Below are 144,179 nucleotides of genomic sequence, written 5' to 3'. Positions count from 1 at the left end.
GCCCCACCCTCACTAAACCAGTCTATTTTGGGGGAATTTTTAGAACTGTTAATATCATTGCATTTTCCTAAATTTCAAGGCCCACACTGTCACAGTTCCAGAAGCAATACTGGAATCCTGGGTGGACACATACAATTAACTTATATTAATGCTATTAGTGTGCATAATTATGTTTTATGAAGGCATGCTCTGTCTATTAGGATGTATGGCAATAAGTTCAGAAAAACTAAGATATCTCCACTGCTTTCCGCAGTGTCTCTCTGTGTTTTCCCAGTCCCCGGGCGGCTCCAGCACCTAGAGCAGTACCGCCTCTCGCCGGGACCCAGGATCGCTGCATGCTTTCGGACTCGGCTCCGTGCCGCAGTCCAGGCGGGAGTGCCAGCGGATTCTTGCCACTGCGAGCAAGAGACACCAGTAGAGTGAAGGAACGTCCGGATTCCCCAAGCATGGAAGGCTGAAAGTCCTTTCTTGCCGCGGGGAGCTGTGCAGAGGCACCGCAACCCGCTCCCAGCTCGCGCATGAGGAAACACGGCCTCGGGCACTCCAAGGCGTGGGATTATATTGGGGAGAGAGCGAGGAGAACAGGGGCCCTGCCCAATGGGGGCAGGCGCCATGGCGATGACGTGGACCACAGCACCCAACAGGGACAAGACCAGAGCGGACCCTGGGTTCTGGGGCGGACGGGGGATGGGAATTCGGAGTGACTTTAATAGCCAAGGACCCAGAGTGAACAGCCGTGGGGGGGAACAGACACAGGGGGTGCGCGGGGGAACACAGAATACAGCTAGCTAACAGATCAGAACCCCTAACCTAAACCCCAAACCGCGATGCAGCAGCTTTCTCTACCAGCTGACTTACGGTTTGCTACAAAGTGCTTCTTGGGGCTTATACTATGAGAGTGTAATATGTTCTCATCACCTTCAGTTGACACTTCTGTTAGAGTCCAGAATTATAAAGGAAGCAGTTTACTGTCTGCTCTTTTCAAACTGCTCCTTTGGGGCCAAAACACAAGAAAGCAATTTGGTTAGAAAGTTGAGAATGTATACAGTGCAAATCTTGGACTCAAGGCATTCTTACTGAAGTTGTGTGTGTATGAATTTACGTGACAAACATATCTTGACACTATTTGTCTTGCTTTTTCTCCAGGCGTATTGGGTTTGTGTGGCAAACTTTCAATAGCAGCAGGGTGAAGGATGAAGGGAGCATTTCAGCAGCAGTTTCTGTGATAAACTGCCAGAAGCTCCCCCTATATCCAGTAGAGCCAATGCCAGATGGCTCCAAGACAGACATGTCACTGGCCAAAGGTGAGCCCATCAATGGCAGTGGTAGTGCCTCTGGGATAACATATTTGAGAAGAGGAAAAAGTTACTGAGCAGAAGGAAAACGCAACCACATTATCTATCTGTTACGTATACTCCCTATGCTCTATTACAATAGGCCCTTGAACTTTGCATCACATTCCAAGACAATATTTGAAAACAGAATACTCTTAATAAATCTCTAAACTCCATTAAAAATGAAATTATGAATGATGGCAAACCAGTTAGCTATTTCTCTACAGATGAATTAAACAGAGTTAATGTACTTCTCAAAATATGCTAACAAATAATAAAACATGCTACAAACTTGGGAAGTTATTAAAGAGGTACGCATGTCAAAATGATACGCTCTTTACTCATCAGCAGAAGAAATTTTAGAAGATGTGTTTCTTCTGGGCTGACTGCTCTATGATTACCTACTCCAGCTCCAAGCCCTGCAATGCAATTACCCCAGAAGCACTGCAGGACACCATCAAGAAGGTGGGAAGGATATGGGAAATGTCTTCACAGTGAAAAAATAATAGACGAAAAGGCAGGTTACTGTAATTAAAATGCAGCTAAGAGCTACAAACCGACATTTAAACTCTTGAAATTCTTAGATTTCAGAAAAATGAAACAATGACCCAAAGTAGTCATGAATTGCTGAGAACAAAGACGCTGTTATAAAATTGTTTGTTTCCTCTTTGAGGAAGTAAATATATAAGTGGGCTTTTGCTAAGAAATATTTTTGCTGTATAACTTTTTAATTATGCACTGAAAATATTAAATAGGAGTGCAAGACACAATGCAGTAGCACAATAGAGATAATTGAAGTGCAAAGGAAAAGCTAAGAGTTTCATTTTACCACACACAAGCAGGACACTGGAGGTCTGTAAAACCTGATTATCTGTGTTAGAAAAATTTTGAGATGAATGATGTGTCATTTTAATAGAAACTAAATTCTAGCCATCCACTGAAATGCTAAGCAGCATATGCAGGAGACACTTTTGTTACTACTGCAAGAAAAAATATGTATTTATTGGCTCTTATATTTTGATGGAAACAGCTATGCTAAACTGAACAAAAATTATTTCAGAATCACCTGCTTAAAGCAAGTCACAAATATGTAACCATATCAATTCTGCATCATTTTCTGCTTCAACTGATGAGAGATTCAAGAACAATTTTTACTGAAAAAAAATAGCCTGATATGTCAATGTACAGTGAAAGTCAGTACATAGTTAAGCAGATTCTTTACATACTTTATTCGAGGGCATGCCTAATTTTCACTTAGTTACTACAGTTTACTGCAGAGTTGGGTATTGTAAACAAGTGATTATTGCATCACATATTCACTATATCATAAATTCCTAAAAGCAATATTGTCTTTGATTATTTGACTTGAGAGCGTAAAGACAAATTTTTGGTGTAGCTGCTCAGTAAATACTTCAAAGATTTTCTGTACTAATTGTATGGCTGTTCAAGGATAATGTCCAGTGTATACTCATCTCTAACAATTTGATTGTTAATCATCCTAGCAATCCTCTGCATGATATTTATTTATATTGTACATAAAATGTTTCTTGTGTTTACTAAAATAGAAATTACTCCTCCATATATCACAGATGCACGCGTTTAAATTTGAACAGACTGTTTCTCCATAGGATAATTGTAACAATGGAATTGCCTTTTATTACATTTTCATGCACTCACTGTCCTTAATTCCTCATTTACACAATTTAATTTTTTGTTTCAGAAAAAAAGATATTAAGAAGTACATTTCTGGGAATAGAGAGAAATGCTCATTCTGCCACTGAAGATCAGGAATTCTGGAGGTTAGATGTATTCCAGTTTTGAAGACAAGGCATGAGACCAAAAATTGTCCTCCTCCTGTCCTCATTTCCATCTTTTGCTTTTGCTCTCCTTCTCTAAACATCTTAATTCTTCTGCTTCACAGCATTTATGTTCTTCCTTTGATTGTCCATTCCACAGCTGCTGCCACAAAGGGATGAGGAGGAATATTATATTCTGCTAGCGGGGAAGCATGTGAGAATATCCCTCCTTGGAGAACTGGCCTCCTCTTTCCACATCACTATTTCTACCTTTTCGTTTTAAGAAGGTTCTCTAGAGTTGCTGAAATGAACCCAGCTGATTGCTAGTTGGAAGGTCTTTAGGAAATTTCTCAGTTTTCAAATTGTGTAATAACTTCTCTTGTGGTTCCCCATACAGATCCAGAGGTGAAGTGGTTGTTTCAGTGTCTTACAGAGCTGGAAACATTTTTTCTTCTGTTGTAGGAGAATGTTGTACATTCTCCTAGTATGGAGACAGACTAGGGTGACAGATTCCAGACAGGATTTTATCAGTTCCTGACTGTCAACAAAATCTGACCTTCTCATACAGCTTGAGTTTAAGGGTCCATGGGTCTCTCTTACTGCAGGCAGTATCTATAATGCAACAATCTGAAAAGAAATTTTTGCTTATATTAATGAGATTTATTGACAATGTGACCTTTCTCTGTTGCTTACTGAAACAGTTTTTGATTCTTAACTTCTCAATTTGAAAGAACAAAAGTCTAGATTTTACTTAAATGATAACGATGCTTTGAGGTAGAGCCTTCATCTCCCAAAAATGTATGAACATATGAGAGTGTCTAACAGGGAGAATATTAGGTGAAAGTCTAAATAAAACACAGGGCTTAAAAAAAAAAAAAAAAGCCCTTAACAAGGGCTCGAACAAGGGCCTGAAAAGAGTGGCTTCTCTTCTCTATGAAAGAAGTCCTGGATCAAATAGAGGCCAAGAAACAGGACCGGAGGCATGGTGCCAAGCAACAGGACAACAGAACAAGAGGCAATGGGCAGAAACTGATGCACAGGAAGTTCCACCTGGACATGAGGACACATCTCCTGTGTGATCTACTAAGCACTTGAACAGACTGCACAGAGAGGCTGTGGAGTCTCCCTCACTGGAGATATTCAAAAACTGTCTGGATGCAATCCTGTGCAATGTGCTCTAGGACAGTCCTGCTTGAGCAGGAGGTTGGATTAGATGACCCACTGTCATCTAATCATTTTTTCCAATCTTACACATTCTGTGATTCTATGATTCTAAGGTAAATGCTTCCCAAAATGGTGTGCAGCACTTACACACTCTCCCTGTCTCCCGCCAAAGGCTAACAGCCTCAAAGCAGAAATGAAATGGAGCTTTTATTCAGACAGCCACCCGCACGAATCAGCTTCCCAGTCTTCAGTAACCTAGGAAAACAGTCTGCCTGGTCTAGATACAAGCATAGTTGTATTTCCTATACAGTCACCTGCTGCACACTTGCCAAGGGGTTTTACAAAGGTCAGTTCAGCTCAAAATGAATATTGATAAATGACTGCAGGAAATGATGGGCTGCCAAAATCAAAAATCTTCATATATCTTTTCCAGAGGGTTGTCATATGTTTTATTTAAATATTATGCCACTGATTAGGTGTGAATAACTTATTTTCTATTGAAGTGATCTTTTAAAAGACTTCCCATGTAAGCAGTTTTTCTACTAACAGTGTTGCTCAGTGCAGTGGAATGAAAATGGTAGTGAAAGGGAATATTTTTCTCAGCATACTCCAAGTCAGCCTATTCTGACAGGCAGCAAGAGCAGGTAGTGATTTGAGACTGAAGTCATATCAGACTTCAGGCTTTGGAGTGTATGAGAAAATGCCTTCTTTGAGTCTTATCACTATCTATTCATCTCTCTGAGCTATTTTTTGAGATACTGTGAAAGCAGTTTGTTCTCCTTCTGTGAACTGTATTAAATGCACTCTATGGGTTTACTGTGATAGTATATTTATAGAGATGTCCACTGTTTCATTTTAACACTAATCTACTAAGATATTTATTGGTTTTATGTGGTTCCTTGAAAAACACTATGGAGTCATGGTCATGATGGAAAAATGCACTGGCAAAACTTATCGTCTAACTAGCTCTTCTTTCTCCTAAAAGAAAGTACTGAACAGAGTGCTTCTTCTCTTTGACTATACAGACTTCATATCCATAATTCACTGAGTTCAAATTTCAGCCACTATTGTTCAAATGTGAAAAAAGAAACAACAAACTCCTCCCAAATTAATTTTGTAGTCACATTTAGGGCCCAGTAATTGTTTCATAAGATTGATTTGTGTAATTTAACACTACTAATAAAATTTTATTTTAACTGTGATTTTTAAGTTTTGATCAATATGTGTAGCAAAGTTTCTGTGTTACGCATAAAATATGACCAATGAAAATGATAAATTTTTTTCATCGTAAGAATAAAAGCATTTTCAGGTTATTCAAAGTCTCTGTGATTAGTAAGTAATCTAACCAATTTAAAAGATCCAAAGTTTTCAATCAGATAAGTATGAACCACCAAACTGTCAATACAAATAAGTTCTTCTTTAAAAGAATATTCCGTTATAGCTATGTACCTGTCATGGCAGCCGAGGTTAAAAATCCACAGAATTTCGCTGCAACTATGGGTTGGTCTTAAAACCGTGACAACAGTGTGCCAGGGGAAGTGAAGAGTCCCCACAAATAGAACACTATAAATCCTTATCTTGTTGACAAATAATTGTTCTACGTAGATTGAAGCAGAAATTGTAATAGGGAATAAGGTTAAGAAATAACTTGGTGGTACCTGATAGGGTGGAAATATAACCTCAAGTTATCTTAGGTTATTATATTGCTAAAAAACACACCCCCGCAGAAATTTGTGTATGTAGATCATAATGAACTGAGTCAAGACTGCCACATGCGTATTAGGAATTTTATTGTATGCATGACTATTCACCTGTTTCTGCATCATTCTTTCTTTGTTATCTCTTTGTATTAAAAACTGTGCTTGTTTCCTAAAGGATATCAGCTGTGTTAGGTGCTTGGTGCCCTGTTCTGCAGAACTATAATTAAATCAAGTAATTCAGTATGTTGACTGGGTCTTGCACACAGGGTAAAAGAAGTGATATTTGGGACAACATGTGTAATATTTGAAATTACTCTGCTGATCTGCAAAGTGTGTGACAATGATTCATATTCACCCACACACTAAAAGGTAAATTCATCATCCTTCCCACCAAACTCCCCCATTTCCTACCATTCCTGTGTACCCTGCTCAGTGACAAAAGCACTCTTCTCCCATTTCCAAAACATGTTCCTTTCCATCCTTCTTTCATTAGTCTGATTACAAATTCTGAGTGGTCATCAGCGTTTATCCTTTCAGAAGTTTAAGTTCCTCTCCTAGCTTTCCCACCTTTCCTGACTCTGTATTATTTTGCTCCTATTCTCCCAAGGACAGGGAGATCCACATGGTACAACGGCAGCAACAACATGTTCGCTCCATACCTGGTCTGCCAGAGACACAAACAGGACAAAGAAAGACTGGACAGCAGTCTTTGCTTCTCCCAATACAAAACCAACATGTAAAGCTACCTTGTACTTGGAAACAACTTGTTGTCTCCTCCCAAGTACACTAAAAGTATAAATAGGTATATCTGCTTTCATCCCCATTCTTTTTGGCAGCTTTTATCCACAAAGTTTGGCAGATAGGGAAGGAAGCCAGATTGATGGGATAAGATCTCTTGAGCTGGAAGGGACCTGTGCCTGTGGCGCCAGCCAGGACATCTGCTTAGGCAGGAGTGAATATGTCCATTGATTCTGAGTGAGTTCTGACTTTTTTAACTGCTCAGGTCTTTCTAGAAAGCCAGATCATTTCATGTGGTGAAAAGTTAGTCAGCTAGGTAGCATAAGCATTAAATCAGAGATCAAATTTGTCACATTCAGTTCCATTTAGATGAGTAAGTAAGCATCAAATGTGGATCACAATATATTATAAATGATAAAAGCAAAGTAAACACTTTAAATCTCAATTCATTTGGCTGATGAATAAAGGACTCATTAATGGTAATGAGTCACTTTTTAATAAAATCTATCAACAGAACATGAAAAAGCCCCCGTGGTTGTCATGGCATTTAATATAAAATGTATGGTAAGATAAATGGTTGATTTTTAATTAATAGCTCCCACTCTATAAAGGCAGATATTTAGGCTCTAAAGCCATGTAGCACACACAGTAAATTGCAGGGATCGAGGGCTTTGCTACTGGAATTATAATTAGTCTGTCTGCAACACCATCTGTAAAACAATTCCTTCTCAGACCATGCAGAGATTCTGTTGTGGCAGCAAAGAAATTTCATAAATAACAGCAAGAATGACAGCCACAATATGGAAATCTCTTTTTAACAAAAAAAAAAAAAAAAAAAAAAATCCCCCAAAAAAACAAAAAACCACAAAAACCAAGAAACCAGCAGCAACAGATGCTAATCCTTAAGAAAAATCTTAAAATATAAACATCTCAAAAGTGAAAAAAAAAAAAAAACCACCAAAAAAAACCAATGAGATAGATATTTTCTTAGGCAGGAAAAGGTATCAGGCTCTTCCTAGAAATGTGGTGGAAATTTGTTCCTGACTCACAGGGAATATATGAGTTTTGTGAGTTGTCTCTATGACAAGCCGCAAAGAACACAGTGACTGGCAAGTTAGCTTATATAATAGTTTTCCATTCTTTCGGTTGGTACTACTAAGAATCTTGCTTAAAATGCTTGAGTTAAGGGATGGGTAATGTTATCTGTTCACTAAATTATGCCTAAATTATGTATTTTATTTGCCTCTTCTTTGCAATTATAAATACTCCTTTCTACTACCTGAATTGCATATCACTCATAAAAGAAACTATGATAGCTACACAATACTTTGCAGGACGAATGATTCCATCCTGGCACGAAGTAGATATTCCCGAGTCTTGTTAAATGTGAGCAGACACGAGGATCTCATGAGAATGGAGAGGATCTCACATTGCTAGTGCAATGGGGCACACAGACTTCAGTCATGCTTAAGAATAAATGTGTATCTGAACAGGTTTCATTAGAAGTGATGTAACAGGACTTAAACGGGGCCAAAGCCAACTTCCTCATTTAATTCTTGGGTGATAAAAATGAAAATGTGAATATTTTTGCCTATAGGAGCAGTGATTCATTAGAATTATAAACAAATACAAAACCAACAGCTTTTAAGCCAAAAAATATAAGAATCTGTAGGACATTTAGGCAAAAATAGAGAACTTGGAAGAGGATCTACTCACTGAGGTGTGCATTTTTTTCTGTGCTAGAAATTTATTTTAAACTCAACCTGTGTACCAAGTTTAGAAATATTTCAGGGGATTCCTGCTGTGTCTCCAAAGAGCAGCCGCGGTCTCCAGAAAGTTTGCCCAGGCCTCAAGCTTCGACCCTAGGACTAGGATTGTTCTCAGTTCTGTTTGCCTGACCAATGATTTATTCTCTCTGTGCACTGGGATGGGACACCGAGATGATAGACTACAAGTAATAGGAATAAAACCAGAAACTGCAACACTGACTTGTTTGGGGATCATTACTTGTAAAATGCCTTAATATAAGTACTAGAATACAAAAGAGGCAGGAAGAAGAAAATTCCACTATCTCTTTATCATATTTAAATACAAGTAAAATAATGCGACAGTTAATGTGAAGATTATTTTGAGAATTTGTAAATGTAGAAATTACATAATTTGATTAATTATATTGATTTAAAATTAGACTTTAAAAAGATAGTACAGATATTGATTTTCAAGTTCTGGGATGCATAAAGAAAGCTGAAACAGCTCCCCTCCCACTCCCCAGAAATCTGATTTTTCATTTGGATTTCTTTTTCAACTAGGTTCCCCAGGGAGCTCTCAGACATCAGGGAAAAATAAGTTATATGGGAAGAAATGATACACCCTCTGGCATCTGATTTCACTGTTTGAAACATTAATCTAAGTTCAGAAATACCTTCATATGCAAATATTGTATTCAATCATATGGTAAAAGAGTCAGGCAAGCAGAAAGTGTCACTCCATTACATGTTTGTCAAGAGTTCTAATATTGCTAAAAAGGGTCAATTTGCAAAAGCAGAGATTCAATAAAAATATAACTTAGGTTACATTAAGACATGTCTAGATTTTATGATTTCCCCTAAAGTCAATCATAAATACTCTAGTGCTGCATATAGGCAGAAGTTAACAGTACTATTTTGTGACCATCCTAACTTATAGTTCATTCTTTCAGAAGGCAGACTAAAACCTGTGGTATAATAAAATCTTGGGCCCAAAACATAAATATCTGATGCCAGAAATAAATTTTGACTTAATAATACTGCAAGATAGTTTAAATACATAAGCAAACACACACTTGTAGTTAAAAGCTTATATCAATACTATTTCTTTCCTCTGTTGCTTGACAAAAAAATTATTAAACTTAAATATCTCTGTATTTTACCCTGTTCTGGACAGTCTTGTATTTACTGTGATTGGAATACAAACTGAGGACATCAATAGTGAGGGCCTGTTGTTACATTAGGTAAATTAATATTAGCGTTAGACTTTGTCTGACCAAAAGAATTGCTAATGACTTGTGATTAAGGGCGAAAGAGACTGGACAATAAAAGATTTATTTAGTCTGTCTTTCTCTAAAAAAAATGTTGTTTCAAAGTAGTCAAATAAAATTTAATGCATCTTTAAAGTGTATGAGATAAGGACTCCCTGTGCAAACAATTTTAATTTTCCATTACTTTATTACACTTTCTTTTTTTTATCAGCAGCAAAAAAAGAGAAAAAAAATAAATTAGCAAATATATTTACATGTCTAAGCTAAGTTGCTATGCCACTCTGTTGCATTATACAGTAGCCTCACATCTGCTTTCTGCACTTTCAATTCTTTGTAAAGAAGACATATGTTTCAGAGCCTTCTTTGAGGCATCCAGCTTATTTTTGAGTGATGAGATATCAGTTATCACACTTAACACAAACAAAAGAGGCCTGATCTCTGATAGTTAAAGTAGTTGTGAATACTAAGAAATTAATAGTTTATGACATATGAAGACAATAATCACGACGTGTAACCTAAAAATTAAGTAATAATCTCCTTTCATCACAATGTAAAATTTATGACCAAAACTGCGATTTTTGCCTGCCCCGGCGTGTGAGCTTCCCCTTTTAATTCCACGGCTTATTGTTTGCAACTCAATAAACCAGGGGGACATGCATTAGTACTCTGATTTCAGAGGAAGCTTTGGGATAGAGGGGTGGGTCCAGGCTTAGTCTTCCCATTTTCGAGAAAAATTTTACTCCATCCATGTGCCAAAACAGTTTTCTCTTCTAGACTTTTTATTTTTCAGTTTCTTTTTATTACAGAATCACAGAATAAGCTCAGTTGGAAGGGACCCACAACGATCATTGGGTCCAACTTCTGACCCTGCACAGGACCGTTCCCAAGAATCACACCATGTTCCTGAGAGTACCCATTTTTCAGCATATTCCTCTCTGAGGAATTCTGTTCCTTTGCTCTATTAGGGAATTTATTTGATGGTTTTTATTTTCCTGCTTTTATTTTTCTTCTTGTTCCTCTTTCCTTACAAGCTTTCTCAAGAGCTCTTGATATTGACCACTATACATTGTTCTATGTGAAACCAGAAAGTTATGCTCAGACAATAAAACTGGCTATCAGTCAAGTCCTCTGTTTATTTTTATATAATTACACTCTTGAAGAAGCTTCCAGAATATCGATGAGCTCTGAACAGCCCTCTGACTGCAGTAGCACAAGTGTGGCACAAAACTGACTCTAGTCCTACTCACTTAAAGCTCTGTATACCTCTGAATAAGAGTCCAGAAGAGCTCACCTTCCCACATTTTTATGTTAGGATATGAATGGGGTATACTCATTCATCAAGAGCATCAAGTCAACTGGCAGCTATGGTAAGCTTTCTCCTTCTTCCTTCTGACAATTTACAATGTGGTATTATGGGTAAATTAGGCTTTTTAATGGAGTATCATTCTTTGAAACCTAAGCAAAACAAGACAATCTAGCATGATAAAATCTCATTTGCTGCTAGGTTTAATCAAGCGATGATGTGTTTCGCTCAGTCTCTAGAAACTTCTTTGTGTGTTGCTGGAGTTTTTTCCCCCAGAATAAATGCATCTAAACACAAGAAACTCCTAGCCTTTTGGCTGAGGCTGTAGTTTTATTTAGCTTTAGTTTGCACAGAAAGAAAGATTTACTAGTGTAGAAACATAAATCTAAAGAATGGAGGACATGACCTATGGGAAACCTACAGGAAGCTGAGATATGGAAGGGTTTCTAAATTATCTATCAACAGAATGATTAGACAGGTAAAAAAGAGAGACACAGAGAGCAGTTGCAGAAGCAAAGACAGAAAACTATTTCAAGTGAAATAAAAGGCAGTTTAGAGGTCAAAGATGATAAAGAAATATTGTGAAAGTCTGAAGTTTTGCTAAAATGTCACTAAAGATATTAACAAAAATAGTACCCTTCAATGTAAGGGATTAATTGAGCATAAATAAATGGGGAAAACCAGTCTGCATTTAATGAGCTTGAAGTAAAAGGGATGAACAAGATAGGACAACAAATGAGAATAAATTTAAGATAAAGGTGGGATATCTTTCAAAGAGCAAAGGCTGCCCTTTTTACATTGTTAAATAAAAGATACAGAAAGTAGTGAGAAATTATGTGGAAGGAAACTGCAAAGGTAAGAGTTGTGGAAGAGTTTCAGCGTTAAAGAGAGGTCACAATAACAAGAGCAAAGTTGAGGGCAGAACTGCTAGAAAATATGCAGATTAGCAGGGAGAAAAGAAAACTGGATGTCAGGAAGAAAACAAGGAGGCAAATAAAGATGAGAAGAAAGTTGTGCTGCATTTCAATATCATCTTGTAAGAAACCAGAGGGTCCTACATAGGGAAGAGGAAAAGAGAGAGGGGTGGAGGGAGAGACAGAGAGAGAGAGAGAGGCAGGGAGGGAAGGAGAAGACAGAGGAAGGTTTGAAGTCTGAGTCAGTGGTGGGGAAAAACAGATGGGACTAAGGAGCTTTAAAGTAGCCGGAAAATAGTTATTTAGGTAAACAGATGGTAGAACTGAACAGAAAAAGCAGATTTGAAGTGAAAAGAGACAGCCTTCACAAGTACTTAAAATATTCCACTGTGTTGAGAAAAGTGTGAAATATGCAAATTCAATGACATGAGAAAATAGTAGCTAGATGAAGCAGTGGAACACCAAGGACACACTGATCAGGAACCAGTGTGAGGACAAAAGAGAAAATAAGAAAGATGCTAAACTCAAATGTAATCTCAAAGCTCAACAGAGACTGAAGACAGAGAGAGAAGGGTATTCCATGAGAGTAAAAAAGCATTTTTTAAAAAAAGAAAAACATTTTTTAGCTACAGCTATAAGCCAGTGGTATGGTAATGAGACTGGGCATTTTTTTGAATTTTAGAACAGGTATTTTTATTCACAACTGAATTTTTTTTCCTTTTTAATAAATTAACCTTCTACAGAAATCTATTCAACTTCTATGTGAAATACATGTGGATCAGGGGGTTTTATGTGCTTTATTTTTCAAAATTTCCAGGCAAATTATATAGAACCCTAAAAAAAGTATGAAAATCTTTATGACATTATTCAAAAGGTGAATTTTTTTCCAGTTAACTCATCAAGCTCACAAAAAACTCAATATATGACAAAGATGACTGTCTAGATGCTTTCTCTCAGCTCCTCACTGCTGTAAACTTTTGTGTCATCATTCTTTGTATGCAGATATGTGTAGCTGAATCCCCCAAGTTGTTTTTGCCATGTTTATCTTTCATCTGTTTAAACTTCCTGATCAATTTATTAGCTATTGCCAAAAAGAGTCCTGCCATAGCTCTCTAGTTTTCTTTATTCAAACCAGCTCTGTAAATCACTTAGAATATTCTCTTACTCTCTTTTTAAAATAGGAAGTTAAATGTCTCACATTATTTTTTGGATCCAAGAGATATTTTGAATATCCACAGGCAAAACTTACCACCAGCTCTGCTGCCATTTTTCCCCTGAGGAAGCACAAAACTGTAACATCAGTAAATATTGCCTTTTTGCCTAACCTTTCTCCCTGACCTCATATTGACTTAACAGAATCTTTACCTTTGTGAGGGTCTGAGAGTTGGTCAAGTCCACAAGAGCAGCATATGTTTTCACAAAGGTAAAGAATAGAAAAATTCCCCATTATAGTTCATTTTCAAAAAACTTTGTGGTTTCTAATGACAGATTCCCTATGCTGTAAAACTGAGCACTGAAAAAGCTACAATACATATAAAATTTAAATGTTTGAAATGGCACAAAAGTAGAGGAAATCTGAATATTCAAACCAAAATAACTATGCTATAAATTACTCACAAAAAGCCTTTCATTTCCACAGTGACCTTGGTCCCAATCAAGAATTTAAGGAAAAAAAAAAAAAGAACACTGGAGAGTTTTTTAAAATGCAGGCCTCATCAAGTTATCATAATTAAATCATCATTTTCATCAAGCAGTAAAATGTGACCAAAGTACCATGAAAAATTATTAATCACAGCACATATAGAATTTCAATTGCAAACAGTTTAAGATGCATCTATTAAAGTCTTTCTAAGATAACAATGAAATAAAATCATGTTAATGTTTTGTTATTGGAGGAGAAGGTAGAGGTATTTTAGAAATTTTATTATTAAAAATATTAAATCCTCAATCCTTAAAATTACAGATATGGATAAGGGATTCATTTTGATATATGTTTCTAGGATTCTTACATCACCACTTAATAAACTGAAAAGGTTAAGCATGTTATTTATATGCCTATATACACTATTGCTAAAGTTAACAGCAAAGACAGTCAGAAATCCTTACCCACAGATTTAAACCCTCTCTACTTTAAATTTCCACATTCTTAAAAAGATTTAGCTACTTTTTTATAGAAATCAGAGACATATTAATACACATAATCTATATGTGAATGCATAGAATACCCCATGGGAAATAATTTTATTCAATTATATGAATATTTAACCTGTTATAGAAAATGAAACTATATAACTGAGATGACTTTAAGACGCATATTCTGCAACAAGGGTGTAGTATGCTAAGCAAAACTTAATCCCTGGTCAATGATGCTTTGACAAGAAAATAAATAGAAATTATAAAATTTTAAATTCATTACTCCAATCTTTGTAATTTTTTGAAACAAACATCCGATATGATTTTCCAGAACACTTTTCTGTGTTGATATTCTTCACTTTCCTTCACATCAGGTTGCATGGTTTTTATACTGATGTCATAAGTAGTGAGCAACCTTCTTATTTAGAAATTATGCTCTGTTGACTCAGCAATCAAGACCTGACAATTAGATCTACTTTCTAATGAAAATCAGCACTGTTACAAGTTCACATATCCATATTAATTTCTTGTTTCAAGGTATACAAATATTTTTATCTTAACTCCACATGATCCCCTTTGTTGGCATCCTTGGTTGTCCTTTCTTCCTACTGATCTCTGTTTGATTTAGTTACAATCACTCTGGCAAACACAGGAGAGACACTGTCTCCTCCATTCTCTCTTCTGCTGTTCTGTCCATTTCTTTTGCTGTTCTTCAGAGACCTCAAGCTGCAGTAACACCAATTGGGCCAGTCAGAGAGAGCTCCACACCTTGATATATCTGCTTATTTGGCCGTCTGTCTTTCTTTGCCTTCATTACAGAGGAAAGGCTTTCCTTCATATGAAGTGTCCTGAACCACTTCTATATTTTCTGAATGTTTTTTTATTTGATGAGCCAAATAATTGAGGAGTCTCCTTGCTGTCTACCTATCCATTAAGTAGATTTGTTTCTTATAAAAATAGGGGGTATAAATGTTTCTGATTTCTGAGAGAGTGTTCCTTATGGCTTGGTCACATCTGGTGTTTTGCTGTTCTGATTTATGATTAGATCTCTGAACTAAGTTTTCAGTGGTGCATTTATCATATTCATCTGAAAAAAATAGGTGTGACAAACACCCCGCTCCCAGGTGCTATGGCTACATCTACACTGTAATTTTGCTGGGAGGCCACAGATGTTTCCTGAAGGTTAGGAGAGCCCAATTCCATCTACCTTCACTGCATTTGTGAACAGCCAAGGCTCCAGCTGTAGTAAACAGTGCCAAGGCTATCCTTTCTATTCAAAACCAGCCAAACCTCAGGGAGTTAGGTTGCAAAAGAAGACAGCAATCCCAAAGTACTTTTCTCCTCCAACACTGTAAAACATTGAGTAATTCAATAATAAAGTATAAAACTAGGTGTGCTTTACAGCTATAAGTCTACTTGGAGATATCTTCCCTAAGAAAGGGTACAAGCTGGCTTACCTCAAACTCAGACATAATTGGGCCTCTGAAAAAAAACAGAGCTGTTATGGAAATTGTTTACTTGAAGAGGACTAGTTTTATTTTGATTGCTTTTTTCTCTTTACATTAAATAATGCTGTCAACAAAGATAATACAAGGACCTTAATAAACAAAAAGACTGTTATTGGACTTGGCAGAAAGATCATCTTTAAGATTTTAAGTTCTGATTAAAAAATATCACTTTTTCTTCAATTTACTGGGCAGGTAAAATACAGTTTGGAGAGCTTTTCTTCCAAGGCCCTTGTTCAGAAACAGGGTCAGCCAAAGCAGTTTTCTTGGGTCTGTGTGCCATCAAGTCATAATATTTCTAAGGACAAAGAATCCACAATATTTTTCTGGGAAACTTGTGCCAGAGTTCAGTTACTTTCAGAGTAAAAATATTTTGCCATGTGTTCAGATGGAACTTCCTAAATTTCAGTTTGTGCTCATTGTTTCTCATCTTGTACTTGGATGTCCTTGAAAAGAGTCTGTCTCTGTCCTCTTTGCATCGTCCCTTCAGGCATTTACAGACATTGCTAAGTTATTCCTCCTCAGATGAAAGAATTGGTATTTCCTTTTGTCTAGTTTCATGAGGTTCCTATCTGCCCAGTTCTTCAGCCTATCCAGGTGAAAGGCAGCACAGCCACCTAATTTATCAGCTGGTCCTCTCAATTTTGTACCATCTGCAAACTTGATCAGTATGCACTCAGTTATCTTTCCCATGTCATTAATAAAGGTATTAAAGAGAATTTCACCCAGTATTGACCACTGGGGTACCCTATTGGTTATGGCCTCCAACTAGAGTCTAGTCTTTCAACCAGCTCTAATTCTACCACATTGTCCACTCAGCCAGCTCATATTTCATCAGTTTCTCTATGAGAATCTATCTCACAGGAGACAAGGTTGAAAAAGTTACTGAAATCAAAGTAGACAATATTCACTGCTCACCCCTCAAATACCAAGACACTCATTCATCATGCAAGGGCATCAGCTTGGTCAAGCATTACTTCTCCTCCTTGAACTCATGCTGATGTCTTGTACCTTGAAGTCACCACCTGGCTTACATGCAGATTCTTGAGGAAACCCTGCTTCAGCTGTGCTTCTTTGTTTTCACTTTCCCTTTTTTCACCTTGCTCCAGGCTCTTCGGGCATCAAAAGTGTCCTTCACTACCCCTACCAGAGCTTCTGGTAACTTAATTTCCTCTGAAATTCCAACTTAAACCCCTCTTTACCAGGTCAGCTATCCTGCTGGCAAATATACTTTTGCCATGGTTAGTCAGGTGGATCCCATCTCTCCTAAGCAGATTTTGATCTTCAAATAGATCATGGTGATAGAAAACAAAATCCTGCTCCCAGTACTAGCTCTGCAATCAATTGTTAACACACTGAATCACTGCCCTCCCCCTTATACCCTTTGCCCTCTCCAGCAGAATTCTGGAGAACACTATCAGTCTTGTACAGCCCCAACCATCACCCTCCCCCAACCATCACACTCAGACCTCTGTAGTCACTTTCCATACCCATCAGGGTGCCACTAGCATTCCCACTGGTGCACACACAGAAAAACAGGGTATTTTTGGTTGGGGGTTTGGACAGGGCTTAGCAGTCTCTCCACAACATCCCATAACACAGCCAGTGGCAAGCAGCAAACTTGTCGAGACAACAGGCCAGGCTAGCATATCTATATTATTTATCAGTGCATTACTTGAAAGAATTTCCACTCAGGCCAAGATTTCCCCCTTTAAAATGACCAAGAGTAGTTCAGGCAGAGTAGGAACTTCCCAGCAAGCAGTAAAGACTAGCCTTTGATGCTTTTTGCCATCTGTGGGGCCAGGGAAGTTTAGCCATATCAATCCATGCTATGTCATGCTGTTCTTCCCGAGGTCAGCCTAGGGAGCCTTAGTCCATTCTCTCTTCTAGAATAAAAGAGAGACTGAAGACCTGGAATGATGGATCCCTCAGAGGAAAAGGTGTTTTTAGTTTAATGAAAGTAGAGAAGGAGAAAATGTTAGTGTCAAAAAAGAGAACATGAGATGGAAAGAGAAATCATCCAGTATGCATTTGATTTATGAATCTTAATACAACAATAGAAAGAGAAAAATTTTATATAATCCACAAGGGGTTACTTGGAATTGAATGGGTCATATACTGAAAGAATTTGAACAGAGGATGAGTCTTTGTTAGTGGACTGGTTTTTAAAAAATTAAAAACCTTTTCCATGACGGACACAGCACAAAAAGGCAAACACAGCAGGTAAAGGGGTTGATAGAAATGAAGATAAAATTCAAGTGTGCACTCAACATAGAACTGAGCTAAATAAGAGATTAAATTTGAATTTATGGAGACTAATAAAAATGGATGTAAACTCATAACAGAAGATTATTAAAGTCCATCCAGTTATCTGCAGACAAATAAATATGTGATACAATGAACTTAAGTAGAATTTTTTTAGAAGATAACAATAGAAGGATATAAATTGTCTTTAGCACAGACCAAAAGTGTAATGATGCTTAAGGAATTAAGACAGAAAAGGAGAATGAGAACTGTGATATATACCGGTAGGAGGATGATTTTGCTAATATATCTCTTGTGCACTTTTAGAAGCGATGCCGTTGAACAAGCGCCATGTGGGCTGTATTCAGAGAGGAAAAACATGGACTCCTTAGGTAATCACAGGCTCACAGGCCAGATTGTGAACATTTTAAGATGTAGTGGAAGTAATTGAAGTGCTTATCTCAGCTAGGACACAACTTGTGCTATCTTATTTTACATATACTAGTGCTTGTATGGGTAGTGGAGGGAATGTTATTCCAACCAAATATTTAGCTGCAACTGGACATTTCTCCATAAAACTTTATCTCCTGTGTCCAAAATCCCAGAGGCTGTACTTTAATCCTGCGGGGTTTTTTTCTTTTCCTTTTTTTAATTTCTGTTCAGACCCATGCACTTGTAGTCCTACTAGTATTACTTTTTTTAACTTGTCATTTCCAATTGAAGTTATCTCTTCTGATTTTTAAGGATAAGAAATCTTAGATATTGGTCAGGACTATCAGTACAGTCGGTTTTTTTTTCTCCAAGTGCCCAGAGATTGGCAAGATTCACAAAAATTTCAAAAGAAGGCTGGGACATACAGCTAATTCACTAGAATATCCCAGCCCTTGGAATGGGCGAATGAAGAATTTAAGAAAGAATTTTACATCAGCCCGTTAGCAACAATTCAGCATCACATATTTAAGCCACTTTCTTTCCAAGGGGAAAAGAACAATTCATGGTGAAATCTTTTCACATGTGACCTGAGCACATGTACCTTATTCCTTTTTTCAATCTATTTTAACTACATTTATATGCTCTTTTTCCATCTCTCTTAATTTGATGTATTTATTTCAAAACTGATGCATATCTTTGCCAATAGTAAAAAGTAGTTAGGTGCCTTTATTTGTCTGTGATTCAAGACCTTAGGTCTTTGAACATACCTGTGGCTTTTCATATCTTTCCAGAGGAATTTTCAACATCCCTCACACAATAAAATGCATTTGGTTCATAGTTTGCATAACACTGCTCAAAATCAAAAAGATGAAAATTTAAAACATGTAGTGAACACAAAAAATAACCTTGCTGCTACTATTACTTATTTGTATTCAATATGGCAAGAGATTGCAGACCTGCAGCAGGATTTCACTGAAGTTTTATATTGCTTAAATACTAAAAGAAAGAGGGTTCTTTCAGGTTTTTTTAAGAAAACACACACACAATTTTTTTTCTAAGAAAATAGAATGGTTTATTTCAGCAAGTGAATATGGCTACTGTGTTGGAATATGATGGGGGAGCAACGAACAAAGGAAGCAAATAAATTCTAACTTTGAAGATAAAAGGAAATTAGTCTGATATAACCATGAATGAATGCTGAAACTTGACGGATTTTTTTTCCAAACTATAAGATTAAATTGAAAGATTCTGGAACAACTTTGCTTTAGATACAGTAATGTAAATAGCAGTTTTATGGTGGAGTTTAGTAAGTTTGTAAAGTGTTTGGGCTAATAAATTTCCTAGATACTGTTCCTGGAAGACATTAATTAATGAAATTAATTCATCTGGAGGAAAAGATTTGAGGCACATGAATTGAAGCCAGGTCATATCATTTGGTCTCAGAAGCAAAGGATGGTCTCTGGCCTGTTACATTAGTAATCTAGTTTGCACCACCCATGCTTTTTTTTTTTTTTTTTTTTTTTCCTCTCTAGTTCCCCACTCCCACCATTTCATTTTCCTGGTCTGGGGGCTCTGTGTAACCTGACATGGCCATGATATAAGGTCTGTGTATGCCCATTCTTCTCTCTTCCTTTGACTTTTGTTTACATATGACCAGAGAAATGCTTTAAATCAAAAATATTTTTAATTGACACCTCTACAGAATAAGTAGGAACAAACCTGCATATCTCCTCCCCTCTAGGGTCAGGCCAAACATCCTTGGTTCTGAATTAGACATTTGTTTTGAGAGCTATATCGTGCAAACTTTAGTTCCTAGACTTTATGCATTATTTTCAATTAAGGAAAGAGGATTAAGCAGATGTCAATGCCTTTGTGCATGAGTTACAAGAAAGCACAAAATGTAGCATTCCAAAATCGTGATCACTTGTTCATCAATATTTAAGGTGCTATTTCTGTCTTATTTCAGGATTGACAGGGGAAAAGATATTATCTTGTGGAATGATTTTAAGGAAAAAAATAAAGAGAACACTTAACCAAATGTGAAGTAGGGACAAATAAGAAACAAAATTTGGCTGCACTTCCACTTTTATGATGGGAAGATAGCTTCACTGACTCAACTTTTTGCCAAGAAAAAGTACTTCCACAGTATTCTTCTAGTGGAAGACAGAATTTTGACATAAAGGTACAAAATGGTTGACATCAACTTATAAAACACTTTCAGCATATTATCTGATACTGGAGATTTATATCCTTCAGTAAAAGTATGATGTCAGTCTGTGCATTCCAGTGGGAACTTGGCTAACTCATAGATTACTTTTATTATATATATCTCATAAATCAAAGATTCAGGTTGAATAAAAAAGAGTGAAAATCTCAAAGAATAGAATAGAGGGGATATTTAAAAATCACAGATACTCCCTTTTTGAAATATGGCCGTTATTTATGGGCAGACTTAAAATGAAATTTTAAACAGGCTATCAAATGCATAATTTAATTTTGACCCAGTAAATTTACTCATATGATAAACTGGTATTTAGAAGAGAAGCGATTTTGCCAAGATCTATTCAGACATTCAAAAAATGGTGAAGAAAAATTTAGGCATTGGAGGGAAACCCAAATAAATTAGAAAACAAATTAAACACAAATATGAATAGCAATCACAGAAACAGATACAAAAATATTTGAAAAAAAACCAGAAATATTGAAAAAAAATTTGAGTAAATCCAAAATATGCCCCATTTCCCAAGTGAATAATGTATTCTTTAAGGAAAATCAAAATGTTGTTCACAGTAAAACAAATAAACACACAAACAAACAAACACCAGAAACACTGTCTAAAATAGTTGGTAAACAAGCCCATCTATGTGGCTGAAATTCTCCTTATGCTTTCAAAAAATTTGATGCAGAAAGAAAATATTAAATCTACTTGTTTGTCCCAGACCTTTAATTTTCATCATGAATAAACTAAATTTAGTTTATTAAAGGAAAATTTTTCCTATCACTGGGAACTCATATGCAGCACAGTGAGATCAAGCTAGTATTTATAGTAAGAACACTTTTGTGAGAAACAAACAAAAAAAATCAAAAGTCCTCTGCAAACATGCATGTAGTTAACTCCTATCCAGCCTCCCTTAACTTCCTTCTTAGCCCCAGGTCCATTGACTGCTCAGGTTAGAACCAAGGAAGACCCATCATCTCCATGGTGTCAGAGACTGAAATAGTTAATTCCTCAAAAATTGATATAAAAGAGTTTTGCCCATTGTAACAAAAACTGTATAAAGAAGCTGCAACCAAAGAAGCCTTCCTGCAAATACCTGACTGGAACTTTGGACTGTAAATTAAACCACCTAGATAAGATGCTACTGTCCAATCATTCCAGACTAGGGAAAAACAAAGAAGGCTGAAGCAGAGGAATGCATTCACAAGTGGTTTGTTGTGAAAGACAAATGCAGCAGAGATTCTTCCCTGGCTGAGTTTGGGCTGGGGGAGACGGCAGCCCACAGAGACCACATTTACTTCCCCCAAAACGAGGAAGGGGAGGAGCCTTCATGTGTAACCTCTGGTCAGAGGCAGTGAACACCTAATCTCCTTTACACAAACTGGCCAAGCTGTGGAACCCCCAACCCCACAGGTCACATCTATGGGACATTCACATGAGAGGCAGCTGAGAGAGTGTCATAATCCAGAAAAGACCCTCCGAAGTGCCTCCCCAGAGCCATTCCTGAAGCCTTGCAATATAGGACTGCACACGATGCAACAAACCCAGAGTCTGTTGTATGAGACAACGGCAAACTCCCCTCGCCAGGGAGGTGCCTGGGTTTTCCTACCTAGCCTGAGCATATATTAACCCATTGAATTCTGTGCTTTTTGGGGGTGGGCAAAGAAGACAAGCTGGAGAGAATCAACAAAGCATTGTTGGGATCCACAGAGTGGTGATATTTTCCTTATTCTGTCACTTTCTGTCTCCTCCACCTATTTTCTATTTCTTTCTTTCTCTCTCTCTCTCTCATATTTACTATCAAATAAAACCCATAATATTGTCACTGGCATATGGTCTAGTTTGCACCTTAATTCAGGCAGAGGCATTTCTAAGAACTTTAGTAACTGGATATTGACACATGGTTTGGGGAAGGTCTGTTTCCCCAGGGCCTTTGACAACACTTGGGCACAGTGCAGAAGGCAGATGGCCCCATCTCTGGCATTTTATTCAACACCAATAGCCTGAAAGTCTGCAAAACATTCAGACCTGAAATTAAGAGTATATATGATTCATAAGGCATATATAACGTATATTAAGGCAGAGCTAGAGGTGTCTGTTGATGTTAGTGTAGTGGCTCATATTCTTCCAATTAAGGAAGGAAAAACTAGAATGATTTGCTGGTGAATAAATGCTGAAGACAAAAACAATCACCAGAGCTATGCAGACTATCCTGCTGTACATGCACTGACCACTGCAAGAGGCTGAATGGTAATTAGGTTTGAGCCCACAGGATGCAGAAGATGAAAATCAAACCTTTTAGAAGTTAAAATTTTGATTTTCATAATTCCCAATTATTTTGTAAGGAGACCTCACAGCAGTAAGAATCCAGAACCAAGTAAGGAAAACAGCAGCTACATAATGGAGGTTTTTTTCAGTTGTGACACTTTGTTTCATATTTTCAGTAAAAGTGTGGTTAACAGGAAGACATTTCATAAGTACTTTTTCTGAATAATGATTTTTCACTTTCCATTCAGATACATGTAAAATAAAGACTAAAGAAAATTAAAGCTGATTGAGAGAGAACAAGCCCTTTGATCCCTGAAAAGCTCACCTCATTATATCTCTAAGAGACCATCACCATGATATTAATAATCATAATCTCTAGGATGGAATAGGTTTTTTATCTAAGAGACTTAGCAAGCTTTCAAACCCAACTTCTCAGTTTCTTCCACTTGCTATACTTTTTTCATTCTCTGAGAAGTCCTGGAGCATATAAACTCAATTACTTTTGGATGGAACTAAATTTCCTGAGCACACATAACATTTTCCAGTTGCTAATGTGCTTGCAGTCCACAGGAGCACTCTTGAGCTCCAGAAGAAAACTCTCAAAAGAGAAGTGTGGAAGTCAAGTTCTCAGCACCAGTCATTTGATTGTATCTGTCCTCTGATCACACAACATGCTTACATACAACATTCCTCAAATCAATGCTAGGATCAAAGATATTTAAATACTTATCTTCTCAGTCAATAGCTGTTAGTTGCCTCAGAACCTCTGAGTGTGCAGGAATATTCTGATGTAAAAGATTAAGGAACATCAATATCTAGTGTCAATGCAAAACTTTAAACACCACCCAGCTGCATTCCTTGCAAACAGTACACTGCTCCATGTTATGTTTTTAACTTTGCTTTCATTCAGTTTTAATACTTTGACTTAAAGAATTATGGGGGAAATGAGATTTAATTTTTGTAAATAACAGATTGGATTGTTAATTTCAGTTTAATGAGACTATACTCTTGCTCAAAACTTGGGTATGCTATTTGATTTGGATCCATTTTTCATTTTAGTCCAATGGCTTTTAAATCAGGTCACTGACCAGTACATTTGCACATCCTCAATGAAAGCAAATTTACCCACATTATGCTTTGTGGAGCATTTCAATGTAGCAGCAAGCTCTAAGATTGTATTATAAAATCTTGCAGATAAGGGCATATAATTTCATCTGAATAGCAAAACTAGTTAAACATGCCATGTTGGTACAGCTCTTCTCAGTCCTGTTCTTTACCATTTAGCAGCAAAAATTCCTGACTGTCAGTTAAAATAGTTGTCTACTGAGATCCCAAGAGTTAAGCAGGTAAAGAAGTGGGACCAACTTAAAAAAAAAAATCTTGAAAAAGATGCAACAATGTCTGACTTCAGGATTTTTGCAGCATATGCTACATCTGATTATTTTTCAGTTGCTAGCATTAGTACTGACGCGAGTTACATTGAACCTAAAATAAATTTCTTATTTATTTTTAATATTTTTTTGCTATGACATATGGCATTAGATTTAATTCTGCACTGTCAGATTTTTCAGGATAGAGATTTTTTTATTTGTGAAGTAGTTATTATTTTTATTATTATTATTATTATTATTATTATTATTAGTTTATTCTACCTGGTATAAGGCCAGCAAGAAACTCTTATATTGTTTTATAACCTATGTAATATCCCAAAGGAAAAAAAACTTTGAAAGGCACATTTAAATAACCTTTAAAATTAATTCATATAAACATAAACATCCTAAAATGCTTGTCAAAAAATCTAGAGCTTTTATGTTAATACGAAAGAAATCTTTGATACTATATTAGGAAAGACATAAAAGTCATGCAATGAGATGTGATTCTCTGCTACAATGACCAAAGTGGAATTGAACTTAAGGAAATCTAACCTTTATAAAAAAAATATTCCGATGAAGATATATCTGATCTAGAAAGAAAGCTCCCAACAACTATAAATTGATACTATAATTCAATAGTAACTATAAACATGTTATTTCGGTTGAATAGCAGGAGCTAAAAAAAAATAAATCCAAGTGCTTGAATTTAAATAATGAACAAGAATATAATTTCCAGTATCTTAAGTATCAGACTTTGAATAACAGCATGCCAGTTATCTGCTACAGAAGAATTTTTTTTATAAATATGAATTATAAGATATAAAGTATTTTGCATCTCTTTTATTTTATTTCAAATAAAATAAATATTGCTGACACTGAGGGGATTTTTTTTGCTCTAACATAATTAGATGTCATTTTACTACTATATGTTTTAGCATTAATCTAAGACATGTAAGTTGTGTCCAATATTTTGGATTTCAAACCCAAATAGTTCTCTGATTCAATGATCCGCAGATCCCTACTTCTCAGTAGTGGGCAGGATGTGTGCTGTGTCATATCTGTTGCATTGTTAGACAGCCTCCCAGTGGGTGGAGGTGGTCTACTGCTGTAAACCTTCATCCTCACATGTGTAGGGATGCTGGTTTTGATGGTGTGGCTCAATATGGGCAATTAATAAACCCAAATAAAAGAACATACAAAAAATTTTGCTTTTCTTTTGAAAGAAGCAAGCTGTTATATACTTTTCTAAGTTTCCAGGCTATAGGCAAGAGAAGGCAATCTATAAGGGACCACAAGGACTGCATGATGAAGAAATTATTTGAAAACCATCTTTTTGTTACCTAATAGCCCACATATTAAATGACCTTCTTTTTAAGGGAAAAAAAAAACATTCTCTGGTCATAGATATAGGTGATATAAGTAAATTCAGAGCAATAATATAGTCAGCACCTACTGTTGCTCCAATGTGTTCAAGCTCTTCTCTTCAAGACCAGGCTGGATGGGGCTTTTGAGTAATCTGGTCTAGTGGAAGTTATCCCTGCCCATTGCAGGGGGCTTGGAACTGGATGGTCTTAAGGTCCTTTCTGACCTGACCCATTCCATTATTCTGTTATCCAGAAACACCTTGACTGATGCCTGAGTAAAAACACAGGAGAAATAATATTTATCAATAAAATATTAGACCAATAGCCACAATATAAAAAAAAACATTATTTTTCCTTCTAAGCTTCCTCAAATTCTGGAAAAAGGACATAATGCACACATATTATACACAATAATCTCACAGTTAAAATATCTAATGGATTTTTTAATATGCAAAGTAATTTTTACTTAAAAATGGTCTTTATCTTTTCCTAATAGGAACCTTTTGAGGGAAAATGGATGCAATTATGAAAAATAATATTATATTTTCTCACATATATTAATCTATTTTCTATCACATTAATAGAGATTGTCAGGGCATAATGGAATGATCTGGTTACAAAAGAATATTAAAATTTGAAAATAGCTTCATTAAGGATTTTAAAAGAAGGGAAACCTAATCGACATTCAGCTTTTGTGTTCTAATTGCATGATGATTGATCAGTAGTCACCATTATCTCCTGTCACATGCACTAATAAAAATCTCTCCCAAGTGCACAGTAAAGTGCTACAACATTAACTGAATTACACAGCAAGCAATTTTTGGTTTAAACATTTTTAGTAGTCTTGGTTTTATTGTTCAGAGTTTGGTTTTGATTATTCTTTCGTTATAGTGATGGGGGGACATTAATGATTCTTTCCAAAATATTTAAAAAAAAAGGAAAAAAATTATATCTAGCTGATTCACAAATCTAATTTAATGAGCTTTAGTTAGTTACTAGACTACTGCAGTAGCTTCAGAATAATCTCCAGCAGAGTCCTGCCAATGGGGCCATGGACTGCAATCTATACACTGGCTTGGAGGAAATTTCCACTTCTCTCAGACGGCTCTGACAGGGAGTTTAGAACTGAAATGCCATTGAATTAGTAACGCTCCAATTTATCAAACCTGCAGATGATTCGTTTTTTTCTCTTCTCTGCTTATTGAAAAAGTGATTCAGACATTATTGATGAAATGGTCATATGCTAGTTCATCATAAGGAGCATTCCAGGTCAGTCTGTAATTTATGCTTTTTGCGCAAAGAAGAAAAAAAAACAAAAACTCCAAACTATTTTCAGAGACTGACAAATGTCAACATTCAGCATCTTGTGATCAATTTTAATTCCTGTATTATGTAAACACACATGTTAATTTCCTGTCATTACAGTAATTTCAGTAAACATAATTAAAATAAATATGGATCTGCAGTTAATTTACAGTTGTACCTTGAGCTATTACTGCTATTTCTGATTCTAAATGTGTGTACCTAGATGTAAACAGAATATAGAAATTGCACAGCTAGTTTTTACTGCACTGAAATGCAAAACAGTTCTTACAGTTTGGGGCTGGAACTGACTACTCTCCTGTATTTAATAAAAAGATGAAGTGAGGAGAAGGATTTCAGAAGCAAGACATTCTCACACAAAAGCAAATGGTTTATGTTCTTGGTGTCTGCAGAGATTATCTTTACAAAAGATATTATCCTTAGTAAAGGTTAAAATAAGGTTCAGAAATTGGTTGCCAACAGCTATAACTGTATAGCAAAATTAGGAAGCCGAACTTTTAACAAGTATATGTAATTTTGAGAAAAGCTGCAAATTAAACATTTATTTTGGAAAAAAAAAAAATTATAGGCCTCCATTTTTTTTTGTTTGAAACACAAATGTGAGGACGAAATTCCCATACAGTTAATAAAATTTTACAAGACCCTGAAAACAACATCAAATAGTTTTTCTTGCAGATCAGATTAAATTATTTATTTTTCTTATAATCAATTTTAGATGTATTTTTAAAATTTATTTTGTTGGAGGAATGAAAACAGTAGGTTTAAAAGAAAAAAAACTTGGTGCTTTAGATTCTGGGATTTGACCTGAGCTGAGAAAAGGCTGTGACACAGTGAGAAGATGTAGACTCTTGCTGGCAAACTCTGCACCTTTGCATAAGTGTTTATCAGCCTTGAAGGGTGCACTTGGACTCATAAGAACAGTTTTGGCTGTGCTTCAGAACTTTAATTCCTGACTGCCATGGCTCTTGCCTGTTCTCAAGATCAGCACAATAGTGTTTATGTTGCAGAAGAGTCAAACTCATCAATGCCCAGATTTAAGCTGGCGTCCCAGCACATTCTCAAGCAGGAAAAGGACCATAGTCATTAAAACCCAAACATATTCTGTGTCTGTTTGCTTGCCAGCGTTTGCTTTTCTCCACATAATAAGATGACTAGCCCTCTCATTTACCTGGAACATCAAGTTACAACCAAAAGCACCTGAGGTTATGTCAAAAAGAAAGGCACACAGCTGATAAAAAAAATGTTAAAAGCTCCTTAAACTTCAGAGGATTCCCAATAATATCACCGAAGGAAGTTTCAATTTCATTGTCAGGAGTGGAAAGGGCTCCAGGCAGATTGACATCCCACCCAAGCATCCAGAAAGCCTGCTTGATGCTGCAGATTAAATGCCTGCTTTTAGTTTTCTGAACAAAAGAAATTTTCTAGCATTGCAACTCTTTGGTACCACAGATAGAAAAAAAAAGTGTGCAGCTAGACAGTACCATATAGATCCTAGAGTCCAATCTGACTCACAGCACACATGCTATCTGATACCTCCTATGCACATTCCTTATCCCTCCACACTACAGAGGAGTTGCCATGTGCTCTGCCTTTTGGTTATCCACACTGTACATTCAGAGTCCACAAATCCAAATCAGACTCTCTTTTTTCAGACCTTCATAAGTAATGCTGGTTGTATGGAGAAAGGAGGGACTGTAAGTTCTAAGGGAAGTGGGTTTGGCTTAACAGCATTTAGAGTTACACAGGGCAGGATCATCTCTTACTTGGAGGAGAAAACATTACCAAGGGCATGCCTCAGTTCTGCATATTTGTCATTTTCCACTTTCCTGTAGTTTACAGAATCAGAATGGTTTGGGTTGGAAGGTACCTTAAAGATCATCTGGTTCTAATTACCTCACCATAGATGGGAACATTCCATGAGATCAGGCTACTCAGAGCTAGCCTTATCCAGCCTAGTCTTAACATGTCCAGGGATGGGAGCTCCCCACCTGTGTGGGACACCTTTTCCAGTTCTTCACAACCTCCATAGTAAAGAGTTTCTTATTAGTTCTAAACCTACCTTCTAAACCTTCCTAATCTAAACCTACTATCCTTCAGTTTAAGGCTATTCCCCATTGTCCTGTCACTACACACCCTTGTGAAAAAATTCCTCTCCAGCTCTCTTGCAGGCCTCCTTTAGGTACTGGCAGGTGCTCTAAGGTCTGCACAGAGCCTCTCCTCCAGGCTGAACAGCCCTCTCTCCTCAGCCTGTCTTCGTAGGAGAAGTGTTCCAGCCCTCTGATCAATTTAGTGGCTCTCCTCTGGATTTGTTCCTTCAAATTATTGTCTTTGTTGTGTAGTTATGAGTTTCTTTTTTGTATGTTGGTATACATTTTTTGTAAATTGTGAATTCTATTTTGGCATTCACTGCAACACCAATATTCTTCCTCATGTTAGAAAGCCTGCACTTTGTAAGCAACTTGTGTAAGAAGAGTTGTTTGGGAAGATTCTACTCATGAGTCCTTTAATCCTTCTTCACAGATGATGAACCCAGAGGATACTGACTGAGCTAAATCACTGCCTTCTCTCTGGGGGCTGGAGGGAAAAATAAGCAGTGTTAAACAACACTTTCAAGTTTCAATATTGTTGAAACATAAGTAAGTTTTCTTTATTACCTTCCTTTCATAAAATATATTTTTCATTTTTTTAACCATCTCAGAATTCTAGAATAATCTTTACTGAATTCATTTTAAGAGTGTCTTTGACATTATTAATACTTCTTTACCTTTCCTGGAAAAAAACATCACAATGACAATGTCCATGCTAACATCTATTTTTTCATAATTAGACCCTGCTGATGGCTTCTAGTCATTCTACTAGCAATGAAAACACCTTCTTCTGTTTGCAGTGTCTTAAAACAGATATAAGCCTCTATTGCTTAGGATCCATCGGGGCTAAGATTAGCTTAAAATTTAGCAAAATATAATCTCTTTGATAATTTCACCTCTTAGAGAAACTGCATTATGTAGCAGCCTCATTACCTAAGGCTACATGGGCTTATATTAGAAAGTTATTTATTTATACTTACACTCAAATTTACCAAATTTCAAACTTTCATAAAGTCATTTTTCTGACTCTGCTTTCTGCCCAAGGCATTTTTGTATGCCACAGGTGAAAGCACTTCAACAACTTTTAAGTACAGTGAGCAAAACAAATACTTTGTCACCATTATTTAAACATTTTAGAATAAATTTAATACCTCTGGTTTGCAATAAACCCTTGATATTTGACAAGAAAAGTCTTGGAACAATAAAGGAAAGCCCACATCTATGTGTAAACTAAGCAAAATTATTTTTAAATCCAGATATTCCCAAGTTTTCTTGGTACCAGATGTGCACAAAGGAACTGAAATAAGAAGGAAGCTGTCAAAAAGTTCTCAGTGATTATGTTTATAGGATAAAACAGGAATTTATTACAGTCATCTGATTTGAACAACCAAAAGACCAACAGAGAGGTAATGAAGGGCTTTGCTTCACTTCTAGAGGAAGGCAGCAGTCAGATTTACCCTGCTTAGGGGAGTCTGGTTTTGTGTTTGGAGCTTCCAAATTTCTAGCATTGTCTCTTTGGCTTCTTTACCACTGAGTAAGAATTTATCTCGGAAGAAGAATATTAAATCCCCTGGCTGTGAGTAGTCTTTGCAGACAGCAGGGAGAGACCCAGACAATATTTAAGACCACAGCTTTACTAGTACACAAGATGTGCCAAGCAAGACTCTTCAGAATGACCTGTCTAGGCAAAACACTTTTATAATTTCTATTAAAATATCCTCCAATATATAAGATATCTGAGTGCAAGTTGTCTAGTGAGAGGGGTCCATGGCCCATGCTAATTCTGAACCATGCCAAAAAATCTTTTGAGAAAGTGTGAGATCAAAAAGCATGCCATGAGCTGCTCTGGCAATGCACAAGATGAAGTTCCAGCATGCAGAAATATTCCTTGACATTATCATGTTTACTAGCGTAAAGTAGCAAAAAGGTGTAGTTAAACTGTACAACTTTTATGCCTTTCAGCAGGATTCATGTTTGTTTAGTTAGCTGTTATTTTCTAATGGTCTCAGAGAAGGATTAAGCATCTCAGGATGTATCTGACTGTAATGACACACTGTCAGTATCCAGTGAGATATATGGCAGAGACAAGTTTGCTTAAGTGTCACCAAAAAGAGCTAGGTTTGACAAAAATGTTAATAATGTTGGCCTAAACCTCAGAAAGGTCCAAGTTTCTTTCTGTGTATCTCATTTCTGAATCTGTATTTGATGCTACAGAGGGTTAGTGTACAATCCAGGAATAATGCTGTAAGCATGGAAAAGGAGACACATGATCCATCAAACAGGAATTTTCTTCCTTACAAAGTCATGCTTATTCTTGTATGGCCTTATTATCTTGCAAATGTTGTTACCACATTTGCACAGCATTGCAGAAATTGCAATTCAGTGAAAAGACAGCAATGTTGTTCTACCTAGAAAAGGCCATTTTCTCATAGTCCAAATACTGTCACGTAGAGCATGGGCAGGAACACAGAAGCTGAATAGGGAATTATATTGATTTGGAAGAACTTCAAAAGAAACTGGTAACCGCAGATGTATTGTGTGAGATACAAGATACTATTGGTGTGAGTTGAAATACGCTCTGAAAATTCAGCCTGAACCATGTTTGTGTTGGAAAGGACTTTAAAAAAATCATCTAGGTCCAGCCATCCTACCATAGGCAGGGTCACTTTCCACTAGAACAGGTTGCTCATAACCCCTCCAAGGTGACTGTGAACACTTCCAGGGATTAGGCATGCACAGCTTCTCTGTGCAACCTGTGCAAGTGCCTCATCTCTTCCACAGTAAAGAATTTCTTCCAAACACCTAATCTAAACCTACCTTCTTTCAGTTTTGAGCCATTCCCCCTTGTCCTGTCACTACATGTGTTTGTAAAAAGTCCCTCTCCAGCTCTCTTGTAAGTCCCTTTAGGTACTGACTAAGCACTAAAGGCTTCTCTAAAGTCCCCTTGGAACCTTCTCTTCCCCAGGTTAAGCAGCCCCAGCTCTCACAGCCTGTCCTCATAGGAGAGATGTTCCAGCCCTCTGATCATATTTGTGGCCTCCTCTGGACCTGCTTTAACAGGTCCATTCTGTTCTTGTGTTGAGGGCCCCAGAGCTGGAAACACCACTTCAGGTTGGGTATCATGAGAGCAGAGTAGAAGGGTATTCCACAACAAATTCCACTTGTTTTATCTTTTTCGTGATATATTCTGTCATCACACTTTGATACCATAACCTTTCAGTAAAGAAGGAAAGGAAACAAATGAAAATAATGGATTCGTTTTTCTGATGTTCAATTACCAGCCTTATAGATAAATTCACATGCTTTAAAACTTCCCTCTCCAGACAGGTCATCTGTAGGCATGGGGAAAGATAGGAAACAAAATAATACGCTCCACTTACATATTCTATTTTCCTTGTAGCTTTATAATGCACAAATTTTTCAAGAGAAATAGTTTCTTGGATCAAACTGAGCTGAAAAAAACATTAGTGATTGCCTAAAGCAACATAAATAAAAGAACAAAGTTACAGTTTTTATTCAGTGCTTGACTTTTGTTCTTGTTTTCTTTTCCATTGCTGAACTACACTTCTCAACAAAAAAAAAACCCTGGGTGTTTGCAAGTCTTACATAATTTCACTTGGGGACTGTAAGCTTTAGCTCTCCAAAATCAATGCCAAATACAGTAAAAAAAAAAAACTAAGTGAAAGATCCAGCAGCAAGTAGCACTGGAATGTTTCCTATTTTTAATTTTGCTGTAAAGGAAATACAAACTTCAGCATATAGACATGAAGTCTACACCCTTGTAAATAAGTCCTCAAGACAGCCCACACAAGACTGCAGTAAGGAAGAAGAAAAATGAGGAAATTCAGATGAAAAGGTAGTACTAATGAGAAGAGAGCAAGCTTTTAAGACATGGGACTTCTCAGCTGAGGTCTTTACAAAACCTGTACACATACATCACCTGTAGCACTCATGAAACTGAGGGATTTACAAATAATTTACAGGTAACATATCTGAAAATATGGTAATGATTATCTGTCACGACTTGCCAAGCAACAAACAAATCTTATGAACTTTGATTTCCATTTTCATCAGTGTAACCTTGAGCATGCCCTACACCTGTATAAACAGACATTGTGTTAAGTATTATAATTCGTATTTAAATGAAGTGAAAAAGTAATAATTCCACATATTGCAAAGCAGTTAGTGATCTCATTGTCCCCTTGTGTTGTATGCATATTTGTTTATCAGCACGAAGCAGCTTTTTATCTCTTTTCAAAGCCCAAGGCAAACAAAGTAAACATTTAATTAGAAACATCAGTTCTAGAAATATCAGTTCCTAAACTTATTGGCATTTTTGACTTACAGTGAACTCCCAGCTCATTGACAAACAACCAAAAAACACAACTTTCTCTACAATTGTATCTACTGGTGTGGGAGAAGTCATTATTAATATCACTGATGCCTGTTCTGATACAAGCTCCTTTATTCCAATATCATAACATTAAGCAGGCGTAGATTGATGTCTTAAACAGATAAACTTGACTCTAGTTTTTAATCCCCTGAATATACATGCAAATGGATGATGATGATTATAATGGAAATTTTGCCAATATAAATATTGCCTTCTAATGGGAGAGGAGGAACAAGAGCTACTCAGAATTTATATTTGGATCCCATGAGTCATAACCATTTTAAAGGAATGGGTCTTATTGTGCTTTTATGTAGTGCTTTGATTAACCTTCCTTTGCTTCATGGAGTTTGAGGCTTTGGGGATCTTCATCCAGACTGATTTCCTGGATAACACAGACCATTTATTTTCACCCAGCAACCCTTTTATTAGTACCAAAAAAAAAATAAAACCCAAACCAAACAAACAAACAAAAAAAACCCTAAATGTTTTATGTTAAAGCATTTCACTTCATAGAGGCTGAGACTGTTGCATAGCACTGCAATGAAGCAGGGAAGCTCAGTATCACTTCAGGGCCCCAGAGCAGCAGAGACCAAAATAGAGGATATACACTTCAATAATCCTGCAGGATACTCTCGGGGTGCCAAGGAGGAAAAAAAGAAGGAACTCTGCAGCCCTGTGAATATGTATGGCAAAAATACTTCTTTCCACTTCTAGTCCTGACAGTTGCTCAGCCTGTATTTTTCTTAACACAAATGATTGTTTTATTCCCCAGCCAAGTTACATGGTTGGCCTCAGTAAGACACTGACTTACACTGTCTTGGTCACCTCTGAGGTAAGAGTGAGCAAAAGAAAATAAAAATAAAGTTAAAAGAGACACAAACAGCAAAAAAAACTCCCACCTAAACAACAAAAATACCACACAAAAGCAAACACAAAAATCCACCAATCTCAACATAACAAAAAAATTCACAAAAAAAAGGAAAACTAAAACAGACAAAACACAAACAAACAAGCAAAAAACTTCCTTGATTGTGCCTAGAGGAAAACTTTCCTGCAAATCCTGGAGAAAATATTAGAAGTGGTGTTTTCTAATGACATGTGTCCGAATGCTGAGTTACCCCTCTTTGGGCAATATGAATGCTCTCAAAAGGTGAATTAAAGCTTTTTTCTTTTTTTTTCCTGTTTTTATTCTCCAAACTAATTTATATTTCTCTGAACTATGGCGAATCCAGCACTTCCAAAATGTTTAATTATCTGCACAGCAAGTAAAATTCATCTTTTCTTAAGGCTAATTTTTTCTAACATTAACCACCAGTCACTGAATCCTGTTCTGACTATTTCTAGGAATGTTATAAAGTTTCCACCCATCAGATTCACTTATGTGTGAAATGATCTTTCAGGCTGCTTTTCAACAAGCTCAAAGGGTTGAGCGCTATAAGTCTCACATTGTTTTGCAATTCATAGATCACTTTGAATGCCTTCCTTCAAGCTGTCTCAATACACCCTCCTTGAATTACAGAGGCAGATGCAATGGATTATCATTTCAGCCTGTACAGCAGTGCAGCTAGAGGCAAGCTTATGACCCTATATCTACTCTTTACCTGTACAAGGATCCCATTACTTCTTCTTGCCCCCAGCATTACTCTGTGGAAGACATGAGGAGCTGGATATTCTGGGTATCTTAAAGCCTTATTTTCCAAGATTTACATTCTTCCTCTGCAGACTGTCTTCATTTCTTACCTAGACTAAGTTATTTTTCAGCATTTAAGTGCCTTTTTTGGGGCATCTGAACACTTACCATGGTATTTCTATTTCTGCATGAGAATATGCAGTCTTCATTGCTTATTTTTCCATCAAAAGTCATGTCACCGCTGGACTTGCCTGGTAAATTGCTTCATGATCATAAAGAAAATGTTACATAAATAAATACTAAAATGATAGACCAAGGGTAGACTTCTGTTATTTGCAAAAAATAAAAAGTAAATTAGAGATTTGCAGTAGACAAGCATTTAATTTGTCTGATAGAACTCCTGTTATTTCTAAGGTCAAAATTTGTAATTATTTTGGCATTGGTTATCACATTATACCACACAATATAAATAATCATTATAAATAAGTGTAAGGCATCCAAAAGCAGTTCTTACTATAGGGTTATAATATTTTTAAGCACTAAATTTCTTTACTAACTTCTAAGTCTCAATGAAACAGGAAATCAAGAAAAGGCAGCAGGTCTGCATGAAATATTGAGATGTTTGATTGAGCAGGGGTGGGAAACAAATAAGAAAGGTATGGATATGATAGGCTAAGTATACCACAGGGTCATGAAGGTGATTAAATGATTAAAGCATCTGACATACAAGGAGCATCTGACATATAGGGAGAGCCTTAGAAGTCTGGGAATGTCAAGAGAAGACTCAGGAGGGATCTTATCATTGTGCATAAATACCTGATGAGAAGGAGCAAAAACTCTTCTCAGTAATTTCCACTGGCAGAAAGGGCAATGGGCACAAACTGCAACACCTGAGATTACACCTGGGCACAGCAAAACTCCTTTTCACTGCAAGGATGGTCAAACAGCAGAACAGATTGGCCAAGGAAGTTGCAGAGTCTCGATTCTTAAATCCAACTGGACATGGTCCTGGATAGCCTGCTTTGGCCCTGCTTGAGCTTGGAGTGGATTATCTCCAGCAGACCTTTCCAACCTCAACTGTTTTGTGCTTCCATAAATATGTCGTACCATTTTAGTAGTCTTTAGTCTATCAGTCTCTATATTTCTTTGAATCTTTCTCTTTTTAGCCAGTAAGAACAATTACATATAGCTTATCTACTCTATTTTCAGAGAAGATGACAGATTGACTGACTGAATGCTGCCAGCAGCAGGGGTTAACATCCAAGGCTCTAAGGTGATGGAAAGAATATTTTCTTAAAAATCCACATGCTTCTTGATATTTTTTTAAAGCCACTGATAAAAGCTAGGTTGGAAAGACTAGAAGAAGGACTCTGTCAAGAAACAACACATAAGTAGAAGACAAATTGCTCAGCATAGCTGAATTTCCCCATGTTTAAAACTTACTTTGTACCAGAGTTAATACACTTTTAAACCACTGGCTTCAAGCTTACAATTTTGCAATGCCATTTGATAACATTCACTCTGAAGTTCAGCTCTGATCTCAGTGCATTGAGACACACCTTCACCTGCAGCTGTAGTATAGCAATTTCATGACTGGTAAACACCAAAGCATTCAACTTCTATGCATTTCTATTTTTAAAACTGGACTAGAAGTTGATTCATATGGTATTCAGCATCTCAGTGTCCTCAACTGAAATGCAAACAGGAGACTCTCCTGCATCGGCTACCTGCCACGACCTCAAGCAGTCGAAATGTACAGGCTAGCACTGCCCGTATGAGGCTGGGTGGCTGCCACACGAGTGCGAGCACTCCAGGGGTTGGCGACTGTCTCCATGGTAATGCTGATCTCTGCGGTGTGGGTAATGCAGCTTTGGTAGCTTCACATGCTGAGAGGGAGGTGAAGGGATGAGAGAAGGACACTTTGTTTGCCAGCCTGAAGAGTTTTTTATTCCCCCATGCGTGGTCGGAACAAAACCTCTCAGAGCGAGATGCAATGCAAAATGCCCGAGAACAGAGGGTTGCAGCAGATTAAGTAGGGCGTGGGCGGACAGGGATGGAAACCTGCCTCGCCCAATGGGGACAAACAAGATAGTGTTTCACAACCAATGGTGACATAACAGAGGTGGGTACAGAGTCCTGGGGCGAATAGAAAGGCTGAGGTGGGGTGATTGATACATGACTTTCATAAAGAAGCTGGGAGTGGTTACATGATTGACACCTGGCAGGGAGTGAACAAACCTTGACTGATGGACCCAAATAAGGAGAAACCCTGGAGAAGCGAGAAGATTGACAGTTAACTGTGGATCTGAGTGGCGGGAAGTCTCGGGGTAAACAACTTGGAGCAAGCCACTGTGAGGGAAAAATAGGGGTGTACAAGGAACATACCTAACTAACATTATTTAAACTCCTGACTAAACCAACCCAAACCACAACACTCTCCCACTAACTTTTGAGATAACTTTGGGTGTATGTATATGTGTATGTATATTGCATGCCCAGGCTGCAGCAGCAGCAGAGGGTGCAGGGGAGCTCTGTGAGGGGAGGCCAGGACTGCCTTGTGCCAGAGAGAGCCCATTCCAGCCAGCTCCAACCAACCCACTGTGGGACACAGCTAAGCCCCACAGATGGGGTGGGAGTGCTTCTGGCAAAGTGTATGCAAGAAAGGGCAAAAATGATACAGAGGTAGTGAGGACTGAGGGGGGAAAGTCAGAGAAACAGCCCTGTGGGATGGGGACAGGAGGAAAAAGAGAGAAGGAGCAGCTATTCCCAAAGGCACTGCAGCCATGGAAGACCTCCAGGGCAGCACAGGTTTATCATAAACACCCAAACTTCTTCAGGTCTTTCTGTAATTAATGACAGCAAAAGTACTTCAAAGGGCTTTGTCACAAGAAAAAAAACACACAAAAAAGGTTGAGAAGTATGAAGTGACAAAAAAGCCCCAAAATATCTGGACTATAGACCATCCTGCAACCTCTATTCTGTCATGGGAGGAACAGAGGGTGCCTACTGCAATAACAAGGGGGAGAAGAGGAGGTGTCTTCTGACCCTGGGGAAGGAGGAGTTGTGTGGTTTCCCTCACTGCATTAATGTTTGTTTCTTGGTCTTGTTGCTAATTTCCAATATCCAAATTAAAAATTAGGTATTCATATCAATTGTCAACAAATGAAATTAATTTTCCCAAGTCGAGGGTTTTTTTTTTCCCCACAGGGTTTGCCAATGTAAATTATGTCCCTGTTATTATCGCAACCCATGGATTTTCTCACTCTTCTTTTACTCATTCGCTCCTCTGTCCCATTGAGGGGAGGGAGAAAAGGAGGGGGGGAGGGAAGGAGGGAGGGAAAGAAGGAAGAAGGGAGGAAGGGTAGTGGCCTCACAGGGCCTTGGCTGTCAGTGGAGGCCAGTCTGCTGCAGACCAGAGGCTTCTGATATGAATCTAGATCCTTGAAACCTCAGCTCTCCCAGGTGTGCTACAAAGGCACTTGGTCAGTGATTTGACTGTGTGTTCACCACAGTTTGTTGGGAAAAGTATCAGTAACACTGATAGCAGATGCTCCTATTTCATGCAGAGCTATTTTTAGTTTCTGTCTCAGTATAGGAAATTTGTTCTAAAGAGTGTATAAAAACTCCAGCTGGCATTCCATTTTGACAGTGTAGTGTGTGTTAGCACACACAACCAACTGGAAAGATCTGGCATGGTAGATATCTAGCTAATCCTGATGAACAGAAGCAGTAGAGAGAAGTTCAGTGAAGCTTCTCTAATGTCGCCTTAGTTTATGTATATATCTTTCCTATAAACATTGGCTCCTTTTCTTCCCACAATACCATTCTAAGGATCAGCATTCTACTTCTAACCAATCAAATAATAATGGTCCATAAAGGGCAGGGAACCAGGAATAAGAGATCTGCTGTTTGCCACTTAGTATTGTAGTGCTTAGAATTTAAGGAGTGGGGCTGGATGGCTTGGAGGCAAAGCCTTGCTCTCAGCCATGGTCTTTGCATCATCTCCCTGAACTGCACGCATGGGTTAAGCTCAGAAGCTCTTGGAGATTGCCTGTGGGTCTGGGCTTAAATCTGACTTTTTGTTTGAGTGCAAAAATTAGTGTGCATTGCAGCCTTAGTAATGCTCAAGAACTTTTTTTATGGAAGTACTGTGAATGAAAAACTTAGCCTTCTTTGTTTTGCAGTTGATTTTCAGGGAAGTCGCTGTTATTATTATTTGTCACTTGTATTTCATTGGCTTTCAGGAGAAGCACAATACTCTAGTCATCAAGTTTACACAGTATTCCTAAGAGACAGAAATATTGCAGAAAAACAGTGAGGTCTCAAAGGTCTCAAGACTTACTGTCTTCAAAAATGTTAAGATTCCTTCCACACAAATAACTCTTTTAAAGCTTATTGACATCTGCTGATTCGGGAATACATTAATAAAACAGCTAGTCAACTCAAAAAAGTGGCAGTAAGAAAGAATGAACACTCCATTAGGAATGAGAATGTCTGGTCATCCTAAGATGTGGATGTTTAAAAACTACAGCACTTAAGGCCAAGTTCCCATTGTCTTCTGAATATTTTATCATAAACATCCAAACTTTCTCAGCTCTTTCTCTAATTAATGTCAACAAAAGTATTTCACAGGGCTTTGTCACAAGGCAAAAACACAGAAGCAGTTAAGTGCATGAAGAGGGTAATATATAAATGAAATAATGATTATAAATAAAAAGTGCTAGAGAAGAAATAATTTATAACCAGACCTGTCCAACTGTCTTAGTAAAGCTAAAAAGACAGGCATATGTTTATTCAAAAGACTCCTATAAAAAATACATTCTACCACAAAAATAACACTAAATCTTAGTTGTTGCTTAGAGCAGACAAAAAAAAACATGGAAGGTCATCATATATTTAAAAACATTGTGGAAATACTATGTATTTCTGTATTGTAACTATGAGAGATAGTGGCTTGGTTTGCCTGTTTAATTTGATGTTGTGCAATAAGTGAATCTAAATAAATAATTTGTTTCAACAGTCTTTGCCTGCAAGTGCCAAACAGCATGCACATGTTTGTTCATCCTGTCATCAGTTCTGTTTAGGCTGAGAAGATTGTGAGGACTTGCACATTTTTTGACATGCCTATCTGTCTAAAACTAGTATATACAAAATAAGTAAAGCCAATACTACTGTTCCTGTCTAAATTTGATTAAAAGATTAAAAAGCAGATGAGCTGTGGTAAAATTAAGCTCACAGATAATCCACAACACATATTGCATCTGTGTACTAACATACTCTCCTTCTCATTAGGGTAAATTAGCCCTCATTTAGTGATGTGTTGTGCTGCCAAACCACTTCCAAGCAGTTTGTTTTATCTCTACTTAATCTCACAATTTAGACATCCCATAAAAATTACACGAGTGCAGACTTTGAAACCACAGAACTAGGAAAGGAACTTTAAGAGCCTGCTCTTGTGGCAGAGAGAATTTGTTTCTATTATTCATTTAGCTGGGAATGAACAAACACAAGGGAACAAATAGGAAAAAAAAAGGGGGGAGAGGAGGAACTCTGTGTGTTTAGAATAAAAAAAGAGGGCACATTTAGGAAAAGACACTCCAGAAATATGGAATCCATATGCCAGAGATTATTTCTAAGAGTTGAGTATAACTAGCAAAATATATATGTGGTTTACTTATTTTGTACAGTCCTACACACCTACACACATTTATGCCATCAAAATTAATGAGCAGTTGTCCTGTAAATCTTTTGACAGTCCTTCTCTTTTTTTGCTGTACTACAAATTGACCATGAAAAGGTTTGTTTGATGACAGATACCCACAGAGCAGCCAAGGTGGGCACTGGCATCAGGCAAGAGGGCTAGCTGGATCACAAACTAGAGTGCTGAGAAGACCAGAGCATAACAGTGAGACCAAAGAAAGGTAACCACTGGTACCACAGGAACCATAACAGTCCCCCACAGAATCACAGCAGATTTGTACATGCTGGAAATGTGTAGCTTGCAACTTTTAAAAAATCTGCCTGGTTGTGTAAAGGATAAGCTGCAGGGACAAGAATATGCAGTATACATTTGTGTATACATATACCCAAATACACAGTAACTAATATATTTCTGAAATTAAACCCTCAGGAAAATCAGTGATCTGTGAGAATACCTGGCAATTACATGGCTTTGGTAGAACAGCATGAAATACTGAGGAGCGTGAACAGCATTTACCTGTGATATTGGTTTGCAGTCCTGGAAGAGAGGAAGACACTGGGCTGAGAGTTGAGCTTGCCATGTCTCATTGAAATCAGAATAGAAAATGGCTCAAAAGTCATCCTCATACCTGTATTTTCTTCCTTCAAATATTCTTTAAAGGTTTTCTTTGCCACAATGGCTACAAGAACCTAGAGCACATGACAACTATTGATGTTCTCACAAACGTTTACACTTTCAGCTTTTCCTGTCTCTCTGCTGACTCCAAATTTTCAATTCTGCAGTTTAAGGTCTTCTGTTCTGTGCCATATTTGCACATAGTGTCCATTTCATGCATTTGATTCCTCTATATTACAATATGAATGTATTACAGCAGAAAACCAGTTTTTCTTTATAACATGGCCTATTGCAAAGATTTTCTTCTTTTGAGAGATTCACAGAAGGTAGACATTGTTATGGGTGTTTTGTTAAAATAGGACTGTATTTTCCATACCTCTACAAAACTCCAAATTTACATTTGGCACTGTTATAAGTTCTGGTTTACAAATGCCTGCTTTTTCTGTGGTCAATTTATGTAGTAGGTTTATGTGGTAAATTGTACTGTGTTTTTTTACCAGAGTCCAAATCCTTTTATAACAATTGAGATGAAACTAGTCTTCTTGTTGGTTTGTCTCTTTTAGTTAGCTCCAGGGGGTATTCTCCATCAAGCAATTGACATAGATGTAGAGTATCTACCAATCAGTTTAAAAATTAAAACCATTATTACCCTAATTATACCAATAGAAATCTTGCATAATCCAAAAAATGCATAATCCAATAAAGTACAGAGGAAATAGTTGTTTTTTTTTTTTTTTAAGCAAGTGTTCTGTTTCATTGAACAAATATTACATCTGAATGGAGCCTTGAAAGAATGTTCATATGCTTTATTTAATTTCATTTTAGACATGTTTAGTGAAGAGAAGAATTTGAATAATTTTAACTATCCTTTAGGAATAAAAAGTCTGAATCTAACTGATAGTAATCTCCATTAAACTTCTAATACCTTTTCAATGTGTTATTAGCTACATAAACAAAAGGCTCAAAAGAAAAAACAAGATGTAAAAAAGCTGGTTTTATTTTTACCACATTTATGTCCAATCACTACTTGTAACCCAAGGCTTTTGTATACTGTTGGATATTCTTTTAATTTGTCCTTCAGACAGGAAAATATAATTGTAGACATTTGGTTTTACACCTGTGATATAAATACATGTCGTGATTACTGTCACTTTAGTCTTTGGAACATTTCTATATGCCTAGCAACAAGAAGACACAAAGGTGGTGGTGTTTTGTTCTGTAAAATAGTGTCACGCATTTGTCCCTGTCATTGAATGTGTTATTTACAAACGCAGAATATTTGAGGTTGGAAGAGGCTTTAGAAGGTCCCTTAGTGTGCAAGCAGGGTCACCTAGACCTTGTCACCCAGGACCTCTCCATCCTTAAGGGAGTCAACAGCTCCTCCCAATTTAGTATGAAGAGCAAAGCTACTGCATATACCTTGGAGTTCTGTGTCCAAGGGCCAGTAGAGTGCTATGTCTGGTACATAATGAAGCCTGAACTTAAGTGGTGGGCACCAGGAACACAAGCTATTATCAATAGAAACCAGTGTAAGGAAAATCAAATCTTGGTCAAGTGTTAAAAATATACCCTTAAAAACAGAGTAAACTAACATAATTCAATTTTTTACAATTTTCTTATGTGTCCTTGAGTAGCAGCTTATTGCTTTCTGCTTTAAAAGTAAATACTGTGGTGTTTCTCTTGAGCCAATAGCCTGTGAACAGCTTTTTAGTGGAGGAGAGAATGAAGTGGATGGAGGACCACTGCTCCTTTTCCCTTACAGAGAGCAAAGCCCTTCTGCTTTGCAAATAACATCTTGAATAACATCAGCCATGGTTAGGTTTATGTGAGTGGGATGACACACATCACTCTAAGGAAATGAAAGGGAACATCAGCAGGCAGCCTAAATGGCAGTGTATTCACTTTTACACTATTCATATATTCATAAATTCACACCAGCTGAGGATCTGGCTCCTGAGCTCCCTTTCAGTCCAAGAAAGCAAAGTGCCTCATCACAGAGCAGCAAACTGCTCACAGTTGGTGCCATTCAAGGTGCAGTTTGCAAAAGCAGAAGTACTTTGGAAATGGTGGAAAAATAGGAAGGACAGTGGTTTCATATCCAGTTCACTGAAATACTCTGTTCCCAGATTCAGGGGAATGACCAGAACAATATAGTATTTACTGCTGGTTTATAAGCCTCTGATAAAGCAAAAACCTGAATAATTATGTTTGAAGTTTAATAATTCTTCTGTTAACATGTATATCATATCATGAATATCATAGAGAGCAGTTTGTGGAGATTTTCTCATTTTCATAATTAAAAAAATCCCTTTCTTAAGCAGGCAAACCACCCAGTCAAGAAAACATACAAACCTGAAAGAGGCAGATCCCATTAAGAAGGATGTTGTTTAACAGTGAAGAAAATATGCTTTGTTACAGAAAAAAAAATCTCTAGTAAAGTATTTGAAAAGTGAAGTAATGATACTGGATTCCTACTTCTTTATCAAGAATTAATTTAATTTAAAAGGTAGGGCCACAAAATGCTTACAAAAGTAACACTGATAAATTATATACTGCTCAAATTGTGCAGTGTATTATTTTTTCAGGATGAGTTAATTACTTTTGCCTCATTTTCTGTGCATTCTTATCATCATCATGCTAGAAAGGATATTTTGAGATTGATTAGCTTTTGGAGTGATGGCATGGAGCAGGAGGTCACTAATTAGTAATAGTGTCTAACGGCAGTATTGCTGGCTCAAGGAGCAGCTGTATTTAAGTAACAGCCTACCTTTATACTACCTCTGCATGGCACATACATGTGGAAGAGAAAAATATGCAGAAGAGAGAAGTCTAGCTGAGGTAAGTCCACATCTCAGCAATACTTTCCCTTTGCAGCAGGCCAGTACAGAGGCAGTTAGCGAAGAGCTGCAGTACGTGCTGCTGTGACCTGTGCCAGCAAATATTTCTGAACAACAGAAATGCAGAGAGCCACTGAGGTGGTTGACACGGTGCTTGTAGCAGTCTGCAGCGGACCAGTGTTCCATGATACTGAGAAACTTGCACTTGTCTGCATCTCCTCACCTTGTAGCCCTTTGATATATAAGAATTTGCACTAGATCTACTCAGTTTCTTGGCAAATACTCTCATCATTTATGTGTTTTTTTTTTTTTTTTTTTTTTTTTGTTAGGGAAAACAAAGAAAAAAAAAACAACAAAAAAAAGGAAAGAAGGAAAGGAAAAGGAAAAGGAAAAGGAAAAGGAAAAAAGGTAAATGTATAAAGGATGCAGAGAGAGACCAAGGCAGAGAGCTCATACAAAGCAACTGAAAGCGATAGAGGACAGTATGCTAAGATCAGCATTCATTTAATTAGAAAACTTAGTTGTGCATCAGTTGTGCATCCTTTTTACCAGAGATCATCCCTCTATTCCTGCAAAAGCTCTGCAAGCAGGAGAAATTTTCACCGATAGTGAACATGACAGAGCTTAAAATATCCATCTGTTCAAGCTACCATATTTAATTTTTTTGTTTAACTTTTTTAGGGTAAATTTACACTCAGGTTAGCAAACTCCTTTTCTAAATCACCATCTCTGAAATGAGGGGCTGAGAGGATGACAAGAGGAGTAAAATTTTCCCCAGAATGGAGAGACTCATAACTAGTCTGTTAGAAACAGGACAAGTAACAACTTTACTGCATAACTTTCTCTGGCACTGCTCCTACCAATGGCAGGCTGAGCTTTAGGAATGAGCAGTCCAAGACATTGTGAAAAAGTCCATGTTCCTGGGCTGCTGAGCTTGACCATTACCCTTCTCCTGCATCATCCTCTATGTCATCTTCAGCAAGGGCTTTTGTTCCACCCATTTCCCTCGGGTCTGCTTTCATACAACTCCAGACAAGCTTGTATTGGGCAAGCAATTTCTTGGGCAGAGCACATGGAACCTGTTCCTATGTGAGAAAGGCTGAAGTACCAAAACCTTCCCTGGCTGAACTTGTGCCAGGGTCTGCTTGTGCATGGGAGTGGAAATTCAAACAGCAGATTTAAAGAAAGGGGAGAAATCAGGATCTGGGCAAGGGGGAGGGAGGGGTGCAGTGAGTGGGCAGCATTATGGGACTAACTGTAGGAAATTGAGACAAGCTTTGGAAAGCTTGGCCTTTTGGAAGGCCATTTTGTGTCCAGACTCTGCATCTTACCATGAGACTAAATTTTACATGTCACCATTTTTGTTATAGTCTCAGCTCTGCTCTGGAATCACCAGTCTGGATACACTTTCAAAAGTCATCTGTACACAATATAGGTGATCAACATGGTTTCTGCATGGCCAAGATCTGTTCTTTATCAGCTGTAAACAGTGAAAATAAAAGTGATTGAATAGCATGCACTTATCTCTGCAGCCAAAATACCAGACCACTGCCTGTGCATAGCCCATATAGTCACACTTTAAGATACAAGCACAAATATGATAGATTAAAACTTTCCGTGTTCCTTGTTGCCATATGTTCAAAGGATAAAAAACCTAGACAGAATCAATCATCTTTTATATAACCCAAGTGTTAATTGGAGTGAGACTAATTAGTTGCCTACCTTTGATGAGAAATGAGAAATTATTTCTCCTCCTCCTCTCTTTTTTAAAGTGAAAGATTTACTACTCAATTTTAATGACATTTTAAACATTTCCTTCTCTTTTAATCTGTGGTACAAATTTAATAGAGATACCTCTGCAGCAGAAAAGCTTTCTGCAAACTGATTCTGATACATAAGGTGAAACAAGACTATTTTTCAATAAATTCTAAGAGTCAGCAGTAAGCTGAACATAACACTCTGCTGCTGGGCTTAATTAATAAATTTGGGCTATGGATTTAAAATGTCAACATCTGATGTAAATGCTAATAAATTATACTATCATTAGTATCTCGGACTATAATATCTCCATTCCAATCTCTCTTAAAAATAAACAAAGTAATATACATTGCAATTTGATGTGCTGACCCAATAAAGCCTTGCTCATTATCACATTTATTATGACTAAATATGTCATAAATTGTTTTGTTGGCTTAAAAGAGCTGTACTATATGTAAACTATATATTAATGGCCAAGAGCCTTTCTAGTAAAAATTTACTCAGATCTGCTCAATGGAAGAAAAAATACCTATACTTTTCAGTGTCATTTGAGGAATGATACTCTTTATTCTCACTGTTCATGACATTGGCAGTAGTAATATAGCTACAATGTATTGAAATATAAAATACTCATTATGAAAGTATTCTTCTCTGCAAGAAGTTAATGTAAATGAGAAAGCTGGACCTCCTGAAAATTTTTCTGTGAAGAAAATAAATATGCAACCATTTTCCTTCACATCATAGTGGATTCGAGAGGTTCTAACACAGCTAGCAGTCTGTTGGTACATCTATTTTATCAGTTAATGGATGATAAATTCAATAGAAAATGCTTGATGAAAGCTTCATTAACTACCCCAGGTCTCCTGAGGCTTATGCAGAACAATTCTAATCTTTCATAGCATGTTTTAGTAAACTGCAGCAGTTCCATGAATTTCTAGCACACACAGATTTAGTGAACAACTTAGAATTGAAACACGGCATCATTATTTTGAATAAAAACAGAATAGATAGAATTTTATCAGCAAAAATTTACCAGAATCCAAATGCATCTTCAGAAACTTATCTTGAATACTCATTTTCTGCTGAGGAATTCTCTTTCCCATAAAATGCATTCAAAGTTCATCAACCCTGCGGGGCAAAGTTTTTCTTACATAACTTTATATTTACAGGGAGCAAAAATAGTAGCATTTCTCAGTCTTCATATATTTTACTATTTTTAGTTTAAATCTTGTATAAAAATCATGTTTGTATACACATAATTTTATTTATTTGGAAAATTCTATAATGTTACATATCGGATGAAAACACTACATCTGAAAACACTACATCTAAAAACACTTTCAAAATAGAACATTTTTATGATGTACAATTGGACCCTTATGCAGATACTTTTTTATTAAGAACTAAAAATATTGATTTGTGAAGTGCAGTTTTGTTCATAGTGTCTATACTGTAATTTCTGAAATACTCTACCTAGTGTATATTACTACTTAGGGAAATATGCTGAACTTTATCAGGGAGTGTGGTTTCAATGGAATTGTTTGGGTCTGTGCTAGCTTTGCGCCTGGGTCTAGACTGTTTCCACAATATCTAAGTATCAGATAATTCATCATCAATTATCTAGCTGCTGCTTAGCTTTCCTGAAATATTTGTGAAGGCTTTGCCTTCACAACATCTATATCCACCTAGTAAAGGTCTGAATTAGTATCCTAAGTTTTTTGGGTTTTTTTTCACAAAAGAAATTAATTTTTGAGTCTCTGCATGTAGTGACACAACAATGCAGAAATGAGCTAAAGATAAAACTGGACAGTGGGTGTGCTTTAATTCTTCTAATGTTGGTTCCCACAAACAAATATTTTTTTTCTGTTCAATTTCCCTGTCTCCAAATAAAATATGATAACAGAACTTGTACAATTTGCAGAAAATTTTTGATTTACTACTACCTTACACACTCAGTAGCCAAGACAATGTTCAGCATATGGAAACTGCATGACAGAGAGGACCCATAAATCCTCCACCTATTGGACTGCAAGTCTGTAGTAAGAGTTAAATATTGGTTTGCTCTGATAGGATTTTGCAGCTAGAACATACCACCACACTGAGATTGCAAGCAACAACTCTCCTGACAACCACCCTGACCATCTCTCTCATCGGTTCCATCCTTCCCCTTCTTCTACGTGACCCAATTTCCTTGCCTGCATTATTCATTAAGTGCCTTTCCTAATGGGATAAAATGGCTTTGGGGGAAGGAAAGAGAAGTCAGGGGCAGAGGTTTCCCCAGCTGCAAAGACGGCTCATGGGAGGGAAGCTGAAGACACTGGTGCATATTTCCTGGTCCAACCATCAGTCTCGCTTCCCTATCTGCTTTCATGTATCTCCTCCTGACAGCTGTTCAGTAAAGACATATCCAAATTCAACTAAAATGCAAAATATCAAAATGTTGAAAGAGGAAATGGAGGGAAGATAAGTCTCATGTGTGCTTGGAAAACCAAATGGAGAAAACAGCTTGTTGATTGCTGAGAAAAAGAAAGCTTTGAATGATTAGTGATTTACTTCAAAAGAAAATAAAAAGTCATTTTGATATACACCTACAATAAAAGGCTTACATAAATTCATCACAAACAAAAGATATTTAAAATGTGCATTACACAAAGGTCCAAAAAGCCACATATTTTTACATTGTCAATGATGAGATAATCAAGTTATTCAAAGTTTTGTTCATACTTGGATATAGAAGAGACACATGAATGTTAAGCAATTGCCATTTTGCTGAAATAAAAGAATCAAGTAAAAGCCTCAAATAACACCTACCATGAAATTTTCCACCTTCCTCTTCTCTTTTAAAAACTATTCATTCCAATGCAAGGGCATACAGACTTACATTTTCTCCTGCATAACACACTGTATAGTTGAAACTAACAAGAAGTCCCTCTTCTCCTGAGAAAAAAGGGGCATAGGTCCAGTAAAGTGACTTGCTTAGCAACTGTTGAAATATTATCTTAAATGACTAGTTAAAGGACCCTTAAGTGACTATTGAATGACAAAGTTCTAGACTGTGGTCCTTGCATCCACCCTGAATCCTGTCCTGCTCTGCTGGGAGTCCAGCTAAGGCACAGCTGGCTGAAAGGTGAGTCAGAGCTAGATTTATGGCTTAATTTAGATGCAATCATTTTAAGAAAGAACAAGTAAATTCTCATAAGTATTAACCAGTCTCAGAGCTCATCAGATGCTTTTTAAATTTCAGTTGGGAGACTGACTAAAATGGACCAGAGGGCTGTGGACAAGCGGAGAGATTCAGAGAAAATGTTACACCTGAGTGAGCCTGCTAATACAGGGGAAGCTTAAAGCTTTACAGTTGAAAAGAAACCCAGTTTGAAAAAACTCTGATTGGTAGCAGAAATCAAGCAACTTCAATTAGACTCGCCCTTAAGGAGATGTCTGGAGCTGCAATATGGGTACAAATTGCATTGCATTGAGAAAATACAGAAACTGTCTCTCGGAAACACAAAAATCTACTTTGAACAAACAATAGGCCTCCTAACATACCAAGCGGAACAAATTAAAACTGTCAACATCACAGAAACTGTTTAAAATTGGTAACTTAGCATGACCCTAAAGCGGAATAGAAATTAGATGTTCTGATAATGTTCAGAAAAATGAAGACGGAGATCGGCAGCCTGCCCTAGGAAACAGCAAAGTTGTAACTTGCAGACCCCTTCAATGATGTGTTGGCTCACCCACACAAAACACAGCTTTAGAAACTTTTATAGGTTGTACAATAATCTCCAACAGAATAATCACCCAAGGAAAAGAAGTCATTAGCACTGAGCAATCATCAGATGAGTGATTTATCACTAGTCTTCTAAAAAATCAGTCATGATTGTCATGAAAACATCATTAAAAATGCTATGGAATCATTATATAATCTCTGCTGTAATGTAATGTGTAATCAACAAGCATGTGGAGGATCTAGTAACATACAACTCTGCTGCCTTCCTAGTGCTGCTGTCTGGTTAAAAAAAATGCATGTGCACATGTATGCAAATGTAGCAAAGTAAACACCTGTCCCTGGCACATGTTTTTCAAATTCAGTTGACAAATTCACAAAATTGATAAACAGATAAGAAAATTAAGACTGCCAAAGTATTTCCTGTATGCACAGCAACCAGTCCCACAAGAATTTAGGAATCAATCTGTTAAGCAGTGTTGTACCTAGCCTTTAGGCATCCCAATGCAGGACAGCTAGACCCACAAGAAACACTATACCAAGCACAGAGCAGCCTAAGGGGAAGAGGTCCTGAAGAAAGGGTTTACACTTGGTAGGTGCCCCAGCGCTACCAGGCAGCACAGTCTTTTATTTGGGATTTGCAACCTGGAGAGTTCTTAGACTCATTTCCCTCTACCCTCAAAACAAACCAATCAAACAAGTTTTCTCTCCCTACAGTTGTTTTAGGGGGAATTGTCTAAGATAAGAATCAGCTCTCTGCAAATGCTTTTTGAGGACACAAGAGGAAAAGGCCGAGTTTGACAGATGCAAGCTTGGCCCAGGAGCTCCCTGTTCCCACCACAGCTACAGTGCCACCAGGTAACTGAAATGTTCTATTCCATTTTTTTAGCAAATGTAAATGGTGAAGATTAGGGAGAAGCTGGATGAGAATCATGGGTTTGGTGTTAGGTGTTTCCACTCAGTCTAATCCCCCATCAGACACCATGGCCTTTTCCTAATCTTTGAATGAACAGCTTTAGAATGGCCTACAAAAGCTGCTTCATTCATTCAAAGTCAAGGAAAACAAAGCGTGAGGCTGCAGCACATTTAATGCTGGCCAGATAAATGTAATAATGTGGTATTATGCTGAACTGATATGCTTGGCTGGTTTCTTGCTGACTGGACCACAATATGTTGGAACTGCAATCTGTGACCTTTCAGGGGTGAAAGTTGTTCCACGGTGCTGACATTTACCCAGGCTTTGTGAGTTTCTGTCTCCTAATATAGTGACTGCTTTATGAGAGGTCTTGGCATATTCCATGGGAAAAAAAAAAAAAAAGAAAAAAAAAGATAAGAGGGCGGTGTAAAAAGGACTTCAACACCTAGGTTACCAGGATAAGGAAAGGAGAATGTAACAAATCTTACATTCATAAGACACATAAACTTACTATTATCCCCAGGGAGTGGCAGCTTTCCAAAACGCCATTAATTTTAGAGCTGTGGCTTAAAGTGGGTTTTACTGCACAGATGAACAGTGTCTGTTCCTTGCTAGGTCTGTCCTAGTTTCACATGATTCATTTGCTACCTCCAAACTTCTGTTTGCCAGTGTTCCTGGCTGAAGATGCTTCTTCCTGTTCTTCCACTTGAATAATATCTGTTTGTTTGCAGCAATTATCTGCAGATGATAAAAGCAGAAGATCTTGAGATATATTCAGAAAACTGAAAAATATACAAGGCTTTGGCCAAAAGTTCCTGCAACATAATAGATAAAACTTATCACTAAAAAGCAGACGGCAGAACAGGAAGGCAGCTTTCACAAGCACTAATAACATCACACTGTGAAAGCTGTAGAGAGGCTGCTGTTGACCTGACAGATAATTTTGTCAATAACATTGCTTTTCAGTTACCATTTTTACTCAGGTGAATAGTCATTTGATATTTACTGGGGAAGATGAAATAGGAAAACCTTATAAATATGATTGCCTGGCAAAAGATTTGGAAAATACAGACATTGAGATGAGAACTAGATTTGAGATAACAAACTTTGATTACTGAATAACTAGAAAACAATAGTATAGCCAGGTTGAAAGCAATCCCCCCCTTCTGATTAAACAATGCCCTTTACCTGCAGATAGGTCCAAAGGTCAAATGGAATGCTCTGTCTCACCCCCAATGTATGGTTCATCCCACACCTGTAACCCTCCCCTGAAGTATCAGATATCTGTAACCCCATAGGCCCAAGTCCTGTTCCAGCCCACCTTGAAGCTCCCTGATAAGGTGTGCCCGAGGGACCGGACGCTCTCTTGGATCTTCCCCCTGGGACCCTCACCTGGAACCCTCGCTCCCTCTCTCCCTCTCTCCCTGGGCCTGCCATGAGTTGTGGCAGGCAACTCCAAGCAGGGCCCTTCACCCTTTTTATTAAACCACATCTGCTAAGACTTGACTTCAGAAATCTCTCATCCATCCAAACCGTCCTGGAGTCCTGCGCTGCCTTACAATATTGTTAAAAGTATTTTCTTGGATCCAAGATTTAGAATTAAAGCAAAATGAGTGTCCATGCTATTACAATAGAATATAATGTAAAACAGAAAAATATGCAAAGCAAGGGAAAGTATATTGCCTTGGCTTGTCTCGTGTTCAAGATGACTTAGAGTATTTTATTGAATTATAAGGGCCAGCAGCAATGGAAAGATTATTCAGGGTGGGATAATTCCCTAGTGGGCCAGAAAAAATGGAGCAGCTCCCACGTTGCCCTCAACCCTACAGCCAGAGTAAGGAAGGAAAAGAAAAAAAAAAAAAAAGGATTTATGTGTGACACTGACATTACATCTGCCACAACAGCCACTCAGGATCACTCGCAGCAGCATTTATATTATTGTAACTTATGCCACCAGTCTGGTCTGATACACAGCTGGCCCAGGGTCATGGTACTGGCATCCAAAGTAATTTACAGCATCTGTGCACCTCCCCCACGTCACACTGTGTGCCCCGCAGCTGCAATGAAGAGTTTGGATCATTAACTTTAGAGGCATTTAACTTATGTTTGCATTATGACTGCTGCCTGATGGCATCCTACTCCTCTCTCTTCTCAGGTTGCCATGACAAACTAAAAATCTTGATGCAACAACTAGTTAGTGAATCAGATAAATTCCATGAGAATTTAGGGGATAGTAGCTCTGTCTCCAATATCTTAACAGATAATAATTTTCATGGCCACTTGACAGTGGCAACAGTTATGACTTCTGCATACTGCCTCGTTAGCATTTCTAGGATTCAGCATTTTCCAAAGATGCAGCCATTATTTGATTCATGAACACTGCAGCACTGCACAGAGAATACACATGGCCAAATATTCATTAGCCAGGATTTAGGCACCTGTCTGCATTTTGTCATTATGGGTAACATTTACCACATCTCTTGGCATCATGAGAGTGTTTCTACTCATATTCTGATAAGAAATCAGCTCCTTTTTCTCCTTTTTGTCTTCACCCTTAACCTAAAACATTTGTTTCATGAAGTTATAATGATCATTTTAGATGTTGATGAGCTTGGGTTTCTACCTATGCATATGAGTTAAACGGCTTGATTTATGCATCTTTCTAATGAGCACATGCAGAACTAGGGACTTACTCGACATTAGATTCCCCCTCTAAGCAGTAAACACTAAAGATCAATGTGAATTGAATTCCGGATAATCTTCATTTTTATAAAAGTACTTCAAAAACATTGTTTTTTTCATTCAAAAGCTATGAAAAATTATGGCTTGTATTGCTCTTGTCAAGAGCAGCGGTATTATGTGACAATTATGTTATTAAGCATATAAAATTTTTCTTTAGAGTAGCAAGCTGCCATTATGAAAAGAACAGCATATTTGTTTGTATAAAAAATTTATTTATGAGTTTATAGCTAAAGATAACAGTTCTGTCATGTGAATCTTACATTGCATTATTTTATATGGCAGTAAGCAGACTATTATGTGAGCATGACCAAGAAGGCACGGATAAGGACATTGCTGTACCTGGAAATCAAACTCTCATACGAATTATTGTTTTGGGGTTGGTTTTAAGCTGTTCCTTTTCTAAAAAAATCTTGATTCTCACACGATTTTAATTGCACATGACATAAAATTAATCTTATTGTGGTCATGCATTATTAACTATCAGTCTTCAGGTTTATGACAAAATTACAACTCACAACTCAGGGATGCTCACCTCATACCCAGTGGGACATTCTGCAGCCCATCAGAAAGAAGAATCCAGTGTTAGCTGCTTTCAGCACCCCTTTCTCTTCAGCCAGTTCAACAGCAATCAAGAGTAGGAGTTAATTCTAATAAATTGATTTGCTTCTGTTGGGTCATGAGGGAACAATCACAAGTGAAAATGGTGGTGAGGAGCAGACTTGCAGTTCTAACAAGGACAGTTCATGTAGCCAGTCTTTCCTGACTCCATGACACCTCCAGAGAAAGGGGGTCCATAGCAGATAGTTTGGCAAGTTGTTCAGATAGTTTGCCAAGTTGTTCAGATAGTTTGCCAAGTTGCTCCAGTGGCAGCAACCAACTCCAGGATGTTTTTCTTTGGGTGCATCTGGGGAGACCACACTTGTGAATGATGTGGTTGAAGTGTACAGAATAAGTCCAGTTCTCTTGAGAAGTATTAAATGCACTTGACTTCCCTCTGGCCCTGTAGGGCAAACTTTTCTATTTGATGCCTTTTCTAGTTCAGGTTCTGTAGCTTTTCTGCGCAACAACCACCAGATTAGAATTGAATTCTTATGTTTTAAATTAAAACTGGGATACTAGCATCAGCCTAGGACTTCCAAGTCTAAATTATGAGGTGATGCAGTGGAAATTCCAGCCATTGGTAATGTTACATCTCATCTATAGATATGAGACTTTTTGTACATCTTCTGGCATCATTTAGACATGATTTTTAGCAGAAATTTGAATTTTATTGTAATAAAAAATAATTACCATTTGTATATTTACTATGATTTTTGAACAGGTTTTATCCATCCTTTATCACAAACACCACTTGAAAGATAAATCATCCTGCTAATGAAATGCAAAATGATTTAATGATTCACAGTACTGTAAACTCTGTCTTGTTCTCATTGGCCTTTTCATCATCAAGGGAGTGCAATATCAAATTAGTTTAATTTCTTGACTCACAAGAGAATGCAAAGAGCTTACAAATTAAGATTCACCTGCAAGAATGTTTCAGCACCAGTATTAAATGTGAATGCCCAGTTGATTGATAAGCAGATTTTAGCGCAGGCGAATAAAGTCCTTGGGGACCAAACCTTCCCAGTGCCCAACAACGTGTCACTTAGTATGACCTCATTTTCAGCCTGATGATATACAAAGGGCTACATCCAGCTCAAAGGCTTTAATTATCTCCATTTCTGAATGCAAACACAACTGTATTTGTCACATATCTTTTACAGTGACAAAAGCTTCATTTTGCCTCCCCAGTAAGGGAAGAGATGCCTCATTGCTGTTGAGTTGTACACCCTTCAAAATGACAGGGTCTCATTCTTTTATTCAAGACCTTGTCCCTAAATCCATGATCTGGAGAAAGAATTAAGGTTTCACTTAATGTGGCAAGACTACATGGGACTGCTGCAATAGCCTTGTAGATTTTTACAGCAGGGAGAAAAATCAGTGACCAGCCTTGACAAAAGAACTGCCAGCCAGCCCCTCCCCTCCTAGACAAAAACAAAACAAACAAACGAATAAAGAGGCAGTTGACTAGCAAGTATTAAATAACTTGTAATTTAACTAATCTGTATCTATTCAGAAAGACCCTCTGTCTCTCAGCTGCTATTGAAGTTATGTCCCACATGTTAATTGAATCTCACTGTTGAAAATTAGCAAGTTGCTTCCAGTTTGAATTCCGTTGTGCTCAAGGAGGGTTGCTTCCTCATAATACCTGGTGTTGAATGTTTTACCATTAATCATTTTTCAAGCAACAGAAGGATGGCTGGACTATAGCACTGTGCATATTTTCACACACTTTTTTTCACATGCTTTCATGCATAGTACATCATATAACACACAGAATTATCTGTCTGTAAAGGTATATGTGCTGTAGCCCCTCTGAAAAATATATCCCTCTAGGGAAGGATACCCCTGACAAAAATTTAGATTTTTATGGTGGATTAGTCACTGTGTAGAAGTACTCAAGTTCTCTTAATTTTTTTCATTTTAATTTCTTTAAATTTTGACAGAAGCACAGGATCAGTTAGGTTGGAGGGGATCTTCAAGTTCATCAAGTCCAATCTTTGATCAATCACCACTCTTTAGACCATGGCACAGAGTGTCATATCCAGATATTTGTTGAAAGCTTCCAGGGATGGTGACTCCACCATTTCCCTGGACAGCCCATTCCAATGCTTTATAACCCTTGCCATGGAGAAATTCTTCCTGTCGTTAACCTAAGCCTCCCTTGGTTCTGCTTGAAGCCATATTCTCTGGAAGAGGAGGATAATCCCCACCTTGCTGCAACCTCTTTTGAGGTAGTTGTAGAGAGCGACAGGTGGGACAAGTTACAATACATCTATTTTTTCCAAGCTGTGTTGTCAGAGTTTCCTACATTCCAACATGCTAATTTTACTCCAGGTCACAACCTCAATTTTTTAAAAACCTCAGTTGCCCAGGACATTTCTTTCATGGCATTTCTTATGCCTGAAGTGCAATACCTTTTCTCTGCTATCCTATCCTCCTAATTTTGCTTTTCTGTGAGCAATTTGAACACTGATATATTAAAGTTTTTCACTATAAAATGCACTTCTAGTAAATGATAGCTAAGGTTTTGCCATTCTGGGTTTAATAGGAATACTGCAGCAGTTGTTACCAAGCTTCTCCAATATGATTCATATTGCACAAGAGTTTATGCACTCAATCAAATACTTGTCAAAAAAATGATGGAATAATCATATCCCATCTGAAATTAGCCATCAAAATAAAATTTTTAAAAAGGAAAATAGGAGCTATGTGAAATAGCTTCTCCTTGTCTTTCAAATTAGGTGTAGGTTCATCACTGAATCATTTATTATAATTCAGAAAAGAAAACAGCAGAGCTTAAAATCAGAAAATGACAGTTAAAATATCTACCTTTTTTGGGGTTTTATTTGGGTTTTTTGTTTGTTTGTTTGTTTGTTTGTTTCAAAGGTGGAGCTGCAACTTTTCACAAAATAGCTTATTGCCCCAATGGCAAGGTACTGAAACAAAAGAGAACTTTGAAAGCAAAGTACTTCTAGAGGTGAGAAAAAATATGCTAGATTCTTAAGGTTTGTTTTGTACCATGCCAGAAGAGCAAGAGAGACATAAACAGTGAGGTTATGGCCACAAGAGTCACTGAATCTGAGTACAGAGAATCAGGGACACATCAGTGAAACTGGCAGGTCACAGAATCCCTTATTGTTTTTTTTCTATTAAAGATTTTGGCTCTATAAGACCAAAACAAAAAACTGTATGCAGCCTGACAGATGAAATCACTGCAGAGAGAATACTGATAGCTGTGCAGCTCCTGCTCTGCCTTATATTATATCCATCCCACTGCCAGTCAACCAGAAATGAACATTTAATCAGGCTATGTAGCCCAAACACAATCTTTATTTTGTGGCAGCTTTGTTACTGGTATCTGAACAGCTGGTATGGAGAAGAAACTCTTCAAACTGAAGAATTCCCAGCTAGCATGTCCTCAGATAGAAGAGAGTGTCCCACTTTTCACCATGAACACCACGTTCAGGTCACCCTACGTATTAGGTTTAGCAGGTCCAGTGCTGCTCAGAGATACTGAGAAACAGAGAAGGGGACAGCTAGGGCTGGCTAGAGCTTGATCTGTGTGACAGAACCATCAGACACTTTTACCACTAGGAAATCTCTACTCATGTGCAAACTAAAATTTACCAACTTGGCCACAGTTACGCAAGTTTTGAAGAGGACAGAAAGAGACAACTTTTTCCTCAGATCCCCTTTCCTTCTCCTCCTCCATTCAATCTGTCATGAATTTAGATCACTTAAAAGAACTACTGTCAAAGGTATTAGCAAAACCAGTTTTAATATGATGCTGTAAAGCTGTGGTGTAACAATGTTCCATGACAAGGTTCAGTTTTTCACTGTAGAGTACAATCATTTTAACTCTGATTTGAAACTTATCAAAGTTCACATGACAAAAATCTAAGTTAGCAACTCAAGTCAAAGTTACTATATTGCAAGTTTATGCACAATATTAGTTGCTGCCAAAGATCAGTCACTGGTAAAAGCTCTCTCTGTCACAACCTTGAGATGTTTCCCAACTCCAGGGGAGATCACCATCATGTAGCCATGCTGCTAAGCAGGGAGAGCTCAAAGAAGGCTCATTTAGGCTGTCAATATCATGTGAGGGTCTCCACACTGTGGGTCAAGCTTGTTACCATGTGAACCAGATTCAGCTTATGCTGCAAACTAGAAGAGGTAAATGGTTGCTCCTGCAAGAAGGATAAGCAATCCTCCAAAGGTTAGCCCAATCTCTAGGGAATGTGTGCTGGTATTATTCCCAGTTTCATTCCTGAAAGGGAAAAGCACTACAAGTCTTGGCTGCTTTTTTCTGGATGGATTACCCCTTATAGGCTCAACTTGTTTAACTGTTCAGACTAAAGACAAAGGTCCCTTCGACCACTCAGAATATCCCTGTCTCTTTAACATCAAAATACAAGATATCTGAAAGAATAAAGACAGATGTAAGCAACCTGCCAATCCTGAAATGCCTGAGGAGCATCTTTAATTACAGTCTGAGGCCTCAGGAGGAGGCTTGGGAGCACAGCTACTGTAAAGTCATTAGCCCATGGCATTTTCAATTAAAGCCTGTCAGGCCCAATGAGATGTGCTCTGATGGAAGGGGAATTACTAGCTATGTTCTTTGGAATGAAATAGTCATACATTTTGGTATCAAATGGACATGAGGCCTGATCAGAGCCCATCAGAATGTATTGTGCAGAGCTTGGAAAGTGGTGTTTCTGAATTGTCACTACTATGAGGTAAGGATAAGTTTCTGAGAAGGGAAATCATGGCTAATTAAATGGGTTACAATACAGGTGATTTGATGTCCTGATTCCAGCTGGGATAAAGTTAATATTCTTCTTAATAGCTTGTAAAGTTCTGTGTTTTGGATTTAGTATGCAAATAATCTTGGTAACACACTGATGTTTTAGTTGCTCATAGTACTTACTGTAAATATAGGACTTTTCAGTGTCTCATGCTCTGCCAGTTAGCAGGTGTACAAGAAGCTGGGAGGGAGTGTAGCTAGGAAAGATAACCTAAACTGGATAAAGGGATATTCCACACCAGAGAATGTCATGCTCAGCCTATAAACTGGAGGCAGTTGGCTGGGGGTTGCTGATTGTTGCCCAGGAACAGTCTGGACATTGGTCAGCATGTGGTGAGTAATTGTATTGGGCACCACTTGTTTCTCTTGGATTTTACTCCACTCTCTCTCTCTCACCCTTTTTCACTACAATTATTATTAGTAGTAATGGTATTTATTATTTTTATTTATTAAATTGTAATGATCTCAACCCCCAAAGTCTGCATTTTCTTTCCCATTCTCCTCCCCACCCAGGTGAAGAGCTGGGGGAAGTGAGCAAGCAGTTCCATGGTGCTTAGTTGCCAGGTGGTGCTAAACCATGACACTTAATGATGTAGAAGACAGAGAGGTATGCAAGAGTTATTCTCTGATTTGCAGCAGGATACTTCAGGCAGTCACAAAAGGATGGGACACAGACTTACTTCATATGAGTAATCCAGAAAAAGGAATTTAACTGCCTTTCTAATAGGAGAGTTATGCATGTAAAAACATTATTGTGTTTAAAGAGAACACAAAAGCAGATTTAAGAACTCTTGACAAAGTGAAATAGGTTTGCATGTCATGCTTAGAGAAAAAGAGGTATCTGAGAAAAATTGGAATTCCATTGACGAGTCATAAATACCAGACTGCAGCAGCAGGGGATATGCACCAAGATAAGCAAAAAGATCACACAAGAGCCCAACCTGTTCCTGAAAGGTCAGAACATAACCTTTAACAGCACAAGCTGCCACAGGTATTTACTGTACATGACCTGGAGGTCTATCCAAAAGCCAAGAAAATTAGGAAGTTTAAGGTTTGAGCCTGCAAAGTTCTGTTATCTTGCAGATGAGTTCAAGTACAAATGTGCCAATTAATCATAACATATTTTCCTTTAAATTACCCAAAAATTAGTTGAAAGATAATCATTGGCGAATGATAATAAGGCATCACAAACAGGAAAGGGTCAACATCCAGAAATGCTGGGTTCACTTACCAACAGTACAAGATTCACAAGCTGCTGAATCAAACATTCCATTTTCATTGGGACAGACTTGCTCACTGAAAAGTGGTTATTAGATCAGTAGGCCAAGTAGCCCCAATTATTTGCTTACTAATAAGTCACTAAGTCTTGATGCTATCACATATGCATTTCATATGGCTACTGGTGCTTGGACACCTCAGTTACAACCTCTGAGAAAATTAACCAGTGCTAATGCATCAGCATTGAACTTAATTAGCTAGTACTTTTATTTGTTTGGACTGACCTTAGCAAAGTTTTGGTGCAGGTCAGCTCACACACTCCTAAACAGCTCTTGATCTGAAGTTAGTGTGGGTAAGTACTGTCTCCAGTGGGAACTTAAGATGACACTGAAGTTTGTGTTGGGCACTAGAAGAGGTAAATGTGGTATGTACAGGGTGTTGCTGTAGGGAATAGAAAAGTAAGCCTTGTGCTCTTTTATTTCTTGGGACAGATTCTACCATTAAAGCAGGATTAAATGACAAAGACAGATCATACCAAGAAATCACAAAACCTAGAAAGTAACAGAGCTGAACAGAAAGATAACTGGAACTAGCCAAACAGAAGGCTAAAGCAGACAGATTCTAGCCCAGAAGCCGGAGTATTCAGAGCTTTTGCCAGTTACTGAGCTGCCTTGGGCAGAAAAACTTGGACTTATCAGAACCACAGAATGGTGCTTCTCCAGCCAGAGGGTGTGTTTTGCCAGCACAACAGTGAAACTGCACAAGGCACATCGTATGGGCTTAGCTAATGGACACAAACAGACCATGAAAGGCTTATGGCATCCATTGGTTGAGAAGCTGCCGCAGAGAGATGGCACTGAGAGGAGCAAAGGCAGAAACAACTCCTACACTAACAGCAGCATCACAGACAATCAAAAAGTGGGATGAAGACCTACATATTTAAAAGACTTGAAGACATAATGCAATGTCTTCATAAAGGCCAAGTGATGAGAATCAGCTGAGTTGGGACCAAGTGACTGATGGAAAACAGCAAGTACTTCCACAGAGATTTTGAAATAAGATGGATATCATAAAGAAGGCAGCCAATTACAAGAGTTCAGTAGAGGAAGACAGCCTGTAAAAACACAGAAAAAAATTCTGGTATTAAGAAAGAAATCTCTGAATAGATTCTTCAACTCAAGACCTAAATTAGAGAAAGATGGTGCAGAATTTATCACACCTGACTTTGAACATCAGCTAATGCGATGTCTCCCATGCAAGAAGTTTATAAAAACTCCCTTTACAGATGGTGCAAAGAATATATGATTCATCCCACTTATTTGAGAGACCTGCTTTAGAATGACATGACTTGTGCCCTACTGGTACTTGTTTCTCTCCATTTCCAAGACAGGAGTTTCGGTGATTAGCTCAGATGGAGACATCTGCATGTGGCCTCATAACTCCCAGCCAGGGAGTTGTCTTGTGTTTTACCTCCCATTAAGCACCATGCAGGAGGTTGATTGCCATTTTCATATGTGGAAGGAATTTTTTTCCCAGGCAGCTAAAGTGGCACATGACTATATGGGGTTCTTTTACACATACTACCTTGCAATCAGAAGGGCTGGCTTTGGGTTGATTTACAATTGTTGGATTGGCTTTTAGTGCACTTCTTTATTCAAAATGGTCCAGTGGAGGTCACCAAGCCAGCAGACTAAAATTTTGATCACGATTTGTACTGTGATTTAAAATGGTAAAGAGCTGCACTGGCTCTTTAACAGAAGCTGTAGTTCTTTCCATCTGCCTCTCTTCTCCATGCTGTGTGCACCAATGTCATTGGATGGATAATGGCTTCCCACAGAGGCCCTCAGCAGGGTGGAGGGCAGATTCACTCTTGGGATGTGATGGTGCCTGGTGAAATCTGCATTGGGTAACCTTGCTGGATAATTTAGAATACCATGGGAAAGGCTTTAGCTGCAGCTATTAACCATATCACTTCTAACTGCAGTAGAGTATCTAAGTCTCTTTTTCCTATCAGATGTCAGCTGTACAATATGAATGTAACAGAGGAGAAACAATAACATAAAATGAAGTTACATTAACCTAAAATATGGCATGTTTATTACAAGTTAACAGTCCTTTACTGAACCCATGGGAAGTTGCAATGTTCACAAACAAAATGAAGTGAAGTGCACTATTTTTAAAATACAACAGTCTGATAAACCTTGAGCTACCTGAGGACAAAGCTAGTACTGAGTTACAGACACATTCCAATGAGGAATTAAATATTAATCTAGAAGGCTAGTGGTAGTTTCTTACAGGTCTTGACATTACTGAATCTTGCAGAGGCAATGCTCAGGGCCAGAACTGTGCTCCTTGCTCACACATCTCACATTAATTTCAAATGGAATAATCCCTCTGTAAAGACTGAATAAAAACTGTAGGGCATGGGCCTTACAGTATTAGAAACAGTGTTTTGGAAACCTGTGGAAGATGCTAAGTCTGAGAGGCTTGCATTCAGAGCTCAAACTCAAATCTTGCTTCATAAATATGGTTGATACTCTGGGGCTTTTATATCCTAAGGAGAAAACTTGATCTAAAATGAGTCTTGCAATATTTTACAAGGCATGCTTAACCTCTTAATGTGTGTCATGAAAAGATTAAGAGGCAGTGTTATTGCCTGCAAAATCACCTGCTATTTCCAGGAAACAGTCATTTGCTGGACCTGTCCTTGTCACTGGCATAAGTATAATGCTTTTAATAATCTCCCATTGCCTAAGTGATGTGTTTGCATCAAAATGATGGATATGCTATAGCTGGCAGAACTTTTTTAAGATCTACTTATTTTTATCTTGTTCTTCTGCTGCCATCTAGAGGTTTTATTCTTAGATTTATTCTTAGAAAAAGAGAATAAAGTGCTTTATTATATTGCAAAATTGCCTTTAAAAATTGTCTGCTCCTTAACATCACTTAAGGTGCTATTATCACTGAACCTCTGTCTCCATACAAGAGCAGATTAATGAAGTGTGTACAAGTTTTTGAGCTGTGGGATGCAAGTGAGCCTTATGGGCTGAAGTAAGATTTATACTAGAGGCAAACACTGTCATAAAAAAAATCTTCTCTCATAAAAAGCACCTGTAAATTGGCCTTAGGAGGAATTTTCATAAAACCTGTTTTCCAGCAAATAAACAGTAACATATCAAAGCAGCCTCAAAGTAAGCAGGTGCTTGGAGAAAAGGCAGTCTTGCCAGCCTTGCAGCAGAATGCCAACATGACAGGCACAGCTACAGCTTTGGCCCAACAGCACAACTGGCTGACATCTTATCTGCCTCCCGTGACAAGGCAGTGATGCTCCATTTCACACTAGCATTGCCCAGAAAAGCACAACATGGAATTCAGACAACACAAAACTCACCAGTGCGACAGAAAATCATTCTAATAGAAACATTTCTTCTTAAAGGTAACAGAAACAGCTAGTTCATCATAATGGGTTCCTGGCTTTGTAAAAATAATAGATTCACATGCAGTATAAATGAGTCCATCTCCCTTGACCTCAGTGTGAATAGGTTAATTTGGCATCAGACCTTCTTGAGCAAATCTCACCTTCTTGTTTTGCCCCTTCAAATGTTTATTAATTAAACTAATGCTAACACCAGGTCTGTGGAGGGCATGTGCAAATGCTAATATGCCTCACCATGTATTCCATCTGAATAGATTGCCAGAGCATCATTTTTGTCTCTCTGATATCCATCTGATTGTATTGCCCCTCCTGGCAAACAGGTGCACATAAGACTCTGAATAGATAGTCCCTTTTAAACAGAGTAGAACCAATTCATTTCCTGGAACTGATAACAAGATTTTTAAATGTGTACAAAAGAACCAAATGTACACTGAACACTGAAGTATGTGAAAGAGTTTCTAGGAAGTCCTTAGCCTTTAGAATACAATGTTCCTGTGAATGATAATTTCTGTACTTTAGCAGAGGATTAGCTGTCATAATAAATTATTTCTGTTTGCCTGGAAGGAAATAAGTGAAACTTCCTTAACTAAGAAGGCCAGCAAAAGGTACAGCAGAGAAGAGACTAACCTTGTCTCCTGTGCCCAAGGATACCTCTGAAAAGCTGCCATAACATGCAGTAATTTGATAGTGTCAGCTAAAATTAACCTGTGTACTGTAGAAGGAGATAAGAATAATATTAAATTCCTGCTGATACTCACTTTGTATGCTATGGAGACTGGCTCTGATGTTTTTTGAGCCTGCCATAATAAGATTTTGAAAATCTTAAATACCTTTAATAAGAAATTAGAATAAAATATAAGAAAATATGGTTTATTTTGTTGAGACCTGCTGAAGTTCTTATGATAATGGATCCCTATAAAAATATATTTTCTTATTTTGACAAATACTCATGGTGAATCCTTACTTTTCTTTGTGTCCTAAAATCTCCTAACTTAGCTACTTCATGTTAGTACTATGTTCTTCAGACATTTAACATCTTGGACACTTTCATTCAATGACCAAATGCAGAATGTGGGTACCTAACCACAGTTTTCACCCCAAAAAAGTATTTTTTATCACCATTCAGTATAATTCCTGGATGTTTATACTGTACTTAAATATAAACTCACTGTTCATTTTCTCTGGGCACAAAAATATTTCAAAAATATTTTTATTTAAAATCAAATAATCTTTTAATAATTTGTGACCAAAGGCTATTTCCTTTCCAGAGCTGGCCTGTTGTTTTATATCATGACTACTTACAGATATCAATCAGCTGCAAAGTAGGTTTGCAGTCTTTGGAGAATTTGAAACTACAGTGAATCCATCCTCATCATTACTTGTTCAAACCATCAAGTTCCCAACTAGTTTACCCTGTCATGACCTCAATCCCTCCTTGACTGCTGAAAATTAGGAAAAAATTCAAGAAAGTGAGAGAACCTCTCAAATCTAGCATTTAACAAGCTCATGTGAGAGGCAGGATGCCTAGGTCTAGTCTCTTTCTCAGTCTGTTTACCCAGACAGGTAAAGTCAAAAAAAAAAAAAAAAAAAAAAACCAACAAAAAAACCAAAACAAAACAAAAAAAAAAACCACCATAAATAGAAGCAGCACTTCCAAATACAAACCAAACTCAGCATTAGTGCAAAATCCTTGACAGTCAGAATTGCTGGTTCAAATATCCATGGATGGGAAAGAGGAGGGAGGGGATTGCTGCTTTTCTGTCTCCAGATGTGTGCTTCAACCTACTGCATCTGACAGATTGTAAGTTGGTTTCTCATTTCATCTGCTTTTCTTCTTTCTCCAAAACAAAAAACATTGTACTTCAAGTGAATTGGGTTCCAGACAAAACAATGAAAGGTCTATGTCACTGAAATGCAATTTGAAAAAAAGGAAAAAAGGAAACCCTGAAATTAAATTTGTTCCAAAATTGTCCATTTTCCTGGTTTGGTTTTTTTTTCAGTTTGTCTGCTACAGGCGGGCAGGGGAGGGGGAAGAGAAGTCAGAACAACTGTTTCTATATTTCCCACACTTAAGCTCAGAAGCTGAAACTCAGCATGACTCAACATCAGCTTTCAGTAGTGACCTCAAACACAAATTTCTAGTCTGAATACTTGAGCCAAACTCTTTCATCCAGTTTCTTCAGTAAAGATTTTGCAGTGCCATTTCTTCATGTGACCCTTATCCAAGCTCCCATCTTCCACAATGCTCCCTTTTCATCTCATTTATCCTAGAGACTGGAAGAAGTCACAAGAGAGGAGGGCTGCCTTCAATGTGTATCACAAGTGTTACTTACCATTAGAACACTTTGCTGGAAGCTGCATAAGAAGGAGCAAAATTTCTTCTAGGTACATAGGTGTTTTTTTTATTGAACAGGGAACCTGATCCCAAAAGGCCATCACTGCAAATACTCAATTATATATTGTATGAGAGATATGTGAGCAACTGATGCCCATCCTATTTCAATGTTTCACAATAAGAATGTATTGAAAATTTTGCCTAGAAGAACATCACTTCACCCATGGGAGAGTTCCCTTGTTCTTTTCACTGAGGAGAATCAAAGACATAATTATCTTAAGTGACTGAATTGTATACATATCTTCTGGTGCCAGTTTAAGCTTGATCTGTATTGTAAAAAGTAAAATTAATGTTGCAAGTGCCATCCAGTGACTCTGATTAACCATAATTTGCATTCTTTATTGAAAGTCGATAGTCTGCATGCTACCAGCTGTGAAATTGTGCAATAAGCAATAATTAAACAATGAAGAAGAGTAAATAGAACTAGTTAGGCATGATTTGGAGTAGTGAGTAGCGAAGGTGACTTTTAAAGTTTTATTAGCACAAAGCAGGAAAAAAAATACAACCATGTGACTTATGGTTCAGTGAATAAAGAGTGAACATTTGTAAAAGTCTACTAAAGTCACACTATTGATAGAACATGAGTATCACTACTAAAGCAAGATTATTCACTAAACATACAGGACCAAGGGCTTCAAAGCGAAAAGGACCATCTTTGAATATCTATCTGACTGCAGTTCACTACCTTTACTGATGGGACATTTGTTCTCAGAGGCTTGTTGGATTGCTTGGAGGTTGGGGGGTTTTTTTTGCAGAGGATTGACAAGTGTGAAAATGAAAGTTTACTCTAAGTTTGTAGGTTTTTGAAACTTGCCATTTCATATGGGAACCCCTGGCAGGAATTTTTCTTTTCACTGTTTGCAAGTCCTACTCCATTATATGCATTCAAAATGAGATTGTTGCAGATGTGTACAGCACGACAGCACAGCTACCTCCCTAAGCAAACTTAAAAACTCAGTTTCCCTTTGGACATTTCAAATTAATTTTGTGTTGCAATAGCTCAAACACAGCTCATATATTCTATTATGTTTGTCAAACATAGGGTGAAGCGTCACTTGTTACAGAATCTTCATTTGCCCTCAGGTTTGAGGACTTCTTCTGATGGTGGTATTGGCTTGGGTTTAGCAAGTTGACCAGGCTTAATTTCAGGCATTTTTTCACCATGTCTGTAGACACTTACAGTGACATCCACTGTTTCCCCACCATACTTGTTCTTGACATGGATGCTGTATTTGCCTGAATCTTCTGAAGTCACCCCCTTGATGGTTAAACTGGCATATTTCCCTTGTTCCAGTGAAAATGCATAGTGCTCATCAATTTCAAAGGCCTTGTCATTCTTGAACCAAACCACTTCAGGGTCAGGATTTCCAAATACAGTACAGGTCAGATTCAGTGTCTGAGGGAGACAAACAGAAGTAATTTTGAGATCAATTGGATTTGTTTAACCTCTGTATTGTTTTTAGGCATTTTTTATTCTTAGCTAATTGAACTAAGACATGGTATCATGTTCTTGAAGACTGAAAAGTAGAGTCCCTAATATTTCTTTTTCCCTTGATTCAGACTTTCCACCATCTCACCAGTAACTGTGATGCAGTAATAGCCTCAGGGTTGCAGTGTCTGAAGATGGTAAGCTGGACTGTCATTGCAGTCCTGCCTGCAGGAGACTCCTGACAACCCATTAGTCTGACATGAGGTTCAGGCAGTGATAGTTTTAAAAACATCCTTGAAGCTTCCCTGTACACAGCAGGGAGGAGAACTGAGCAAATATTTTCTGACCAAGGCCTCCTGAGGTTATTGCTTGATATGATTAAAAAAAATCACTTAAAAACAGAATACATAGCATGAATCACTGGACATCGATTCCAGGTGTGGCTGACTGAAAAGTGGAAATATTTTATGGAGAATAAATAATACATAAATACTGGTAAAGTGCTGTCAAAACTATAGAATGGTTTGGGTTAAAAGGGACCCTAAAGATCATCTGCTTGCCATCCCTCTGCCATGGGGAGGGACATCTTCCACAGGCAGGGACACCTTCCACTAGACAAGGTTGCTCACAGTCCTGTCCAACCTGGCCATGTGTTACATGCATGTGAGGCGCATTCAGAAAATAGCTGTCATTATGTAATGGACCATCCTGGCATTTCTCAATGGCTGAACTGAGATTGAAGGAGCTTGCAAAATTCTCATGAGCATTCTTCCAAATTTTTTATAGATGTACTGCTGAACCCCATTTTGACCACCCTCTAAGTGTGTGTGTGTAAACTTCATGTATTTAGGTACAGTGATCACAGAAAAATGAAAGAAACATCTGAAAAGTTGCATTGCTTAGTCCATATTTTGTTTACCTTTGCTGAAAACTCACTCTGCACAAAATTTGGCCCTAGATAAAATCACCTTAAGAATATAACACATGCAGCATTGTGTTAGGAAAGAAAAGGAAAAAGAAAACAGGAAAAAATAAAACAAAGAAAAACCTGACTGTTACAACCCTAAACTGACATTTTCTACCAGCATTCTTCATTATATTCCCTCCACATTTCCCTTCAGGTTTCACCAAATCCTGATCCAGAGGGAGATGAGAAAGTCTATCTGTGTTCACACATGCATGTTTTTCAGGAAAGTTTTTCTTGATTGATGATGACTGAATAGGTGTGATATAACTCAGAGTAAAAATAAAACAGGAAGAAATTTTCAGTGATCAAAAGCAGCATGTGTTCACAAATACAAGTGGTCTTGCACAATTCATGCACCCAAAGTCAGAATGCTGAAGGAAGATTTACATACTATTGGTGCAATCTAGTGGCAAGCTGAGTCTGTGGGTATTCCTGAAGTGATATTGTGTAGGAGGCAAAGTTAACTAATAGCATATAGGAACTAGACTTACTATAAAATATTTAAAGGAATGATAATGCAAACAGAAAAATAAAATTGTGGGAAAATAACTTGTGTCTATTAGTGTGAGTTTTACTCTTTCTGTCCTTTTTGTAACATAGGCAACATTTAATTAATATTGCTTTCAAAAGTGATGTCATTTAAGAGAATAATTAAATTATAATAATTAATCAACACTTAATAAGTTAATATTAAAAACTTAGCAGATATATTCCATAGTCATTTTAGATTATTTGGGTCTGTTCTACTTATGAAATTATAGATTTGAACTAAAAATAAAATTATTCCCCTTCTGCTTTCAGTTTCTATGAAACCATTTGCATTCCCTCACCTTTTGACATCAAAGCAAACCTCTCACTGTTCAGCATGAAAAAAGCTGTCCTTACCTTCCCATCCATTATAGTAACGACATCAGGCAAACCACCAATGACTTTACCACGATCTAGGAGTTAAAGGAAAATATGGTGACCGTATGTTGTTTAGACCTCAAATAATTTCTTAATGATTTTGGAATCATGACTCACAGCTTTTTTTTTTGCCTTTTTTTTTAATCTTTAAAAAAAAACCACAATTTTTGTGATATTTTGGGAGGTGTTTAATGTGTTGTATAGTCCCTTTAAATTTTTTTGGCTGAGATTGTGCCACAACATTCTAAATTGATACACATAACAACCTGCTGAGCTTGACAGTTTATGTTTTGGGCCCAGAGTAAAGTCAGGAGGGTGCTTTTAGCATCTTGGTGGTATCCAAAATAAGGAAAAATTTGTTCTGCCACGGACTTTGTGGGCAGAAGCATCATATCATCACCGGGGAATTGATATCATTTCCAGCACTCCTACAGGTCCTAACTGTAACAAGCTTCCGCACAGTCTGGGTCTCAGCACGCAGTGCAGAACATGCAGCAGCTGGCAATTTTTTACTTAATAGATAGATCCCAATATTCGGTATTCTCAGCAGCTTTCAGACTCAACATCTCCTTTTATGACACACAATTCACACCACCAAATCTCTGCCGTCACAAGAAGATACAGTGGAGGCTTGCAAAATATGTGAAGTGTTTAGCGTGTTTCCACTGCAATTAAAAACAACTAAATCCACAAATTACTATTGTTATTGCAATATTTTGTGCTAAAAAAGGATTTCTGTAGCCACAGAACTCAGTAAGTTATGGCAGTATATCATGATGAATGCTTAAAAAAGAACACTAGATCACATTGTAAAACACCTATGATAAAATGTAAAATAAACTTACTCTTCTCAGCAAAAGCAGCTGCCCTAAAGTTGTTGAGAAAGAAAGAGAAACATATAATGTTATTGATTAAATTAATAATAAAATATATTTTGACACTGCTGACGTGGCATTAAAATACAAAAGATGCAGCACTTACTTGAGTCGCTGGAACTCTTCATATGCCTCATCAAAAGCTGTAGCAAAACAATTGAGAGGGTTATTTTCCATGAACATAACTTGCACTGGGGCTCAATAAACATTTAAACACATACCCATGTTATAAGCTCTTTTAAAACCTGTACAGAGTCACACAGTAGCACAATGAGAAACCAGACCCCTGAAAACTTAATGCAGCTGGTGCTGAAAACAGATACAAGACTAAAAAGATAATAACAGTTATAAAACTTACCTGTGACTGGTTCTGATCAAAGACTATCTGTTTTTACTGTAATTCCTCTATTTCCAATAAAATCTACATAAGGCACAATACAAATCTGATCTTATAAATATACCTTGCCCAGAGAGATCAAGTGTGCGTTTGTAGGATTCCTTGCCACCAAAGATTTCAAAGGTATAATTCCCCTTATCCTTTTCAGTGGGTTCACTTATCTGCAACCAGGCAACATCTTCTCCACCTCCAATCTTCATCTTTTCACCAGAAGAAATCTTAGATTCCCTGGGAAAAAAAAAATATTCGTAGAGATGAGTTTGAACATTCTTTTCCCGTATCATCTATAAAAGTCACAAATGGTAACATAGTATTCCTAAGCTATAGATAGATTGCAACTAATGGGCTCATTTTTCTGGAATACTCTTTGCTTCCAGGAAGGAATATGAAACACTTTGAAAATATTAACTTGAGTTTTCATTTCTGAGATTCATTTGTTCACCCTTTTCTCATTCTCCTTCCCTCCTCACATGCAGCTATGCCTACATCTTTATGCACATACATGATTCTGTGTGAAAATGCACTTCATACACTTCTATACATTTCATACACAGTAAAATATCATGCATAGGTATTTTAAATTATAGGAAAATCACCTTTTTTGATTAAGGAAAGATATCTTTTGTATTTCATTATTTTCAAAGATCAATTAACAAAAAGTTTATGTACAATTATTCTTGCATTAAGTTAAAGTATATTTTTGTTTTTTAAAAAAAACAAGAAAGGAAAATTTCTTAACAGTAGATAACTAATAAAAACTCTTTAAAATTACATTAGCTTGATTTATCATCACTTCCTAGTTAAGAATAAAAGAAATGCTCTGCAGATTCAGATCAGGTGGTCTTCTGGTCCACAGTCTGTCCCAAACAGAGGAAACAGAAGAAGCTATTTAATGAGAGCATATAAACCTGACCATTTTCAATGCCTCAAAAAGAACTTTTTTGTTTCACTCATTAAGTACAAAAATACTTCTTTCCAGTCTTCATCCCCAAGTATCTTTAGATGGATTTTTTTAGAAATTAAGTCAGTTTTAGCTTTTTCTTGATCACTCATTTTATTTGACTAGACAGAGCTGATTTGACTTCATAGCTAGAATTATTTTGATGGTGAAAAAGTATTTTTACCATTTTCCTTTCTTTAAGACAACTTCATTGAGTTCAGCCTACCAAATTAGATTTCTGGATAGAAATGGCTGTATATTAGAAAATATTACATATAATGTTTCCCACTGTGCCCTGAGTAGATGATGAATACTAGGTTAATAACTTGTATTTTATTTCATGCTATGCATGACAGTGGATAATTAAATGCTAGCTAGAAATTTACATGGTGGAAAAGAAAATTAAAATCATGGGTTGTGTAGCATTTCAATTTTTCCAGGAAAAAAAAATTTGCTATAACCCCATTTAAAGGAGATGGGAAGTTGAGAGAGGTTGGTCAGTTGGTTGATTGGTTTTGGTCTATCTTTTAACAGCTCTGATTATTGTCATTGCATTCATATAGGAATTTAAATTTTATTCATTCAGAATTTCTGTTCAATGATCTTCAAGACAATGAAAGTGTAAGACATTATAAAATCTGAAATATTCAGGGGGTTCTATATGTAAATGTAAATATAAATATAAATATAAATATAAATATGCACACTGATATTTCCATATTATCCATGTAGCATTCTTTACTTTTATACTTCTAATAATTGGATGGTAGAATATACTGTTACTTTTAAAACTCAAGCAGATACAATAGAAGACAAACAGTCTTGCGTTGAACAAGATAACACAATACAGTAGATTCCTTTTTTCTGTCTGTTACAGCCCTCCTGAGGATGTTGGATGAGCCTTCTAATATTTCTTTTACCTTATGTACTTTCTATGTTAAAAGAGAATATATTGTTCTGGAAAGAGAAATTCATTAATGTATTCCAATTTATAAATTAATGTCATGGAATAGTAAATATTAAATTGTAAAGACAGTATTTTTTCTCAAGTAAAATTGAAAAAATATTCTCGTTTACCTGTGGCACCAGCTGACTTTCATTTCTTCATTGTAGTATTTCAAGAAACACTGGAGCCTTATTCCTTCTTCAGTGCAAAGAATCTTAAGGGGAGAGGCTGACTTACCTAGATTAAATAGAGCATATGTGGATCAAATAGGAGAGATAGTGCAATGAACAGGAAATGGAGCAGTGGATTATTTGTACTGTCTGGACAAAAGAAAATTCATGACCTGGGTCATGATTCTCAAGTATCACAGAGACAATTGTCATAGCTCTCAGGGAATATTTGCTGATTTATATCAGGCGAAAGTTCAGTATAAGTTTGTGACTTTATTGTCATATACAAGCATCATGACTGGCAAGATCCATTGTGAAATAATAATCTAATCATATAATTGCCATGAAAGAGTACTATAATGATTCTATTTGCATAAAAATTTTATTCTTTTGCAAAACCTCTTCTTTAAGTGGACAGAACAGCTTCTCACTGGGAACAGACTCAGAACCACCTTCTCTCTATATCAAGGTTCACCTACTAATGGAAAGTAGGAAGAAAATTATTGCTGCAACAATTTCACAGAAACTAAACCAAACAAGTGAGGTGGAATAATACTTTGTTCCCTTTTAATAGTGACAATTAGCAAGGTCAACTGCCTGTTCAGAAAATTTATAATGTCCATAATAATATAACATTGAGATTCTCAGAGATTTCCCACTTAAAATAAAAAGTTTTGTAGCTCAGCCTCTTGTGACTTCAAAATAAAAAACTACATGAAAATTCAAGACAGCATTTACTCACCACTCATTCCACTCAATGCCAGAATTATATCATCATAAACTGCAGAGAGAAAGAAAAAAAAAGGAAGAAAATGTACCATCAAAATTCAATCAGAATATAGCTTTTTTATGTTCAGTTTAATTAAAGCAATATGGGAAATCTTCATATCCTTAAGCAAAGAAAACCATTAAAATTGCAACAGGTGTACAAGACAAATTGGAAGCTGTCTGTGTACCGCATATGAATTCTGTGCTATGTCACGCTGTGCTAGTATCTCAGCCTTTTGTGGAGTCAGCTGTCTGGTGCCAAATATTTTTCTCTCTCCCTTAGGCCAGCAAAAAGAAATAAAGTCATTAAAACTGAATAGTTCACATTCAAAGGAGAATGCAGGTGAAAAAGAAATTATCTCATTCTTGGTGAAAACAGTTTCACCTTCTCGATGTAGGCTGGCATTTGACAGAAGTGAAGTCCTTTAACAGCAAGTGAAATGAAGCAGGTATCATATCAATCTTTTGAAATATTACAGAGCTGATGGGTTTGCAGCAGGAGAGAACCCCAGTGACAAGGGCACAAGAGTGAGGGACCCTTTCATAGCAGAAGAATCATATTCAGTGACACCATGTAAGATGAAAAGAAAGAGGAAGAACCACCATAGTCTAAAGAATGCATAGTCAAGTCTGAAGGATGCTTGTTCAACACTGATGAATTTTTATGAAAATGGAAGACAGAGAAATGCATGAAGTTCAGAAAATACTACTTATAAATTTGTTCTGTATTGATCTGTTTATGCACATTTTTGTCTCAGCTAAAAATATCATGATACAGCTCCATAATTCTTTGCAATCTTCAGTATGCTTCTACTGATACCTTGACATAAAGACATGAATTGCTTAGTATATATATCTTACATTACAGATGTCTGAGAAGTTAGGGTTGTGTTAACCATACTGTCTAAATGAGGCTGATTTGTTTGTTTTTTTTCCTGAGAGAATAATGGACAGAATTTATGCAAAAGAAAAATGCCTGGGTGACTAACAATTGATAATACAGCCTTCTGCAATAAACCACAGCTTAAGAATTCAGCCTGGCACTCATCTTTTCTTCTTGTTACAGATTTTTCCTCCATTTGCTGAAAAGGAATGTTAAGATTTTTGTTAAAATTAGTTAATTTTTTAACATGTCTTTCTCCATCTACTAGGAGTCTGGCAAAAAATATTCATTATTTGGGACGAATGTCTACGTGCGGTTGGGATTAATCTAGATTCACTTTGGCCTGTTTGGTGTGATCTAAGCAAATATTTCCAGGGAAGCACTCTTCACGAAAGTTAAGTAAAATTCACTCATGTTGGCAATAGATCTGTGTTTGTTTGCACTGAGATTGCAGAATATACTGAGTTGGAAGGGACCTACAAGAATCATGAAGCCCAAGTCTTAAGTGAATAGCCCATACAAGGATCAAACCCAGCACCTTGGTACTGTTACCACTATGCTTTAACCAACTGAGCTCATCTCAGGGTCAAAGTAAACAGACATTTTTTTACATGAAAAATATTAAATGTAAATAAAATTGCTGTATCTCACTGTGATGTCTGATATCATATAAAACCTTTTCTAAATGTTTATCATATGTCTATTTTAGTTTATATTCTCTTATTTGCATTCATTTGAATGTCAGTGGATACTGAGCTTGAAGTAACCTGGCTCACAGAATATGCAGTCTTCCCTGTTCCTGCTAGACTTCTCTTTTTATCCTTTATGTTTCAAGGCTAACTCCACCATTTAGGAGAGCCATTGTTTGGTATAATAGTGCAGTTTTCATGGGTTTGCTGGTTGACATTTTCAAAGCCTCCTGGACCCACAGAATTAGATACTGTGAATTCTCTAAACAGGCATTTCACTGTACATTTCAAGCACAACACAGTTTGCCATACCTTAAGTATAGTCACTGGAAGCCCTGACCATATGAGGGAGACCTACAGAACCTTTTGCTTACTCCAGTGGTCAGGATACACATACACATATCCACAGAATAAGGGAATGATATCTGTATATATCAAAGGACAGGAAGGGAGGAGGTAATTAATGAGAACATATTGCAAAGTGTGGGACCTGAGCATGACATAAATGGATGGAATAAGGGACAGAAATTGTACTGGTTTTGGCTGGAATAGAGTTAGTTTTCTTCATAGCAGCTTTACTATGCTGTGTTTTGGATTTGTGACTAAACCAGTGTTGGTAACACAGGGAGGTTTTATCTATTCCTGAGCAGTGCTTGTACAATGTGAAAATCTTCTCCTCAGACTGCCTCACCAAGAGGAGGCTGGGGATGCACAAGAAGTTGGGAGGTGACACAGCCAAGACAGTTGACCCCAACTGACCCAAAAGACATTTAATACCATATGATATCATACCCAGTATATAAAGCTCAAGGAAGAAGGAGGAAGTGAGGAGCACTTTGAAGTGATGGTGTTTGTCACTATTTGAAGTGATGGTGTTTGTCTTCCCAAGTCAATGTTACATGTGATGGAACCCAGCTTTACTAGAGATGGCTGAACACCTACCTGCCCATGGGAAACAGTGAATGAATTCTTTGTTTTGCTTTGCTTGTATACACTGCTTTTGCTCTACCTATTAAACCATCTTTAGCTCAACCCAGGATTTTTTTCACTTTTCCCCTTCCAATTTTCTCCCCCATCTCACTGAAAGTGAGCAAGTGGCTGTGTGGGGCTGAGATGCCAGCTGATGCTAACCCACAGAACAGTTTTATGATTTAGAATCAAAAGCACTCTTGGTGTCCATTGAGAGTCCCACATGAACATAACACTTTGTTGCTTTAGTTTTTTTTGTAGATATTAAAGCTTAACAAACCTGAGAGAAAGTGATCTCCTATAAAATGGAGTGTCTGTCTGGTTAGAAACATACTTCATCTCCTGCCTGTCAGAATGCTAGAGATTAATCACAACAATGACCAGTGTCATCCCTCCTAAAGTGCTGATCTGCAGTTCAGCAGATAAGAGAAATTAAATTCAAAAAAAGCTAAAAATATATGCAAATTTGCCATTTGCAAGGAGAGATCTTTAACACCTCTGGAAAATATGTGGAGATCATTATGCCATTAGAGTAGATTGAATGTTACCTTTTCCTGATAATTCAAGGGAAGATACATCATGACCTCTATCATCTGATAGTGTCGCCTTATAAACTCCTTCATCTTTGCGAGACAGCTGTAAGGAAAACACAAATTGTTTACTGACAAACTTGATAGTACTACATAGTACTAGATTTGCTCAACACCTGTAAAATTTTCTAAATAAAACAACATACATTGTACTGTCTTCTGGATAAATAATCTTACCAGAGGGGAGATAGACGCTATGAATGGCTGGTTCATGCTTTTTTTATGGAGATGCATTTAGTTCTTAAGCCTAAAACCTATTCTAATTTCAGTCCAATTTCCTCTAGAAACCATGATGGTTTTTTTTCTTGATCCAAAAAGACAGAATTGAACTTGGTCAGTAGAAATGACAAGCACTGTAGTAAGATGTAACAAGGCATAACTGCAACCTTCACAAACTTTAGAAATCTAATTTTTCTTCAACAAAAATTATTTTTTTAATTATGTAAATCATAATAGCAAATCTATATCCTGTAACATCAGCTCCTTCATGCTGCTTGCATTCAAGCAGCAACTGTAGTCAAATCATATCTAAGTAAATAATTAATTCATTACCCTTGGAGAGATTATATTCTGAAATCTATCACAGTGATATTGCATTAAAGACAGTAGGGATTTTTGGGTTTTGTGGGTTTGTTTTAATTTCTTTTAAAACCTGAAGGAAAATATACAAACATTTATATATAGATTGGAGATGACATAATGTTTAGACTTATACAAATCCAGAAGCACATAAACCATAGGAAAAATATAATAAAATTTAATTACAAGTAACAAGAGTGATCCAAGACAAGCAGAAACCACCCTCCCCAAAAAAGTCTACTCAAGAAAAATGAAACTGATAAGTCAGTATCCTCTTTCAAGGGAAATGAAGGAAGGAAATTAGAAGAATATGAAGCCAATAAATAAACAATTTAGATGTAATGCACATTACTGAAACCATAAAATCTCATTCTGGGAGGTTTTGTCACTTCACAAAGGCAGCAACTATCTAAGTTAAGGTTTCAGATAGAAGTTGGGTTATCCTGTTTGCATAAAGATAAATCTTAAGAAGCCATAAACTTCAAACTTATTCATTTAAGGCAATAAAACTGAAACACTGTTAAAAATTAGGTGCTTGGACAAATTGAAAAATTAAGGAGTAATAATAAAGAATGAGATACAGGTCACCCAAGGACTCTGAAGCAACTTAAGCATGAACGCTGAGCTGATTAAAAAAACAGATACTTTTTGCTAGCAATAGTTATTCACCAGCTAATTGAAGAGTAGAAAATATGTTTTTCTTACAACTGTTCAAAAAAATCACAATAGCTGGATTGCTTCTTTGTCTGGCAAATCTATAGTGTGTCAAGCAGAAGCTGTCATTTGTAACCAGCAGGCAATACAGTACCTTGGGAATACTGAGGTGACATTCTCCTTTCTGCAGATCAGGCAGCTCCTCAACATCAACCCCAGAACCATCCTTATACCACTTAAAATCAGTCTCCTTCTTTGTGTTTGCAACCTGTACAACAGAAAAGGCACATAAGCCTGGCTATGTCCTGAGGAAATGTATTGCACTGTGGGAAGTCACACAGGTACTTTCAACATATGAAACCAATTTTTTATAACACATGTCAAATAAAGCTAAATAAAAAACCAATTTCAACCAAGTCCTACTAAGCAATTCTTAGTCCTACAGTGTTTTTGCAGCACAGTATACAGGTTACAACTTCAGAGCCCTGTAAAATCCTTAAATAAAATCATGGCAATCTCTTCCCTTAAATGGTTTTGCACCCTTGCTCTGTGCTTTTAGTTTGTCTAGAGATAGCTGTGGAAGAAGTATCTTTCAAATTAGAGCTTCTGAACTCTCCTTTATCTTTTTATGTTTGCCCTGTGACTCCAGAGAGTTGTAACACAGAACTTAGGCCCTATCTTAGTCTTTGGCCAATTTGGAGATTTATCCCAGCTATCTAAGCAATGTCTCCCATGGATCAGCTGCAGGAAGCAACTGAAATCACTATTCTGAAAGCATCCAAGACTTCAAAATTGTGAGCCACACCAAAATCCTTTTTTATTTTACCTTCTACATTGAGTCCTATGGGACATACAAAGACCTGAGGAATCCTACAAATTGCAGTCTCTTCCAACAAAAAGGGGCTTAATATCATAGTGCATATGCAGAGCAGCTGTTTGAAAGCAAGGATTTTGCTGTAGTAGCAGCAATTCATTGAAACAACACCTAAATAGACTACAGCTGTACCTGAAGTACTGTTCTAATTTTGGTTAAAAACTGTATATTGGATACACTTGAAGTATTGCTGGATAAATTACCTCAAACTGTGAATTCAAAGAAGCTAAAAGTGCAGCTCTTTTTAGAAATCCCATATTTTTTTACCTTCACTTTCATAAACACTATGGTTTATTTGACATCACTATCCCCATACCATTCTAAAAGTCATAAAAGTGCAATGGTATTTTTATGTGCAGCCTGAATTCCCAGTCATTGTGGTTTTGGTAGAAAGACAGAGCTGGCAAGATATTTCTCAGTCCCTAGGCAGTTGCTTTAAAAAGGCTCCTTAAAGAAAAGACAAAAAATGGAGCAAATGGCTAGAGGGCAGCCAGGAACTTAATACAGATCTGCAATAATTTTCAAGTGGCTTGCTTGCAGGAAAAAACAGGCACAATTTCTAACCCTTTTACATTAGAGAAGTCATTCCATAGATGAACAGCTCTATGAAAGCTCTCCGTAGAGGTGACAAATAAGAGGGTCTTTTTTACTGATTCCTAGACATCTCGATCAAACATGCTCAAATTAATCACATCTATTCTTACTTAATAACCAGCATGATTGCTATGGATCTCTGACAGTATTTGAGATCACCACCTGGCCCAAAGCACTGACTTGCTGAAGAAAAGTGAGCAGCATTTTACATTTACCAGTAACTACAAAGTGGCTGTTCCTGTAGTCCTATGACATGAGTGGCAATTTTATTTGAACAAAGCCCGAAGGAACAAGACTTTAATGCTTTTCAACAATTTTTCATCAAAGACTGTTAGCACTCAATCTGACAATAAATAGACTGAGTTTCAGACACATGCAATTTGCAGTGCTGAAGTTATTTCATGTTGGCATTTACTATGAAATGTTACATTTTTCACTGTTTAGCCACACACCAAAAATCTTGCTTTTAACAGACACAGTACAAATAAGGGCCAAAGTTGTGCAAGAACAAGTAGCTTCTGAGTGTTCTGAAATTTAGAATTTCTAGAAAAAAAATTACAGTAGTCGCTAGCATATGAAGAAAAATAAGCACAAAATAAAAAGCTAAAAGCAAACGCCATTAAATTATCTTTCAAATGGACAACCATGTTTCACTGACATTGAGGGGCTACAATACCAAGAACATGGTCATAAATCCCAGCTAATTCATAATTAAATCAAAACTCATAAGTCAAGCAAAACTCAGTCAGGTCCCATCATGTAGAAAATAAGGGATATGTGAGGTAATATTTCATATACTCTTTTATAACACAATCCATATTTCCACATAATTTCTGATATGGGCCTGGATCATACAGTCTGTCCTTTGCCCTACACAAGCTTCCAGTTGATGTGATTTCCTAGCTTCCCTGTGCCATGCAATGGCCTTTAAAAAGTCAAGGTAAAGTACCGTCTTACAGATGCTTCCTTCACATTATGCCAGGCTCTTAGAAGAGGCAAAAACTCCCTTGACAATTTTTTTTTGCAGAAGTGCAGTAAACAGAGCCTGGAAGAGACCTAGGTCAAATATGATGATATGGCCTTACATGGCAGGGATTATTCCTTGATTGTTTTTATTACCACAGAAATAGCACGGAGTGGCCACACTTCTAACTTGTTTGTCAGGTATGTGGAGTTTGAAGGACAAACCCAGGCTTTGTTTTTCAAACTCTTTCTATGTATAAATACAAGTTAAACAGCCATAAACAACAGTTCCATGTGAACCTAACGGCCAGTCACATACTAACGGTAACAAACATTATAAGGTCAATAGCATAGTTAAAATGATGAGTGTGCAAGCAGCCCACATCCTAGATTTCATTTACATAAAATGTTCTGACCTTGTGAACAAAAAGCACACTGGTGAAAAGCAAATAATCAGATGCTCAGCCTTTCACAGCTTCAGTGCTATAAACAGGGTTTACAGTCAATGAAAGAAGGATAATTTCAGATTAATTTGTAGAGAATTAACAGTAGCATAACTGGTTCAGCGACATTTAATTCCCCATGTGAATGAAAGGATAAGCAAGGTTTATGCCTGAGGCACATGCATGTGGATATTATAAAGTACTCCAGCAAAGGTGCTGTGTTAACTAATGTTAAGCCCTAAACTGTAAGCACATGGAATGGCAGCTTCAGCACCAGGTCAGGTCTGCTGGGAATAACTTGAGGTTAAGGGCGTCCTAGTTAATGAGCAGAAAAAAAAATTCCACAAATGTGCATGTAAATTACTCATAAAGAATTATTCAAGTTAGCCTAATTATAAGCCAAAAGTTTTTCAAAAGAATAGGAGAAAATTAATACAAAATAGTCTATATTAGATGAAAAGAGAATGAAGAGGAGTTTGATGCCTGAATTCAATGTACTTAGTTTTTCAGACCTCTAATTAGTCACTCTAGAAGAGCAAAACAAATGAAAATTTATCTGTTCAGAAAGTCATTTAAATATGTTAATAGTAGAAGTTACACTGAAATCAATATACATTATCATTACGTAAGATTCAAAAGTCATAAGCCAAAAATAATTTTCAAGTCATGTTTTATAATCTTAATTCTGGAAGTCTTTGTACCACATTTGATTAAAGTTGATTAAATAAGAAGACACTTTGTTAGAGAAATCAGAAAATGGTAAAGAAAAATTTTGAACTCTGGCTTTTTTTAGCTATTTTTAAGGAAGAAGAAAATGGATACATCTTAAGGGATGTATATTTCATGTAAATTATTCTTATGGCTCACAATTTTTATAAAGAATTGGACCACCTAATAATACATTTAGAAATTTCCTATATTTTTTTCTTTCATTAACACTCCTGATGAAGAATCATAAGTCAGAAATTTTCATATTAAAATTTTCCAAATAATAAAAAATAGTTTTCATATGAAACTTTTGTTTTTAAAGGTAACTAAGTAATTTTTCACATTTTTCTACTTCAATTCTTCATCAACATATTCTAAAAAATAATTTCAAGTATATTTCCTTACCTTACAAGAAAGTAAAACTTCACATTCCTCTGTAACATTCCAATACAAAAACTCTGAGAAGTGAGGACCTAAGAAACAAAACAATCTTAAAGCAATGTTGTAGAATGAAGAGTATCAGAAAGATCCAGTGAAAGAAAGAAAAAGAATGACAATTTCAACATCCTTACACAAGAACAAGAGGGAGCTCCTGATCTACCCATGCACTAGACAGAAAATCCTGCAAGTTTTTATTACACTTACCCAGTGTCTACATTACAGCTTAGAAACCTGAATCTTATCTCTGAATCTGTATGAATTGGGTAATATTCCAAAATATAAAATGGTGAGTGAGAGATTATTTTATTGAATATCTTTGTGCCAAATTACCAACTAAGCAGAGGAAAGAATCAAAGTAGCTACAAAGAAGAGTACAAATAATGTATTTAATGTAAAAACAACAAACCCATGACAAACATTTTTTGCCCAAATAATGTAAAGTCTAAAAATGTGTTAAATATTACAGGCAAACCAGAAAATATTCCTTTTCCCCATGAAGGTCCCAATCTTTCCAAGAAATACATCCTGATGAAAATTTGCTGACATACATAGCCTTTTTAAAATTTTTTTTTTTTACTTATCTCTATAAATGTACATGTCTTTGTGTTGGCAGGATCAGGGGCCTTAATTCTGATACCCAACTCTGGGAAGTTGCAAAGTCCAAGACTTTAACTTAAATCATTGAGTATTGAAATATTTTGTCAGTTTATGTTGTAAGTGGTATAATTTCTTTCCTAAATCAATTTTAAACAGCCTTCAAAAATAAAAAAAAAAAAAAAAAAGAATTACATTGCTTCTGTACAGAATCTTACCTGAGCTATTTAGGAAAAAAAGTTTTTAATAATTATTGTTAGTTTCATCGTGAAAGCCATCTGCTTATAAGTGAAAATTACAAACTAGAGCTCATGGTCAATTTTTTAAAGATTTCACAGGAATAGAATTCTGAATTAGGTATCCAATAGTAATTTTCTCATTCAGCTGCAAGCAATGTCGATAACAAGCATATAACAAACTCTACAACTGTATAGTAACTATGCAACAAATATACATTTAGTTCCTGGAATTTTGCCTCAATAGAAACCACAGGGTCAAGTTTTAATCTTTCTTATCTGGCACTACTTGTCTTGTGCATCTACTCTTCTGTCAATTATATTGAACAGACAACTTGTATGCTTAAAACTAAATGCAATTAAATGTTTTGTTGGACCGGAGCCTACAGCAGGCACACTTCTCATGAATATTGAGCAATGGAAACCTTTTGTGAGAACTCCTTTTTTCTCTGCTTAGTGAAGGTTCTGTCACAAATTGACCATGTTGGAAAATAAGATCCACCAAGGTTTCAAGTGTCTCCTAAGACCGAACAATATGTTCTAATAAAGAAAGGAAGCTGTAAGTGTTTAGCATTCACCAGGGATGAATCATTAGCTGCAAACTGGGCCTGGAGTCAGCAATCTGCTCCGTCTTACCTTGTTTTCTGAGATATTCCTTTCGTTGGAGTTCAGACTCAGCCAATACTCCCTTGAATGCTAAATTTTAGAAAAGGTGAATGAAAAATGAGTTAGTCACAAAATTACTCAAAATTGAATAATTGAAGTTTACTTCTTCATCAAAGTTTCAATAGTTCAATGTTTCAGTGAACATACCATCTCCAATGAGAACTAATGAGGACTGGTTTTTGGCCTTTCCATCCTGAATCTGTACTGTGTAGGTACCTTCATTGTCAATTGTGAATTTTTCCATCACCATGTCTATAATGCCACTTGAACGGTCACAATTTATTTTATGCCTCTGAAATGAACAAAATAAGTACTTCAGTATACTGTAAATTACTTATGATTGCTATTGAATAAATTATGAGTTATATTCCTTCCTCCACAGTCAACCTTTTTCATGTCCTTTTAATTGTAAACTAAGGGAAGAAAACGCTGCTTTTATTTACTGTTGTGCAATAAGATCCCAGTGATTACAGAAACCTCTGTGTGCAGCTGCATTTGGAATCCTCGAGTCATCATGATATAGCTGGTTTGTATTTGAAAAAATTGTTTATGGCACTGTGCATATTCGAAGAGCCTAACAGCCAGTCTTTAGCTGCATTACAGCTTCCAGTTCAACAAGGGGTTTTGCTAGGCAGGACTATTCCTTGCAGAGTCCAGAAACAACTGGAAATATTAAATGTGGATCTTAAAATAAATCCATCATATCCAAAAAGTCATCTCTATCTGAGACATATATAGTAGTCAATAGTGGATCTTATTTTCTCATAAGAAAAGTATAACGATTTTCTCATTTAATGCTAGGTGTAATTGTCAAAGAACACTTTAAGCAAACGACCATGAGAAAAGTAACTTGTGCAAATCCCACAGAGTTTCTGGGACCCAAAAGGGATTGACCAAGTTAGCAAAAGAGAGAAGTAATTCTGTCAGGATATATAGTTACCCACTTAAGTGTTTGCAGAATACACAAAACACCAAATATTGACTTGAATACAAAGTTAAATATGCTTTTTGCTGTTTGTGTCCTTTATGTGTTTGCTTTTTATTAAAAATTTCAGAAAGATAAATTATTGTCAAGAATCATCATGGAAACAGAAAATTGCAAGCTAGTATTGGACAATCTTTGCAGAATATAGGTTTTGAATATTCAGGTACTGTTTTAAATACAACCATGTTTTACTAATATCATCTTTTATTCAGTGAGTTACAACTATGAGGACAATGTCCCCTACTAACAGTGATATTTTTTGAATCTCAACCAACACATTCCTAAAGCTAAGTAAAAATAACCCATAGAAGTTTCTTGGTGAATACTTTCAGGTAAACGATGTGGCCAAGGATATTACACACTAACTTCCAGTCACAATTGCACAGAACAGTAAATGTCACCATCTAGGAGTTATATGCGGTGAATTTCTATAGACCCTGTTACTTTTGATTTTACTGTACATATTGTTTAAAGGAGACATGATGTCTTATAAATAGAATGCTTTGATAGACCTATTTATGGTTTCCAAAAGAAAAGAATGGTACTAAAGTAACAGATAGATAAAGCTTAAGGAAGGAGAAAAAGAAGAAACATAAAAAAAGCTAGTAGAAATGACACTTATTAAGCTCTCTAGAATCTTACTGAAATGGAAGAACCTCTAAGTTCCAAAAGTAGTAGGAATGACCCCACAGATATATCTGCTTTAGCTTTGAGTGACGCATCTTGGCCAGCCTCAAAAAGAGACTCACTGTTGTATGGATAACAAGTCTGGAAGAACAGCGTCACACAGTCAAGATATTTAGCATTCAGTACTGACATTTTCAAATTTATAAATATTTAAATTCTTAATGGGGTAATGGAAGAATGAAGAAAAAGAAAAGATGTGGAATTGACAAAGCAGTCAGCTAACAGATTGATCAGGATAATAATGTTTTAAGGGATATGTATGTTAATTTGGAGACACAATTTCCCATACATAGTCCAAAGAAAGATACAATGTCAAAGAATAAGACAAGATAAAATTAATTGGGAAATTAAACAGAAAATCTACTTGTGCAAGAGTTCATCTGTAAGAGTTAAGGTGATAGGTGAAGAAGGTTAAAATAATAAACTTACCTAAACTATCAAAAAGTGCAAATTTCAATGTGCAAAAGTCATATTCTTGCTTACAGCCTCTTCCCCTGAGAGGTCAAGGACTACACTGGCATTTACTTCAAGAGTTCCCAGGGAGAACATTAAATTAAATTTTGCCAGAAGCAGAATTTTTTTTAAAAATGCAAGAGGTATATTTTAATCTGATTCTTTATAACACTTAAAAAAATTTCTAGTTTTATTCAACAAAATATTAAAATATTAAAATTAAATCTGAGTAAATGGGGCTCAGTTCATTCCATTTTAAGCTTATTTTGAAATCTTACCAAAAAAACTCCCTGTTAGGACCTAGCAGGAAAAATTAATCACTTCAGCCAATGTCATGAATCAGGCCACAATTCACCAGCATAATGGTCTATTGAACATGTTCAGTGACTGTAGCCCAGTCTCCAGACAGGTTTTAGAGTGCAATTAGGCTTCTAACTATTGCCATCATGCAGCAAGATGAAGTTCAATGATTTTATGGGCATCATAAATATTAGGCTTTTATGTGACTTTCCACAAAAATATCATCTGTCTCCAAACATAAATGTCACTTGAGGGTTACTAATTAAAGAGGTGAAATAATGCAGCTTCATTTCAAGACTCCTTCTGATGTCAACACTTCCAAAACGTATGAGAACTAAAAATAGCTCATTCTGTTCCATGAGCATTGCCAAGACAAAGTATTGTCATTTCAATACATCCTAAGCAAGAATATTCAGGTTTTCAGTGCTATGGTTTATTACGTCTTAAAGAAAGAAAAACAGAGAATTATTTTACTCAGAAATACTTCTTCTACTTGTCAATATGTAATTAAAGTAAATGCTCTTTGCTTTTCTATGGTATAAAAATGTTGATAAAGCTTTTCTGACCCAAACCAGGATTTGCATTCTCAGGAATAAACCGAATCCTTCAAACAGCTGCACTGGAGATGAACTCTTCACAGGAAAATATTTCCAGTGCTGTGCTTATGGCCTGTAGATGAACCATACTCTTGCCCTGCAAAGGCATGACCTTACTCTCCTCTCAGCCCAATCTTTTTTATGCCCCTTTATATGAAAGGTCTTCCTAGAGCTATAAAAATGTGGGAAGCTGGTGGCCTACCCTTTTATCTCTATGTAGCTGTTCAATGCACTGTTTCTCATCCAAAACTAAGAAAACAAAATAGAAAGTGATACCATATAAAATTTTTAAGTCTATGAACACCGCTGCATTGTCAAGTGCCTCCCACATTATATATAAAAATATTCATATCAGCCTCAGAGAGTCTTTGGGAACAGCATGTTGTTGGTTTGGAATGCAAAACTGAATCATCCATTTTCTTGAGCTATTTTTTTAAAATATTTGTTCTTAACACTGGTCTGTGTGTAAATTCTCCTTCTGAATAGACAGAGTCCAACTCTTTTTCCAGTATGAATAGGCTCACTCTGCAACAGGAATTCTATACTGAAAAAAAATTTTGAGTTACAGATTGGCCTTCTTTTCAGGTATTATCACACCTTAATAACATGGTATTAAGAATCTAAAGGATCCAGAGAACTAGAGGCCCGTCAACCTGACCTCAGTGCCAGGGAATATAAAGAAGTGGATGCATCTTGAGAGACACCAACATGCACAGGACAACCAGGGGATAAGGCCCAGCCAGCACAGGCTTGTGAAAGGCAAGTTCTGCTTTAATGACCTGATAACCTTCAGTGACAAGGTGACCCACTTAGTGCATGAAGGAAGGGCTGTGGATTTTGTCTACTGGGAAGACTTTGACACTGTCCCCAACAGCATTCTCCTGGGCAAACTGGCTGCTCATAGCTCGGATACATGCACTAGCTTCTGGCTAGATGGCCAGGGGCAAAGTTGTAGTGAATGGAGTTAAATCCAGTTGGTAGATATCACAAAATATGTTCTCCAGGGCTCAGGAGTGGGGCCAGTCCTGTTTAATATTGTTTAATATTTAATAATGATCTAGAGGAAAGGATCAAGTTGGGTGGGAATGTTGATCTGCTGGAGGGTAGGGAGACTCTGCAGATACATCTCAACAAGTTCAATAGATGGCTCAAGGCCAGTTGCATAAGGTTCAACAAAGCCAAGTGTCAGGTCCTGCCCTTGGGTCAAAACAAGGCTTGGGTAGGAGTTGCTGGAAAGTGGCCCAGTAGAAAAGGACCTGGAGGTGCTAGTCGACAGCTGGTTGAGCATGAGCCATCAGCATGTGCCCAGGAGGTCAAGAAAGCCAATGGCATCCTGGCCTGTATCAGCAACAGTGTGGCCAGCAGCACCAGAGCAGTAATTGTATTCAGCACAGGTGACGCCACCTCTCAAATCCTGTGTTCAGTTCTGGGCTCATCCCTTCAAGATAGACATTTAGGTGCTGGAGTGTGTTCAGAGGACAATGGACCTGGTGAAGGGTTGGGAGCACAAGTCCTGTGAGAAGCATTTGGGGGAGGTGGGGTTGTTTAGCCTGGAGAAACAGAGGCTCGGGGGGACCATTAGTGCTCTCTACAGCTGCCTGAAGGAGGCTGAAGCCAGGTTGGGATTAGATTCTTCTCCCAAGTAACAAGCAAGAGGACAAAAAGAAATGGCCTCAAGTTACATCAAGGGAGTTTAGATTGGATATTAGGAAAAATTTCTTCACTAAAAGGGTTGTCAAGCATTGGACCAGGCTGCCCAGGTGAGTCACCATCATTGGAGGTATTTAAAAGACAAATAGATGTGGCACTTAGGGACATGGTTTAGTGGTGGACTTGGCAGTGTCATGTTAACTGTTGGATTCCATGATCTTAAAGGTCTTTTCCAACTTAAACGACTCTATGATTCTATTAAAACAATAGAAACCTGCAGGTTTCTTAAACAAAATCACTTACGTATTATATATCACAGTACTTATTATATACTTACATCACTGTTTTCAACTTCTTTATCATTAATGACAAATCTGAAAGTAGAATCTGGAGATAAGCTTTCAGCCTGAATCCAGAAACGAACTTCTCCTTTATCAAGAACCTCATAAGCTAATTCTGACTTCAGCGGTATTGCTACAAAAAGAAAAGAATCAAAAATCAATAGTTCATGAAACCTTGTGAGAAATAGGAATATCACAGTAAAATACTAGCAATTCCCTATTATTTATGGATTTTTGGGTATCAAATAAATTATACACAGGTAAAAGTCCTCTAATGCAGTCTTTGGCTGATTTTTAAATTAATTTCCCAAAGGGAGAAGAGAATTTACAGCTTACTGTTTGTACATTGTGTAAGAATTTTGCTAGTAACAATCTATAATGTATTGTCACAGTTAAACTTCAGAGGCATTTAGGAACAATGATTTTATTTTATGTCAACTAATATTCTTCTAAACAAACTAAAAGATAATGAAGCTAGGTGTTCCATGCTAAATGAAGCTGCCATGAAAAATGAAGTTGCTATTGTCTCAGGAAGTATCTTTCTGGAACTCAAGTCATTATTATGTAACTATATTCCTTCTAGAAGTGTCTAATAGATTCAGATCTTCAACTTACTTGGATTCTTTATTTCATAGCTTAATGCCATCAAACGTTCAAACTCTGAAAATAAGAAAAATGTTCATGTTTTAATTTATTCTGAAAAATACAGTTAGCAAATGGGTATTGATGAAAATAAATATCAGCATCAGCAAAGTTATCTCCTTAAAGCTTGTACATGAATTCACAGCTCTTAAAAAATGACTGAAAAAAAAAGATTTAGGAAACTTAAAATCGGATAAATGGATTCAGCAAATGTTCCTATTGCATGCATTTTAGTACACACTCTCTCATGCAAGGGAATCTAAACAAAGGCAATATAAAAGAAAGATAGGAAACAATAGCTTCTAAGCAGTGTATAAAGTTCCTTTATCCCCAGAATTCCTTTTTCAGACTGTACCTGAAAGTTTTGTTTTACTGTGGCAGGAAACAAGATTGAGTGCAGGTTAGTCTGAAAACAGTACAGAAAGTTCTAGTTAATGCACCAAATCCTCATGAAGGCTGTGTGAGATCTCGAATTTAGTTTTTTAGATTTTCACACTAATCCTATTTATCATAGTCATTTCCAATAAAGATTTGGAAAATGAACATTACTGCCAATTCCAAATTTACAGATAATGTAAAGACCAGAGAAAATTAACATGAATTTATGACATGATAGAGGATTAAGCAAAATTACAGGAGAATTTATAGCTTTTGAGAGAGTAAATGGGCAGTGAAATGATGGTTTTCAGTGTTAAGATGAAAAATCTGATACTTGTGCAGGGATCCAGTATAAATAATTGTAATTTTCAGTGATATATGATCAGGAAAGACATAGGGCAAGAATGGAATGGGAAACACCTTCAGTGCTTTATACAAAAAAAAAAAAAATTCAAAGCTAGATCAGATAATGACCAGATCTACAGAAAGATTTCAGAGTGATACTTCAAAACTTAGCTAAATGGCAGTTCTCATGATAATGGCTCATAAATCTTCCATGTCCTGGAGAACTCTTATTTTCCCCCCTGAACATGGATTTCTTCTCAACACTTACTTGGAAAGGGTGGTTTGACATGTTTCTCACTGTGATTCCTTAAATGGCTTAGTAGGTTGAGAAGCAGAGGGATTTTAATACTTGAGGAACTGGGCTGAGCAATTACAGCCAAGAACTGGGAAAGCACCAAAGTAATTTTTATTTTACGCAAAACAGCAAACTCTCCTCTTTGTTTTTTATGTCAGCATTTCTCAATGATAGAACAAAGTGAGACTGAAGCAAATTAATTGTGAATCCAATGAAAAAAAAATAGCTACAATGAAATAAAGCAAAACTAATATATGTAAGCCAAATGATAACTTGACCCAATACATTTAGACCTTGTTGAAGCATCATTGTTTTTCTCACTAATTTCCTGCATCTTGGTTATGAGAAACTGCATCTAGAGTCTCAAGCACAACTGAAATTTTAAGGGACATTTACAAACATCATTATAATCCCAGTATAACAAAAACAATTCTGATTTGCCATATTTTTTATCTTTATCTAGAAAATGTTGTCTGAAGTTATCCCAGCTTTCCTTATTATGATGATCAGAAAATGAGTAATCACAGAAAGCCTGTTGTGGGTTCTTTTTTGTTTTTCTTTAATGCATAGGAAATAATGTGAGAGTTGTAGTGTTCTATTCTGTTTTTCCTTGGGCAATTTTTAGTGCCCAATTTTTAGTTGAGGTGATACAGTGAAGAAAGATTTGAAATTGTAAGGCCCTTACCTTGATCATCCATAATGAAGCTGGAGGAAATCCCATCTGTGTCACTAACTGAGATAGAGTAAGTTCCCAAGTCTGATTTATCAGGATTTTTGAAGTACAGCTTAGAACTAAAATCATCAATTAAAAAGAATATAATTAGCTGCATATCACATTTTTAACATGACTTACTGATTTCCTTTGGTAGATTGGCATGACTTACTGATTTCCTTCTGTTTCAATCTTAAACTTATGAGAATCATCAATCTCCTCATAAGATTTACCCCATGCAAAATGAGATGCATCCGTTGCTTCTTTGCACTCAAAAGCCAGGTAAATATTACCCTCATCATCCACACCTGAATAGATTTCTTTTGTTCCTGCAAAATAGGAATCAACTCAAATGTGAAGACTATTTTTCTGTCAAGGTGCAATTCATAAATTACTGAAGTCCATGTCTATTTTGTCCTAAAAGATATTGATTTTATTAGCAGGTCTTAAAGCAGGTTTGTGTCATGTGCTGACTCAGCATCACATGCTTGTAAGTTTCTTACTCTACATGCAAGAAATTAATCCTAATAAATGCTTATTGAGAAACAATGAATAAGATATAACTGAATATGAGAAGACATGAATGTTTAAACAAACAAATTTTATTATCGTTCCTGAAGCTTTAATAAATATGTTTCACAACAAGTAGCAGCTTTGTTTGAATAAAAAACAGAAAAACTGATTAGCAAATAACTCCAGTAATAAGTAAAGAAAAATATTCTAATCACTATATCTGTATCCACATGATTTTTTCTTTAAGTTTTAAGGTTAACAGATTCTTAATTCTTTAAATACTTATGTGTGATATATAAAATTAGGTTGATTAAACTCAATCCCAAGTATTTTAGTGTTTAAGAAACAGAGGAGATTAAACAGTTAATTTTACCTGGCCGTTCCTCAACAAGCACTGGTTCAGATATTTCAGATGACTTGCCTACCCCAGCATCATTCACTGCGCGAACTTTGAAAACATAGGTATGACCCTCGTGTAAGCCAGTGACCTTAAACAAGATAAAGGGCAAAGCCAATTTAAAAAACAATCTAAACTATTTTTGTTTACTCATATGAAGATATTAGCAGAAGCTGAAGTTCAAATGCATATATTTTTTATACTCAATCAGAACTTCTAGCAGTTTTATATTAATATTAATTAATGAAAAGGTTACCTTAAAATAGCGCTTTGAAGTAGGTTTTTCATTAGCAGTGATCCAGTCTTCTGCATCTACTTCTTTATAGTCCACTAAATACCCAGTAATAGGGCTTTTGCCTTCATACACAGGAGCTTTCCACAGAAGAACTAGTGATGTATTTCTAACTTCACATATCATGAGATCATAGGCAGGACCTAAAATATTTCAAATATTGGAAATTCGCTTCAATGTAATGAAATTTTGCAAGCTGTTCCTGTAGAGGCTGAAATGTACCACTATAATTTTGACTGTATCTACTTTCAAAAATCTCATCCTTTACAATACACCTTGTATATGTGGTATTTAGGTCATTTCCCCCTCATGGCTGTACACAGCAATACCTGCCTTATACAGTGAGTGACATTAGTATTCTGAAGCATACTTGCTTAGCTGGATCTCAGTAACTTTATTTTAAGGTTAAGCTAATCATGTGGAAAATCCATGCAGTTTAAGATTTTCCAACAAGAAAGAGAGGCTTCTTGTCTATTATTTAACCCACCAGCCTCACATCAAAGTTGCTTCTCTGAGCCTGATTCAGGTTCATAATTTAACATCAGTTTTTTTATCTTTTCATTAGTATACATGAGCCATGATCTTTCAAAGTAATCCAAAATCCAGTGGCACCAAGGGACTTTGGATCACGCTTCTTGCTCCCTGACAAAAGAATTTTTATTGTGAACTGGATAGCTGCAGCTGAGAGGAACTTCCCAGGATGAATGATATCTGTTAGGAGAAATATTTAAACCAAAAACATCCTGATATTCTACAAATAAGTAAGAGTTTATGTTTGCAATTTCCAGGTTATGTTCTTCCTACTATACTTTCCTTCTCTTTCACTAACTGTTGAAGTGCCATTCAGTCTAACTTATAGCAATTATTTTTTACTATACTCTTGATATTTATTTACACTAGTAAATAAATATAAAGGTAAAGGCATAATTATGTAAGTTTCCTACCATGGCCAAACACACGTACATGGGCACACTGAGAGTAGAAGACTAGCTGTGCCACTTGTCTCTACGTCAAGAAATAGATCCTTCTTATGGGTTATTTATCACCAAAAGCTAATGTAGTTTTGGAGTCTGAAACTCCAGGAATATTCTTAATAGACTGAATTTATGGCGCAGAGATATTGTACAGGTGGTGAGTGTGAGGTGGAGCTTGTAGGGCTTGAAGGGGTGATAGAAATACAAACATAGACTAAAGGCTCAACATTCTTCTGAGCTGGTGAGAGCAGTGAAAGAAAGGGATACTCAACAAGATAAGTAAAGGTCATCTATTTCCTAGGAAATAGATGTCATCATTGGAGGTGTGGTGGTAACTTTTAACAGATCTCAGAAGTAAGGGCAAACTCAACAGGAACTATGGAAGAAATTACATAAAAGACATCCTGCAGAGTTTGGCTGGAACTCTGTGGCTGTGTTCTAAGGACTTTGAGATTGATTAAGAACTAATATACTTACCAGGTTCTGGCATAGTCCAGGCTTTACACTTAAAATGCTCGCTGGGATCCGAAGGTTGACCTATTCCAACCAGATTTGCAGCAGCAACTTTGAATTCATAGAAGGCATCCTCAATCAAATCCTCTACCTTTTTTCATTTGAGAAAACAATTCAATATATCAAAAGCCATTATTTATATTCATTTAATAAATACTTGGATATAAACATTCATTAATTGATTATCAGGGCTTACTTCCATGCTGAAGGGTCTAATTTGAATACTTTACTCTTAAACCAAACAAACTGCAGAGCTCTATATTATATGTCTATGTTTCAGTCACATAATCCTAGGAATAACAGCACTCATATATTGGCATGAAAAGTTGTAAGAGTTTAGAGCAGAAGTACAAGGAGCCCAATCAATGGTTCAGCTGAGTGTGAGTGTGAGTGTTCTAAATTGAAATACCTTCTTGCATTGCTTGTGAATGGCTGTTCATAAGCCATTCACTTAAGCGACAGTTAAAATTGTGTTTTGCTTAAAAAGGTCACAAAGGATTGACCTAGGAAGAAAAGTAAATTATAGGAAAATAAAAGAAAAAACAATCCAATTAGTTCCACAATATGCTGATATAATTCTAGGCAAGAACCTCTTAGTAGTATTTTGTGGCTTGTATGAATCTTTCTCTTAATGTCGCCTACCATTACAAAGTGAGAAAGTAAGCACTGATAATGGGATGAGCAGAATCCATAATAATCCTCTGCAAACATCCCTGATAAATGAACTCTGATTTATCTAATGAGCCCATCCCCACACCAGCATCTCAGATTTTGAGATCAAAGTAGAGGACTAGAAGGCATGAATGTCTTGAAACCCAGAACACCTCATGGCAGCAGCCCTCTTCAATCCTTCTTCTTCCAGAACACCTAAACACAAAAAATCACCTGATTCCTCTGAATAATTTTCCCACAGTTATATTTAATCATATATCTCAAGAGAGACAGCTAAGAGTGGTACTCCTAGTGGAGATACCAAACAGTTTTAGATTTTCATGAATAAATAGTTGTCTTTGAGAATGTGAGATAAAAAAGGATTTTGGTGTGATTTTTTTAATGATAAAAAAATGTGATGGCAACAAACATATCAAGTAGCATCAAATTCAACAAATGCTTTGTTTACCAAAGCAAACAAGGTAACACAGAAAAGTCAAGCACTAAAATAATTTAGACATAATTTCCTCAAGACAAGAAGCTACATAGTGTGACCCACAAGACAGAAAAACAGATCAGCCCATGAAAATGATTTTGAAATCCCAGGTTATTAAGGGAAAGAATATTTGTGGGGTTCCCATAGAATTATTTGATCTGAGAAGGTTAAACCTTCAGTGATTTCCCAGTGCTGTACTGAATATCTCGCGCATTCTCTGTTTGCAGTATGTCATAAAATATTCTGGGCTACTAAAAGCTGTCTTGGTTTTGTTTATTAACAGTATTTCAGATTCTAGCCATTCAAAGTAATGTATGAGGCAGGACTACTGACACTTAAATACCTAGTTAAATTCTCAATGGTATGCCCTAATTTACATTACTCATTTGTTTACAAATGCATTAAAAAAATATATTGAAAGCATTGCTTAGTATTGCCCTTTCAAGCCTATCCTACCTGCCCTTTTATATTTCTCACCACCCGTGGTCCATCTGCTATGTCAGAGATGCCAGTCATAAAATGCAGGCATGCATGCATGCAGGCAGAGTATTGCTGCCTTCCTTCTGTGCATGAAACATTCTTCCTCAGCTCATCTGCATCATTATCTTCTACTTCAGTGTCAAATACCTGCAAGACTTAGTTCTATCCTAAGGTTTACAGGAAATTTGCTGACTTGCAGAAATAAAATTTTAAGTATTTGTGAGTAAAATCTGATTGTTTAACTTAATTTAAAAAGCATCACATTGATTGATTACTTGCTATATGCTATCTCCCTAACTTTTCTTCATGGAAGTTTACATCCAAATTTTCCTATTTTAAGAAACATTTCATAAATTGCAAGTGCAACCAGAAGTAATTTATTTCAAAACTGTACTCTGTGAAGGCGGTGACAAGACATAATGCTGAGTTCATTAATAAACATGCTTTTTCAGCTGAAGGCAGATTTTGAGAGTAAGAACAGACACTTATATTTTTTCTCAACCCATCTCCATTTCGTTTGCAAGTCCTCAGTTCTACGAGAGCAGCTTCCATCCTTTCTCTGTATGTTTTTATAGTGGTGATGTATACAGTGATCATTAACTAAAATAATTTGGGGAACTTTTTATAGCTCATTCCTGTTATTCCTTGTGAAAAATGTGCTTCACACTTTTCCCTCCAAAATTTAATTATCTCAATGGTCTTATTCATATTAGAATTTCACAGTAGAGGATGGCACTGATCTTTTAACCCAGGTGTAACATTGCTGCACTCCGAATGGAAGTGCCTAGTTTTGTTGAAGTATTTAAAGAATTTCTCTGTTAAAAAAATCTGAAGGAAAAATTCAAATCAACTGAAAAAACATAAGGAGCAAAAAACACTAACCGTATAAATCGTCCGGGTAATAAGGGAAGAATTGACTTCATGCCAGTTTTGATGGTTAGCTTCCCGTTTATCCATATAATAACCAAGGATTGGTGAACCTCCACTGTACGTTGGTGCTTTCCAACCAAGGGTCATTGAATGCCCATCACAGTTCAGAAGAGTGATACCATGAGGATATGAAGGACAAGCTACAAGGAAATATGGAACCTGAGAGTTAGGACAGTCTAAAACACTGCAGTGTAGAAGTTTCTTAGCATGTTTGACATTGCTTCTGTTTTCTGCAGCATACTGCTCTCAGCTCCACAATGAGAGCAAAGTGGTTGTAAAGTTGCTAAGCAACATTCATTTTATCACCAAATATAAACATGCCTAACATTTTGTCCTCTTAGAAGGCAGCGAGGAAGAGTAGATGATTGCAGGGAAATAGTAATGTCAGCATCTCCAAACAAAAAATTATGCTAAAATATTTAAATGGGTCAGAAGACCTCTTCCTAGGAAGAAAAAAATAAGCTGCTCAAATACTTATGGAATACAGGAAAAATCATCCAGTAAAAAAAGAAAAAATATTATATACTTGAATTAAATTAAGTCATGTGACTGACTGATCTGTGGCCACCACAGTTTTCCTGTACTGTCCTGATATTATATATTTTATTCAGACTGACTGCTTTTTGACCCAGAAAGAGCAGAAGATATTTAGACTTTCAGACTATGTTGAGGCAGAAAAGTAATGTCCTCCATGAGGTTCCTTGCATAGGTTTACTCCCTTCTGTAGCGGAAGCAGAATTATCACCAAGGCACCTTCCTAAGGATGAAGAAAACCCTTTTCCTTAGCTTTTTAATCCCCTCCCACTGGTAAGCACCCCTTGTAGCAAGCATTTTTGCATTTGTCATCCTTACTTGAAAGTCTGCCCAAAGATATGCCTTTCTTGACACTGGAGTGCTTCAATCAGTAGAGCTAAACACCTGTCCCTAAAGCTGATCTGATACTTCCAGTTGAATTACCAGGATAACTTTAGAGAATGTAACTTACCTCATTCAGAAGAGAATACCTTAGCAAAGACCTTAGTACAGTCCCTGATCTTGTAGCTGTACTGGTGATCACCATGAAAGCAGAACTGCCCTTTAATACTTTTTTTTTTTTTTCAGATATGGTGCTACACTCAGAGGTCACAAAATGTGGCCTTTGTATTTACTGCCACTTCTTGATAAATAAGAATGACTGTAGCAAATTTTTGTAAATAATATTAAAGTAATACTACAGAAAGATTCTGGCCACATGAATGCTAGGTCATCTCTACATAGTCCTGCTAAATTCCTGTAAAAGCTACAAAAATGGATAAAAGCTATCCACATCCCAGAAGTGTGTGTAAGATCTACATGCTCTGTGTTTGATGATATACCCCATGCAACCCTCATCTCCAAAGCACACAGTGACAAATAAGGTGCAAGTGCATTTACAACATTGTGGTGATAGATATGCAAGTGTCCATGCACCACCTACCCATATGAGACACACTTCCTCCTAAAAAAGTCAAATAGAGTAACTTTGTCAGTAACATATTTACAAATTTACTTTCTGTTGACTACACTGAATTATAAATCTTTTAGAGGATTATTTCTCACAAATATGTCTACTGGTCTTCTCCAAGAGGTGGAGGGCACTCTGCTGGGGAAAACATGTCCTATTTAAAATTTTCAGTATGGAACTGACACTGTCCCTTAATTCAAATTGAAACACGATAGCCCAGATCTGTGTATTCTTTGTTGTAAATGCTTATTCAATGCTTCACTCAACTTGTACCATTCCCACTGAAGGCTGCACAATTGATCTTACACAGAAATTTTGTTTGTGGGACAACAGAGGAGGTAGACTGTGCTCCAACCTGGAGCAAATGAAGGGGATTTTCTGATTGGATCAGTTACGCAGCAATAAAGCTTACTGAAAGTCTTACAAATGGAGCAGATGGCATGCTAAAATGTTTTGCACCACTCCAATTCACTTAAAAACTAATTGTCTAACTTACTCAGTATTTAAATTTCTTTGATACATCCTTGGAGCAAAAGGCAACCTGGTAATTAAAGTGCATCTTACCCAATATTTCTAACATTCATTATAAATAACTTTTTTTATAAAACAATGTCTTTTCTCTAGAATAGTCACATGCTAGAGAATAGACATCATTAAACAGATGTGCGTGACAGCTTCAAGGTATACTATTATAGTAAATCAGACCAAAGGAGATGATTGCTGAAAATATGTCACTCATTTGGGAAAGAAGAAGCTGAGTTGCACAGAATCACACTTACTAAGGGCTGCCTGCACTGTTACAGCCTCCGACTCCTGCGAGTTTTCACTCAATCCCACAGCATTCGCAGCTTTCACACGGAAGACATATTGCTCTCCAGTTTCCAAACCATGAACAACAAACCTGGGTTAAAAAAGATAACATCACATATTAGTGTATGTTATACAGTAATCATTCTATGCTGTAACATGAAATTGTTGTATCAATTAAAAAGTTCAACTTCATGAGTGCTTCACAAAGGAAAATATTTCCAAGAGGGAAACTGCAATAAAAGGCATGACATAATACAATATAACTGTAGCAAAAATCGCAGTACTCATTAGATTGTTAGTAGTGATCTAGCACGTGAAGTCAGATGAAATATAATATATTCCCTCTGAACTTTGTATTGCTAAATTCTAATCTGTTCTGGGAAGGAACTGTATTTTTCACTGTGGTTTTATATTCATTGTCAAAAATAGTTTTCAGTTGTGATCTGAGTTTCTTACTGTACTAAATAAAATACTCAGAGCTATCCTATTGTAATATATGTTCACATATGAAGAAATGAAATGTTTTTTCTTATTTTTGTGCTTTCTCAACCCGCTTTGACCAAGAATTAGTCTCTACTTTTTTTATCAAATTTCTTCACTACTTGAAAGAAGGACTTATCAGAATACAAAGTCACTCAGTAAATGACTGACATAATGCACTAAGCAAGATGATGTGCTTGTTATAGAAAGTACAAACTAAAAATCTAATCTTTGCATTTGGCGATTAATTCCAATAAAAATAAATATGATTTTTCACAGAGAAAATTGCTTGAAGAATCTCATAATGAAGTTTCATATCTTCAGGACGGAGTAAGAAATCATCAGAAATTGAAACAGTGCTATTGTCATGACAAGGGAATAGAAAGAGGGTCTACTGTTCTTTATCCAGAGATGTAACAGGTCAGGGAGCTCTGATGTTTCTGGAATGGGACACTTGGCTTTCCTTCACAATAGTATCAGCTGCCAAAGCACTTTCGCCACTATATTTATAGCAGAAATGGCCTGACCTTTTGCTCTGTTATTCATGGACTATCATAAACCTTTAGAATTCCCTCTCCTTTCTCATACTCTTCCTCATCAGGTCTGTTTACCCCACAACATGTACTTAAAACGGGTATATTTTGCAGTTACTCATGTCCAAGGCACTCAGAATCATGTCTCTAGAATCTGTTCTTAAAACTCAAAATCATGGAATAGAAAAATATATGAAAAAAATATAAAAAAGGTGAGGAGAATTGCCCTGCAATTTGGAAATCTTGGCTCTGAGAGTCTGCAGACTGTTTTTCTTAACATTCATTCAACATTCTCCTTCAATTATAACCCTATGGCTTAGCACATAAATTGTATTAAAAATATCCTGCAGTTTTCAAATTTCCAAAAAATACAGGAATATTATCAATACCTGTTATATTTAATAGGTTTATGGTTACTGGGTTCCCAGCGATTTGATCCCACCACAGAATACTCAATGTAGTAGCCATATAAATCCTCTTCATGTTTTGGTTTATCCCATTGAACTACAACTGATGTTTTTGTATTCCTTGTGGCCACCACCTGACCAGGTGCAGATGGTAAAACTAAGAAAAAGAAATAAAACATATACATATTAAAAAATACATAAAAATAAAAGTAATTGGAATTGGATTAAACATTTCATAATTTGATCATATTTAGTCACTACAGCTATAACTACTCCTATGTGTTAATATTGTTATATGATATGTATTTTAATACATTTCTTTAAGTCTGGATATCTATATATATATGTGTGTATGCAAATAATTTTTTTTTCTATTTTTTTTCTCAGAATGCTCTGTGAGGCTCCTTACCTATATGATTTTATACAGGTTTTATGATAGTCAATTATAGAAGCACATATTTTCACATAGGAGTGTGGATAAAAGCATACAGATATTAAAATCTTCACCCTCTAATTTCTCTCTCAAATAAGAGGTTGATGTATAGCTTATGTTCCTGTAGCATTACTGTGTCAGTAAAAATGCACATAAACTGTAGAGATGTGATATCATGAGGATTAAGAAGTACTGTCTTACAGTTAACTAATGACAGCCCCAGTTCCAAAAATATGAGCTTTTCAGGACAACTTTAAGCATATATATTTGAATGCCAAAACTTTATCTAAAAGTAGCTAGATGAATGTCATAGAAGCATAGGAACACTGGTTGGAAGGGATCTCTGGGGATCATCTAGTCCTTCCACCTTATCACTGAGAGTGGGACCATCACCAACACTAAACTAGTGTGTCAGTCACGGATTTGTACGAGTCTTGAAATCTTCTGACAATGGAGATTTCACAGCTTACCTGCACAAACTTTTCCAGCACTGCACTCTTGCACCTTGCACCTTTCTCATTAAAAGAGTATGTCCAGAATGAACTTACTAAGGTACAATTTTTGGCTGTTGCCTCTATTTGTTGTTTGACAATGCTGAGAAATTTGACACCATCATCTCTGTAAGTCTTCAAAGTAAATAAGCACCTCTCTTCATAGGTCACAATCTCTAATCCCCTGGTCATCTTGTTGCCATACAGAGGACCTCTTCACTTTATAACCATCCCTCTTGACTAAGGAAACCATAACTGGGAAACAGCACTCCAGGACCAACCTCAACACCACCAAGAAAAAAGAGGATAAAGTTTTCTCCAGTCTGTTGACTACAGTTCTTCCAGTGTACCGTAGTATGCAGTTTACTTTACATGCAAAGAAAGTTCGTTGTCAGTTTACACTGATCTGAACAGATGAATGTTCATAAATAGAACCAGAAATATTGAGATCCAAATGGGAAAAAAAAATCTTAGTAAGAACCAGCAAACAGTCTGTACACTATAAAATATCTATCTGAGATTTCATAATGCAAGAAACAAAAGCAATGTCTCAGCCTAACACAACAGGTTAAGAAAGGTACTCAGTACTCGCCCTTTGAAGGTATTTTAGTTTCCTCACATTGATATTGCAGAGAACTGCAAGCAGCATGAAACAAAAGAAAGGCATGTTTTCCAGATAGTCTTTCAATATTAAAATAAAAATTAATACTTACATTCTGCTATAATTTATTCAATAGATTTGTAAGATCAAATTCATTCAGTATGCTAAATGTACCTACATTTAGGCTTTTATGTGCGTCTACAAGCAGATATTCTTGAGCTGCCACTATAGTCAAAGAGCTAGGGCTTAACTCAGTTACACAAATGTGGAAACCCAGAGCACCGGGAATATTTCTCTGTCTAGTCTGGGGTGTCCTGACCCCCAGGGGAGCACTGACTTTGACCCTCATTCATAGAGAAAAATTCCAATGCCTCAAAGTAACCTAGAAACCACAAAAGTGTAAAATAGATTGTAGAGATTGTAGATAGTAGTGTAGTATGTCACATGAGTGAGAAATTTAGGTTTTAAGATTTTTAATATGTTATAGATGGGTTCAACATGGAGGACATAAAGTGTTATCTTGAGTTCCTTTCTTCTTTCTTCTTCTTCCTCTTTCTTCTTGGGTTTAAGTAGTATCTTGTAATTAGGCAGAAAAATCTGCATTGCAGTCTTTAGAGGTCAGTTATTAAGTTAGAAAGGAAAATAATTTAAGTATCACATCCTAATTAAGTAGCTTAGTTTTTTATTAAACTTAAAAAGCCTTGTAACAAGAGATTGTTAGCCATTTTTGTGCTGTTTTTCCTGCACTTAAAGTCTAGTGCAGTGAGTGTCCTGAAGTTTTGATAAGATAATAAACAAAAACTAAAGACCAAAAAAGTCTTCACACAGAACTTCTCCAAGAGGGTCTCCCCTGCCAGGGGAGCCCCCAGAAAGTTGCCCAACTTGGGGCCTGCAAACTCACAACAAATAAATTAATTTAGGGCCATTTTGGACCATCTGTCACTTCTTCATGGAGTTGTCAGATATGACTCAAGAGATAAAACCAACAGTCCTCTGAAATGGCAAACTGAAAGCATTTGAAAAGGATGTCACTGTGGCCAGTTAAACTGAGCCTTCCATCAGTGCTTGGTAGGGTGTGAAAATTATTCATCTCACCCCAAAATAGACACTACAGCTGGGTGACATGGGGCAAATTATGACAACATCAGCCAACTTATATTGCAGGCTCCAATTGCCACAGTCAGAGCAGAAGCACCTACTGCACCTGTAGATACCATACCTGTGTATGGAAACACCTAAATTTAGATTTTAACCTCAAACTGAATACTTCTTTACCACTCAATTAAATTGCATCACTTTCAGTGTCATTTAGAATGGCCTAGGATACCCCAACCATTCTTTAGTTTCTGCTCATAAGGTACCAATAATCACTGGAATCATGGGGATTGCCGTCCCCATGAAGGTTTCCTAGGCACCCTTAAGAATATCAAATGACACTAAATGCAGGCAACTAAAAGGAGTAAAGTGTTTCTGCTATATTTTAGCTCAGGGGGCAAACTCTGTCTCTGAAAATACTCCTGAAGTTTCTCTTTAAAACAGATTCTTCTACATTGTGCTTTATTTAAAGCTGTGAGTTATGCAGAAAGTTTTGCATTAACACCTAAGGGATAACTTATTTTCTGTACTAAGTGCAATAAATACAGTGTTTTTCTTCCCTACCTTGGGGAATGTTGAATGGTTTAAATAATTTATATGCATTAATGAGACATCAAATCAAGAATATATGAAAGCAAAAGATGCTTTTCTTTGTCATGTAGTTACAGACCAAGTTGAAAGTGTGGATTATATTTTTTAACTATGGTATATCAGATACTGTAAATATTTTTTATATTACTAGAAAGTGTAAGATATGTGCACTTAAGGTGACAGTTATCAATACATCAAGCTGTTATGTGTGGCTTCTGTAAAACTGCAAAAACAAAACAAATATTTCAAAAACAAGATGAATAACCACTCCCTAAATTTTCATTTGTGTTTTTGAATGTGATCTCAAGATAAACACTTCATTTTCATTTGGAAAATCTCCACTGAATATGTAGTTGTATTTTTCCCTGAAGTCTACTCCTCTGTATGACAGAGGAATAGTGCACTAGCAGTAATTTGCAGCGCAGAATACTAAGAAAGAAATGAAAGGTTACTCTATCTAGCTGAAACTGTAGGGAATTAGGTAGTATATAATTACCTGAGCCAGAAAATATAATTATCGAATTTAGTGATTAACCTATTTTTTGATGTCGCATTAATAGAACACTGAAGAGTGAATAACTAAAAATAGTTATACTGATTATTGTTTTCAGTAGCAAGGCTTATGATCACTAGGAAAATTCAGGAAAGTCTCTAAAATTTGGCATCTTTGTCTTTTTTAAATCCTTCACAGAACTGAACACAAATAAAGTTGACTACTACTATTGTAGTTATACTAATCTAATGAGAGCTGTCTATTTCCAGTTTGTAAAATATCTATTGTTTTTAATATTAATGTCTTAAAATTAATACCTTACCAATAGTATCTTGTGGTTGAATAGGTTCTGTGATTTCAGATGGATCACTGATGCCATTTTTGTTTGCTGACAACACTCGGAAAACATATGGTTTTCCTTCTGCAAGGTCAAACACTGCATAGCGAGGAGATTTTACTGCAACCTGTGCATTGACTCTTTGCCAGCTTCCACTGCCAACCATGGACTACAAAAAACAACAAAAAAAGCCATGAATAATTTCTGTGAACTGTCAAAAAGTGAACATATTGCTGTATTGCATCCTGTCATGAATTTATTTAGGACCTATGAGAGAAGGATCACTCTCAAATGCCTGACTTAAACATATGCAAATTCTCATTGCTGGTGCATGCCATTACGCTACAAAAAGGTCTGAATAGCTTACTGTCTCCTTGCCTGTCTCGACTTCAATACATGCACATTTGTACATACAGCCAGACTTCTTTTAGGGCTGTGACTGTCAACTGTGATTGGCCCCAAGGAATTACCTTCATGTCCTGCAAAACTCACATGAGCACCCAAAGTTTTGGAGTCAAGCAAACAAGCCCTAATCCAAATTCTGCAGAAAGGTAGGGAGGGAAATGTTGCTTTACTCATAACTTTATTTATTCTGTTGAGTAAGGTCATGTCCCCTAAAAGCATTCATCAAATGAAGTAATTACTTTTGTGTATTCTCAATGCAGCAGCTGAGCTTATCATCACCACAACTGCACATGGAAGAGAGCCAGAAAATCAGTACTCCAAGAGAAATCTGCTGTCCATTACATTTCCCACATAAACTGTTTCTTCTAACCAAAAATTAGTCACGGAATCTTTCAGGAATTTCAAAATTTTCAAAAACCCAAGTGCCTAATAAACAGATTGAAGAAAATTTCCCTGGTACATAGATAGGTGCATACAGTTTATATGTTTATAAAATTTTGGAAGAGAAATTCTGGGAACAAAATCTGATAGACTGTGAATTTCTAAGAGGAGGAACAGTGTTTCACGGGTGCTTGGAAACTACCCTATATATAATGACACCTACAATAGACAAATAATATTAATGTAAACAGCTGGAGTCCATATATCAAAATTCTCATAGGTCCTGAACCCAGCTAGTGTTCTCAACAGAAAAAAAGAAATAAAACATCCATTTTCTTCATAATAAAAAGCTGTAAAATATGAAATAAATATTATTTTGTCATATATTTTTTCTTCATACCATGAAAAACAGTAATTTCTTCTTTTCACAAAGAATCAGCATTGCATTTTGTTCTGCAGTTTGATTTGATTTATCTGTTAGGAAAGTATTTCAAGAGAACATAGAAAACTCATTTCTGTATTGTGTCTCTTGAAGGTTTTACAAATACATTTTTATTCTTCAGGACTGAATCTTCTTTATTTGAAATAAAATAATTAGAAACTGTTGTAAATTAACAGATGACAGTGGAAAGCAAAAAGTAAACATTCACCTATGATATGACTAAGCTGTTCCTATACATCAGTTATTTATGCAAAAAGATATTAATTTCAGGTATTAATTAGTAAAATGAACCTCTTTTGTCTAATAATAGCATTTTAGTCCTCATTCTTACTTTTCTTAAGTAAGTCAGGTGTTTAATTGAGATTTTTGTTTCATCGTTGTCACTGCTGTGTACTGTTTCTGGAGCTATAAAAATTTATTTGTATAAAATAAGCAGATAATGTATATTTTCCAATTCATTCTTAGAATGAAATTCAGCTAAACAAGTCTAGGTGTCCACTCACTGGAAATCTACCTCTGAGCTTTTTATCTGGGCTGTTTCTGCATATTCTGGAACTAATAATGTGTTTCCATGACAAGAGCTGGTTCAAAATCCTTACACTGATATTCTTGAAATTTATAGATAAGCAAAGACATATGTAAGTGGGAATAAATGCAAGAAAGGCATTATATTTTATTGCATAGAAAGAAAAACTAGATATTTATTTCTATGAAAATTTTTATTATTTCATTTGAATCCATAAGGCAGAGTGGGAGAATGGTCATACTTGCTGGAAAATTTAACCAGTGAGTGGTGTTCACTTTACTTTGATTTGTTCAATATCCAGCAAGTAATGGATAATGAAGAGTGTAGAAATGGCCGATGGAATTCTTTTGAAGTGGAGGGGGGTTTTGTGTGTCTTACAGGGAAAAGACAAGCTGGGGGTCTGCAAAAAGAGGAGCGGCATGAACAGGACAGTTGGGGAATGAACTGTGGAGGAACGTGCAGAATTTTAGATGTGTGAAGAAAAAAACTTGCATAGTAAGGGCCTGAGAAAAGGCTGTTACAATATTCATGGTGCAAATTGAATGTGTGGCAGTTTTATTAAGAGGTTTAGTGTTGTGGATTGGTAAGAGCATGTGCATGTGCTAGAGGCATAATTCATAAAAACTAAGTATAGCTTGACCTGTAAGTGTTTTAGAGGTCAGGTATGAGGCCCATTTTACCTACTAGGAAAACTGTGTAACAAGTTGCTCTAATCCAATATAATTTGGAAGCATGGCTCAGGGACAGATTTATCTAAATTTTATTCACTTATGTGGATGAAGAACAAACCTCTCTTACTGTGAACACTGAAGTCTCCTTTCAATGAAAAGAGAAGAGGAAGGCAGCCATGAAGAGTACCAGGGACCACTGAACCTGAGACAGGCATCTGCCTCTTTGCTGACCTTACGGGGGATAAATTGGAAATGTCAGTGTACAGTAGATGCTGCAAAAAGTGAGGATCAAATTATGAGTTACTGTTTATTCCTTGTTCTACCACAGAACTAACAGAAACTTCCATTTTTTGTAGAGAGACTGAAAACTTAGAATCATGCCTGTAGGACTGTGAAAACTATAGATGTTTCTTATCTTTTTTTTTTCACTGCTATATGTTCCCATTTAGACAGCAGTAAGCAAATAGCATAGGGGAATCCTTTTCTCTGGGCCTTGAATTTCAATGCTCATTAAAACTTACAGTAAGACATTTGATTATCCATGCTTCTCTAATATCCCACTTCCAAATCCTGGAAGACCACCGAAAGCATTAGTTTTATTGCTCATTCTGCAGTTCTGAAAATGGCTTGAGTGTAACTGCACACAGCATTGAAGCACCTTCCAACAGAACACCACTATACAGTGCAGTACCTTCTCAATGAAATATGTCAGTGGCTCCCTGCCACGGGGAACAGGTGGATCCCAGCTGAGTACAACATATGTTTTGCTGATTTCTGAAGCATGTACATTGGTGGGAGGGCCTGGAATCTGAACATCCCCTGTAAGATTAATAAATTTAGCAAGTGTTAAACAGCAGATTAACTCCTGGGTCAGCATTCATGCTACAGCTCATCTTTCTGATTCAACTTTCCCACCCTGCACTGCAATGCTCAGCTATTAGGGGCAGTGATATCATCTGTACAGTTCACCTGATCACTTCAATTAAATTCTCATAAATAAAACTTCAGTATTAATAGCTAGTAACTTACTCTTTCAGCAAAGGTTAAATGTGCTTCCTGAAACTCTTTGCATTTGTCATACTTTTTTCTTTGATCATGTTTGAATTGCTCCAATCTGCTAGTATAAAGACTACTCACTATATGCAAACATTTTTTGATCAAAGACAGAAGTTTAAAGAGTTATTATGAGAGATTAAAATTTTAAAAAATAGCTGGAATGGAAGTACAATCAGAAAAGAAGTTTTAAAACAAAGAGGAAAGCAGGTAAAGGAGCAGAACCTATTAGCAATATATCCTATAACATGATGGTATTATCAGCTGTATAGTCTGAAGCACTTCTACAATGTAGGAATCAGAGACATAAAAATATGTCACCAGCCCTCTGATGGCTCCACCACGTAGTGTGGCCTGATCAAATCCCTCTCCCCACTCTTTACAGAGTTACCAGCAGTGTTACAGACAACCTGCCTACCCTGGGCTAGGTACGAAGAATTCAGCTCAGCCTTTCATGGTCCTGCTCACTGACTGCAACATGAGAAAAATCTGGTTCTGCTATCCAAAGAATTACAATGTGCAATGTGGCAAAACAGCATTAGATGGGAGAGTGACCTGTGATGGACCTATGATGGACCTCTACACAGGCACAGCTACACAGCCCTGAAGAAGGTACGACTTGGTAGTAGGTCAGAAATTGCAACTCAGCAGACACCTAAAAATTTTATCTTTATGGTTTGTGATAGAAAAAGAAAAAATATCTTTGTTTTATGAAGGTAAATTTTTCCACTTCTCAGGCTAAGAAAATAGTATATATCCTCTAAATGTTTGTCTTTTAAAAATAGAAAAATATTTCAGTAATAATCTCTAAATCATGGCAGTGATATTTTAAATTATTATCTGTAGAATGTTTTAAATGTTTATCTGTAGAATAAACCAGACTCAAAATATACACCGATATTATTTCATCATATATATTTGCCAAATCAAAACCAAACCTTTTTTAAAGCAAACTGACATATGCAATGAAAAAATATTTCTCACAATGCTTTCTATATTTGATTTCCTACAAATGTATATTTTTTCTTTCAGAAAGGCACATGAATCAGCTGAGTTTAAGACGAAATTGATGACCTATAGTCAAGAAAATTACAATAATCCTTCACAGCATTAATAAAAAAGGCTTCCAAGTGACTTCAGGTAACAAAATCTCAACATGTTTTCTTTCATTCTTGAAAAAACAAAAGCTCCCATACTTTGTGATGATATAGCATGGTGATACAGAATTGTTGCCAGAATGGCTCATCAGCCTGCACTAAAAAGGAAAACCATTTGTGATCTGTGAGGTTGTTCTTTCAGAAATAGTCTTCAATGTTGCAAATGAAAGTAGTGATCTACATAAAGAGTGATATTTGAATATTCATCCTCTATTAAATATGCACATTCATGTGACATGAATCCAAATGTCATTATTTATGACTATTACAGGGTGGCCATTTACTGGACCCGATCATTCTAAGGCAGTCCTGAGAGCAGAAGAATGATCTATGAAGCCAAACAAGACAATTACAATCTGATATTGTGGTGTGCCTCTGATCCAGTAATACCCATGTCAATTTATTTAGGTTACTATTACAAAAATAGAGAAACTTCCTCTGTCCTGTCCATGCACTGGAAAAGCCATTTAATGTCTGATTCTCCTTCAAACTACATTTTTTTCTCAGGTGATTTCTCTTTTACTGTGTTATTTTTGTAGTTACAACTTAATAACTTTTGTGGAAGAGAGCAGACAGACTTGTTTTTTTTTAATTTTGAGCCATTATAGTTAACAATTTAACAGTTTACGTCTAAAGAAGGTCATTATTCAAGTATAAAACCCAAATCATTCCATAGAGAAACAACCAAAATCAGAAAAAATTCAAACTTTATCTCAAAAGTTTTCAGGGATCTCTCCAATTCTCCTAAGGAAAAACATTACTTAGTCTATACCCTTAACCTTAAGAATAACTTCAATTCAGGTCAATTCAACCTCAATATGTCTACCTAAATTCAGGTAGACATATTAAAGAATTGAGATGGATTGTGTACGTTTTTATGAGAATGGCAAAAACTTGCTCAGATAGTCAAAATCAGTCTAAAAAAACTATACTTAGCTCCCAGAAATCTAGAAAGAGGGGAAATATGGGCCATCAAATGACCAATCAAATGGGCAATTAAATGTTCAGCCATTTCAGTCAGCTTAGCACTAGTAAAAGCAAAAGGGTGAGAAAATGCTGTCAATATATAAAAGTTTTGGTGTTTAGAGTGTGATGATCCCCATCCTTTAGACCTCACTGTTCGCTTGTGCTCTCTCAACCTCGCAAGTCATGTGTCTTTATTTCTTAATGGATTTCTTTTCAAGTTATGCTTCTAATTATGATGCAAAATTCCTGGAGAATAAGCAGATGGACCGAAATTGCAGAAATGCTACATACCTTCAAGGTCATCCTTACTGATCACAATCTTTCGCCCTTCATCCACATGAACAGCTGTTAATCAAAATATTCAATTAGTTTATCAAACTATTTCAATATATTTACAAATCTTGCAAATTATTGCTTGTCATGTGTTCAAAAGCCTGTATACCTCTGTTTCTATAATGCTGTTTTTAAATCTTTCCCCAGATAGAGTCAACTTGAAGTCATATACTGGTTTATTAACTTTTATAGGAAAACAGGGTATGATAAGACAGTGTTATTCAAAGATGTGCTAAAAAGCAAGAGTCATAGTTTCAGTAGATGGATTTGATTTTGAGGCAGATTAGTAATCAATTGTACCACAAACTGTACTTTTGTTATAGGAATGAATCTTAAAGCATACACACATACATAAAACACATGTAAAGGAAATTGCATATTCAGCTCAGATTTCACAGGCAACACTGGGGCAGTGCTTTAAGGTATTCATGATTACTTTAATTCCCCTCTGACCAAAAGGAAGACATGAAACAGAAGGTGTGCAAGTTCATGATATACAGAGTCTGCACAGGAGTTTAGGACAAGGCTAAATCAATAAAACTTCCCTCCAGAGCAAGCTGGCTTACTCTATTCATGGAGAAGCTCTCATAACACTACTTTGCAGTCTGTAGTGAGATATTCAATCAAAGGAAGAAATAAACTCTTCTCCTTAGATTAACTGGGCAAACAGAATCTTAAATCAAATATTTTTTTAAAGAAGCCTTGAATAACCTACTTTGTGTTCTTTCCAGGTCAACGGGGTCAAGTGCTGCAACTGGTTCCGAGGCTCGCGAAGGCCGGCTAATGCCAGCACTGTTCACTGCTCTCACACGGAATACATAAGACCGTCCCTCTTGAAGACCAGTCACAGGATACTTGCAGACTTTTACAGGAGCATCATTGCACTGGACCCAGTTTTCCATACCTACTTCACATCTTGGAATAGCAGAAGACAGCATTTGTCAGTATCATCTCACAATAAATATGCCGCATGCTACCCACGCCAGGTCAGAACCACAAAAATCACTTTTGCTAGGCTAAGGAGCTAAACCATACATCTCATTAATGAAAGTCACACACTTTATACACTCTTCTCTGGTCAGAGATCCAATTCCCACTCTGTTCATATTTTTTTCATAATGCAAAGTCATTTTTCTTCCATGGTTTTTGGCCTTTTCAAATCTAACTGCTTCCCTTCTGTTTGGTTCTCTTCCTTGCCATGTAAAGAATAAAGTATTCACTTTCATTTTTAATATTAATCTCCACAGAACATGATGAATTTGCAAGATTCACCTAATCAGTTTCATTTCTTCTTTGTCATATTTTCACAAAAAATTCTTTGTGCCTTTCCCTCCAAAAATGACTGGCCCACAGAGCATAGGAGTCATCAAGAAGAAGAGTGAAGTCCTCATACTGACTGCTTTGTGTGTACATATATAGTTTGTGTCCTACTACTATAAACTTTTGTGTTGAAGACTCTCTTTTGCCCTGACTGTACCAGAAAAAAAAGTTGTGTCATGATCAAGGGCTCCTTGGCACTGCAGTGATACAAGCAACATGTCAAATGGCATATCTGACTAGATTATACACAATATCGGTGAAATACTCCTATAATCTATGTACTGCACAAACTGTATATAGAAGGTAGAGTCCCCAGGTCTCAAGTTAATTTCCTCATACTGACTACCATTCATAAACCTCTATTTTTTCAGTTTTTCCCAGACAGTTATCATTGAATTTGACCAAATGACAGTGTAGCAAATAGCAATGAGCTGCAAACGTTGCTTTTAAGTGCAGAGCTGTATACATTATGAAATCATTTCAGTAAGGCTTTGCTGACTGACAGTTTCAGACACTAAGGATAAGATTATCTGCTCTGGCTACAAGGAGCAAGCATTCACTTCAGTAGGAGAGCAAAACATACAAAACAGTGCTTGGATCCTCTGCCTGCCAGCTGCCTGCACTGATCTGAAACCCCAGCAAAGTGCAAAGCTCATCAAAGGACAGAGGCCTGCCAGTCTCATTTAAACTGCCAGCTCCCAGGAGTCCAGGCCTTGAGCTCCTGTTGTACTACATTCAAGAAAGAAATAAAAAGATAATGTAATAACTCCTAGGTTTCAGCTTTTGCAGTAGAGAGATTAAAGAGACTAAATCTAATTCAAGATGCTCATGGATTCTAGCTTTTATAAATTAAATACTGTCAGGGCTCATTGTGTGATGTGCCCACATCCATACTATTGAACGTTTTAAGTGTATGATAAAATGTGTCTGCCTGCAAATATTACTTGGAATGGCCTCCAGCCCTTGCTAATTCCCAGACTGTGCCCAGAAATGCCTGTGAAAGTACTAAATCATCTGGGCCAAAAGTTTTCCAGGGAACAATCTCATAATTTAACACAATGTGTAACTGAGTTCCAGTGCCAAGTGTCTGTAAAATATATCCAAAGAACACACACATTGAAAGCATATAATGGTATTTTTTTCTCTTCAGTATATACATATTTCTGGCAATTAACAAAATTAAATAAATGCTAATGTTTACATACTTGTCAACAAAATATCCAATAACAGGGCTCTCACTGGTTGTATTTGGTGGTTTCCAGGTAACAATAACATAGTCTCTGTTAGCATCATGGCATTTAACATCCATTGGTGCCCCTGGTGCTCCTGCGATCAATGCATCAGCATCTGGACCACAAATTAAAATAAATTGGTTTTGACCCCAACTCCTCTGATATACATCAAAAAGTCAAAGGGAATACTTTCAGTTCATTGTGCTACTTGCTTATATGAATGGAAGCCCAAACATTTCATGATGTTCTAATTCACTGCAATAATGATTCAGGACCATAATGTCTATATTTTTATACAGACAAAGTGTTCAAGGATATTTTTGAGAAGAGAAAAGCTTTTTAGGAACCAAACAAGTCTAAGTTTTTGTGAGAATTAAAAGCTTAACCCACCCATTTGTTTTTGATGCTCTGTCACACTGAAAGCTGTGACTCAGTGTGTTACCAATCAGACCAAGGTACTCAATAAAAAACATGCAGATCAGGAAAAAAAATCTCTTAAAGAATGAAAATTTGCAAACTCCTGGAACATTTGTAATGTTATGTTTTATTTATAATCTTAAATACCACCTTTAAGATACCCTTTGTGGCTTCATTTTGAGAGATATTGACTATTGAAATCTCTTAATAAGTTCTTTCCCTTCAAAGGAAGAGTTCCATAACAAAAAAACACCCTGTAGAGAGTCTAAATTTATAGAACCTAATCCCAATCAGTTGTGAAGTAGTTTGTGCTCAGAATCAGATCATAGCCTACATGAAAAAAAGGCAAGAGAATGACCAACAGACAACACTAGAGACTCCAGAGGACATAGCACAAGGCCAGGGGCCTGGCCATGCAAAGGCATCAAATATAGTATGAAATGGACAAGAGAGATGCCTAAAATTTACCCATCACTACAACAAAAACTTCTAAGAAAGTTTTTGTATATTAGTGGGTGTTTTTCACCTGAAAAATGTCTTTCTTGCAATGTAACCTGGACAGAAATAGCTTTAGCAAATTGTTTCTAATGAGATCAGGACGCCAGAGTGGCTTGTTCAAGATATACTGCAAAGCTGATGAAGCCCTTGCACCAGTCCTGTGAGGAAGTTGGATTTCAAACCTCTGAAAAAGACATTCACTCCCTCTACCCCACACAAACTGTCTGGATGACACTCCCACAAGGCACATATGTTCCAATATGTTTCCAAGAAGAACAAAGTTTAAAATTAATGCAGCTACAGTGGCCTCAGTGGGGCTGTTCCAGTTTGCCCACATCCAGCATGTTGTCCAATGTATTTAAGACAGTGAAAGAACTGCTTAACCAGAAATATTTTTATCTTTCAATGAAAAAAAATATAAAACTGAGTACTAAGATCTGCTCACAGGTACATGTAGAAGTTAATTTTTAATTCACTGAGACCTGTGCATGGAAATGTGATGAAAAGTTCTGACCTTTATTCTATTTTAATACATTTACCTCCTTTTATTTATGTCTCTTGTGAAAACTGTATTTCTTCAGTCAGTAAGTTTTTTACTTTGTTTCTTTTCTCTGGTTAATGACATGACTATGACTGGTATAATTGTGGGAATATTTCTTTTGCTTTCTCCTGCATGTATCCCTAAGACCAGACACAAGATACAAGAATGCCCAACAAGGCTCATCCCCAGGGTCCAATCTCTAAAGCCAAAACCATTACAGTGAGAACTGATTGTATGCAAAGATGCTTATTTCCTACCAGGAAAGGAGATGAAAAAGAAAGAAAGAAAGAAGTTGTTTCTTCATAAGCATGGTTTCTCTGATTCTCCAGGAAACAAAATGTCCTCAGAAGCATGCTCCTCTTGAAGCTCTCCATTCATGTAAGGTGACTGGTTTTTAGTACAGACTACTATATGCAAATCAAATGACGATGAAATTCCACAGGGCTAAATTTCTTTCATACTTCAATTACTACATGGGATTTTTTCATAAAACTAAACTGTATAATGTTTTTTAATTTCTCCTCAAGAACCAGATTAAAAGTTTACCTCTTACAAAAAGGTATGCACTGCATTCACTGATTCCACCTCTTGAAACCATGCGCAGGGTGTATAAACCTTCATCGTCTTTGTTCAGATGAGTAAAGGAAAGAGCTGCCTGGCCTTCTCCAAAATACAGCTTTGTCCACTTGGAGTCCTTTAGCAGCACATCTGGAAGAGAAGACCCATCAGATATGTTACTGTGCTGCTAGAACAATCTGCATCCTAGTGCAGTTCTCTGCTAACCAGGGACACAGACTAATATTTATGCCAGTTTTATTCGGAATGATAGTGCTTTGGATGCTACAAAAACTCTACAGGGAGTAAGTTGCGTCTCTCTAAAATAATTTGATCAGTGAATTCTAAATAATATGAGGTCTGGTAATACACTATGCAGTATTAGCAACAAAATTCCTATCACTATTCCTTGTAATACACTGAGAGACAAAAATGTTGCTCACATTTAGAAATATTGACATGAAAACCTGCCATACCCTATAATGAATGCAGGGTGGGACCTTATTTCATTTTTAATAAGTTTTGCTTCCTGTACAGGTCAAATATCAGTTTATTCAATTTTTCTTCCAAATTTTAAAAAAACAGATTTCAGTTTAATCTGAAAACTGACACAAATATACACCAAACTTAAATCTTCAAGGCATGCCTGTTGAGCACTAAATTGAATTAAATTAAATTTAAACCTCTCAAAGGTGAGAGGTGGTGACCCAAGATTAATGCACATTAATCTGATTGCCTAGTGAAACCAGAACAAAAGAGTGAAGGATGTTTTGTGCTAGGCAAGGGGCTTTCTCATATCATCCTTTTAAATAACTGATTGGATTATTTTTGATTTTTAACTCCCTAAGGCCAATCATAGAGAAATTTATAGTAATCAATGCAGCAGAACTGTATTTAAAATATCTGAATTTCTATGAATGTTCATTATTCTACTGCTTAAATAGATTTTGGAGCCGACACTCAAACATTTGCAAAGGAATCAGTGTTCTCACCTACCAGCTGAGTTTCATAAGTAGGTAGAAAACATGACACACGTTCCGATAATAAAGCATGTGGCAGGCACACGCTACTAAATCTTACAGCAGTAAATTGCATAATCAGCTAAGCATGTAGTAGTTTTATGAGAAGTACACAAGCTAAATTCAATCACATTCCTTCCCATGAGATCCCTAGTCATGAGATCCTTACCTAGAAAACCTGACTGTCCCCCTTCTGTCATGCCTGCCACAATGGTACTCAGACTTTGTGTAGAGATACATGATGTATTTAAATTAAATCAGAAAACATCTTCGCCTAGAAACTTTAACCAATGCATGAGCCCTGTGGAAAATCCTAAGCATAAAAAATTGATTAACCAGCATCTCTGAAAAGCTGGTCACGTATTTAGACTCAAAGTTTCAGTGGATTGGTAGCCACCATAGTTTGAATATATAGAAATTGTAGGCAAGCCTGTAATGCTACTAAGGCCAGAATCACCAATTTCTATTCTTTATGTGTACCTGATAGCAGAAATTCAGGAGGCACTTGTGTTTGGTAAGAGCAGAAAAACTTCTCTTCCCCACACAAGGCCAAAGATCCACCAGAAATTAACAGAAGCCTGCTTTTTTTTAATGCAGTCTGGATGAATGACTTTGTAGGCAAGACAATTAGAATAAAGTTTGGACATATTTAAAACATTTTTTAAAGTTCTAATAGAACAAGTATTCCTAAACCTGCTGCCATAATAATATCACAATTACAAATTCTCACTATTCACAGTCTATTCACATGTTGTGTTCTGTTATTTTCCCCAGAATTTACTTGCAGGAGACTAATCCTCAGAAGCAGTGTGTCTCAAACCTCACATGCTGTTTCTAATATACAAGATAATTTTCCTAATACATGACTCTGATTAAAATTCATACAAAGAGTGGGGAACTACTACATACTGAAACTTATTTTCATCATGTATTTTTTCTTCTGCTGAAATTTTAGCTAAATTCTTCACTCCATGATTTTTCCTTCTGAAGTCAATCATTTTACTCTAGATTACAGTATTAATGGCTGCGGAATGCTGCTACATAAAGCTTTATAGTGTTTATATTACATTAGAGATCAATAACAGAAAATTCCTATTATTACCTAAAGTCATGTCCAGATTAGATATACATTCCTGAAGCATTATTTTCATTTTGTTCTTTCAGTATCTTGAATGGTTCTTTCAGTATCCTAAATTGTTCTAAGTGGGCCATGAATAATAGACATCATATTCATGTTTGTAAAATCCCAAATCGGTTCAGAGGATTTCATTGAGCTGACTTATATGCCCCTAGGTGTCTACTAGATACCCTCAGTAACGCTCAGTAGTGTGAAGCCTATTTATGCTAGATAAACACATACTTCTCCTGTGTATAATTATTAGAAGTAGATCATACATATGATTTATATATGTAACTCAGGGCTTTAGTTGCTCTTATTTGATTAACACAAACTGAAAAATTTTAGAAAGGGTACTGTTGGAATGCATGAATTAGAAGCCTCTTTGAGTCCCTCAGAGAGAGAAAGGAATGCAGGGATTGAATTGGAACCTTTAGAGAAACTGAACTATATTAGGCCACACAGACATGAAGTAGGGGTGTAAGTTTTAGTTTTAAGTAAGTAGAAATATATCTAAAGTGCCTTAAGAGACTGTGTTCGCTAGTAAGAAGCCCTAAAGCCTAGTTTAAAGTTCAATAGTGCTACCTTTCACAAAATTAACTTAGCTCCCAACATAATAAAAACATAGCAGCACATTGCTTGCATTTCTAGATAGAACAGATAGAACTATTTGCATGAGTAGATAGAACTATATGCGTAGATTTTTGTGTAAGAACTGACACTACTTTCGTGCATTAGAATTAAGCTCAGATAGGTGTAGGAAAAATGCTTTAGAATTGTGTTTTTAGCTGATTGGATGATTTATTAATAAAATCCCCCTGTATTGGGGTGTAAAGGAGGTGGTAGTAACTTCTGCTAGATGCTTCTGCTGCTTCTGCTACTTCTGCTTGGAACATCAGGACTCTATGCCAGAAAGCTTTTAGCATGGACTAATACTCTCAACCTACGCCTTTGAGGCTGATGTATTCATGCAATAAACAGCTTTACAAAAACTAGCAGCTTCTCCTGTCTCTTCAAAGACCCAAGACCCACTCATATTTTGACAGTCTTAATGCAAGAGTAGAATTAAATATTACCTCATGATGTTGGACAAGTTATTAACTGTTCATTGCTTATATTTATGCATTGCCTCCTTCTCTCAAGGGACTCAACACAGGGAACTGTAGCACTTAACATGGGTTCGTAGTGCCTGAATTCCTGCTGTGTTTGGGAAAACGTTCTGCCAGTTAATGTACCTGTATACCGCTTGGAAATATTGTGATCCATGTACTTGTAATGAAGGAAAAATCTAAGCTTGTTTGTAACATCCTATTTCATGTAACATAAGTAGAATAATGGGATGAACACCTATCTGGCTCCCTAGCAAAAGTCTGTTGGCTCAAAACAGACCAAGTTTTCATCTCAGGTTTTCAGAAGTAAAGACTTATTAAGTTAAATAAGGGGAGAAACAAAGAGCATAGTATTGCTACATATCAAGAAGGAATTATCTCGTCATTGTGAAAGAACAGAGAGAAAGGGTCATGAGCTTTAGTTCATAGGGCAAGAAAATGTCATGTCCAATGAAAAGTGGAACAATACTGTGCATTCCTTGAAAATTAGAAATTCTTCTTAGCTGCAGTCTCAAATTTAGAATTTGAGAGGTTTGACACCTTGATAAATAGCGCCCAATAAGAGACAAGGTATAGGTACCCTTGAAGATGATGGTTCATCTGATAGTGAAGTGAGATATTATTTTTAGTTATTAAAAATCCTGAAGCATATAGCAAAATTTCTGTATGCTTCAGTGGGAACACAATCTGAATTAAAGGATCAGCCTTAGATTTTACGTTATTCACCAAACAGGAAAAGCCATTTTTATTATCTCATATTTTTTACTTCAGTGACATCTAATAATTCACCACAAGGAAGTATCCACAATGATAGAAAAATAGGAATGAAAAATTAAGTAGTAGTTTGTTCCCTGAAGAATAAGATGTGAATGTATGTAAAACTATGATGTACATGAAACAAAAGGCATAACAAGCAGTAACGAAACAATTCTTTTTCTGATTTTTTGTAATCTTGAATTTTCTTGACTGCCTTATTTTTCTTACTGTCATTTCTTAGTTTATTCATCACATTTTGTTCCCTATGGACATTTCTCCCAATTTTTTGGGGACGAGTCCAAGCATCAGTCTTGAAAGTCCACCATTCTCAAATGTGGTCCCCCTGGGGAAAGGTCTAACCATTCAAAAACAACCAAGGTTTTCCTTAAATCCTCAGGTAGAATAATTACTTTAGAATCCTACACAAATTTTGGTTGGTGAAAAGTGATGGGATATCTACAACAGGCTGCTATCCTAAGCTCTAAGTAGCTAGTTTTATGTTTCAAAACCTTTCTTTGCTGCAGTGAAAAAACTCTTCTCATGCAGGGTTTGTGTACCATTCTCCCCAGTATATAAGTTTAGTGATGTTATTTTGAGTGCTTCATGGTAAGACTGCTTCACCTGGCATAACACAGGTTTTCACAGACAAAAGAGGCAAGGTAAGAAACCTACCACCATGGCACATAAACAGCAGAGCAAACATATGTGTATCAGGCTTAGCTTCTATAAATATTGCCTAACTGTACATTGATGTGATTTTAATATAAAATTCACAATAAATGCTGGGGCAAAATTAAAGTAGAGAGCCATACCTCAGTACTTCAAAATTTAATTTACTGCCCTGTGAGTACCCTTCAGTTCAGTGGTCACAGTATTCAACTATGAGTCATTGTGAAATCTAAGAACTGGCTTTGGGTCTCTTCCAAGTAAATGTTCTATCTATTGTACTATCACAATATGAGGTTACCTCCTGCTGCTATTAATGTGTGCTCAAGAAAATGTTGACCAAGTCACTTAATTGAGAGAGCAGGACTATAAATTCTAACTAGAGATATTTCTTTTTCTCTATTCCAAATTTAATTCTGAGAATATGATGCCCTAAACCTGACCTGTATCCTCAATGTCTCCTCCAACATTTTCCAGGCAGATTCTATTCAACGTAATAACTTACCATCTCTATACCATTCAGCACGAGGTCGTAGTCTTTTCAACTCTGGAGTGATCAACATAGAACACTTCAAGGTCAGTGTTTCACCTTCAGTTGCAAAAGTGACTCCAAACTTCTCCAGAAACTGGACATCAATGTGGGTAAAGCAAACGTCATATGACAGGGGCACTATGCATAAGAAAATGAAAGCATTCTTGAGTACAAGTGAATTGTACTTGGCACAGATTAGTGTCTGATCTGAGCAGGAGATGGAGTTTTCTCTTATATTGTATGCTGATCTAGAAATTCAACTGGGAAAGCAAGAGCATCTGGACAGCTCCTACTGTAATGCTCAGATGCTCTCAATGCTTAGAAATCAAAGTCAGAAGAAGAAAGTTGTACCCAGTTTTCTTGTCTGTAAAACATTGCCCTGACAAGAGGACATAAATTATCTAAGCAAATAGAAAAAAAAGGCTTACAGTGGAAGGGCATTATTGCAGCTGGGTGAGGCTCTTCATCCTCTCTGAACCCTATGAATAAACATACAAGAAACATTCAATGACATGAGCATTATATTTATTTATTATTTTAAATATGAAGTAGGACTTACTTCGCACAATCACAGCACAATTAGTTGATGCCTGACCGTGGACGTTTGTGGCAACTGCTGAATAGGTTGCAGAATCATCAAAGTCAGCTCTGAAAAGGGGAAGGAGGAAAACAGATGTCTCTTTAGGCAAATAAAAATTCTCTTAATGATTGATATTACAAGCCAAACTATGTCAACCGTAAGGAAAGTGTATAAAGCTCTTTACTGGTAGGGAAAGTGTAGAAAGCTCTTTGCTGTCTACACAGTGCAAGACATCCATGAAAGACAATCAGAAAGCTGCAACTGTTTTTAACTGCAGTTTTATCACAGCTTAGTGTGCAGGCTTCATTAACTTGAGCAAACTGGAAATGACCTTTAGAGAATGATCAAAAGAAGATGGCTGGACAATGCCAATCTGGCTATTCCCCTTCTGTATGTAACCTTCTTTAATCCATTTTGCCTTTCTGCTATATTTTAGAAGAGAGACATAGAATAAAATTGCATGTCATTCTTGCTAAAATTGTGCCTTCTATGGGTATTCCCAGCTGACAGACACTAGTATTTTTTCTCTCTCTTAGATCTCAATCCAGGAAAATTACAGAAAATCAGGAACACTGATCAAAATTGTTTAGGTGCATACACAGCTTGGTTTGTTATATTTTTTAGTGAGAAAAATATTCATTATGCAAGGACAATATAAACAAATATAAAGCAAAAAATAGTTATTTGGTGCAAAACATTTATAGATTGTCTCACAATACATCCTTCCTCGAAGTGCCATGAGCACATATATGATATAGCTACCAACCTTGATGTGCCAGTCCTTATTTAAAATGGAGTCCATCAGGAACAGTTTATTTAGTATTAAATTTAATGGAGGCCACCCAAAAATTTTCAGTTATGAGATACAATATTGGGAATGCATCCATTTAGTTTCCTCTCAGAAGAACAAATTTGTGTCTTCTTGGCAACTGCCAAGTGATGAAACTCAGATTGCACTTGTCCTCTAAGAGGTCATATATCCTAGATGTGGGAGAAGGAATAAGTAAGGGTGTTTTATGGAAATTGCATAACAGGATGCCAATTTTGGAGTATGTAGCAGCTGTCACAGACACATCAGACACCTATTTTTCACTTCTTGCATATATTCTGGACAGTGTCATATCATAAAAATGATACTATCTGTACTGGGATGACTAAAAAAGGACAAGTTGATGGAAGTCCCGTTAAATTGCAATTTATCTCTCTAAATTTACAGGTCTAACAGCTCCTCCTGGAGGCAACCCTACTGCTACATATTTCACAAAATCAAGAAATCAATTACAAAGTCTAGCATAAAATTAATTATCAAAGATGTAAGGGAAAGTCCTAAGACTAGACTACAGTCTTAACCAAAAAGCCTGCAGCTGGGTAGGAAACCCTAGCACAGTCTGGACAGGCACAGTGAGACTGAAAAACAGTGTAAAAGATTTGAAATCATAGAATTGTTAAGGTTGGAAAAGACCTCTAAGATCATCAAGTCCAACTGTCAACCCAGCACTACCACCATGTTAAACCATTAAACCATGATTTCATGAGCCAGAGCTACAGGATTTTTGAAAACTTCCAGGAATGGTGATTCAACCACTTCCCTGGGCAGCCTGGTCCAATGTTTGACAACCCTTCCAGTGAAAAAATCTTTCCTAAAATCTAAAGTAAACCTCCTCTGGTGCAATTGAGGCTATTTTCTCCTGTCTTGTCACTTGTTACTTGGGAGAAGAGCCTGGCCCCACCTGGCTACAACCTCCTTTGAGGCAGTTGTAGGAGCAGTAAGGTCCCCTCTTCTTCTGCAGACTAAACAGCCCCACTTCCCTCAGCTGCTCCTCACAGGGACTGGTGTTCCACATCCTTCACCAGCTCCAGTGCCCTTCTCTGGACATTCTGCAGCCCCTCAATGTCTTTCTTGCAGTGAGGGGCCCAGAACTGCACACAGGACTCCAGGTGTGGCCTCAGCAGTGTCAACTACAGGGGGACAATCCCTGCCCTGCTCCTGCTGGCTACACTATTGCTGATACAGGCCAGGATACCATTGGCCTTCTTGGCCACCTGGGCACAGCTGGCTCATGTTCAGCTGATGTCAACCAGCAACCCAGCTCTTTTTCCACCAGGCAGCTTTCCAGAGAGCCTGTGCCCAACTTGTAGCCCTGCCTGGGGTTGTTTTCATCCAAGGGCAGGATTCATCTTTTTGCCTTGTTGAACCTCACACAGCTGGCCTCAGCCCATTGATTCAGACTGTCCAGATCCCTCTGCAGACCTTTCCTACCCTCCAACAGATAAGCACTACCACCCAACTTGGTGGGTGGTGACATCTGCAGACTGACTGAGGCTGCACCATTCCCCTCATCCATGTCACTGATGACAATATCAAACAGTTCTTGCTCCAGCACTTGAACACTGGGCATCACCACTTGTGACTGGCCTCTAGCTGGATGTAATCTCATTCATCACCATTCTCTGGGCTGGATGTTATTTAACAGTTTGTTTTCATGAAGTATTTTAAGGAAATTACAATACCTGTTCCCAGAGCTATATAAAGCTTAACTGACTCTGGACTTGTTTGAGAGATGTCAGAATTGAAAACACTTCTTTGCAATGAATTTTTAAAAGCAGAACATTTTTTTTTTTTACTATCCCAGTTTCACACTGTTTAACACCTGTGTAATAAAATGCCAAAAAGCAATAAAAGGCTGCAGTACAGGACAATTTCCTAAGGCATATTATGCCTCTATACCGAAATGTGCATAGTTCATGCATTTATCACAGCCTGGTACAGTACCTTACTATAACAAGTTAACAACAAATGAAGAAGCTCAAAAATTTCTTACAAGGGGCATTGCAGCATTAACTGTTCTGAAGCTTTAAGGCATTTTTTTCACTCTGCTATATCCCTAATTTAAGAATCTATATATAGAATATATAGTAAATAGTGTAAATATACTATGTAGTATATTTAATAACGTATATTACATATTAGCAAATTAAACAGCATTCATCCCCAGAAACTGGATCTTGATTGCCCTAATGTTGGTGCTTTAGAACACCCCTTGCCAAGCTTTGGTGTGCTCCAGCTCACCAAAAGGATTCCCACACACAGCTCACGAAATAGTAAGGAACCTTTTCCTGAAAGGTTCAGAAAGCAGTCTGGATGTCTGGCAGCCCTCTCCTGAAGGGTGAGAAAATTAGTCTATCTCACACCAGGAGGTCACTGTGGTAGAACATGTGTATAATCTGCTGAGTCAGGCAGAGCCCAGGAGGGCATTTCCTAGGCACTGGTGGCAGGTATATGCCCCAGTGTGCCCTGCAGTCCTTGTCCCCATATACCTGCCCTATAAAGCCTTCCTGCCCTTCAAGCCACAGCCCAACCCACATTCTGCCAAAGATCTAAAGAGGTGCACAGTGTCTTCCTACCACCTGCATGCCCAGGTTTCTCCTGGATGAGCTAGACCTTCCCAAAGGATGGTGCACTCTTACCCCTGGCAGGACATTGCTGGGAGAGGCATCCTGTGTATGCTGATCAGGCCTGATCCCTCCCTGGCCTGGACATGATTTAGACAGCACACAGCACCCAGCTCATAAATGAGTGATGAACATTACACCAGCACTGCTGCACTAGGCCATTTCCTCACATAAACAAAGCATTACTTCAGGCTGCTTCACTTCTCTCAAATTCAGTTTAACTGATCTGTAACATTTTGTTGTTCCTATAGAGTGTTGACAACAAAGATAAAAAAATCAGCATTGCTTGACTCTGATTAAATCTCACTTTAAACCAGTCATCATCTGCTCACAGTGTTGACTTTGTTTTCCAGTAGAACACCAGACAAAATTGTTAAATAGGAACCAATATCTGTAAGAATTACACAGGACTTAGAATCTAAAGAGAGATTTACTGTTAAAAAACAGATGGCCTAAAAGTAATCCAGAAAATAAAGAAACATGTATTGTGGACTAACTTGGGGTCCTAAACTGTGCTAAACTACTCAAAGTGTCAGAAATTTAAAGGTGTAAGAACTGCAAAGTTGTCTCCTGAAAATAAAGAAGTAGAATGGCAGGTACCCGATTAACTTTTCAAATGGATATATATCTGTGCTCATCTCAATCCCCTCCACATAGTTTTGCTCTCCTAAGAAACAGCAAAATACATCTTTTGATGAGCTCTTTCTGTTTGTGATGGTGTCCAAGGCAGAGAAAACAGAATATTATCTTAAATGTCTCTAGAACACAAAAGGGTCATATCTTTAGCCAAAAGAAGCTCAAAATCTGAAAGCAAATATTTCACAAAAGTTAGTGACACTTATAATTAATTTTCTCAAGAAGAACATAAGAAGTAACTAACCAAATAGCTGACCACATTCTTACAACATCCTTTGTTTTTTATGAAGAAAAATGAGGCTCTTACAGTTATTATGAACACACAATTCCACAGGCCAGGCACTTCTTGCTATTTAAGAGGTCATAACAACTCTACCCATTTTCTGTAGCATACTACTTTGAAAGCAATTTATATGTCTTTGCTATGATCACTCCTTTGACTCTCCAGAAGAGAAATAAACCATCTTAGACAGCCTAGTACACACTGAGACCCCTTTAAATCTTATATTGGAAATGTAGGGTTTTAGTAGCTAGGAGCTAAACAGCACTTTTGTTTCATATTCAGTATGAAGAAAGTTGGACAGGATGGCAAGTTACATAAGGTTCTGACTTTTCTTTTGTGCCAGATAATGGTCAGATGGAGGATTATTCTGGAAATTATCTATTTCCTTGCATGCTAAAAAATCTTAGATTTCCTAAATTGCACTGTAAAGTGCACTGAGTCAAGACCTGCTAGAGACTGCATTTGAAGTACTCAGGAGGCAAGGTGTGGTCTAACAGTTATTCTTGTTTTATGATGGAGAATGTGTTTTTCAGCCTTTACAAAGGTCAGATAGAATATGCATAGAGTACATTTAGATAGCATAAAATGTGAGTGCAGAACTGTATTGGTCCCAAAGTACTAATACTTTTCTGCAAATATTAAACTGCTCCAAATCCACATGAGGTTCTGAAGTGTTAATACTTCTGTGGGGAATATTCCCCAGCTTGATACATCTATTTAAAATGCATATATTCATCCAACCGACTAGTGTACATTTAAACACAGGAGTTAAGAGTGAAATAGCATCTTTGCCTGAATTAGAACACAATTCAGTGCATGTAAAGAACACGAAGCAGTACATAGTAAATTACACAGTTAAAAATTATTCCTTTGAATTCAAATGACAATATTTTCAGCGTTACATGACATCAAATTGTGGAAATACTCTGCAGAATTGCCTTCTCCTGCCCTGATTCTCCAGTCAGAATGAATCTGACTGATTCTTTTTGTTTGGTTGGATTTCATGTTTAGGGAAAAGGGACCTCTGTTATCAGGTGGCCATTTCCTCATGTCCCCAGCTACAGCAGCTTACAGGGGACAGTGACTGACACGTCAGAAGATCACGGATTTGGGGGCTGCTGTTTGCCTTTCCGCAAGGAAAGGAGAGCAGTACACCATTTTGCTGCGTGTACAGCCACTGATGCTGCATACCTGCAAAACCCAGGGAGCTGCAGTTTATCACCCACGCACCTCGCACAGCTCAAAGGCTCTGCGGGCTACGCCGGAGGATTGCCTTTGTCTCAACACCTCTGCTCTGCTCTGCTTCCACCTCCAGCGGAGAAAGGGCACGCCTCGCTTTCTAACTCTCCAGATTAAATCATCTCAAGCCTTTTGTGCCTAATCAAACTAAAATAGCACTCTACTGACCGCACAGGGTCATTTGTTAAATGAGACTAGCTAGAAGAGAAGGTTCATTCAATTTTTAAGCTTTCCTTTTTGAAGCGGTGCAGGTGGTGCTGCGGGCTGGCGCGCCAGAGCAGAGCGGGCTCTGCCTGCTGCCAGCAGGAGTTACACTGCACTCTGCTGGCTCTGCCGCACGCTTCTGCTGATGCAGCTGCACACCTTCTCTGCCTTGATATGCACTGCTTCGGCTCGGACTTTATTAAACAGGAAAGGGAGAGGGCTCTAAGAAAAGAAAAAACGCTGTCAAACCTTGAGCCCTGTATAGATGAATCTGTGTGGCCTCACCACACTGACGGTCCCCTGGAGGTCAAATGTCCTTCCCTGCTCCTACCACCCAGCTCAGCTCACCCTCCCGCTCACTGAGGGGTGGGAGTCAGGAATACCCCCAGGGAGGAGCATCCCGCTGTCTCCTCTGCACACCAGCCAATGTAGCTGGGAATATAACATCAATCACAGCGGAATAAAAACAAGAGATCCATTTAATAAGTGCTCAGAGCAAACAAAGAAACAAAAAAGCCTAACTGTTGCTAAACAAGTATTAGCAACCAAGAAGTTAAAAATGTTACAACTGTTAATTACTGGGATATAGAGTAAGATGGAAAATATTTTTCAGCTATTTCATAAAGCAACGGCCTCATCTAGACTACCACTGATACAGAAATCTTTTCTTGTACTATGTGCCTATGCATAGTTAAATTATGTGAGATAAAAAATACATTTTAAACAAACCCACACATTCTCAGACATGTATGATTTATTTGAACTACCAAGGGCTTTCCCTCCAACGATTCCTCAGTCTCCTCCTAATAACCTATGAGATGTGAGTTGAATGATGGGATGAACCACCAGTGCATATCACTTCTGCAATCATTATGAGATCTGCAAAGAACTGAATTAAACTCCAAACTCTTTTTCTTTACTGCTCAAGGGAAATCTTGAGCTCAAACTCCCATTTGAAGAAGTTTAAAAGGAGCAAAAAAGAGGCACTGTATGATCACGATAGCACTGAATGCACACAGAAAATGTGGTAATTGAGAATATTGCATCATAAAAATATGAGACAGAGAAATTAAAATTATCTGGTTACTGTATAGGCTTATGGGTTCTGGAGAACAGCAAACAGTGGAGGATGAAATTGTGTCCAGTTACTACTTTAAGACAGCAAGGTGACAGTAAGGTTTCAGTGCCTCAAGAATGTTTCCACTGGGATCAGGGAATACTCACAGGAATAAATATCACACTTGCATCAGAAGGAAAAAGTTCACTCCCTGGGCTTCGCTGAAGTGCTAGAAAAGTAGCCAAGAAATTCCAAGGCCGTTCTGAGCGGCTGTGGATAAGATTACATTCAGCTCAGCACTTCAGTATGAACAGCTGAGAGGAGCACAGAAGTGGATAGGAAGAAACTCCTGTTGGCTCCACCTCCCAGAAAAACAATTATTCATAAAATACAAAATGCAAGTGCACAAAGATATTAGGGGAAGATAGAGAATTAATTGATACGTTTGTATAAAAGCATTAATAATAACTTATATATTTTAATCATTATCTATACATCTATTTCTTTTAATACAAGATACAACTAATTATGTGCTAACAAAATGGTCTTCCACAAAATGGTCTTCCACTTCCTGCATGTCCATTTTCTGTGTTTTTAGGACAGGAAATATAGCTGATAATCAATTTTTGAAATAAAATGGATTACCAATAAAGAAAAAAAAATAGAAATTAGAAATTAAATTAGAAAATTTAAAATTAGAAATAAAATTAGAAATTAGAAATTAAATTAGAAATTTTAATGTAATAAACTCTATAAATCTTAACCATCCCCCAGTATTATTTTAAGTGTAGAAGGGAAATTTGTGGGAGAGCAGCAAGGAATCTTTAGGCGGCAAAAAGACCACACTGCCAGACAGAATGAAAGAGGAATGGAGCAAGAGTCTCTGAAGATGGCAGCTTGGCTGAATGTGAGGGAGTCTGCATGAGTACATACAGGTCTGGGACTAGGAGACAGGGGGTGGGGAAACCTGAGTGGGTGCCAATAAATGACTCTGTGGTATGTCTGAACTTGCCTGAAATACAGCTGGGTCTGAACACTCCCAAAGCTGGTTGTGCCTACGTGACTGATAACCAGCAGAGAAAAGAAAGAAAAATCACCAAGGGGATGGAAGCCATTATTACCCTTCAGCCTGATGGTTACAGGCGCTCAGAAAGCAGCATCAGCACTGATTCTCGTTTCTTCTAAAAGCTATTTACTCCCAAAATATCACAAGGGGACCTACATACTACATAACTGGCATCTGGACTCACCAAGCAGTTCCTCGGGAGGGATAACCAAGGGAAATAAACAGTCACAGTCACTCACCATCAGGAAGTGACCAAAGTTTCATCTCCTGACTGGAACTCACACATATCCAGACAAAGGAGAGGGTTTTCCATTTCTCTGCTAAAAGGGAGAGGAGTGCAAAAGGACAAGCTTTTTTTGTATTTTAACCTCCTGTTATTGTCTTCAAAAGTAATCTTGGTAGGAAGAAACAGTGGTATGAACAGATTCCATGGGTACAGAGAGCAGTTAGCAAGCATGCCCTGGGGGTAGAAGATTGAGTGCCTTTGAAGCATCTTAGGAAGCAACAACCTGGAGATTCTTGCTGCCAGGTTCTGTACAGGGATGTGTTTCTGCCATCCTGAGCTATGATAGGGTTGACAATTGGGCTGAACTTGGCTGCAGGATGACAAAGGCAAGCAGTCTGTCCAAAGGCAGAAGGAATGATGCACTTATTTTCTGTACTAATGCCACAAGGCTGTGCTCAGGGCTGCTTCCACTGCTGACAGATGGAGACAGAGCAGAAGATTAAATGTTTGGCCAGCCAAGTGTTAGCCACAAATATTCCAGCTGTTTCAGCACAGCTGATGCTCCTATTCTGGAGAAATTAAAAGAAGAGGTTTCTGTCTCTGCTCTAGATATTAATTTTCTATTTAAATATTGCAGTGATTTCTTCATTTTTATTTGGGTTTTTATATATTTTGAAAAAAGCATACACCAAGCCACATGTAACATTCCAACTGTTTCGGAAAGCATGGGATTAGTTTATGGGAAGCTGTTATACCCAAGCATGTTCTATATCACAAAGTTAACATTTTGAAAAAATAAAATTAATTAAATTAGAACCATTTAAAAAAGTAATTTACACTTCCTTACTTTCTGGAAGAAAAAGAAAAGGAGATGAAAAAGTAAGCAGGACCCGGCATACAGTAAAACAAATACAGCTGTGTATCCCTGCTCTGCCCAGCTATAATTTTGTTTACCTAGAATATCTTCATCGTGACAAGAACATATAATTTTCCACTTCAAATGCTGAGAAGATATAATTCTAATAGAAAAGGAACTACCATTTTTTCAGCTACTTGCCTCTTCTTTTTATATCTCGTAGATTGCTGAGGTTAATGAATACAAATATCTAATTTATCATTTCATTTTCACAATCTAATATTCAGGTACTCAGTGAACCTTCTCCAGCCTAAAAGTGAGTACCATCAGAAAAGTGTGCTGAATTTAATAATTCTCTTTCAGCCTTTGTGTGAATTTTAAATTTTATTTTATATAAAATACATTGTATAGAGTATAAAAAATGTGTTTTATTCCCCAGAAAGATTTACCTGTTTATATGTAACACATGTACTCCATATTTGCTTTCAATTCTGTACTTTGTTGGATCACTTGCAGGAGAAATCAATTCTTCATTTTTGTACCTGACAATCAAGAAAAAAATAGAACTCATAAATATCAGCAACTAGTAATTCACCTGGTAGATCTTTGGATCAAGATATCATTTACTATCATCTGATCTCTCTCTACTTGCACAGAGTATTTTATAGTACGTATGGATAGATACATATTGGCCCATGAAGGTAAAGCAGGACCACCACATTAGCAAGGAAGTGGAAAGAGAAGATGCATACTCAATCTAGAAGACAAGGAAAAGAAGTAAAGAGAAGATGGCATGGGGCTTGAACTTTCAAATCCACTAACCCTGACACAAAACGGGAAGCAAATTTTATCTTGCGCCACACTAAAACACTTCAGCACAACAAGGGGAGCAGCAGCAGAATTATGCTTCATGTTAGGTCTTTACAGTCCAGCCTGAGGCTTTCATATATACAGTACAGCACCTGTCCGGAGAGGAGAGCAGCTGAAAGGACCTTTATGTCCTCCTCAATGACCACAGATACAGCCCATGACAGCACTGGTGCTGTGCACATTTTTCCAGGCTTAGAAAGCAGCCTGCGAGTCCTGTGTATTTTGCCACTTGCTACTTTGTGTCCAGGAAACTCAGTGGCCAGAAACACTGGAATGCCTTCCACTGTCTGCCCTCTAAAATGCTTGAGTTTGTTTCTCACATTGCACGGGGCCACTCAGCAAGTTTTCCTCCCACTCCTTCCACTGCAGTATCAACTGCTACGATCCAGCACATCTAGGAGGATTATAAAGGGGATTTAACAAAGCCATTATATACATGACACTTATCAGTTATGGCATAACTTTCAAATGAAAAAAGCTTAGCAACATTTTTAGAGGGCTAGGAAAGGCAAGTCTCTTACCATTGTACTACAGGCATTGGAAATCCTTGTACAGTAAAGCAAAGGCTCACAGACATCTTTTCCCAGACGGTGTGAGACCTCAGGCGCACTAGAATTTCAGGGGCTCGACTTATCCTTTCTTCAATGATATGTCTTTCCAGAGCCATATTTTCTTCTACCTATTAAACATGGGAAAAGAAAAGAAGCATCTGACACCAGACTCAAATAGGGTAGGAGATCTAACCTTAATTTCACAAAAAGATGCTTAATCACTACTCATTTTGAAGAGCAGGCTAAATTTCAGTACATCTTGTAATTATTTTTGCCTAGGAGCAAAAAGATTCAGCAGGTACCATTCTTTGCACAGCAAGTCTATCCAGATGTTCTCGAGCACGGTGCCTGGCTGTGTGAATCTCTTTTTCCAAAGCAGATAACTCAGTGGCAAAACGGATTCTTTTCTCATCACTTACATGAGACTTTTGCTCATGACTCCTGTGGGACAAGGAAAAAAAATCAGGTAACCGCTGTGAGGCTTTAAGTTTGTCACTTATACACATAGGGAACCAAGGGCTCTGAAACCTTATCAGTGGGATGTAAAATTTAGCTTAAGAATCATTCTTAGCATCTATCTGCATATCCTGAGTATGTGAAATCACATGAATTTTCTTCATATTCTTTCCCCCTGTATTTGTTGGGCCAGATCACTAAGTCTTGAATCCTGCCATGATCACATTGACATGGCTCCCCACAGTCCTCTGGCAATCAAGATCAAGAACCTGCCTAGCCTCCTTCTGGCCCCTGATTTTCCTTCCCATGGACACAAGAAGGCAGAGTTCTATGCCTGCTCACAATCTTTTAAAAGTTGTGCCTAGCTTACATAGTACCCTTAGTTTTAGAAGCTTTAGAACCTTCACCTGACCTCACCTGAAAGATACAGACCAAGGAGTTCACAAGGATTTGATGAACAGTTTCATGCAAAAAAAAAAGCTGTCCCTTGACAAGGATGAGCAGGAAGTATTATAGAAACTACCAGGAAAAATAGAAAGTGTTGAAAAAAATTGAGTTGTTCCCTGAAAACCTTACTCCACAGATTTTTCACAATTCCTAAAAACACCCCAATTCATAAACGTTTTTAGGAGGAACTAGCTCAGTTTCCTTCATTCATGCTGATTCAGTAAACAGCCTATGCTACTTTTTTACTTCCCAGGACAAAAAAGGGTACTGAATATCAGATATTTCTAACATATCTGTCAACATGGTCAACATATGGCAAGACTCTGAAAGCATAACCCAAATAAGAAAACTTCCATGAAATTCAGTGAATCAAGATATTATTTGTCTGATACTTTAAAAAAATTATTTGTACCTACCATTTCAATGTACTTTAAATACCAGCCATGTCTTACCATTTTTAATATTGCTGAATTTTATAAAAGTTTTAAAATCCTAAATTAAAGTATACAAAAGCATTTGGTTTTCCTAGAGATTTCTGTTATGAGGCTATATATTTCAAACCAATCCAAGTAGTAGAACCATATGGATGTGTGTGATTTGCACAACATATTTTCTACAAAGAAGCTAGAATTCCTTCTTGTAATATAAATCCTCCATGTCTCTGGTGCAGTAACTGCAGAGCAAAGCAGAGCAGAAACAGTGAAATTCACTGAGGGGAATATTGTCATCAGCATTGTTAGACTGGGACATCTTATCAAGGTAGTAACTGAGACACAACAGTAAACCCTTTTGCTATTCAGGAAAGAATTCAAAGCATTTAAATTGATCCAAATTAGAAATTTAGGAGTAGTGGAGTAGCTCTGTTCAAAATGAGTTCTGGGTAACCAGATGGATTCTAATTTATTTTTGGTTTAAAGCTGTTTTCAAGGGTCAGAGTGGGGACCAGGGGAACAACTCTGGGTTGAAATATGAGACTGAAAGTGACACTCAGTCATTTAGTGTTCCAGCCAAAATAGATTAGTGAAGAACAGTGACAGAGAAGCCTCCAATCTTGTCAACTCAGAAAAGAGCCCTGGCAAAAGAGTTGGGACCAGAGCCACTACACAGGTCAGAGTGGACCAACAGAGCTTTACCTTTTCCTGGATTCCTGCATTGCTTCATGTGCCAAGGTGCGCGCCCTCCTGGCACAGAGTCTACATGTGGTTTTGCCCAAGCCAGACGATTCATAATAAGCAGCCTGCCTGGAAGCAGCCCTTCAAATATAAAAGAGATTGTTATAACCCAGCAATTCAGGTAAAACATGAACTCACAAGCATCAAAGAAATTACTTTGAGCTGAATGAGCTGAACACCATGACTGAGCACTGCTCAGTGAGAAACCTTTGTATCTTCACTGACTGCACTAAGTGCTGATTGTCACTTGTCCTTCAAGGGCTTTATGCCCATCATCTGTCAATGAGGTCATTAGGCATTTTTTATTTCATTCTATTAAATTTATATTTATTTCAGTCTTCAATCTTTCAGGTGTGAAGATAGCATTTCAGTGAACCCCAAGGTTACCAGACTAGTACACAAATCATAATACATACAATACATAGCATTGTCTGTTTTGAAATATTCCTGCTTTTCTATATTTCACAGATCTTTCTGCAACTGTCCTCTTTCATAAGGGAAACTGGACCAGCTAGACAGCTAGGTAGGCATGCTAATTACCAAGTAGGGAGAACAGTGATTCTGAAGCGACCACAATACAAAGTTTAAGGCTTTGAGATACAAAGGATGTGTATTTTCTGGTTAAAACTGTGAGATTTCGAATGAGAAGCATTAAGCTTTCATTTAAGCTTAAAAAAAAAATTAATCACAAAAACTATAATTAGTTATAACCAACTTCAGGATAAGGAATATCATCATGTCATAGAGAAGAATGGGTAAAAAATTGTTTCTATGACTTACAATAAATTTCACGGCAATTTTTCTTAAATTGGAGTTTCAATTTTAGCTACAAGGAAGAATTTTCAATTTGGAGGTACCAAACAGGACAGATCCTAAGCTAAAAGGCCTGTGCAGGCATCTTGCAATGTTGCTAGGAAGTTTAGCTATGCTGGTGGGAGACTATAGACAAGGAGCATGCCAATGGAAGGAAGTGGAAAACTATCATTCTGTATAAATCGCATTTTTTGGGGGTGGGGGGAAAGGTAAGTATCTTGATTCTAAGAACTGACTACCCAAGACAGAGACCTGCTTATGCTCAAATACACGGTACTTACTTTCTTGCTGCATATTCCTCAAGTACATATCTTGTCTGAATGTTGCGATAGGACTGATCAAAATGCTTGTGCCTCTTCTGGTAAAATGGCATTGCTATTGAAGACATACTTCCTCTGTGACAACAAGTAATTCCTGCAGAGAGTGAAGTTAGCCATATATTTAGCCATGCACACATTTAGCCATATATTTCAGACTCTTTGGTTTAATATTTTCTGATATGTAGACATGTGTGTGAATATGTCCAAAGGTATAAAATTGCACCAATTTGTGAAAAATAGAGCCATCAGTCACACACGTGGGTACCTCAGGCTGTATCTTATCAGTTGTGCAGTGTGAGCTACAGAATCATAGATGATGGTGTGAAAGATATTTCACTGGATCATTTTTTTCTCCTTCTTTGCAGATGTCATTTAAAGCCTCCAGAGAAATTTCCAGGGATGGAAATTTGACAGGTTTTTGGCCACTGTTAGACATTTCAGCTCCCTGCTCTTCAAACCTTTCACTTTTTCCACTTTGGCAATTTATGCTCACTATGTTTTGTTCAATTCACCATGACAACAAATAGACAGTGTTCGCTCACTTTTGTAGCAGCCTGTTGAAGATTTTCTTTACTTTTCTTTCCTGCTTTCTTGTTTAAACTCAACAAAGCTGGCTCATGCAATCTCCCCTCGGGGGTTATTTTTTCTGCACTATAAATCATTCTGGTTTCCTTCTTGTGGACTTTCTCCAAAGCATGGCATAGTTTTTGATCAATATTTGGATATTTGATTCAATAATCCTAGAAGCAGTGTAGGGAACAAAAGCACATTTCCCCCTGAGTTAGAGTTAAGCAGATTACCAACCACATTATTAAAAGAACATGGAGGTGCCTACATCCCTTTGTGCTCATTAGAAATATGATGACAACTTCTTGCAAAAGTGGGGAATATCACAAGCCATGTTGTGAGTAGATGCCAGCTTGTGTAACTGCAGTCTCCGTGGGGTATGGGGTTCTTTACTCCTGGGCCATTAGTCCCAAACACTGTGGAGGGATCGCAAATGAACAGCCAAAACCTCCCCCACAAGGCACCTACACTTCAGTGACAATAGAAGCAAGCTTCCAGTATAAGTCTATAAAGCAGATGAAGATTTATTCGGGTAAATTACTGCAGTAACATCCAATACCCTACAAAAAGCTGAGGGGAATGTCCCTGTTGTTATGCTCCCTGTAGGGTGCAGGCTGCCAGCTCCACGCCAGCACCAGGGCACATGCTGAGGCATGGCCTGGGATCCACCTCAGGGCACCCATGGCAAGTGAAGCAGCACCAGCTCACCCAGGGAACATGTTTGGAGTGTGTCAGGGTCCTGAGGACAGCAATGGACCTGACTGTCCCAGCCCAGCCTCCTCCAGAGTTCAGCCTACCCTGCCCACAGCCCAGGACCCTATGTCAGTCCCCAGAGCCATCAGAAGTCATTTCTGCCCCAGAAATGACACAGCAGAACCAATCTCCAGCTCCCCACAGCCTGGCCCTGCCTGGATGTAGACCATGCAAGAAGAACCTGCCTCAGACCCACACCAGAAGTCCTAATTTGTAACAAAAAGTCACATAAATAAGAAGCTTCATGATGTATATCAAATGAAAGCTCAAAGGGATTTGAAAAGAAATCTTATAAACTCATTTAGATAAAACATTTAACATGTTAAAATGACAGTTAATATAGACCATATTTCCAGCATATAGTATTTGTCACAAAAAGGTAAAAGGTATTCATTGGTTAAGTAGAGTAAAAAACTGTAACTGTGTCTGATTGTTACTTGCAGACAGTCAAAGGCAGAGTCAGATGCTCTCAAATTAGGATGTTCTTATATCAGCTACTTTTACTTTTCCAAGAAAAAGTAAGGAGCAAACAGTAGGTATATTTAATAGAGCTCACATCTTATTTTAAAATGTTCAGAGATCTAAAAAGATTTTTGCAATTTATCACCTCAGAGCTGCAGCTTCTGCATAGCTTAGAGTTACCTTTTCAGCACTTTTTCAAGATATGAGAATGGCAAGTCACAGGTTCAGTAATGAGAGCTTTAGGCAAAGCACTGCAAAACAAAAATTAATCAGGTTTACAACATTACTATGGGGCATTAAAGAAATATATTGCCACATTTATAGAGAAATAAGAAACTTAGCATGACCCAAGTTAGTTCAGCACCTCGCAAAGATGCTGGCTCAGTAAGATGACCTCATACAATGCTGAGCTGACATGGACCCCTCACCTATTAATTAACCCATCATATGACACAATGTCTTGGTTACATAAGCAGAGTTGCACAGACCCACGAGCAGCCTTGGTTTCTCCTAGTTTTGATATCTGTACATCATGTGACTCTACATCTGCAGGCATTGAACACTGGTTTTCTTCCTGCTGTGTAACTGTGTGACTATTGTGCATATGACACTGGATTCCACATTCGTTCATATATTAACTGGACAATTAATGGTAAGATATTCCCTTTTTTCTATTTTTAATTAGCCTTTTTGCCTAAATGAAGGTGCAAAAGACAAACACAGATTAGCTCACTCCACTGTAAAGCGCTACTCATGTTCACATGTGACCAAGTTAAATAGTTCTGTGGATTTATCAACATGCAATGTAAATCTTGCTACATATATAATTCACACTGAGATCCACTTTATAAGGATTGCAGAGAAATGCCCATTTATCTGGATAGATCAGTCTAAGTTATTTTCATTTTTGAGGGAGGAGAAAACACCACCGTCATTTACAGTCCAGCCTTTTTCACTAAATGTAAAACTTACATTTTAATTAGTGTATTTTCTTCTATTTTTCAGCACCCAAGAGGTCCTCAGATTTTGGTTCATATATTTTTCACATTTACCCAAACACCTTTAGTATAGAAACAAGGGTAGCCATCCACTCATATCCTTCATACAAGCAATTAACAGAGCTTTTTAGCAGCCAGATTCACTTTGCCTTCTGTTAACACAGAGGGAAGCTGCCTAGCAACAATTCCAAATGTAAGAATAATCACCAGTTAATTACAACAACATTTGCGGAGTATGTATTTAATACTTGATAGTGCTGCAAAGACAAGTATCAGAAAAGCAAAATCAAAGTTCCGTTGTCAAAACAGCATATAGGGTATTGAGCTCCTGATAAAAGAAGTTTATACTGTATTCCTAGGAATAATATGTTGACTGTTTTACCTGTTTTCCACTGATACACATTTATATGAGATTTTTGAAATATATTCTAATATTTAGATAACCTACCACTAAGACAGAGAACATGATATACTGATGACAGCTTAACCCCAGTGAATTTATTGGTTTAGATGAACCAAAATTTCATTAATGACAGTGTCTGGAAACCTAGATATATTGGCAAGTGAATTGGTACAACTGACTCTCATTAAAAGTGAAATGAAGGAAGTGGTCTGGCAGAGAAATTGGGGGAAAAATCCCAGTGGAAAATTGAGAGCCCAATAATAACAACAACAACAAAAAAGTATAAGTCTAGAGAAAGACTAATTAATTATCTGAATGATTACAACAAATTAAAAGCAAATCTCAAGTCTTATTTACCAAGTTCAACTGCAAGAATTTTGGAGGCATTGCTGAAATATATGGCCTGCGTGTAATAAACATCCATGCACATCCTATTAACAACCCTGGATTTCAAGAAAAAGACCTAGAATTACAGGAAAAAAATGATCCTAAAAAATTTGGTGTCTCATCTGACCTTTACATTGTTAGTGTAATATAGCATCATTGTACTCCTTTCTTTTTATTATTATTATTCTTATTTGTTTCTATGACTGTAAATGCTGGGGACATCATAAGGACCTAAAGTGCACTAATCTATGTGCTGTATAAACCACTCAGAAGATTATTAAACACAAAGAAAAGTATTACCTCAGCCAAAATGTCCTTATGGATTAATGACATCAGTCACAGGCGAATTAGACTATTCAAGTCAGTTTACATAAACATACATTTCTTCATGCTTTGTAGCATGTATATAACAAGCCTTTTACTTGACGGTGTGTAGAAGGCTAAGCTCCCAGGTCAGGAAATGTATGCATAGTTTTGTGACACGGTAATACTGATCTGAATAGAAAGCCATAATCTAGGACCACGTGACAAGGGGGCCACATTCTTGACCAGAGAAGCCAAGGGTCTGATATAAACAATGTTAGTCTGATAAGCGAGTTAATTTAAGATTTAAAGGACAAGCCAGTAAATTGTAGCATGATCATTTACACTACCTCAGAGAGCAGGCACACAACCAACTAAATTGATGGATGGCTTGACAAATGCCATGGTAAGAAGAACATGGCTGCACTCACCATAGATAGACAACTTGCATTCCCAGGTTCAGAAGGCTCATGTCACGAGCGATGCACTGTACAGCATGTATTTTTCTCAGCCTGACCTGCCAGTGCTATACCATCAAACATGCACTTCTGTGCTCAACTCTGTTCCTGGCCATCTGCTGAAGTGCCAAAAATTATTCACAAGTTCTTGCCTGTACTCACGTAGTCAGAAATTTTTTTTGACCATTTGCACTGATTTGAGGGCTTGTCCTTTTTTTTCCCATGACTTAGACATTTTTTTTGCTGTACCTGTCTCTTGTTCTGCTAGATGTTCTCCACATTGTTCAAAGTTAAATGTTTTCAAAAAGCTGCTAACTTATACTTTTATGGTGCATAAAAAGCCCTTGATATTTCACTGATAAAATATATTTAAATCCATATCACCTACATACCATAATGAAAGATAGAAAAAAAAAAACCACCTTCTATTAATTGCTCCTAATAACCAGTAAAAAAAAATTACCATATTGCCTCAAAAAATACGTGATCCTTTCCAGATGGTTATATCCATGCTGTAGAGATTGTAGATATAAAAACATATTATAAATTTCTCCCATAAACTGACTTTGGTGGAAACCTGTGTAAAACCATCATGAGTCATTATGCAGCTCTAGACACTGCAGTCTAAACAGAATAGCATGTAGAGGATCTGGTTAATTCATCTCCATTTTAATAAGAAACTAATTTGATAAAAAACTGATTTTACAAAATCTCTAATATGTTTCTCAAGTCTTTTTTTTCTCTGTACACATGTGTATATTCAGATCTTCCACAGAAAATTATGTTTGTGAATGAAAAAACCTACTCAAATATACTGTAATTTTAAGATGTTTCAGGCCTTCCATTGAAGATCTTGTTCAGTCTACATAAGAATTCAGTTTTGGCTTTTTTGACAATAGAACAAAAATAATCTTAATTTTTAAAAAATCATATGGAATTCTCACTTGCTTGCTCTGCTTAATTCCAGACATCACTCAATGAGCTTGAACACTGTTTGTGTTTTTCTTTTTGAGGTTTCTTTAGCTACATCAAATTTGGTCGTATGTTTTACTGATCTCACCCGCCTTTTCATGGAAACAGTATTTTCCTCATTTCACCAACTGGTTTTAAACAGATACAAATAATCCCCTGAAATGCATGCATTACTTTTTGTTATTAAACATAATAACAAAAAAAAAAGAGTTCTCTCCGCTGTCTCTACTTATCTGAATACCCAACAAAGCAACATTTTCAAGCAGCTGACAGTATCAGCCATCACAGATCTGTCTATCATTTTTACTAATTTCATGTTTTGAATGAGTAGACTTTCAATATTTCCCAACATCAAATTGATACTGTTTTCAATGACGTACAGGTAGATTCAGCAGTTTTAATGCAATTATTTAAGGTATAGAACACCTATGATTAGGTAGATTGAACACCTTGACTTTGTAATAGTCCCCTGAATGGCTTGCTCCACATTCTAGCCAGGAAAGTTAGTGTGGAGGTAATTTGAAATATATAATGGGTGGTCACAGTCATATCCACAACCCTTGACAGGGACCTTTGCTCTGTGGAGGTGAGCAGCAGGCAGAGTCGTGGGTACCCTTCCCTCCAGCAAGGTAATTGTTGTGAAGGGAAGCACCAGATCCTGTATTTTAGTGAGTCTATAAAATAATGTAATTTTACATTTTCTGTGACTCTCATGAAGGAAAGGAGTGGGAAACTTCCAAACTGAATTTCTTTCCATATCTCTAATAGAAACTGCACAGTATATATCCCAGACAGGGTACTAATGTGGATGTTACCTATTGTGAATTCATGATCATGCAAGACTGGGAATTAAATGAGGCTAAACTTGCCCACATTGATTGGATCCTTGCCACCCTAAAATTCCAAATGCACAGAGTTCAAACATGTTCTGATAAAGTTTGAAGACTTCCCTTCACTTGGCAAGTGTATTATATCCCTTCAACTGCACAGCTAAGAACGTTGGACAGTGAGATGATAAAAATCATATCCCAACATTCATTATCCTTCATTACGGTACTTTTATTGGCTCATAGGCATTTTTAACACACAGGCATAATTTCAAGAGCATGAACTTGATTTCTTAAGACTCTATCAGTGGTGTTTAGCTGGAATTTTTCATGTGGCCCAGAACATATCACTTAGTTTAGAGCAACACAGAACCAGAAACACATCTTCTGGAAACAGGTACATGAAAGCAAGGTAGACACAAAATAAAAGCAGGGTTTTTTTTCTTGCCTACTTACATCTCATTCTTCAGCAGGCCAAATAGTTTTTGCCAGCTATTATAGGATTTTATGCTTAATTATTTACACATAGACTTCAGAAAAAAATAATACAGTATAAGCACACAAGAAAGTGGCATTGCCAATATTTTTGCAATTGGAAAAGCATATATATGAATAGAGCTATGGATTTCTGCAATGTAGTTCTTTATATGCAGAAAGAAACAGAGGGAATGTAATACACAATAAAATCAAGGTGACTATGGACAGAACAAAACAATCTTACTTTATTTTTTGTTTTGCTTTTCATGAATCAATTTGTGTCCTACTTATCATTTTGTTTTCCCTGAGGAAAGTATTTTTTTTCTTACAGGAAAGCACCCAACCCTCCTCCTACAAGCACTCTCATTTGTTCTGTGCAAGAAATACATGGATAGAAAATCGACTTACCTAGGGATATAGAAAAAACTGTAAAGCAGAGAGGAAGACCAGCCTTTCCCAGCTTAGCAAACACTGCCCAAGGAAAACAAATAATTCTCCTCTCTAAAGGCTACTGCCCCCTTCACTCCTATTTAAGGGCAGATGCAGTGCTATATTTAGAACTAACCAAGTGATTCTCCCAAAAACTGGGGTCAGCCCTAATATGTAATAAGGGAGTGATATAAAAGCAAAAGAAAAGCATTAGCCTATGTGGAGTTTAATACTGAATTTTAATAAAAGACAAACCTCATTCCTTAAAAAAAAGCAGCTGCTTATGTTAAAAGTGGAGTTTCTTTCCTCAGCAAACACCAAGCACATGGGAAGCAATTGAATGCCAGAAAACAGTTTAAATTTTTTATTTAAAAAAGGTTTGAAGTTTTAAAAATAACTTACAAGACCAGTGAGGAGACATAAGTTTGAGAATATTATTAGGAGAGACATGAGATCCCCTTTGGTGCTTCGGGCTGTAAAATGAGCCTCTCTATTGCTTCTTTAAGAGCTCTCTGGATGTGAGAATGTCTGCAACATATGAAGGCATACCAATTGTATAAAACCCCTATTATTGCCATCTCTAATTGCATCACCAGTCAATCTGAGAGAGATTTTTCTATGTCTTGTAGGTAAAGTAGGAAGAATTGAATATGCATAGAGACATAAGAATGCAGAGGAAAAAAATACAGCCAAAGCAGTCAGCTCTGTGAGACCTTGGTGGTCCCCTGATGGACCGCGATTATTACCAATTAAAATGGATGCTTTCTGCCTGTAAGTCTCCAAGGTTTCTGTCCAGAAGCTACAAGGCATCACTGTGGTGCTCTGACATGTCCAGATGGCAGGGGGTAGCAGCACTGGCTCTGCAGAGCTGGTAGACTTGGAATCAGTCACTCTGCCCCATTGTGGTGGTAGACAGCCCCACAGGGATTGCATCCATACTGGGGAAGGGAAGGAAGACTGGGACCTCTCACAAGGCTTTGTGAAAAAGTATGAATAATTAATCACCTTCCTCTTATTCTGGAAATAGGACAACATGCCTGGGAAAACCTGGCTATATGGCAGACCTAATCACACCTCATGACTTAGCTCACAATGACTCAAATAAACAGTGAGTCAGCAACATACAAACAGTAAGGAATTCATTGATCTTAAAATTATTTGAAAATAACAAGATCTATTTTCAATTTACTTATACAGAAATCCAGTCATTGTCAAAGTGACTAAATGACAATCTCTTCCACTGCTTGGTATGTGACATTTGGATACATAAACAATATTCTATTTAAGTCATATATTCTTCTTATGTATACAGGTAGGGAAGCAGAGCTGATTCTTATCCCATCTGCAGTGTTATATCCAAGTGTCCTAAATAGCTCTGTTAAGGATCTTTCTTACTTTTTTATCATCTAGGACTACTATTTGCTTGAAACAGACTTCTCCCTTCCTCCCATTGATCTTGAATTATAACTCAGTCTGACAGAATTAGATCTACAGAGACAGACAGAGTGGAATGACTGCATATGCCCTGAATGTAGATGTTGCTTCAGAAGCAGCTGTCAAAGTAATTAGCATGTAATAATCCAGAGCAAACCCCACTTTACATACCCAGCTCCATCTCTTCTCTCCTATTGAATTTTCCTGTGGGAGGTAAAAGGTCATTTTTTCAGGAAAACGTTAAAGTTCTCACTACGCTCTGCTTTTCATTTCTCATTCTATATTTATTATCTCTACAGAAATTGAGGCATTTACAGCCTACTCTGTCTGCCTTTACACTTGAGCACTCTTCTATTTTAAGTTTTCTTCAGGGTGTGGCTGGATGACAAAAATATGGAAGCGCATCCTAAGGACTGTGGGAAAAATGCCAAAGGCAAGAACAAGCTATGTAGGAGAGCCAGTCCCAGGCTGTGTCCAGGAAAGACAATAAATAAATTCTTCTCTTCATAACACATTACAAAATAAGATAGAAGGGAGAACTTTAATTTTGTGGTATTCACTGGTTGGTGAAATTTAGACAGCAGAGCACAAAAAAATATCCAGCATTTTAACTATGAAATAATTTGCATCATATATTCTTACTTTCCCCCCCTAACACAGAAGGTGCCTTCTCCTGATCCTTCCACTTCCCAAACAGATCTTCCCTAAGAACTTTTCTAAAGAAGAGATTTTAAAAGGGTATCACAAGGATTACTCAAGCATTGTAAACTTAGCATGTGCTAAAATCCTTCTGGGAATTTGGTATTTTAGAATTACTTCTTTATCTTCTGCCATTTCCTTGATGTGGGTTTGCTTAAACTGATACAGGCCTAAAGTAATGTTCTCAACTACTCCAGCAAATGGAAGGACAAAGAACTGAAATGGAGCTCAGGAAAAGGAGGTGCTAGCATTTTAGCCATTGGATTAAACACCAAAACAGTAATGAAAATTAAATGTAACAGTGTTAAAAAGAGGTATGTTTTTTAGCCTATAAGGGTGTCTTAATAGTGGCCTTGTGCTTTTATCTTTCTCCAGTTCCAAGAAAGCCTAATGCATCTTTGTATGGCAGCTTCTGAAGCCCAGCTCTGTTATTATGTTAACTACTGATTTCTTCAAATGCTTGTTGCATATTCATAGCTTCATATAAATTAAAAGATTGGTAACTAGCAATGGGGTTCCTCATCTCTGCAGCAGTCCTATTATTCACTCAGCCCTGTGGTGAGGTTTCTAAAGCCATGCTAGAACAATGGATACTGTGCACTGGTGATCTTAGAACAGTCTCTCTTCACAGTTACCCAAGTCGCAGCATCTCCCTTGGCATTACAAATGAAAGACAAAACAGTGCATGCAAAGTCAACCACATAAAAAATAAATCAAGTTCTTTTCCTCTGTTGGTGCCTTTGGTCAGAAATTCAGGATTATCAGTTATGGGCTCCACACACGAACCCAATAGAATGTGTCTCATTCAGAGGAGAATACCCACCACCTGAAAGACTGAAATCAAAACAGTTTTGGAGGAACTGTACCTGCTCATGAAGATGAGGCAGCAAGAGAGCAGTAACAGATGCCACTTGACTGCTGACAGCACTGTAAATGTGCAGTGGAGCACAAATTCCCAAGGGAAATACACCTTACCTGCTTCTTTCAAGTGGGGAGAGAGAACAAACCCATACTGACTTCTAAGAAGCCTGAGTATTTATCTCTCTACCATTTTCCTTTCCTTTCCTTTCCTTTCCTTTCATTTCCTTTCCTTTCCCTTTCCTTTCCCTTTTCTTTCCCTTCTCCTTTCCCTTTCCCTTTCCCTTTCCCTTTCCCTTTCCCTTTCCCTTTCCCTTTCCCTTTCCCTTTCCCTTTCCCTTTCCCTTTCCCTTTCCCTTTCCCTTTCCCTTTCCCTTTCCCTTTCCCTTTCCCTTTCCTTTCCCTTTCCCTTTTCCCTTTCCCTTTCCCTTTCCCTTCCCTTCCCTTCCCTTCCCTTCCCTTCCCTTCCCTTCCTCCCTTCCCTTCCCTTCCCTTCCCTTCCCATTCCCTTCCCCTTCCCCCTTCCCCTTTCCCCTTCCCCTTCCCCTCCCTTCCCCCTCCCTTCCCTTCCCCTTCCCTTCCCTTCCCCTTCCCCTTCCCCTTCCCCTTCCCCTTCCCTTTCCCCTTCCCCTTCCCCTTCCCTTTCCCCTTCCCCTTCCCCTTCCCTTTCCTTCCCCTCCCCCCTTCCCTTTCCTTCCCCTTCCTTCTTTTTTTTCTTTCTTTTTCTTTCTTTCTTTTCTTTTCTTTTCTTTTCCTTTTCTTTTCTTTTCTTTTCTTTTTCTTTTCTTTTCTTTTCTTTTCTTTTTCTTTCTTTTCTTTTTTTCTTCTTTTTTCTTTTCTTTTCTTTTCTTTTCTTTTTTTCTTTTCTTCTTTTT

General features: G+C 37.1%; 1 protein-coding gene across 4 annotated transcripts; it reads right to left on the bottom strand.

The window, feature by feature from the left end:
* Nucleotides 1-66,002: 66,002 nt before the first annotated feature.
* MYOM2 (myomesin 2) lies at nucleotides 66,003-135,328 on the bottom strand. Of its 4 annotated transcripts, XM_068183570.1 has the most exons (38): nucleotides 135,240-135,328; nucleotides 133,239-133,371; nucleotides 132,106-132,225; nucleotides 130,372-130,510; nucleotides 130,040-130,197; nucleotides 129,098-129,190; nucleotides 119,608-119,696; nucleotides 119,477-119,527; nucleotides 119,022-119,186; nucleotides 113,841-114,002; nucleotides 111,812-111,953; nucleotides 110,002-110,201; nucleotides 109,245-109,298; nucleotides 106,469-106,596; nucleotides 103,338-103,521; nucleotides 99,294-99,468; nucleotides 97,861-97,982; nucleotides 97,055-97,075; nucleotides 95,551-95,738; nucleotides 93,006-93,132; nucleotides 91,519-91,697; nucleotides 91,239-91,353; nucleotides 90,525-90,681; nucleotides 90,326-90,432; nucleotides 88,596-88,640; nucleotides 87,977-88,113; nucleotides 83,116-83,260; nucleotides 82,939-82,998; nucleotides 81,437-81,504; nucleotides 77,604-77,717; nucleotides 76,175-76,262; nucleotides 73,060-73,098; nucleotides 72,279-72,384; nucleotides 70,326-70,489; nucleotides 69,971-70,007; nucleotides 69,835-69,857; nucleotides 68,969-69,024; nucleotides 66,003-67,083 (listed from the first exon to the last, which is right to left on the bottom strand). In XM_068183570.1, the coding sequence occupies exons 2-38, from the start codon at nucleotides 133,343-133,345 to the stop codon at nucleotides 66,757-66,759; spliced, it is 4,392 nt and encodes a 1,463-aa protein (XP_068039671.1). In that variant the 5' UTR covers nucleotides 133,346-133,371; nucleotides 135,240-135,328; the 3' UTR covers nucleotides 66,003-66,756. The 4 variants fall into 4 exon arrangements, with proteins under 4 accessions (XP_068039671.1, XP_068039672.1, XP_068039675.1 ...); XM_068183571.1 differs by lacking the exon at nucleotides 97,055-97,075; XM_068183574.1 differs by lacking the exons at nucleotides 129,098-129,190; nucleotides 130,040-130,197; nucleotides 130,372-130,510; ... (1 more) ...; nucleotides 133,239-133,371; nucleotides 135,240-135,328 and adding an exon at nucleotides 126,668-126,801.
* Nucleotides 135,329-144,179: the final 8,851 nt, after the last annotated feature.

The sequence above is a fragment of the Anomalospiza imberbis genome, chromosome 3 (genome assembly GCF_031753505.1).
Source record: "Anomalospiza imberbis isolate Cuckoo-Finch-1a 21T00152 chromosome 3, ASM3175350v1, whole genome shotgun sequence".
Lineage (NCBI taxonomy): Eukaryota > Metazoa > Chordata > Aves > Passeriformes > Viduidae > Anomalospiza > Anomalospiza imberbis.
Note: the sequence above shows the minus strand (reverse complement) of the source record. Positions and strands in the feature narration are given on the sequence as shown.

Excerpts from the sequence above, each read along its gene's own strand:
- MYOM2 (XM_068183570.1), bottom strand. The coding sequence starts at position 133,345 with ATGTCTTCAATAGCAATGCCATTTTACCAGAAGAGGCACAAGCATTTT. Across the intron at positions 132,226-133,238 it reads GAGGAATATGCAGCAAGAAA|GGCTGCTTCCAGGCAGGCTG; the intron begins GTAAGTACCGTG and ends TTATATTTGAAG. Across the intron at positions 73,099-76,174 it reads CCTTGAATTATCAGGAAAAG|TTTATGATGATATAATTCTG; the intron begins GTAACATTCAAT and ends TTCTCTCTGCAG.